This window comes from Lynx canadensis, chromosome D3 (genome assembly GCF_007474595.2).
Source record: "Lynx canadensis isolate LIC74 chromosome D3, mLynCan4.pri.v2, whole genome shotgun sequence".
Taxonomy (NCBI): domain Eukaryota; kingdom Metazoa; phylum Chordata; class Mammalia; order Carnivora; family Felidae; genus Lynx; species Lynx canadensis.
This window is the reverse complement of record NC_044314.2, coordinates 17,145,342-17,289,520: the sequence shown is the minus strand read 5'-3', so window position 1 is coordinate 17,289,520 and position 144,179 is coordinate 17,145,342. Positions and strand designations below refer to the sequence as shown.

General features: G+C 44.6%; 1 protein-coding gene, 1 long non-coding RNA gene, 1 other non-coding gene and 1 pseudogene across 5 annotated transcripts; 2 read left to right on the top strand and 2 right to left on the bottom strand.

The window, feature by feature from the left end:
• Positions 1–17,172: 17,172 nt before the first annotated feature.
• On the top strand, positions 17,173–18,828 carry LOC115498783. Its single transcript, XR_003963950.1, has 2 exons — positions 17,173–17,423; positions 18,252–18,828. It is a non-coding gene; the product is annotated as an uncharacterized LOC115498783 (long non-coding RNA).
• A 31,427-nt stretch (positions 18,829–50,255) lies between these two features.
• On the bottom strand, positions 50,256–50,362 carry LOC115498847. The gene has a single exon (XR_003963974.1). It is a non-coding gene; the product is annotated as a U6 spliceosomal RNA (small nuclear RNA).
• A 4,064-nt stretch (positions 50,363–54,426) lies between these two features.
• On the top strand, positions 54,427–117,821 carry MALT1 (MALT1 paracaspase). 3 transcript variants are annotated; one of them, XR_003963932.1, is made up of 18 exons: positions 54,427–54,829; positions 64,604–64,770; positions 76,074–76,195; positions 81,573–81,732; positions 84,250–84,428; positions 85,100–85,196; positions 85,710–85,739; positions 88,720–88,746; positions 90,591–90,623; positions 95,821–96,024; positions 104,464–104,641; positions 105,893–105,967; positions 106,312–106,439; positions 108,756–108,905; positions 111,481–111,638; positions 112,728–112,853; positions 113,907–114,856; positions 115,004–117,821. XR_003963932.1 is itself a non-coding variant. In XM_030292349.1 (17 exons), exons 1-17 carry the CDS (start codon positions 54,558–54,560, stop codon positions 114,345–114,347), a joined length of 2,547 nt encoding a protein of 848 aa, XP_030148209.1. In that variant the 5' UTR covers positions 54,427–54,557; the 3' UTR covers positions 114,348–117,821. The 3 variants fall into 3 exon arrangements, 2 of the variants coding, with proteins under 2 accessions (XP_030148209.1, XP_030148210.1); XM_030292349.1 differs by having other exon boundaries at positions 113,907–117,821; XM_030292350.1 differs by lacking the exon at positions 85,710–85,739 and having other exon boundaries at positions 113,907–117,821.
• On the bottom strand, positions 76,552–77,095 carry LOC115498733 (annotated as a pseudogene).
• Positions 117,822–144,179: the final 26,358 nt, after the last annotated feature.

The following is a 144,179-nucleotide window of genomic DNA, read 5'->3' as shown; positions in this document are numbered from 1 at the left end:
CCTGGAGGAAGAACCTGGAGAACTGTGTCGTCATTGACAAGCACATGAGGCTGCGGGGATCAGAAATAACAGAAATCCCAGTCCCTGCTGCCCCTACGAGCTGACCTGCCAACGAAGAAGGGAGGACAGAAGCGAGGCAGAAGGCACTAGCTTCACACAGCCAATATCGACCAGGCGGTGAGCAAAGAGTCCCGTCTTCACGGAGCTTTGTCCAGTCAGGACACAGAAGCCAAACGAAAGCATAATGCGCAGGGAAACAACATTGTGTTAGTGCTGACCGCGGCCTCAAAGAAGGCCTCTGGGAAAGTTCCTCTGGGCTGGAAACAGCAGGGAGAGTGACATACTCCAGAAAAGAGCAGCTGTTTTCAGGAGTCAGGGCTTTGTCCCCGAAGCTGCCGGGCATCTGAGTGCTGTGCTGTCCCCTGCAGGGAAGGGACCAGTGGGCCTGGAAAACCACAGTGGGAGAGGGGCCGAGTCCTTTGTGGTGGGGAGGGCAACGTTTAGCAACGTAGCAATGTCCAACGTTTAGCAGCATCCTTAACCTCTACTCAGTAGCACCCCTTCCAGCTGTGACAGTCAAAAATATCTCCACACATTGCCAAATGTCCCCTGGGGGTAAAACACAAGTGACCCAGGAAACCTTCATATCGATTTTTCCATCAAAATCTCGAATAATCAATATCCAGTTTGAGGCATAATTGGAAAAAATCTTCCTTCCTCCCTTGCCCCCTTGCCTCCCAGGCCGCCCAGGTGAACTCAGCTGGTATTTTGGGAGCCAGGGCTACATTATCACAGAAGTCAAGGTCGGCAAATGGCAGCACTTTTTTTTTTTTTTTAAGCATGCTCAGATAACTATGTATTAGCTTCCCAGAGCTGTCAAAACATATTACCACAGAGAGGTAGCAAAAAAAAAAAAAAAAAAAAAAAAAAAAAAAAAAAAAAAAAAGAAAGAAAAAAGAAAAACAACAAAAATTTATTGTTTCACAGTTCTGGAGCCTGGAAGTCCAAAATCAAGGTGTGGGCAAGGCCATGCTCCCTCTGAAGCCTCTAAGGAAGATTCTCCTCGCCCCCTCCTAGCTTCTGGTGGCCGTGGCGGTGGCGGTGGGCAGTCCTCACATTTCCTGGCTCGCGGCTGAATCACTGCGGTCTCTGCCTGTCTTCCCACAGCTATTTCCCCTCTGTCTGTGTCTGTTTTCTCCTTTTTATAAGAACACCAGTCATGGTATTAAACCCCACATTAATCCATGGTGATGTCACCTTAATTCAAATGACTACAGCTAAAGACATCGTATTTCCAAATAAGGTCACATTCTGATGTTCCAGGTGAACATGAATTTGCAGGGGGGTGGTGGGGACGAGGGGGGGACGCTATTGAACCCAAACACATCATGAGCAGATTGGCTCATGGTGACTGTGCAGTTCTCCTGGCCATCGTCCCCACCACCAGGTCATCTGTAGGGGTGAGCTGAGGAGGGCAGCCCTTCCCCCATCCACGCTTTCCTGCCCAGTCCACCCACCCTCCCTCCTGCCTCTCTGGTAATCTGTGCTCTCTCAGCACAGCGGGACGTGATCATGACCATGGAGAGGCCTCCTTGCTGTGGAGAGGAGTGTCTCGACCTAGGTGTGGGTTCCTGGACAGATTTTTATCTGTTGTTCACCTGTCTTTCTTTGAACCGTGCTCCTGAGAGACCACAATTCCTCTTTTGTATACGCACTCCTTCCAACTTGCTTTCTCTGAGGTAGAAAACATCCATTTGCATTTCCTCCCCACCCCCACGTCTTTTGGAAAAACCAAAAAACCAAAAAAACGTTTTCACGGTACAGCGCCAATCATGCTGTTATTGATGTCTCTGTCCCCTGGAATGCTTTCCCCGCTTTCCATTCCCCTGCCTGCCAAGCACACTTGACCTGTGGTATGTAAAGGTCACAACAGCACTGATCAATCTCCTCCAAGTGTTCTCACTTGTCCAAAGTACACGGTGTTACAAGATTAGAGGGGTATGAGAGGAGAACAGGGGAGGACCCAGAGGCACTCTTGCCCGGTTGAGGAAAGGGGGAAGATCAGTAGGCCGATTAATTAGCTCCTGGCCACAAAGCAGAAATGCAGATCAGGTTTACCATCCCAGACAAAAAACAAAAACAAAAACGTGGGAAACACAGGAACAAGAGCTTTTCAGTACCTAAGAGTGCAGATTTAATGACCCAAAGACTAAACTCAGGTAGATGTTTAAAAAGTACTTTCCTTTGGGGAACTATGAGTTAATCTGGTGGCTTCTGGTGACCTCATAATGGCAAGAAAATTTGAGACCAGTATTATAACTAACAACCCACTTTAAATCTTTGAAGGGCATTTGCACAAAGTAACATTCATTTTCCTAACCGGCACTTAACATACTGATAGAAGTCAAACTGCTTTGCAGGTGAGTGTTTTAGGATGTAAGGAATTTTTCATCCTGGGCAATTACATTGGAATCATCTGGGGTCCAGACTGCGTTAGTCAAAGTTGAAGGCCAAGCATTAGGGGGTTTTAAAAATTCCCTAGGTAATGTTAATGGGCAGCTATGGTCCAGAACTGCTGTAAAAAGTTAGAACGTTCAAAGCTCATTTACTACTAAACACAAAAATGCAACCACATCTGTTAGTGCATGGCCCCACTAAAATTCCTTATACCAGGACCGAATGCTTTTCCCAGTTGGTGGGTTACTTTTCCAAATGGCAGAATAGGAGTTTGGAAAGAATACATTCTGTCATCTCAAGTCTTGATTTGTTCCAGCCCCGCTGGACTTCTGCGAAGAGAATGAGGACTCCCTGCCCCGTCCACAGCTCAAGTTCTCTTCCTAAATTTCTCTTCCCATTTTAACCGGCCCGCCTGCCCCGGGGTGCCATCTTGGCCTTCTCATCCCTCCATCCCTTAACTCCCTTACCCTACAAACACAGGTTTTCCCTACATTCCTGGTCCTGTAGAAATAGCAAATAACAAACCACAATTCTTAAATGGCATTCCATAAGTAAAAGAATACTCATTAAGCCTCTCTTCTGGCTAAAAAAGTGGGTATAATCTTTTAGCTTAGTGCGAGACTAAAATTAATCAATCAAGAAATACGGATTGAAGGTTCAGGGGGACAAAGGCAAGAGTGGAAAACATACGAAGAAGTAGGTAGCATGTAGATACTCAAGGATCTTGCCATTTAGAACAGGGATTGGCAAACTATGGCCCACAGACCAAATCTGGCCCCGTACTTGTTCCTGTAATTAAAGTTTTATTGGAACACAGCCATACCCCTCCCCTGCCCCCGCAAAAAAAAAAAAACAAAAAAACATATTGTCTGTGGCTGCTTTTATACTATGATGGCAGAGTTGAGTATCTGTGAGAGAGACCATCTGGCCTTCAAAGCCTACAATATTTACTACCTGGCCCTTTATAGAAAAAGTTTGCCGGGCGCCTGGGTGGCTCAGTCAGTTAAGCATCCAACTTCAGCTTAGGTCATGATCTTGCAGTCTGTGAGTTCAAGCCCTGCATCGGGCTCTGTGCTGACAGCTCAGAGCCTGGAGCCTGCTTCAGATTCTGGGTTTCCCTCTCTCTCTGCCCCTTCCCTGCTCACACACTGTTTCTCTCTCCCTTGAAAATAAATAAACATAAAAAATAATTAGAAAAAGTTTGCCAATGCTGATCTAAATTAACAACACATATATGTATGGTATATATACAACATCTCTCCACTCATCCTCTTAACAAATATTTATGGTGCACTGTACCACTCCTTAGGGGATACATTAGTGTGAGACAGAGAAGTCTCCCGCACGTTGGAGGCCCAAATCTACCGAACTGTCAATCCTGAGTAATAAATAAACACCAAAGGGGGGCCTGTGCAAAAGAGAAGAGAATGTCTGAGGCTAGACAGAACCATGGGTAACTAGAATTACTGTGAACCGTAGAGATGGATTCTAAGTGGAACAGGATGAAGAGGGGGGAGGGGAAGGCCTTGGCAACACTGGAACTGGACTTGAGGTTTGATGAGGGCATACACAACGTTTATGCTGTTCATCTCTACTCCCAGCATTATGCAAAATGGCTGCCACTACAGTTGCTTGATGAATAATGTTTAAAGAATTACATGGTAGGGGCGCCTGGGTGGCTCAGTCGGTTGAGCGGCCGACTCCATCTCAGGTCATGATCTCACAGTCCGTGAGTTCGAGCCCCGCGTCGGGCTCTGTGCTGACAGCTCGGAGCCTGGAGCCTGTTTCGGATTCTGTGTCTCCCTCTCTCTGACCCTCCCCCGTTCATGCTCTGTCTCTCTCTGTCTCAAAAATAAATAAACGTTAAAAAAAATTAAAAAAAAAAAAAGAATTACATGGTAGATGAATAAATGAGCATCTTGAATACCAGGTTAGCTATTCTGTAAGACAGCTGAGTCAAGGATTTCCAACGTGATAAAGTGATCTCTGGGAATACTTTGAAACAAAAGAGTGGATACGAAGATAAGGAAGCGAGTGTTTATTGAATAACTACTACACAGCAAGAACTTGACGAGCATAAAATCATTTAATTCTCTCAGCACTCCTTTTATTTTGCAGATCAACAAATTTAGTTTGGGAGAGGTTAAAGAACTGGCTAAGGTCACACAGACAGAAAACAGTAGAGTCAGAATTCAAACCCAAGTCTATCAGCACATGCGCATGCCTCCCAGTCATGTTCATACCACACTCTGCAGACCTTGGACTCCTCACAGTCCCCATAAGGAACACTGTGACCAATTCAGCAACAACTGGGGACCAAGAGCAAAGACTCTCCACCCACCCTCAACCAAAGCAGTTCTCATTTTCTCTGCCTCCCACATGGGGCTTCCTGATTTCATCCGAATAGTTCTTGGGGAAACAAAAAAGAATAGAAACCACTATGCTAGACCATACGACTTCCTACAATAAAGCCAGAAGGCATGGTTTTCAGCCTTCTGTCCATCACCAATGGGCTGTGGGTTCATGGCCAGCCACTCCTTCTTCCTTCCATTGCTACTCAAGAGAGATTGAATGACTGTCAAAACCATGTTGTGTTTCTTGACTTTCCAGAGGGAATAAGATTAAATGAAAAGCTCTTTCAGTGAATGAAAATGGCTGGACCACCTCGAATAAAGTTCTAGGTAAAGTTGTAATTCCATCAAAGAAGCCAATTAGAGGAGCTCAGCTGGACGCCTTGCCTGATGCCTGCTCATGGCATCTGATGTTAGGATGCAAAAAAGCAAAGGGGAGCCAATCTTTTTTTTTTTTTTTAATTTTTTTTTAACGTTTATTAATTTTTGAGACAGAGAGAGACAGAGCATGAACGGGGGAGGGGCAGAGAGAGAGGGAGACACAGAATCGGAAGCAGGCTCCAGGCTCTGAGCCATCAGCCCAGAGCCCGACGCGGGGCTCGAACTCACAGACCGTGAGATCGTGACCTGAGCCGAAGTCAGACGCCTAACCGACTGAGCCACCCGGGTGCCCCATCAATCTTTTGACATTACCCGGTACAACCAGCACATGACCCAATGCAGGGACCTTTGTAAACAGTCCACAGAGGCACGTCTACTTACCGATAGAGATGTAACAGGTGAATATACTGATGCTGGAAGAATTCATAACTGGAAACAATGCCACACTCATCTATGGCTCGACCATTCTTATACCAAGTTACCTCTGGCTTGGGCTGACCTGATAATGACAACAGAAGAATATTCCTATTGCAGTAAGCATTTTTAGAAAAGAAAATCATAAAGCAATGAATAGGAGTGAGTAATAAGCCATAGGGATAGACATGCTGAACTGTGTCAGTTGGGGAACTGGAAAATCTCTCTCATCGATTCAAATGCATCGTCCGATAAGCACTATTGAGCAAGCTATGTACCTGAGATGATCCTGTGCAGGGGTGCGGATGAGGCCTACAAAATGAAATGCTGTCCCTAACCCTAAGGAGCTATTAAGAAAAATCATCTAGGGGCGCCTGGGTAGCTCAGTCGGTTAAGTGTCCAACTCTTCGATTTCAGTTCAGGTCATGATCTCCCGGTTTGTGAGTTCGAGCCCCGAGTCGGGCTCTGTGCTGGCAGCGTGCAACCTGCATGGCATTCCCTCTCTCCCTCTCTATCTGCCCCTCCCCCATTGTCTCTCTCTCTCTCTCTCTCTCTCAAAATGAATAAACATTTTTTTAAAAAGAAAAATTATCTAAAACTTGGATATGAGGAAAAAATGTGGATAATATCTTCTTTCCGTGTCCTATGGGGACAAAGGTCCATCTAAGAATCACCTAGGGGAATATACATCGTTTAATTTGACGATTACCACTGATTAAAATTCCCAGTTTGGGGCACCTGGGTGGCTCAGTCGGTTAAGCATCTGACTCTCAGTTTCTGCTCAGGTCATGATCTCCCGGTTTTGTGGGTTCGAGCCCCGCGTCAGGCTCTGCACTGACAGGGCGCAGCCTGCTTGGGATTCTCTCTCTCTCCCTCTCTCTCTGCCCTTCCCCTGCTCACACTGTCTCTGCCTCCCTCAAAATAAATAAACTTAAAAAATGGTTAAACTCCCAGATTTAGTGAAGTTACATACAAACTTGTAGATTTTTATCCAACAGAGACGTAAATAATCCCTGCCTGGCAGAAAAGATAACCCCATAAGTCTTGGTTTATCGCCCTACAGGACATTAACCGGTGTTTTACCTAGTCCAACAATCTTATCCTAACATTCCCTTATTAAACTGCCTATAAATACCTAATTCCTCTAATGTTCCTATTTTCTGGTTCCCTCTTTACTTGAAGAATTGAATAAAACCATTGAAATGTTCATTTCCTATTTGCACGGAAGTCACTGTACCTGTAGAGAAGTATCCTTAAACGGCGCTCGGAGCTGAGCGTATGCCATGGCACAGAAGAGGGAAGAACAAAGTGGATTAGCACATTAGTGGATTAGTCCCCTCATGAGGCGTGTATGATTTCCGGGCCGGTCCTGTGCATACCTGACTGGTGTCGTCACAGAAACTGCCCTACGCTTTCTCCCTCAGGAGGGCTTCCTCCTGCCCTTGTGATCGGTAACCAGATCTGATGGACTAATCTGGTGAAACCCCCAGGAATTCCATTCACCCCTTGGGATTTTTTACCCCTGTGACCGCGAAGGAAGGTTTCCAGTGTGTCCCAATGAGCTTCCCCCCTAGCCTCCGTAACACTGAAAACGTACCCAAATGTGCCCTGTCTACAGGAGGAAAGCCCAGTATTGGGAAACAAAACAGTGTTCTAGATTCATCCTTCTTGTGTCTCTGTCTGACTTACCACAGGATTTTTGGTGAGCAGCCCCAGACACCACGAAGAGAAGAACCCCACGTGTTTCTGGGCCCTGCACCATGGACCCGTCCTGACGGTGCTCAGAGCCCCTGCCTCCCTCCCTGTGTCTTGTCTGATGGGGCGTCTCCCAGCTAGGCTACCTCTGCGCCAGCACCACGAATGTGGGTGATCCTCCTGGCCTCCCCCTTCAGGTAGCGCCCGCCTGACTACTTGGTCCCCGGAACTAGGAGCAGACAGACCTACGTGCAAAGATACACCCTTCTTCCCCAGTGGTTTGGCTGAGTCCCTTCCAGGCAAGTGACTAAAGCACCAAAAATGAGCTTCCCTGAGAACCCACCAAGGAGGTTGGGGATTACAATTCATTTCTGCCTGTTCTCAGCCTTTTGTCCCCCTCTCAGTCGGCTTTCTCAGATTCCTTCTCAGGAATCCTCTCCTTCCTCCTTTTTTGTATATCCTGGACTCCTTTTTTTAAAAAGAAGGTACATAAAGTGTGCATGAGCTGGGCCCGGGACACTCATTCGAATCTCTTGGACTCCAATTTTTTCATTCAGACCGATCAGGGCTGGTTCTTAGCGGCTGACTGGTTTTTTCCTCTTGTGCAGTATAGATCTGAATAATCAGCCAGAAATGAGACTCACACAGGGAAGTGGTATCTTGTACCTTTGTGGGTGGTTCTCTTTTCTCCCTCCACTTGCTGGAAACCTCGCCCAAAAATCCTACCCTTGTTTTTTTAAGCCTACCTGCAGGTCACACATGGAGAGCCACCTTCAGAATGTTTCGCCATTGTGCGTGGGGACCGGTAGCCAAGTTTAGGGTACGTCCAAACACTGGGGATTCCTGAGGACACATGGGGGCCACGGCATGGAGGTTCAATGGTGGACGTGTGTCCGTCCCTCTATTTGAATGGCTATGGACAAATGCCAAGAAAGATGGGGGCTTGGCTCTGGCCTCGAAGAGGCTGAACTCACTCACAGGTGGACACCCCAGCACCCAGACCAGAGATGAGATTTTGTTATGACTTCAGCTAAGGAAGCACGGCCATTTCAGAAGCTGACTCTTTTCCTCTCCCCATCTAGAAAAAGGGATCTCAGGGGAGAAGAGTTTTCTGTGCGCCCTCCGGAAAGACCACTGGTGGGAAGGCTCCCACCACCATCGGATACATTTAGCACAGACAGGGAGGAGGCACTTAGACCTGCAAATGGTGATTCTGGGGATGCTGAGGGTCCTACAGCAGACGTGAGCTAAGCCCTTGGCGGAAAAGGCTGGATCTAAATGGCCACAACTGTCTCGTAGAAGGGGAAACCCTTCTCCATATGGGTGGAACAGCTTCTTAACCGTTTGGAACCAATTCTCCGATTTGGTAGGACCTGGTTCAAGCTGAAAATGAGTTGCTTGTGCAAAAAGGATTCAGATATTCGAGATGGGAACAACAGAGCGCCACCCTGAGCGCTGGGAGCCTTCTGGGCATGGGGCCCCCGTGTGGGGCACACATCGTGGAACCTCAAGGCTGCCCCTGCCTGGTAGACGCGGCCCTTGGAACATTCTGCCAGCCCTTCCTTCCCTTTGAGGCCTTTCCTGCAACCCCTGATGTTCCCACAGCATTTCCTTAATCTCAAGGTGTTCTGTCTAGAATAAGTGTAGTTCTTGGAAACAAAAAAGCATTCCCAAATTGCCCCTATGTGACGCACCCAAGCTTTCTGAATAGCAGGGTAGAAATAACTGATTTAGGAGAACACACCTCCTTCCTTTCCTCACGAGGAGTGCACAGGAAGCAACTCTGCTCTGACCTGAGGGTCCGCTGATGCATGTAATGGGCAGAAAGAGCGGTAAAGCTGAAGAAGAAGTATCTTTGCATCAACAAGGAAGACAACCGCTTGGGTCTGCAACACAGCACAAGGGCTGGGAGAGAAGTCTGAAATGCCGCGGGGTTATGCGGGGGAGATTGAGGCACAGAGACTGAGAAAGAGACGCTATGATTGTTAATTGGATCCTCTCGACATTTTTGGTTTTTTCTTAGTCTTTATTTATTTTTGAGAGAGAGAGACAGAGCATGAGCGGGGGAGGAACAGAGAGAGAGGGAGACACAGAATCCAAAGCAGGCTCTGAGCTATCAGCACAGGGCCCCACGAGGGACTCGAACTCACAAATCACGAGTTCATGACCTGAGCTCAAGTCGGATGCTCAACTGACTGAGCCGCCCAGCTGAGACTTCAGCTCAGGTGGTGATCTCACGGTTTGTGGGTTCAAGCCCCGCATGGGGCTCCATGCCGACAGCTCAGAGCTTGGAGCTGTTTTGGATTCTTCATCTCCCTCTCTCTCTCTCTGCCCCTCTCCCACTTGTTCTCTCTCTCTCTCTCTCTCTCTCTCTCTCTCTCTCCCAAAACTAAATAAGCATTAAAAAAAAAGTCTTGGATTGCATTTCCAGCGCTTTTTGGTTATAGGACGTTTTAAACACAGTTGTGCAGTTTGGACCCCATCGGGTCCCTGGTTAGCAGGTGTCCCATAAAACCGTCCTAAGTCCCTCTTGGTCTAGATGGTAAGTTAGTCGCACAGAACAGAAAGAAACTTCATCTGCAAGATGGCAAATAGACACAGATTACATGATACGTACATTTAGACGTTACGTGATTGTTCCAACAGGTATAAAAAGGCCAGAGCTGACGTGCATTATTATTTACTTAGAAGTCACAGAAATGCCTAATGGAAAAACTGCTCTCAGCAAGGCTGAAAGAAGTATCAAAAGCAAATAACTCCAGGGGACAACTTCCACGGCAGCCACCTTGCACAAGGATGGCGATGTTTACAGAAGACTTGGCGAACGCCGCTGAATCCCTGTAGGAAGAGATGACTAAGCCAGATGAGGGCACGGTGCTCAGAAAACCAAGGAAATGAATGGCAACTTGCTGTCCTTTCACTGCTGAGGAAATGCTGCCCCTCCCCCCACTCCGCAAACACGCGGAAAGAGGGAGCCTTTCGGTCAATGCCAGCGTATTTGCTCATCCCTTTCAGACATCTGAGCAGGTGATGGGAGCTAGAGCTGTGGATTTGACTTGAGATAAAAAGTTGATGCTTCTCAGGATTACTGAACAATTTTAGGGCTAAAACATAGGCATAGGGCAAAAAGAACAGAATCTAAATCCAATTTAAAATGTTTACGGTTATTTCACAACTGAAAATGCAAGTTGTATTTGTGACATCATCTACTGGTTTTTTTTTTTTTAAGTTTCTTTATTTGTTTTGAGAGAGCGTGTCCACATTTGCACACATGTGTGAGCAGGAGAGAGGCAGGAAGAATCCCAAGCAGACTCCGCACTGTCGGCGCAGAGCCCAACGCAGGGCTCGATCTCACAAACGTGAGATCAGGACCTGAGATGAAATCAAGAGTTGGACGCTTAACCGAGTAAGCCACCCAGGCCCCCACCCCCACCCCACTTATCATTTTTGAGTGGCAACACGGCATCCGGCGTTAAGGGCTCTAGAGTCAGGTACCTGGGTTTACATTCTGGCTGCACTCCTAACTAGCATCGTCAGCAAGTGTGTCCCAGCCTCTCTGTGCCTCAGTTTCCTCATCTGTAAAACGGAGGCAAAACAGTTTTGTATACTTCATAGGTTGTTATAAAGATGAAATGAGTTACTACTGCCTGTAAAGTACTTAGAACAGCACCTGGCACAAAATGTAGTGCTTGCTAATTATTTCAAAAAAAAAAAAAAATGTGGCTTCAGTGGAACCCACTAGCTCAACTGACCGACAGCGAGGCTGATGGCTCTGCAACGCTTTGTTTTCAAACAGCTTGAATGAACTGTAATTCACACGCCGTAGAATCCACCCACTCACAGTGTGCACTCCAACGGCTTTCAGTGTGTTCAGAGTTGTGCGACCATCGCCACAATCAATGTTAGAACATTCTCATTTCCCCAGAAAGAATCCCATTCTCCTTGGCTTTCAAGTCCTTATCTTCCCATCCCTCCCCACCCCCCCGCCCAAACACACACAGAGCCCCAAGCAACCACCACTAATCTACTTTCCGTCCCTGTGGATCTGCCTATCCTGGACATTTCCCAACAAACAGGATCAAATGCTATGTGGTCCCTTGTGGCTGGCTTCTTTCTCTTAGCACACGTTTCCAACACATCCGTGTTGTGGCGTGGGTCGGGATTCAGTCCTCCTTACGTCATTCTGCAGCCCTTCTTAGGAGCAGCTGTCGGGGCAGAAGGAGGACTCCCTGGGCTCTCCACATTCCCAGGACGCTTACTCAGACAATTGGGAGGGTAGCAAGAGAAGGGCTCTGGGGGCTGGAGAATTCTCCTGACCGGGAAGCATCATAGGACTGAGGATCAAATGCAGGCTTTGTCACTTGCCAGGGACGAATCTACATCTAGCTCTGCCACTTACCTGGTCAAAGTTCTTCATCTGTAAAAGCAGAGAACTATGTAAATGGCATAGGGAGAATGTGCTCCATAACTCGTTTTCAAGGTGGTAATCAGCAGGCTTTAAGGGAAGACGTCACTTGGTTTCCTCAATTTCCTTTTCTGCTGTGGGTTACCACAGTAATTTGTTTTTAAAGCGATATACCAATTAATGTCTAAAAATTTCTCCTGGTAGAACATTCACCTGTGAGAGTAATTTACATGGCCCCTCCCCTTCCCAGGGTCCACTGCTACGGACAGAAAGGGAAGAAAGGACAAAACTGCTCCACAAGAATTGGGGTGACACCGGGGACCTTATGTGTCATCTGCGATGCCTCTCCAGGTGACTGCTTCCTGACGGTGAAGTCCCACAGGTGACAACACTGACAACCGTGCTATGTGACCCACAGAGACGGTTCAGCCGCCACGTGTCCCAGCCAGGGCTGTGCTGACGACAAGGGAGAGGACAGTTAAGTCAGGCCGTGGTTCAGGTTTCATGGCTCCTCTGAAGGTTAGAACACTTGAAGACCGATTTCTCATCCTCAGCTAGACGTGGGCAACCAATATCGAGTTACTGATATTAGCAGGGGGGGCCTGCAGTGGCATTCACAGACACCTTGGGGAGGTACATGTTAACTGGAAAGAACACAAGATGTGCATGACTTTATTTTGTTTTTCAGCTGTGGTCGTTTCCTTTTTTAAAAGAAATCGGTTTATCTTTAATTACACAGATTCTAAATGCATTCGTCCCTATTTGCAAAAATACATATGAAAGCAAAGTCTCCCACTTGCACTGGCCCTCATCTCAGTACTTTCTCAGGAGGAAGTGTTTGCCAGGCTTTCAGGCATCTTTCTGTCCAGGTCTGTGTGTAGTCATCTGAATATATATATAGGGGTGTCAGGGTGGCTCAGTTGGTTGAGCGTCCAACTCTTGATCTTGACTCAGGTCACCATCTCACGTTCATGGGGTTGAGCCCCACATCCGGCTTCGTGCTCATGGCACGGAGCCTGCTTGGGATTCTCTCTCTCCCTCTCTCTCTGCCCTCCCTCTCTCAAAATAAATACATAAACTTTAAATAGATCTTTATAACTCTATTATCTTTATATACAAATATATTTTAATAATATATATATCACATATATAAATATATATAATTTCTATCCACGTACGTATATAGTCATCTAAATATATATACAATTTTGTTGCATGCGTGGCATTGAATTGGGTATATTCCCAGGCAGCTGGCTTATCTTAGCGATAAGCTTTGGCAATCTTCCAATGTCAGTCCAATCCATAAAGGGCTGCATCATTTTTTAAAAACTGCTCAGTGACATCAGTATTGCACAGCGCGGCAATAAGTGTGCTTCATCTATGTGTTCTTGCACTGATGACACATAGCTAGGCTAGAGTTTTTTAGACTTCCAAGTGTGTCCCAAAGAAACTTCACCCTGCTAAATGCTTCCTTGGGCACCTCGGCGGTTGTCGAGACTAAATACCAAGAAATGGAACTGCTGGATAAAAGAACATTCACATGTTACGTTTTGATAGATACTCCAAAATGGGCAGGGCCCCTCACAGAAGAGTAGAAGGATGTGGCGATGAAGGACCGGGTTCCTGGGTTCAAATCTGAGCCCTGCCGCTTACTAGCTTACTTCTGCTCTAAGTTCCTTCATCCGTAAAACTAGGATGAGAGCAGTCTCTACTTCATTTCGTTGGTAGGAAAATTAAGGGACTACGGATAAAGCTCCTCTAAATGGCATAGTAAGAACTCTACAAGTGTTAGCTGCTATCAGTAACATCAGTAAAATTACCGAAATACCTTCCTCTCAAAGTAGAGAACCAGGCAAGAGGTTACGGGAGAGTGCTTTGAGTGTTTAAACCCCTTGACTGACGCCAAGTTTTATTTTGGCTAATCTGCCCCATACAGATAGCCGGTGGTGTGGCTGCTGTCCACAGGAAGGCTGTTGCCAAGGGGTCAGGGAGGCGCTCACAGCCCACACGCAGATAATGGGTAACCGGTGCCTTGGGAGCCAGCAGGAAAGCCAGCTGTCACAGTGAGTTCTCACGGGGGACAGGAGGGATTAGTTCCGATCACCCAGCCTAATCCAATGGCAACTGGGTTCCCGCATTTGCCGTCTGAGTTACTACAGATCTGGGTGCCGCGCCGACTGGCCCGTGGTAGTTAGGGCAGAGTACGCAGCCCAAAGATGCATTCTGGGAATTTGGGGGAGGTGGGTGGGGAGGGGGCAAGCCAGGCAGGGAGAAAGACAATGAATATGTTTTGGGTCCCTTCTGTGTATCAGCCCCCAGGCTGGACACTTCAGAGACATTGTCACATTTAATCCTTACAGCAAAGCTATCAGCGCTGGTGTTCTTTCCCATTTCACAGATAATGACCTGGAAGCTTAAGGTCACCTTAAAGCGTTGACGTAACACACTTCATTCCTCACTGCCTGCAAGTGACATGGCTGCTGGAACTCAAGCACTGTGTTCTTACTTGGGTGTGATTTTAGGGTTATGTGTGAGAAAAAAAAAAAAAACAGGGGCAAAAAATAAGCCCGTGAAAAGATGCTTAGTCATTATGGAAATTCAGATTAAAACCATAATGAGATAGCCTTTCACAGCCACTGGAATGACTATAATAAAACAGGCAGCCAAGTGTGGGCCCGGATATGGAGAAAACCGTCAAGCATGGCTATGGACACTTTGGAAGACAGTTTGGCAGTTTCTGGAAAAGTTAAACATGAATTTACCAAGAGCCCCAGAAGGTCCATTCCCGGGTGTCTCCCCAAGAGAAATGAAAACACGTGTCTGCACAAAGACTTGCACACAAATGTTCTTAACAGGATTATTCATAATAACCTAAAGTTGGAAATAACCTAAGTGTCCATTGGAAATAACCTAAACGTCCAACTAGTGCCTACAGAGACAATGTGGTATAGCCATACCGTAGAATACGGTGGAACAATACAAAGGAGCAAGCGTGGATACGTGGTACGATATAGATGAACCTCAGAAACATTCCAGTGAGAGAAGCCAGACATGTGAGACCACACGTTGTATGGTTCCAGTTATATGAGATGTCCCAAAGAAGCTATAGAGACCAAAAGTAGGTGGTTGCTGGAGACTGAGGCAGCGGGGAAAATGTGAATCAACCATAAATGTGCATGAGGGATCTTTTTGGGGCGATGAAAACGTTCTAAAACTGATCTATGGCGATCGTTGTACAACTTGATACATTTACGAAAAATCACTGAATCGAACACTTAGAAAAGGTGAATTATACAACATGCAATATGTGCCTCCATAAAGTTAATTTTTAATTTTTTTTCTTCAACATTTATTTATTATTGAGAGACAGAGAGACAGAGAGTGTGAGCAGAAGAGGGGCAGAGAGAGAGGGAGACACAGAATCTGAAGCAGGCTCCAGGCTCTGAGCTGTCAGCACAGAGCCTGACGCGGGGCGCGAACTCACGGACTGTGAGATCATGACCTGAATTGAAGCCGGATGCTTAACTGACTAAGCCACCCAGGCGCCCCCATAAAGTTAACTTTTAAAAGAGAGGCATGGAGGAGACAAACATTTCATAAGCACATACTGTGTTCACTGCAGCATTCGTTACTTGTGACAGCAAGAGATTGGAAGTAACCAAAACGGCCATCAGTAAGAATATGGTTACAGTTTAGAATGGAATTTTCTCTTTTGAACAGCAGTGGGCATGAAAAATAAACAAGGCAGTTCTGTATGCATTGATACGAAATAATCTTCAAGACACGTTAGGTAAAATAAAATCTAGAAGAGGGCATAGAGTATGCTATCACTTGTATAAGCAAGAAGAATATTCTAATATGCTTATTTATACACATAATAATTCTAAAAACACACAAGAAACTGGTAACTGGGTTGCGGCCAGGAGACCCCAGTATCTAAGGAAGTGTGGGTGGGGGCTGTTAAGGACAGTGATTGTCTCTACATAGCCTTTTGGATATTTTAAATTTACATAAGTTACCTAATGAACAAATGCAGCTTAACTTTTAAGTGAGTAACTCTTACTCACTTGTTACAGTGTTACTTGTGAGTAACTCTGTGTGCCTGAGAGTGTGCCTGGCACCTATCTATCGTGAACATGGGCTGTGGCTGCTTCTGGCTCTGTTCTCGGGAGTTGCTTGAAGGTTTTTTGTTTGTTTTTTCCGGTTTTTGTTTTTTTAAGGTAGAATAGAGTCTTTCCACTGGTAGTACTCTCCTCCGCTATTTAAAATCCGTGACAGTTTTGAGGCAGCTGGGTCGCTCAGTTGGTTAAGCATGGAACTCTTGACTTCTGCTCAGGTCATGATCTCACAGCTCATGAGCTCAAGCCCCATGTCAGGCTCTGCACTGTCAGCACTTGGGATTCTCTGTCTCCCTCTCTCTGCCCTGCTCTCTCTCTCTCTCTCAAAATAAATAAATAAACATTTAGAAATAAATAAGTAAAATAAAATCTGTGACGGTTTCCAATTCTTTAAGGGGGGGCGGGGAAGGGCTCAAGGTTAAATGAAACATGTGAGAGAGTTGAGTACCTCCCTGATTTTACAGTTGAAAAGTGCCCCTGAAACAGGCAGTTTAAGCGACTTTTCCAAGGTCACCCAGCTTGTTAGTGGCAGAGTCCATGATTCTTGCCTCTGATTTTCAGTTTACTATGTTGAAAGGATACATCCCTCTGCCAGGCTCATCCTTGTCCTCCCTCAAGGGAAAGACCGAGAAGAAAGCAAAGATCATGATGCTATCAACATACAGAGCACGATAGTGGAGTTAATGAGACTGACTGCTGGGGATTAGCCTTGGATTAACTGGTTAACGTCACTTTGGTTTGAAGTTAAATGCGGTGGGCTGAAGGCTGTGTCCCATCCAGGCATGTGTCATCAGAGTTCTGTGTGCTGAAGAAACTCTCTCTCTGGGCCCTCCTCCTCTTGTCCCCTGCTTTCTCCCAGGCCCCCCATGTCCCTCTTTGGAAAGAATGTCTATTTCAAATTGGACCAGGGGCTGTGGAATTTCAGGCAGATAGGGGAGCACTTGGGAAAAGTTATCTTCCCTTCCGTGCCCTCCCTGCCTGGGACAGGGAAAGGGTGCTGGGCCGAGTGCCAGGGTCACCTCGGCCATCATCATCCACCAGCCTTCCCCCAGCCAGTCAGAAGGTCTTAGGAGAAAACTTTGTGGGTTCGCCTCCACTTGCCTTGATTTCTGAAGAATATTTTTTTTATCATCCATTATCTAATTGTGTTTAGTAAAGTGCGCCTTGGAGGGAAGGAGTACCGCCCCCAACTGGCCATTTGCCTTGTCCTCTTAGATGCATTCCCCCACGCCTCTCCCATCACTCAATCCCGGGGATGAAGTGCTCTCGCCCTTCCTGCTTCCTGGGCTCTGACTGGTCCAAAGCCATCAAGCGCTCTTGCTCGGTGATTGGTCTGTTAACCTAAGTCTAAGCCAATCAGCACGCAGCTCCCTCTAGAAAGTCGCTCAGGGCTGATCCAATCAGTGCAAAGCTTAGGTCCCTCGCTGTCCTGTAAACAGGAAAAAGAACACCGACCCCAGGGGAGGCTAAGTACCATTTGAGACTGTGGGGAAGGCAGCCTGAGGTTGAAACCAAAGCACAGAGAAGAGCAGAGCGTCCAGAAATGCGGAGAACCGGCACCAAGGTCCTGACCAAACTCTGGACTTTCCAGTTGTGTGAGCAGTAAGTCCCCGCCGTTGCTATTGTTTAAGCGAGTCTGAGTTGATTTTTGATTGTTCCTTCTAGAAAGCCTACCGAAGCATCCATACCTTCCCCTCCCTGGCCCATGGTGCCTGAAATCCCTACCACGGGCCCTCCATTCCAGATCTCTGTGTCAGACAGGCAGAAGGGAAGGATTTAAGATTAGACGGCTTCACCAAAGAATGCTTCGCCAAGAAAGTTCCGGGGACGCCTAGCATAACCAAATGAATTTCTGAGCTCCGTCCCCTCCTGTCTCTTTCTGCCCTTCATGTTTTGTTTTGCTTTTTGTTGTTGTTTACACAGAAAGACCACCTTCCATCTGGTCCATATGCTCACCGCCCACCAGATTTCAAACCCCAGCTCACGTGCTAGCTTGTCCTTGAAGACTGCCCTGAGAGCCTCCGCTGGAAAAAAAACAGCACCCACCCAAATGATGGGCCAGTCAGGTCCGTGTGTCCTGCCCACACTCGGTATCCCCCACAGACACACTCCACCCTGGGATGTCTGCCTGCAAGACAACTCATGGGTTTATCTTTTGTGTTCTCCCCAGCGCTAGCATGCTGTGGCTGGGCCTCCCACACCTCTTGAGAAGTAGGCAAGTTTAGTGATTGAAAAGAACGGTGCAAACAGGTTCTCCTTAGGAGTTACAGGCCAAAGAAATGCCTAAAACAACGGTTTATCAGCATCACCTGTCAGAATGCAAATTGTCAGAAATGCAAATTCTTGGGACCTTCTGCATCAGAAACTCTGGGGGTGGGACCCGGTAGCCTGCGTTTTAACAAGCTCTCTCAATTCTGTTGCACTTTAAAGTTTGAGAACCACTGGACTAGAGGAAGATCTGAAACTACTGACTGAGGAGCGAATGAGCCTGGTGATCCAAGAGCAGGACTAAAGTCCAAGTGAAGATGAAGGTGAATCGTGCATCCCAGATGTGCTGGGAGCGGCCATGGAAGCGATGGCCGTGGAAGGGGTAGAGTGCTATGGATTCAGCAACGAACTCTCCAGAACTGACATCTCCTTCAACCGGTGTCCGTCTCTTCAACCTGATGTCCCTAGTCTCCTGGTCAGTGCCAGGAGGGTGCATTTCGGCTGCAACCTCATTGAGGGCTCTAAACGTTTTTGAATGCCCTCTTCTCTCACGGAAGTTGGGTATTTATTCTTTCCTGTTGCCAACCCTAAGATGTCATGCTTACTTTCTCTCAAGTTTCTTTATATTTCTGAATTTCTAGATTTCCTTTTTGGCAGAATTTAGCCCAGAATAACAGGGTTCCTTGCGAGCCTGTGAGTAACCCAAGCAAAGAATTTATCAAGCCTCTCTGATATGCCCGGGCAAAAGCTGTGGCATAGCTCAGGAAAGACAGGTGCAATAATAAAGATGTTGATAAAATTCTTTGGAACTGTCCTACAAGGCCTGCTTCTGATGCTGGAATGCTCCGTCCCTCTGTGCTTGACTCACCCTCACTTCAGAACAAGGAAGCACCCTGGTCATTATGAATTTGACCACGAAATTCCAGCCATGGCTCCTGAGATGCCTACCCAGCTACTGTCTCTGCTCAGCCCCCCATGGCTAGTCCGTTTCAGAATGTTCTCACATCCCCTCACTCCACAATGGCTCTGTCCAAGCAGAAAGGGAATTGATGCGAGGCCCCACTAGAATCTTTGAGGAGAACTGGACTTGCGCCTTTATTTTCATAATTAGCACAGACACCACTTTGTGTGCCTCGATTTACCTCTACGTCCCATTCCTATGGGATATGAAAACTCATATTTAAATATGGTACTGGTATACACTGACAAGTATCAGATGACGTTAATAAATCTCTCCCTCTCCTTTCAGATGCTAAATACATCATCAACTATTTTCAGACAAAAAGTAGGGGCGCCTGGATGGCTCAGTCGTTTGACTGTCTGACTTCGGCTCAGGTCATGATCTCGCGGTGTGTGAGTTCGAGCCCCGCGTCGGGCTCTGTGCTGACAGCTCAGAGCCTGGAGCCGGCTTCGGATTCTGTGTCTCCCTCTCTCTCTCTCTCTCTCATAAATAAACATTAAAAAATTTTCTAAAAATAATCATTGGACTGATGTCAAAAATATGTAGCTTCCACTACTTTAATAGTTTATATAATGAAAGCATTCAGAAGTTTGAGAGAGAGAGAGAGAGAGAGAGGGAGGGGGAGCTTTTTAATTAACCAAGGAGAAGAACTGGCCTTTGGGGAGAAGCGAGGATAGGACAGATACCCTAGGTGTATTTACATGTGATCCCCATCATTCCTGTCAAAGTGGATGTTGGTACCTTCGTCTTACAGATGAGAACCTTGGAGTTCAGACAGGCTGAAAAACTGTGCTAAAGTCAGGATTTGATTGGAAATCTGACTCCTCCGCCCAGATTAGCAGTTTGGCTGTGCCCTTCTAACGCAGGCTGATGTCCATGCTGTAGGTGTGCATGGGGTGCTAAAACATGAATTAGATTGGGGCGGGGGAAGGGGGCAGGTTGCAGCTGACAAAAGCATGAATTCCACCCTACCTAAGAGTCTTCCCCAAATTGCGATTGAGTTTTTTGCAGAAACTTCAAGGGGCCAGTGTCAGTCGGCAGCAGACTTGCTTCGGTTTGTTTGAAATCCTGACTTCCAAGATCTGAACGTGGTTATTGATCATCAGTGCTTGTTGATACAGGGTTTGTCAACCTGTTGATTCAGAAGGTCACTCACAACATCCTGGATTTGGGCTCCAAAGCCTCACAGCAGTGAAGCTCATGCAATTTACCCTTAGCTAGGATGCTATTTAAAAAAAAAAAAAAAAAACCTCTCTTACCATTCCTGGTTAGTTAAGCTTCAAAAATGAAGGATACCTTCACTTAAGGAAAAGGTTGGGGCAGGGAAATAGCAGAGCAGAAGCAGCACTAAATGCTGTTCTTGCTTTTATCTATTTTTAAATGAGTGCCAGATGTCTGTAACTGACACCCTTAATCAGTGGTTTTAAAGTTTAGATGTGTTCACCAAAATGTAACGTAACAGTGGTTCCATTTTATCGATGGCTTTTTTTTTTTGATTGACTTTTGCCTTACATTTTTAAGGAATCTATTTAACAAGTACAACATCATGCCGATAGTTAAAAATACGGTACTCTACACTTTAAAATTCATTGAGCACTGGGTGTTGTATGGAAACCAATCTGACGATAAATTATATATATATGTATATACATATGTATATGTACTTGTATATGTGTATACATATATATGTGTGTGTATATATATATATATATATATATAAAATAAAATTGATTGAGAGGGTAGATCTCATGTTAGGTGTTTTTACCACAATTTTGAAAAAGAAAAGGGAAAGGAAAGCAGATCTCTTGAATGATTCGGTGAATGTCTGCATCAGCCATTTTGAAATGCCTGATAGCTTTTCAGCCATTTGCCAGACGAGATACTGCTGTGTCTACCCAGAAGGTAGGGATTTTCAATCATTCATACCGTCCAAGCAAAACACATAACTTCTGACTAAAATGCTCAAATATTTCAGGCTGAAGGATCTGGGGCCTGAGTCATCTGGGTAATTACCTCAGGTTTTCATGTTACTTTGCACAGCCTTGGCGGACCACTCCTTTGAATCATCCTGTGTGTCTGATTTTTCTAATTGTCGAGATAGCCAGGATGTAAAAGAATCTACTTCAATTGCTATCAGGCCACAATAAACGGGCGTAAAAAATAATCATTTCTACAAAAGGGTTTGAATGGATCTAAACTACAGACGATAATTTGGCCACTTTAAAACCCTGGCTAGCCAAATATGCCATACATCCCCGACGTGTTTCCTCCTGTTGTATTAAGTAAGGAAACCACCTGCTTTGTTCCGTATTGCAGAAAATGCCAACGACTACTTATTTAAAGCACAGCCATTCTTCATGTAAAATCCAAAGTCCAGATACTTACTTTTCAATACTTTTTGTCCAAGAGACGTGTTAGGAGGGCTGGCTCGGCTGTGGGCTCCCCAGGCTGTGTGGGAGGCATTGATTGGGTGTCCCTGCTCCTGGGACTGGGGAGATTCGGAGGAGTTACGGGGTTCAGGGTCTTTTCGATGTTCGGGTCAAAGCACAGTAGGGTCTGTTTCCAGGAAAGCTCCTATCTTCCTAAGAGGGAAAATTCCGTGCCCAGGGAAGTTCTGGAAGAAGACTTTTTTTTCCCCCTGCCCTTGAATGAACTAGGTCATTGCTGAAGCTGGAGAATATTTTTTAGCATCACTGTGATGAAACTTGAGGGCTGTTTCTGCAGGAGGTGTGACCCTTGTTGACGCCACCGGGGAGGCCCTGGCAAAGGGGCCTGGTGAAATGCAGCCCCAGTGAGCTGATGAAACCCAGACGAGCTGTCCCAGAGGCTCGGGACACCAAGCAGCGTTCTGCAAGATTGTGCAGGACCTCAGGGTTAGTGGCTTGCCTCTTAAAAAGGCAGGATCTTGCTGCCGGATAAAGTCTTTTGAGAGTAACACCAGCAGCTCTCATAGCAAGATTAGCAGGCATTTGAAGTACACATAGGAAACCCGTGGACGGACGGGGCGGAGGGGGTGGAGCCAAGGTGAAAAGAAGAGGCATTGTGTTGTTTGTTTAGAACGAGTACTGCAGTCGTCTGAAGTTCTCTGAAAAACGCAGAAGCCACAGGCAGGATCCACCCTCCTCCCCCTCCTCCCACAGCAGTCCTCCCCCGCCTCTCTCTCTCTCTCTCTCTCTCTCTCTCTCTCTCTCACACACACACACACACACACTCTCTCTCTCTCTCTCCCTTCCTATTTTGATTATAGTAGTAAGAAGAGAATTAGAGGAACACCAGAAGAAAACCGTAGAAGAGATACCATAAATCCTTCCAAACTGTTGAGAATCGTTCCTGTTACATACCAAAGTAGAATCTGTAGCGTGGCCATTTCTTTTCCTGAATTTTGTCCAAATCCAAGACGGAAGATTTAAAAAAATCCAGAAGCATTATTCTGTCACTGCTTTGCCTCTCTGGGAAAGTATTTTCATGTGCCACACCTGGAAACTGACAGCTTGGAAAGAAACTTCTTAGGGACGCTCACTGAGACGGCTAAAATTAGCAGCGCCGAGTGGGTGACCTTGAAAGGGACATACCTAGACATATTCCCTCTGTAGTGGGCAGTATAACCGTCAAAACCAAACGGTGCATCATTCTACCTGGATGGAATGAAATGTTTCACAAGATTCATCATCTAAAATTATTAAACATCAAGAGGCATACGGTTGGTTGATGTGTTCTGTTTCTCAGTATTATCTTCATATGAGAAGAAAAATGTTGAAAGCTGAGAGACTCTAAAATAATGACTTGCAACCAAATGCAGAAATTACCAACCCTTGGTGACTGTAGGTTTGGTTGGTTTTCTTTAAAGGTGGATTCGCTTCACAGAGGATCTTTCCAAATAAAGGGAGAGAACATGAAGTTGAGAGAGCAGATAGAGGAAGGCATGAGGATAAAAAATAAATCAAAGTTCCCATACAGCAGCAGGATACGGTAAAGACGAAAGGGAACCAAATCCCAGTGCAGCAGACAGACATAGACGGTCATGAGAGAACTGTTGCTTGGGAGCTTTTAAATGGAAAAGTTGACACTCATTATGAAATTTAATCTTGTTCCTGGCAAACAGTCTGAAAGGTGGACTCCTCAATGCCTACCATTCATCTCCTAGCAAAATAAACTCAAGGAACAGAGGATGAAAATATAAATAACATATTTTATATAGTGTATAATAAATATATATATTTTAATATATAATGGGTTTGCCTATATGTGTCCTACTGTTCATCTTATTTGCCTGCAGCCACAGAATTTCTGTTTTAATCTGAGGTTTGGGGAGCAAGAATAGAAGACAATCAGAAACAGACCTTGGGATTAAACTCAATTAGGCCAGGACACTGTTCTGAATTTTCGGTGATTATTCAAAGGAGAGGATGGAAGGTTTAAGGTGTTGAAGAGAAAAAGAAACAGGAGGGCATATATTTGGGCCCCTTCAATAGCATCAAAAAGTACATGACTTTGTGATTAAAAATGAAGACCTAAAAATATTTAGCGTTATTCCAGGTAAAGTAGCACGGCACATAAGAAAATATGTGTAAACCATCTCTTTTTCTGAAGCTATAGGAAGAAAAACAGAAACTTCCCTTCGTAAGGGGATTTTCCAACCGAAGAGCAGAGTTGAAAACGTATTTTTTATGAGATGTCTTTTAACTGCTTCTCCTAAAGGCCTTCAGGGCTTTGTTATTTTCCTGGCTTCTCAAACGAATGGATGCCTCACAATTCACCGGCCACTCTAGGCTTGCTGGGGACTGGGATCTAGTCAGTTCCCAAAGAATCTGCATATTTAAAGCCAATTCATTAGGTCCTCGAGCTACTCTACAGTCCCATCAATCGGGCTTGGATTGGTACGTGAGGAGTTTATCTGTTCATTTTATCCTTCCTGGCACAGAAGGCCCTCAAATGTTCAAGTCTAATGGGAGGAGTGATGAATGCCCTTTCCAGGAGAGCACATTCTTGGCCGAGGCTTGGTACCAATCACATGTCAGGTCAGATCAGATTTTCTGCCAGGGTCCTCGGGCCAAGCTGGAGCTGAGGCAGCCACTCAGGCTTCAGGGCACAGTCAGCGTTTGGGGAGAGTGCCCCACTACTGAGAGCATCAGCTCAGGTTCCCTCTCTCTCAACAGTCCCTCCCTGCCCTGGGCTCAGGGGTTCCCATACTTTGCACACTGAGTGCGGTATCTTGCTTGGGGGACACGACCCACATCCAACCTTGCAGCCTTCATCCAGTTCCCCGAGCTGCCAGGCAGGTAGGCCAACTCAACAGGCGTTTGGATCCCTTCGGTACAGTGGCAACAAATATCAATGCAAATAGGACTGTGTTCTCTCACGGCGTTTTTCATCCCAGTTTAGCAGATTTCTATAAAATTCTTCGTGAGATTTGAAGTTCAAAAATATGTACAAAATAATTTTTTAAATGCAGTTTTATCAGGGCACCTGGGTGGCTCAGTTGGTTCAGCCTCCGACTCTTGATTTCAGCTCAGGCCATGATCTCATGGTTGGTGAGTTTGAGCCCCACGTCTGACAGAGAAGAGCCTACTTAGGATTCTCTGTTCCTCCTCTCTCTGTCCCTCCCCTGCACATGCTCTCTCTCTCTCTCTCTCTCTCAAAATGAATAAACATTTAAATAAAATGCAATTTTATCAGAGTTCATATATCCAAGAGGGTTTTTTCCAAACATATGAATGTTGTTTGGAAGTTCCATTCATTTTCCCCTGGAGTATCAAATTCTAAACGGGGATTAGGTTCCCAGAACACCTTACAGAAGTATTTAATCCATCAAATTCCCAAAGTACCAGATTTCAGGGGTGCCTGGATGGCTCAGTCCGAGTGTCACTCACTCAGTTGAGTGTCCGACTCTTAATTTCACCTAAGGTCCCATGGTTGATTTCACCATGATCCCAGGGTCGTGGGATAGAACCCCGTGCCAGGCTCTGTGCTGAGTGTGGAGCCGGCTTAAGATTCTCTCTCTCTCTCTCTCCCCCCCCCCGCCACTCTCCCCCAGTCCCTACTCCCCCACTCTCTCTCTCAAAGTAAAATAACAACAACAACAAAATACCATATTTCAGCTTCCTAAAACCACAAGTATCAAAACTAGGTTAAAATTCAATTTAACTAAATATGAAAGTCTAAGTATCTGCAAAAAAATATATGTATGTATATATACATTATATATGTATAATATGTATATATATATTATATATAATATGTACATGTATACATATATATAATATACATATATATGTATATGTATACATATATATAATATGTATATGTATACATATATATAATATGTATATGTATACATATATATAATATGTATATGTATATATACATATATAATATGTATGTATATACACATATACATATATATAATTATATATATATAATGTATATATAATATATATATATTATATACATATATATCTCCAGACTTTAACTTCCAAGATAATTCTGGCACAGTTTATTTTAGTTTCATTTTTAAAACAGCCATTAAAAAAGCATTGCAACTCTGAGAATAGGGGCAAAATTCCAATTTTCATAAATTTGTATGCTAAGCCCAAGGCCCAATTTCACAAATAATTATTTAGTAAAATTAATGAGTTGAACAGTGTATGGAAATTTAAATTTAAAAAATATTTGTGTGTGCTATTTGTACTAAGTATTTTACGCACGTTTCCTTTTTAAGTCTTTTTACCTCTAATCATAAGAGCAATACAAACTCATGACTGAACATTACACACTCGATACTGAAAATCTTTAATATTTTGATTTTGAAATCGCCCACTACCCAGAGAGAGCCACCATTCTGGCACATTTCCTTCTATCTGTTTTATTTTTCCTTTCTGCATACTTACACATTCAGAAAGCGACATTAGTGGGTGAAAAGTTATGAATATTGTAAGGTTTCGAAACATATCACCAAAAAAAAGTATTGCATTTTCCCTGGCCGGTATGAGCCCACCCACCTCCCTGAGGGAGCAACTCACGACACTAAGCACATCACTGAAAATGTCTGGCCAATCTAAGACGCGAAACTGATATTTTAATGTACATTTCCTTGATTGCTAATGAGGCTAAATATGATTTCATAAGTTCACTGGCCCTTTTTCTTTCATGAATTGTCTCTTCAATTGTTTTTGGTCAACGTTGCTATTTGAGTATTTTCCTTTGACACACGTAAAAGCATTTCATATGTAATTTGCTGCAAACAGGCTCTGCCTTCCAATTTGTGATTTGCCCTTTTCTGTGGGAAGTTCTGACGTACAGAAGTTATGAATGTTTACTTGCTAAAAACCATCTCCAGGCGAGGAGGAAAGGAGGAATTGTTGTTTAATGAGTTCTGAGTTTCAGTTTTGCAAGATGCAAAAGTTCTGGAGTTCTGTTTCACAGCAATGTGAATATACTCAACACGACTGAACTGCACGCTTAGAAATGACAAGTTTTGTTATTTTTCAAGCCATAACAAAAAAGAAAACTATCTTTCTCCTATGGTTTCTTCCTTGGCTTGCAAAGCCTCCATACCTCCGTGCACTTATCCACTATCCCATGCTGCTATGAGTAAAGCTGGGTTTGAATCAAGCCCTTCTCCCTCTTTCATATCACTTCATCTGTCCTGGATCAGTTTGTGTCTTTTTCCTTAACCCAGATCTCTGAGATTCTCAGTTTCCTTGACGCTTTAGGAGCTTCCACCCTTTGGAACTAAGAGATTGATACAGAGACGATTTGGGTTTGAAGATTCTAGATCCACTCCCCATCCCCCACCCCCTGCCCCACCCCCCACTAAAAATAGAATGAAATGGGAGTTAAGACTTTTTTAAGTTTATTTATTTTGAGAGCGCGCCCACCCACAAGCAGAGGAGGAGCAGAGAGAGAAGGTGAGAGAGAATCCCAGGCAGGCTCCATCTGTTAGCTCAGAGCCCAATCCAGGGCTTGATCTCACAAACCATGAGATCACGACCTGAGCCGAGAATGAGAGTTGGACGCTTAACTGACTGAGTCACCCAGGTGCCCCAGGAGTTTAGATTTTTAACTGTGACTGAATAAAGAGGCTGGAAAATCTTCTTTCCTGAAAGCAACTATAAATATGGATGAAAGAAAGGAAGAAAGAAAGGAGGGAAGTAAGGGAGGGAGGGAGAAAGGAAGGGAAGGGAAAGGAAGAGAAGGGAAGGGAAGGGAAGGGAAGGGAAGGGAAGGGAAGGGAAGGGAAGGGAAGGAAGGGGGCTAATACAGACAAGCAGCCATTTTAGTACTCTAGATGTCAACCAAAGGCATGCAACAATTTAAAAAGCATTTATGGGGCGCCTGGGTGGCGCAGTCGGTTAAGCGTCCGACTTCAGCCAGGTCACGATGTCGCGGTCTGGGAGTTCGAGCCCCGCGTCGGGCTCTGGGCTGATGGCTCAGAGCCTGGAGCCTGTTTCCGATTCTGTGTCTCCCTCTCTCTCTGCCCCTCCCCCGTTCATGCTCTGTCTCTCTCTGTCCCAAAAATAAATAAACGTTGAAAAAAAAAAAGATTAAAAAAAAAAAGCATTTATGATTGAAAAACTTCTGAATTTGGGGTGCTAACAATGAGTCTCTAAGGCATTCTTGCCTGAACTGGCTCCCATTCCCCCATCCAGCTCCAACGTCATGGAGGTTATGCTAAGGCAGGCTGTGAGCACTGGCATTGTCTCCGCCATGGTCAAAGGGGACTCCCTGGATTTAGAGCAGTGGAAAACACCTGTGCCAAGCAGCATTAGCAATGCTCTTGGTAGAGGATGAGTGGAGAAGACCAACAGCTCTACCAGTTCGAGAATGGGATTGGGGTTAGGGCAAGCATCTGTCTGGTTGAGGTAGCAGGCATGTGCAATGGAGACCAGAGAGGACCCAACTATTCACTCACACATTCCCAGACTGCACAGAGGAGACACAGAAGGACCCAGCAGAAAGTAAGCATCAGGGTAGACTCAAACATGGCCAAAACTTGAATGTGTTCCCCTACCCACACACAGATACATTGATAGAGGATGGAAGTTTTATTGGCTCAAGGTATTTGAGTACACCTCTGTCTAATCATTAGCCGACTTGAGGCTCTGCAGACACAGGAGTGACCCCCTAGGAAGCCAAGCTTTACAAAAATTTAAAGAGGGGTGCCTGGAGAGCTCAGTTAGTTAAGCGTCCAACTTTGACTCAGGTCATGGTCTCAAGGTTCATGGGTTCAAGCCCCACATTGGGCACATTGTCCGCATGTAGCCTGCTTCGGATTCTCTGTCCCCTTCTCTCTGCCCCTCCCCTGCTTGTGCTCTCTCAACATTTTTTTTTTAAATCTAAAGAAAAGTGAGTAGAAATATCTGTGTCCACATACTTTGGAGGAGACAGATTTCACAGATTTATCTCAGGCAGGTTACTAACCTAACAAACAAATAACCAAGCAGCAGCAACAACTTGTGTGGGGGAGAATGGTTAGAATTCAGTTACCACAATATATTATCTAAAGTTTCAAGTTTTTAACCAAAAAATATGAAACATGCAAAGAAATAAGACAGTGTATTCTTACACAAGGAAAAAAGCAGTCAGTAGAAACTCTCTGAGTGTCCCCAGTATTACCCTGATACCAAAAACAGCCAAAGATATCACAAGAAAATAAAACCAAAGACCAACCTCTTTCAAAAACATAAATGCAAAAACCCTTGACAAAATACTACCAACTGAAATGAGCAACATATGAAAAGGATTATATACCATGACCAACAGGGATTTATCCTACTAATGCAAGGATGGTTTCACACCTGAAAGTGAATCAATGTAAAACACTGTTAATAGCATAGAAGACCAAACCACATGATTATCTCAATAGAAGCAGGAAAAAAAATCTGATAAAACATAATATCCATTCATGATAAAAACTCCCAGAAGTTAGGAATAAAGGGCATCTACAAAACAAAACAAATAACCCACAGTTTTACTTAATGGTGACAGAATTGCTATTATTATTATTATTATTATTTCCCTAATATCAGGCGGAAGCAAGGACATGACTCTTGCTATATCTATTCAACAATGTACAAGAGGTTCTAGGCAGGGCAATAAAGAAATAGCATTAAAGCATCGTATTGGAAAAAAAGAAGTAAAACTACCTTCATTCATAGATGACAAGATCCTATATGTAGTAAATCCCAAGGATTCAACAGACAACCCACTGCAACTAATAACACGGGTAGTGCCAGCTAATCTTTGACAAAGCAGGAAAGAATATCCAATGGAATCAAGACAGTCTCTTCAGCAAGTGGTGCTGGGAACACTGGACAGCGACATGCAGAAGAATGAACTTGGACCACTTGCTTACACCAGACACAAAAATAAACTCAAAGCGGGTGAAAGACCTCAATGTAAGACAGGAAGCCATCAAAATCCTGAAGGAGAAAGCAGGCAAAAACCTCTTTGATCTTGCCCGCAGCAATTTCTTACTCAACACGTCTCCAGAGGCAAGGGAAACAAAAGAAAAAATGAACTATTGGGACCTCATCAAAATAAAAAGCTTCTGCACGGCGAAGGAAACAATCAGCAAAACTAAAAGGCAACCAACAGAATGGGAGAAGATATTTGCAAATGACATATCAGATAAAGGGTTAGTATCCAAAATCTATAAAGAGCTTATCAAACTCAACACCCAAAAAACAAACTATCCAGTGAATAAATGGGCAGAAGACATGAATAGACACTTCTCCAAAGAAGACTTCCAGATGGCCAACCGACACATGAAAAAATGCTCAACCTCACTCATCATCAGGGAAATAGAAATCAAAACCACAATGAGATACCACCTCACACCTGTCAGAATGGCTAACATTAACAACTCAGGCAACAACAGATATTGGCGAGGATGCGGAGAGAGAGGATCTGTTTTGCATTGTTGGTGGGAAGGCAAGCTGGTGCAGCCACTCTGGAAAAGAGTATGGAGGTTCCTCAAAAAACTAAAAATAGAACTACCCAACGACCCAGCAATTGCACTACTAGGCATTTATCCACGGGATACAGGTGTGCTGTTTTGAAGGGACACATGCATCCCCATGTTTATAGCAGCACCATCGACAATAGCCAAAGTATGGAAAGAGCCCGAATGTCCATCGATGGATGAATGGATAAAGAAGATGTGGTATATATATACAATGGAGTATTACTCGGCAATCAAAAAGAATGAAATCTTGCCATTTGCAACTACGTGGGTAGAACTGGAGGGGATTATGCTAAGTGAAATTAGTCAGAGAAAGACAAATATCATATGACTTCACTCATATGAGGACTTTAAGAGACAAAACAGATGAACATAAGGGAAGGGAAACAAAAAGAATATAAAAACAGGGAGGGGGACAAAACAGAAGAGACTCATAAATATGGAGAACAAACTGAGGGTTACTGGAGGGGTTGTGGGAGGGGGAATGGGCTAAATGGGGAAGGGGCACTAAGGAATCTGCTCCTGAAATCATTGTTGCACTCGATGCTAACTAATTTGGATGTAAATTTAAAAAAATAAAAAAATAAAATAAAGGTGAAAAAAATAAAAAATAAAATAAAACGGATGGCAAAGTCACAAGATCTAAATCAATACACAAACATCGGCTGTATTTCTGTATACTAACGACAATTCAGAAATAAAATTAAGAAAACGATTCCATCCACAATAGTATCAATGAGAACAAGATACTTAGAAATAAAAAGATTTCTATACTGAAAACCGTAAACACTTGAAAAATTAAAGACTAAATAAATGGAGAGACATTCCACATTTACGGATTGGAAGACTCAGTATTGTCAAAGTTGCAATTCTCCCCAAATTGATCTGTGTGTTCAACACAAGCCCTATTAAAATCCCAGAAGGATTTTTGTGGAAATTGACAAACTGATCCTAAAATTTATACGGACATTCAACGGAATTTGAAGAGCCAAAATAATTTTCAAAAAGAGCAACGGTTGGAGAACTTCTACTGTCTGATTTTAGAACTTCCTAAGAAGCTACGATAATCAAAACAGTGTAATGCTGGCACACTGTCACATAGACGGATTATCAATATAGATGTAGCAGAAATGAGAAGCCAGAAAGAAACCTTACATTTATGTCTACGGATTTTTGGCAAAGGTACCAAGACGGTTCAACAAAGGAAAGAATGGTGTTTTCGATAAATGGTGCTGGGACCATTGGGTATCCATATGCAAAAAATCTGAACTTTGAAACTTACGTCATACCATACACAAAAATTTAACTCAAAATGGATCACGGACCTAAATGTAAGTAAGTGCTACGATCATAGACTTCTGGAAGAAAACACAGGAGAAAATTGTGACTTTGGGTTATGCAAAGAGTTCTTATATCAGTTGTCCTTTCCATTAAGCATGATCCATAAAAGTAAAAATTAGCAAAGTGAATTCCATCAAAATTAAAAACTCTTTTGCTTCAAAAGACTTCATTACATATCACATACTAGGAGAAAGTATTTGCAAACCATATATCTCATAAGGGACTCATATCCGGGGCGGGGTGGGGAGGAATATATATTTCTCTTAAAATTCAACAATAGAACAACAAATGACCCAATTAAATAGCAAAAGACTTGAATAGACATTTCACCAAAGAAAATATACAAATGGCTCATAAGCACATGAAAGGATGTTCAACAGCATTAGTCATTAAGGAAATACAAATAAAGACCACAACAAGATACCATTATGCACCCAGGATGATGGCTATAATAAAAGAGACAATACCAAGTGTCCATGAGGATGGGAAAAAACTGGAACCCTCGTTCAGTGTTGATGGGAATGTAAAATGGCACAGCCAGTTTAGGATACACTTCGATAATCTCTTAAAACATTAAGCATATCTTTACCATACAACCCAGTGATTTCACACCTGGGAATCTACCTGTAAGAAATAAAAACACACATCCCAACAAAATCCTGTGTTCTAAAAACTAGAAACAAGCCAAGTGGCTGTCAACCAGTGAATGGATAAGACAAATTATGGTATATCCATTCATACAGTAGAATACTATTCAACAATAAAAAAGAAAGGACAACTGCGAGATGCTACAACTTAGGAGAAACTCACCATTATGCTAAGTAAAAGAAGCGAAACACAAAGAACTACATATTGAATTATTCCATTTCTATGAAATGTAAAAAAAAAAAAAAAAGCAAATGTATAGACACAGAAAATATATCAGTGGTTTTCTAAGTCTGGGGGTGGGAGGAGGCTTTCGTGCAAATTGACATGAGGGGACTTTTTGGAATATGGAAATCTCTAGAATGGGATTGTGGTAATGGTTGCACATGTATAAATATACTAAAAATTACTAAACTGTACATTAACAATGAAATAATTTTATTTTCTGTAAATTATACTTCAGTAAAGCTGCTTAAAAAATAGAACAAAACGGGCGCTTGGGTGTCGCAGTCGGTTAAATGTCCAACTTCGGCTTAGGTCATGATCTCTTGGTTCCTGAGTTTGAGCCACGTGTCGGGCTCTGTGCTGACAGCTCGGAGCCTGGAGCCTGCTTCGGATTCTGTGTCTCCCTCTCTCTGCTCCTCTTCCACTCGTTCTCTCTCTTTCTCTCTCAAAATAAATAAACTTTTCAAAATCTTTTAAAAATAGAATAAAACTGTTAATGGATCCCTTACTTATCCTTTTGAAACAATTTTTATTTGTACTTTATTATTTTTATTTTTTTTCCAGCTTTATTGTGGTATAATTTACATATAGCTTGCAAGTATTTTCTTTTCTACATAGTATCAGCGGTCTTTTCTCTCTGTTGATTATCTCCCTGGCTGACAGAAGCTTTTTATTTTGATGTAGTCTCACTAGTGCCTTTTTGCTTTGGTTGCCTGTGTTTTTAGTGTCATATCCACAAAATCATTGCCAAGGTCAATGTCAAGAAGTTTTTCCTCTATGTTTTCCTCTAGGAGTTCAGTTTCATATCTTACATTCAAATCTTTAATCCATTTTTAGCTACTTTTTGTGTATGGTGAAAGATAAGCAGCCAATTTCATTCGTTTGCATGTAGAGATCATTTTCTCAACACTGTCCTTTCTCCATTGTATGTTCTGGTCAAAAATTAGTTGACTATACATGCATGGTTTTCTTTCTGGGCTTTCTATTCTGTTCCATCGGTCTGTGTGTCTGTTTTCATGCCAATACCATACTGTTTTGATTACTATAGCTTTGTAATATAGTTTGAAATCAAGACATGTGATGCCTCCAGCTTTATTCTTCTTTCTCAAAATTGCTTTGGCTATGTAGGGTCTTTTGTGGTTCCATATGAGTTTTAGGATTATTTTATCTGTTTCTGTAAAAAACACACACACACACAAAAAGTGTCCTTGCGATTGTTATAAATATTGCATTGAGGGGTGTCTGGCTGGCTCAGTCAGAAGGGCATGTGACTCTGGGGGGCACCTGGGTGGCTCAGTCAGTTGAGTGCCCAACTCTTGATCTTAGCTCAGGTCATGATCCCAGCCAGGGTCGTGGGATCAAGCCTGGGATACTCTCTCTCTCCCTCTCTCTCTCTCTCTCTCTCTCTCTCTCTCTCCCTAAAAATTAAAAAAAAGAAGAAGAAGAACATATGACTCTTGATCTCAGAGTCGTGAGTTTGAGCCCCAAGTTGGATGCAGAGGTAACTTAAAAATAAAATCTTTATTAAAAAAGATTGCATTGAACCTATAGTTGCTTTGGGTAGTACGGACATTTTGACAATACTAATTCTTCTCATCTGTGAACACAAAGTGTCTTTCCATTTGTTTATGTCTGCTTTATTGCTTCCTCGGCGTTTTATAGTTTTCAGTGCAGAAGTCTTTCACCTCCTTGATGAAATTTACTCATTAAGTGTTTTATTCTCTTCGGTGCTATTGTAAATGGAGTTGTTTCTTAATTTCCTTTTCAGATAGTTTGTTATTGGCATATAGAAATTCACTGATATTTGTCTGTTGATTTTGTATCCTGCAGCTTTACAGAATTCGTTTATTAGTTCTAACAGTTGTGGTGGGTTTTTTTTTTTTTTTTTGAGGTATCTAGGGTTTTCTACATGTAAGATCACATTATCTGCAAACAGAGATAATTTTACTTCCTCTTTTCCAGTTTGGATGCCTTTTACCTGACCTTTATTCTTGAGTCATGTCAAAAAGCATAGGACCTACTGGATAAACCTGTGACTTTGAACGATTATTTCAGATCTCAATTCCTATGAGCCCAAGAAACAGATACCTCGTGAATAAATCCTCCTGAACATGATAGCCCTCGTGACAGATACCCAGAGAGCCAGAAGTCTAACACAAGAATTATCACCAGCCACCTCGTGTGACACTTGCTCCTTTGACAGTGTCGTTATGCTACCCTCTTATGTAACAAGGCAGCACATGAGCCTGCCCTCCCGCAATGTCAAGGTAGCCAGGGAAATGCTGTGCTCTAAGGAGCTCAGCAAAGCTCAGGAGAAAGAGCTCCTGTGCTAGGCAGGTAGCTTGAAGACCTCAACGCCCAAGATTCTGCATTAGTAACAATAATTTTAAAAGCACAGTGAAAGTCATGTGATCTTAAACCCGGGTTTTTGGCAAACTATTATGTTTCCTGTTCCTACCGATAGTTTTGTGGTCAGTGAAGGGACCAATCAATTCTACCAAATTGATAAATGAGCAGGAAAAGTGGAAGTTCCTTACCTGGAGCAAATTTCACAAAGGCGGTTCCCTCCAAATCATGGCTTTCTGAAGCGTTGTCCTCTCTCCCTTTCTTGAACTCCGGAGTCCTGTCCAAGCTTCACGCACTGAGGTCCTGTCCTTTGTGTGAAAGATTCACGTGGCTCTGTTTGGGGCTCAGTTTTGCCAGACCAGCAAAGTCCTGCCTTTGCTGCCCCCATCAGAGGGATTGTGACCACAGCCCTGAAAACATGGCCCTTCTTTTCCGTTTCACAGATACTTTTCTCCTAAGTTGCCCAAACGTGTCTTCCCAAGGACAGAAAGAGAAGCTTATTCTGGGGTGAAAAACCGGCACCTCTGTCCTGCAAATTGCAACTGCGTGTGGCAGTAATGATGTACCAGCCGGTTACCATCTGGGTGTGTTACACAAGCACTTCTGCATATGCATTTATTTATAAGGGTTAGTTTGAAACCATTTTTTTCCCCTAACTCCTACCCCCACCCCTAAGTGATGGGACCATAGCAGTAGCCCACCAACCTCCTCTATCCAACTCTACCGCTGTCGCCACCTCAGACAGCCATCAGACCAGTCTTCTAGAAATGCTCTGGTTGTTTCTCATATTTTTCCCTTGCTGATTAATCTTCAATGATCCCCCATTGTTAATGGAGTGAGGCCAAATATCTCGACCCAACACTCCCAAGTCCTCCATTGTCCTGGGATGAGAGCTGACCCGGAAGTAAACTCTGAGGGAACTTCAGGTCATGGTTCTGGCTGACTCTGCTCTTCTACAGGGAGGGTGCAGGCCTTGTCTTCAAACATTCACCCTTCCCTGGGTTCCTCGGCTTTCTTCTCCATGTCAGCCACACCCTCACCCCAGTCGATGGGTAATGATCAGAGCCTCATCAGTGACACAGACTATCAGTGGCACATGTCACTGGCACCTCAGAGACTTCTCAAAGAGGATTTTATCTCACACTAGCATTAAGCTGGACTATCGCGGACCGTAATACCTTGACCAGTGGGTAGAAATGCTTTCACTGAACTCTGCTGCCCCCGGTAGGTGCTCTGCCCCCACCAGGCCCTTCTCTTCATCCCCCCACCCCAGCCCTGAACACCCCATGTAAATCTCACCTGTGGTATCTTTGCTGACCGGTCCCTCCACCTCCTTCATGGCTCAACCTAAGGGGCACCCTCCCACCGGCAAGCTCCTAATCCAACATTCCTGCACCTCCCTTCTCTGAGCTGATGTGTTGCGGCACTTTGAGTTCCTTGGATTCTTCAAAACCAGTGTGGTGATGGCGGGCGGGAAGACTGTGCGTGGATGTGCTCACCTCCTCCCTGGAGATTTTCTCTGGCCAAGAGGCGGAGGAGGAAGCAGCCTCTGACTACTTGCTCTGTGCAGTTTTCTCAATGACCTTGTAAAGTCCTGGAGGCCCGAGGCCGCGGTTTCCTGTCTTTGGGATTCCTGTCCAGGATGGCATGACAGGTACCATGCCTGTAATGGGCTGTGCCGTGGCTGTGCCTGACGTAGGTGCATCTGTCCAGACTTAGCTGAGACACGTCTGATACTTATTTCCTGGTCCATTTCCATTTCCAGTCTAAAGAAGGTGGAGGATCCCGCTTTTCTAGAAGAGCAAAAGCAACTGCAAAGGCCTTCGTGATGACCTAATCCAACTTCCTCATTTGACCCCAATTACAGATTCTGACAAGGAAAGATTCAGACATAGTCAAAGCCTGGGGAGGGGTGTGGAGTGGAGAATAACTCTGCTATCTTCTGACAACGGTGCCATTAAAATAAATCAATTCCAGGGGCGCCTGGGCGGCTCAGTCAGTTAAGCGTCCAACTTCAGCTCAGGTCATGATCTCACAGTCCGTGGGTTCAAGCCCCACATCAGGCTCTGAGCTGTCAGCACAGCCTGCTTCAGATTCTGTGTCTCCCTCTCTCTCTGCCCCTCTCCCACTCACACTCTGTCTTTCTCTCTCTCAAAAATAAATAAAAACATTAGAAAAAGTTTTTTAAACAAATCAGTTCCTGATGACGAGCAAATCATTTGTATTGCTGATGAAATAATCCTTACTTGTGCCACAATGCAGGACTGCCCATTGTTCGGCCAGCCCTTTCACTGCAAATAAAATGTCTCAAACCCTAAAAGCGTTAGGGATTCCCTCATTTTAATGTTCCCCCAGACGGGAAAGCTGAAACACTATAACAAAACAAAACAGCTCTACATTTTTAGCATTAACGTAACAACTTACTCCTTTACTTCACTCAAGTTTTGAAAACAAATATCAGTATCAACCCCTTAGTTTCCTCATGGGCTAACTCGCTCTCCAACCAGTCTGTAAGGTGTATGAGAAACACACGCTCGCCCGACGACTCCAGTAGGGAGCACGGCGCCCAGCTGGCAATGGCTCAAACCAATGTCTTTGAACGAATGGGCGAGTGGTAGATATTACCGTCTTCTCATGTGTGTTGCTCATGCTCTTTCAAAGGACTAACTTACCCAAAGGCGTGCAAAATACACTGCAGTTTATTCTGAGAAGGCGTAGCAGGTCCAACACCAGCCCCAGGAAAGATTGAAAGTTTTGAGATGTCATTCCCTAGAGCTGTTCTTTCGATTCCATTTTCTCCCCCATTTGGGTATTCCCTCTGCCCTTACCACACAGTGTTGTGGGATTTTTCCCCATAATTTTCATACCAATATAGAAGTAGTGATGAGAACAAAACATACAGTGCAGGAGAGTTTCAGCTCATTCTATCCGGAGTTTACACTGACCTTTAAAGCAGTTGGTTTCATTTTGTTTTTCTTTCTTTTTCTTTCTTTCTTTCTTTCTTTCTTTTCTTTCTTTCTTTCTTTCTTTCCTTTTTTTCTTTTTTTTTTTTTTTTTTTTTTTAAGATTCTTTATTTATTTGGAGAGAGAGAGAGGAGAGACAGAATCCCAAGCAGGCTCTGCACTAATAGCATAGAGCACGGCTTGGGGCTCGAACTCATGAACTGTGAGATCGTGACCTGAGCCGAGATCAAGAATTGGATGCTTAACCAACTGAGCCATGCAGGTGCCCCTAAAGCAGTTAGTTTTGAATTTCACCATGCATCTGAATCTCCTGGGGCTCTGTTCAAATGCAGGATTTAGGGACCCATTCCCAGAGATTCGGACTAAGTGGGTCTGAGTTCAAGGCCATATAACTTCATTTTTAACGACAACCCCCTACCCTCACCCCATGCAAGTAGCCAGTGAACCACAAGACAAAAATCACGAAGACACCGAAGGACAATCAGCGACCTGTTCACCATGTCACGTAATTAGATTTAGCCCCATATTTCTCTATTCTAGTTCAGACTGGAGTAGAAAAGTCTGTGATAAACATACTCATTATAGAGTTAGGTACTGCATGACTTAACTTTGGAGAATATTTACATTTTAAAGAGAATGCAAAGAGGGGCAAGTGCTTACGTAAAAGGCATGAAACTCCATTTTGAGACATCACCATCGTTGACGAAAATTGGCAGTAAGAGGACATCCCCTTTAATATTCAAGGTGCTCTTGTACTTTGTAAGTAAGGGATGACTGGTTACCTGATAGAGAGTCTCTATTTCCTTAGGTTTGTTTATTCAGAGCTATTTCAAGTGTGGGCTTCCCAATCTATTGTGATGGCTTAGGCCACTGGTAAGAATTACTTATGCACTAACTTGTGCAACTCCACCCACTTTCATTAGCATATCTGCCCTAAATGTGTGGCCCTGGACACATTTTATCTCTCTGAAACTCCTTGGGTAAATGAGAATAATTATAGCTCCTTTCTTGGGTTGATGCGGGGGTGAGTTACTCATGGACAAGGAAATATGGGTAATTTTTGGAGGGTAATTCGTGTAAAAATTAACGTTGGTCCCAGAAGAAATCTTGAGTATATCTCTCTCCAGCCTTAGAACTCAGCAAGCAATAGTTTTTGCTGTAGATAAATCTTTTCAACCATCCATATGTACATACATGTACCATATCAGACATTGGCTGATGGTGGAGAATTTCTTCTATCTTGGCTAAGAAAGTGTCAGATGTTTTACTCTTCCACTGATGACTCCTTCCTGAAAGTCTTTTGTGTACCCTCCCCTGTCAGAAGAAATAACCTGTTCTAGAATGTTCTCATGGCATCCGTGTGAGTCTCATATTTTTCAGATAAATTTCTAGAAATGGAATTGTTAGATCAAACAGTAAGTGCGTTTTTCATTTTGATAGATACTGTTAAATTGTCCTTCAAATAATTATGCAAATTTATATTCTTCCCAGCAATATATGAGATACCAGATTTTTTTTTATTATATGAAATTTATTGTCAAATTAGTTTCCATTCAACACCCAGTGCTCATCCCAAAAGATGCCCTCTTCAATGCCCATCACCTACCCTCCCCTCCCTCCCACCCCCCACCAACCCTTAGTTTGTTCTCAGTTTTTAAGAGTCTCTTATGCTTCGGCTCTCTCTCCCACTATAACCTCTTTTTTTTTCCTTCCCCTCCCCCATGGGTTTCTGTTAAGTTTCTCAGGATCCACATAAGAGTGAAAACTTATGGGAGATACCAGATTTGAAACACAATATAGTAGCAGAATTTTTTATTTGCTAATCTAATAGTTGGATTAGTATTAACCTATTATTTAAGTGCATTTCTGTCATTTAAAAAGAAGTGTCCCATTTGAATGATTTTTGTCTGTGAATTATCCATATTCTTTGCCCATCTTTCTGTTGATAATTCATCTTTTTAAATTATGAGTACTTTATATGTGAATAGTACCCCTTGTCCTAATATATTTACCAGTTTGTCACTTGCATCTTGCACCATGCTATCTCTCCACGAACAAAATCTTCATTTGTGTGTACATAAATTCACCAATCTTTTCTTTCAAATCTTCTGAGATTTTTCATATTCAGAAGGCCCTTTCTACTCTCAATGTAAAGACATTCTCCTGAATTCTTTTCCTATATTTTTATGGTTTCACTTTTTAAAATATTCTCAGGGCTCTGGGGTGGCTCAGTCGGTTGAGCATCATCTCTTGATTTCAGCTCAGGTCGGGCTCGCAGGGTTGGTGGGATCGGGTCCCACATTGCCGGGCTCTGTGCTACCAGCACGGAGCCTATTTGGAATTCTCTCTCTGCCCCTCCCCCGCTCACGCACACGCTCACACATACACACATGCGCACACTCTCTCCTCAAAATAAAAATAAACTTTAAAACAATACATAAAAATAAAATAAAATAGTATCTAAAATTTTGATACAGTTGGAACTTCCTTTAGTGTGATGCATGACTTAAGGAAACAATTTTTTTTTCCCACTTGTCTCAACACCCAACTAGTCAAAATCAAATTTCTCCCACTGATTCAAAATGCCATCTTCATTATAATTTAAGTTCTCATCTATTTTGGGTTTCTTTTACAGTCCTGTATTCTGTTCCATTGACCTGCTTACCCATGTGTGATGTGAAACCACGTGAGTACTTATGGCTTCTTAAATCTGTTTTGATATTTGAAAAGGGCTGGTCTCTTCTCATTACTCTTGTTTTTCAAAAACGTCCTCGTTGTTTCCTATTTACTTCTCCACATGAACTTTATAATCATCCTGTCTCGTCCCCTCTGCCAAAACCCTGTCGGTGATATGATCAGATCAGAACTTCAGAAAGATCATTCTGGCTACAGTGCAAAGAAGCATGCACGGGGGACGACCAGCATGATGCTGTCGTAGGAGTTCGCGAGAGAGACGAGGGTACCTTGGCCCGGGATGGTGGCAGCAGAGACAGAAACGAAAGAGGATCGAGTGCCATGGAGGAATAAAAAGTGGTTGGTGATGAATATGTTTAGGAAGAGGGGCGTGGTTTCCCAGCCTTGCCTGAAGCAACCCTGAGATTTAGTCCGGTTCTATGTAGGCCCCAATCTGGATCAATCCAAGGATGCAGGGTTAGTTTGAGAGTTGTCCTGAAAATCAGGGTCCTCTCGGGAAAAGACACAGATAGAGCTCCTCATAAGGAAATATCGTGGGTTCAGACAGGACACCCCAAAGTGAACTGCCTCCCCCTATCGTCAGGAATTAGGCACCAGGAATATCAGACCGGCTTCTAGAGCATCCCACAGGCTGTGGGGTGCACCCAAGTGGCATTAGTGTAATCTTAGACATTCTGCCACATCACATTTGAGGCCTGCAGATCCAACTTGTGGTTAGTGAAGAAAAAAAGATGATGGTCCAAAAGTTTTCCTTTCTTCAGCTCCTCAAAAAGTTAAACATAATTACTCCTAGGTAAATACCCACAAGAGTCAGAAGTAGGGACTCAGCGAGATCCGTGTACAATAAGGTTCACAGCAGCACTGCTCCCCATATCCAAAAGGTGGAAACAGCCCAAGTATCCACCATCAGATGCATAAATAAAATGTGGCATATACATACAATGGAGTATCGTTCAGCTTTCAAAAAGTAGAATGTTCTGAAAATGCTACAACATGGATGAACCTAGAAAGTGTCATGTTAAGTCACACAAGCCAGAAATAAACAGACAGATATTGTATGATTCAACTTACATCAGGAATCTAGAATAGGCAAATTCATAGAAACAGGAAGCTGCAAGGAGGTCACCAGGGATAGGGGGAGAGGGAGAAATGGGAAGTTACTCTGTAGCAGATACAGAGCTTCTGTTTGGGATGATGCGAAAGTTCTGGGAATAGATTGTGGCTACGGTCGCCCAAAACCGAGAACTTAATGCCACTGAATTGTACACTTACAAATGGTTACAATGGTAAATTTTTGTATTATGTATATTTTACCAAATTTGAAAAGAATGTGTTTTTTTAAAGCTTTCTTTTCTGATGAAAGAACGTGTCACCACCAAGGCACATTACACTCATATGATTATGGTTATATATATATTTTTTAATTTTTTTTAATGTTTATTTTTTTAAACGTTTATTTATTTTTGAGACAGAGAGAGACAGAGCATGAACGGGGGAGGGGCAGAGAGAGAGGGAGACACAGAATCAGAAGCAGGCTCCAGGCTCTGGGCCATCAGCCCAGAGCCCCACGCGGGGCTCGAACCCACAGACCGCGAGATCGTGACCCGAGCCGAAGTCGGACGCTCAACCGACTGAGCCACCCAGGCGCCCCTAATGTTTATTTATTTTTGAGACAGAGACAGAGCGTGAGCAGGGGAGGGGCAGAGAGAGAGGGAGACACAGAATCCAAAGCAGGCTCCACGCTCCGAGCTGTCAGCACAGAGCCCGACGCGGGGCTCGAACCCATGAACTGTGAGATCGTGACCTGAGCTGAAGTCGGATGCCCAACTGACGGAGCCACCCAGGCACCCCTATGGTTATATATTGTATTAGCTGTCTGAGATCTAGGTACTATAGTGTAGACCATACACCTTCTCACCCCAAACAATGCAAAATATTTTGGGAAACAAACTACATAGCCCACATCTCCGGAAATCCCCTCCCAAGCAGCTAACCACAAAGGGAGGAAACATAACAGGGTGAAACCAAAAGTTTGCAGTCAAAACTCAGAGTCCATGTTATTTCATTCGCTGCTAGATAGACGCGATGCAACTGGGCACTCAGGAATGATACGATTCGAGCCTTTACGCTTTCTCTGCCTCGATCTTTCTTTACTCCATATTTTAGGGATACGCCTGTTCCCAAATATCTTGTGAAGCAAGTAGGTCTCAAGCATTCAATTAAACAGAAGATGTTTAAAACTCACTTGACCAATGACCTAAATATTAAGTCACCAGAGTTAGGAGCATCCACTGCTGAGTTCTGAAGACCACTGCGGATGAAGCTGAGTTACGGTTGGTCCAACCGATGTTACAAACGACCTCGGGCTCAAGGCTGTAGAGCTGCCAATACTATTTCCAGGCAAAAACAAAAAACAAAACAATTTCTTCCAGAGACACCCTTAATGGAATATGTCATAAAACGGCAGAACATCTAAATGGAATAATGAGCAACCCATAGAGTGAATAGTCACATGCTATCCAGAAAAAGAACATTGGTTAATATTGGTTAATATTGTACAAATAAGCGGATATGAGTTACTTACAGTGATAAAATCCTCTGGCAAAAAATTTCTAGAAGCAAAGTCCATCATTGTCAAAACTTAGAAGCAACCAAGCTGTCCTTCCATAGGTGGGTGGAAAAATAAACTGTGGTACATCCAGACACTGGAATATTATTCAGCACTAAAAAGAAATCAGCTATCAAACCATGAAAAGGCATGGAAGGGCCTTAAATGCATATTATCAAGTGAAAGCCAACGTGAAAAGGCTACATACTGTATGATTCCAATGATATGACATTCTGGAAAACGCAAAACCATGGAGACAATAAAAAAAAAAAAAATCAGTAGTGGGGCACCTGGGTGACTCAGTCGGCTGAGCGTCCAACTTCGGCTCAGGTCATGATCTCACGGTCCGTGAGTTCGAGCCCCGCGTCGGGCTCTGTGCTGACAGCTCAGAGCCTGGAGCCTGCTTCAGATTCTGTGTCTCCCTCTCTCTCTGACCCTCCCCTGTTCATGCTCTGTCTCTCTCTGTCTCAAAAATAAATAAACGTTAAAAAATTTTTTTTTAAAAATCAGTAGTTGCCAAAGATGAATAGGAACACGGATTTTTTAGGGCAGTGAAAATACTCTGTATTATAATGCTGGGTATATGTCATTATACGTTTGTCTAAACCCATGCAATATACAACACCAAGCATGAATTTTAAAGTAAACTATAGAATTTTTTTAATGTTTATTTATTTATTTTGAGAGAGAGAGCAAAGGAGGGAAAGAGAGAGAGTTAGAAAGAGAATCCCAAGCAGGCTCCTTGCTGCCAGCTCAGAGCCTGAGGCAGGGCTCGATCTCACCAACCATGAGATCATGACCTGATCTGAGCTGAAATCAAGAGTAGGACGCTCAACCGACTGAGCCACTCAAGCACCCCTAAACTATGCACTTTGGGTGCTTATGATACAACACAGTAGATTCATCAGTTCTAACAAATGCATCATTCTGGTGAGTGATGTTGATAATGGGGAAGCGATATAGGTGTGGGGACAAGGGGTATGCAGGAAATCTCTGTATCTGCCTCTGTTTTGTTGTAAACCTAAAACTGCTCTTTAACAAATGAAGTTAAGGGGTGCCTGGGTGGCTCAGTTGGTTACGCATCTGACTTCGGCCCAGGTCATGAACTCATGGTTCATGAGTTCGAGCCCCACATCAGGCCCTCTGCTGTCAGCTTGGAGCCTACTTTAGGTCTTCTGTTTCCCTCTCTCTGCCCTTCCCCCGCTTGTGCTCTCGATCTCTCTCTCAAATAAATAAACTAAAAAAAAAAAAAAAAAAAAAAAAAAGAATACGCCACACCAAAATACGCCACTTGGGCATAATGATTATTTTAAGCTGAAGACATTTGAGACTCGGCAGATGCTCTAAGAACTTCCCCTATCAGACTAAAAGCAGGAACTTCTGGGAAGTAAGGATGCCATAAATTCCTCTTCGGGGCCCATCTACTCCCAGAAGGGAGAACATGAATTAAACTTACTCCAAATCCCTTCTCCAGGACAGTTCTATGACCCTGAAGATGGAAAGACCACTCATACCTATACAGACACACTTTATCACACACTTTCTTTTCCTCATCTTGTTTCCTAAAACCCGTCTGCCTTTCCTAAAGAAACCTATTTGCAAAGTTACAAATCTTTTCTAAGAGTGACTTACTTACCATTTTTGACGCTAACTTTTTCTCCCATTTTCATAATGTTTCTACTGTAAATTTCAAAAGGGATCTTAAGGGTGGGTGGCTTAGTCGGCTAAGCACCAGACTCGATCTAGGCTCAGGTCACGATCTCACGGTTTGTGAGATCGAGTCCCAAGACAGGTTCTGCACTGGTAACTCAGAACCTGCTTGGGATACTCTGTCTCTCCCTCTCTCCCTGCCCCTTCCTCCCTCACATACTCTCCTCTCCCTCTCTCTCTCTCTCTCTCTTTCTCAAAATAGATAAATACTTTTTTAAAAAAAAAAGGGATACTAAAAAAAAAAAAGAAAACCTATTTGTTCTTCCCATAAGAAACCTTTTCTCCCCCCTCCCTTTCTTCTACTAAGTTCAGTATATGAATCCTTTAGCCATTTAATAAACCAGCTCCTTTCTTTGATGGTTCTCCTGTGCATGCAAAATAAACTTTTTCTACTGTTCATTTGTCTTTTGTCAGTGTTATTTGCTGGCCCCAAGTACTGAACCTAGGAGGGTAGAAGACAGTTTCCCCCCTCCCCTACTGCAAAAAAAGGGAATTTGTTGGCTCAGCCGACTGAACTGCAGGAAAGGCAGATGTGAGCCGGGCTCAGGCACGACCACAGTCAGAGACTGGGGCGCCAGTGATCCTTTCTTCTCAGCGTACCAGTCACTTTTTTCCACCACATTACTGCCTGCTTCCACGCAGCTGTTGGGGACACGGCCACCAAACAGCTCAGATTTACACCTCACAGCATTGCCCCATGACACAGCCTGGAACCCTCTTCATCTGGTCGAAGGTCAGAAACTCCAGGGACTGGCCAAGTTTGGGGAAGATGCCTTTCCAGACAATCACTGAGTTAAAGAAACAGATTGGTAAGAGTCTGGGGGGCTCCCACTGAACCACACATTGAGAAGCAGTATTTCTGAGACAGGAGTTCTATTCTAGGCAGACGGAACAATGACCACCCGCTGCACAGTCCTTCCAGACAGCATTGCGAAGACCTCAGAAACAGTGGCCTCATGTGACTCCCTTGGCATAGGAATCCCCCATTTCTTGGGCATCTTGAATCCCTGGATTTCTCTGCTAACTGAGTTGGCAGGTGTGGGTGGGGAGCAGCGGAATCAAGCCATGAATCACAGCCAGTCCACACGGAGCCTTTTTTTTTTTTTTTTTTTTAGCTTGTCAACAACGCTCAACTCCCAGAGGGTTGGACCCTTCTCGATTCTGTCTTGTTTTTACTCAGACAATTTCTGGAGCAACGTCGGCTGGTATTCTAGGCTCCCATCTTCTCTACTATGTATGTCCTAAGTTTCCGCCCCCCGCCTCCGTACTCCCTCGATTCCGTGTTATTTGTCTCAGAAACTCAGACCCCAAACTAAACTGTGCTGTGCTCCTCCTCTCTGGAGTGGCTCTTGGATTACCTAATTATCAAATTAACGGGAATGAGGACGGAGGGAAGATCAGTCCTCGTTCCCCCACACCGTGCCCACGGCCAGCTGCCTTCATCTCGTCTCTCGGCTGGCTCGCTTCCCCTTCTGCTGAGACCCATCCTGCACTGTTACCCATAAAAGAACGTAAGAGAAGTGTCTCTACGTTGTGAAGACTGTGTGACACGCCCTTCAAAGCTTTAGGGAGGTAAATTTAGACATAAAACAGGAAGTAATTCTCTGTGTGGCTGAGAGTGATCTAAGGGAAGTTATTGCCCCAAGATATTTTAAAGCCAAGGTGTGGGGGAGTAGTTCTTAAAGACTCCGGTGGATCGGAATCACCTGGGAGGCTGTTAAACTGCACATTGTTGGTCCCATCCCAGAGTTTCTAGTCTGTAGGTTTGGAGTGGGGCCTGAGAATTTGCATTTCTAAAAAACCGACGCTGTTGGTCCAAGGACCACAGACCGAGAACTACTATGTAGAGGTTCAAGAGGGGCAGGAAACCTCTCTAGGCCACAGGGCTCTCCTCTGAAACTGAAGGTGTTGGGCTAGGTCACCCAAAGTTCTCTTTAGCGCTGACATTCCACGCGTACAGCGTTAAGCGGGAGACTACGTGTGTACTTGCGTGAAGCTATTCTCATTAGCACGAAATAACCATTGATTACCTATATTAAGATATCATAAAAATTTCCAGGAGAGGGGAGCCTGGGTGGCTCACTCAGTTAAGCGGCCGACTCTTGGTTTCGGCTCAGGTGATGATCTTCCGATTTCATGAGTTCGAGCCCCGCGTCTAGCGCTATGCTGGCAGCGTGGAACCAGCTTGGGATTCCCTTTCTCTCCCTCTCTCTCTGCCCCTCCCCAAGCCGTGCTGTCTCTGTCTCTCTTAAAATAAATAAATAAATAAATAAATAAATAAATAAATAAATAAACAAACTTTACAAAATTTCCAGGAGCTTAAGAGCTCTGCTCCATATACAGCAAAACCCCACGAAATAAAATTCATTACGGTCACTGACAAAAAATTTAAATTATAGAGTATTTTAAATAAATGCCCTTATTCATATCCATATTCATAATTCACTGTGAATTATTCATAGTGCCAACAAAAATGTTTCAAAGAAAGGTTTTCACCGACAAGGCTTTACAGAACAAATGAATAATGAGCATACAAGGCTTAGCATGTAACTAATGTTTTAAAGGCCTTAAATGTGATTTAAGCTATTGGTCAACTAAACAGGTACTTCTTCTCACCTTTCCTCTAACAAATAAATATTACTCGCATTTTAATTTAATACTATGTCCATTCAGCTGAAATAGCCATGCTTGTTCCCAAAATCTAATTTTAGCAAATAACGAATATGGTACAACTTGATCTGTCAGTCATTTAAACCTTGCCCCTCTGCCTCACACTAATGAATTGCATTTACATGTTAATTGGCTTAACTTGATCCTGGAACAGCTGCAGTTACCCTCCCTGGCTGGTCTTTGATCACATGTTCTCCTCCCTCCGGGACCTAGTGCCTTTCTACTCAAAACCTCAGGATGGAAGGGGACTTAGTGTCTAGTCCCCTCCCCCAGTCCGACCCACCAAATATGTGTTCAGGATACTATCCCAAGGAATTCCCAAACTCAAAGCCATCAGGAACTTTGAATCCATCACTCATCTTTGGGAAAGTCTGCTAAGGTCCTCCATCAGTCACCCCAGAAGACAGAACAGGTCACCTCTGGAGGCAAATGCAGTTAACCTCCTTTCTACCTAAGTGGGTTCACATGCAGGGGTTAATGTCATTAACTAGGTAGGTGTGGTCGTGGCTGCCACATTTTTTAAAATGTATCAATTATACCATTGGTATCCAGGAAATAATCATGCCTCCATTGCTCAGATTCATTTAAGTCTCTGGGCCCACCATTCCTAATCCTAGTTTATTTCTCTTTCTTCCTGGCCCATCTCTAGGTCTTTGATAAGTCCCTGGAAAACTATTTAGCTGTAATACGCTGACAATACAGAAATCCTAAGATCCAAACCCTTTCTTTGAGGACACCTGGGTGGCTCAGTCAGTTGAGCCTCCAACACTTGACTTCAGCTCAGGTCATGATCCCAGGGTCATGGGAACAAGCCCTGCATTGGGCTCTGCACTGAGCCTGGAGCTTGCTTGGGATTCTCTTTCTCCTTTTCTCTCTCTGCCCCTCTCCCCCACTCATCCTCGCTCGCTCTCTCTCTCTCTCTCTCCCCCTCTCTCAGAAACAAAAACTTTGCCTTGCTACTTTCTCGTGTTTATATACTTTATCTCTCCAACAAGACCGTAAGTTCCTAGGAAACACAGATTCTGTTTTATATTTTGTTTCCCTTGACAGCTGTGTCTGAAGGGATAGCCAGGATCTGAAACTCCAGGTCCCCTTGCCAATCAATGTCTGGTTGGTTCCCAAGGGCCACATAAATGGAAGAGGGGAATGTTATACATGGGACGTTAAAGGCACTTACCACCGAGTGAGGGACACCAAAATCCTTATGGCGGGATTCTATGTTGATGAAATGACACAGACTAATAGGGAACCACTACTTTGCAGTGAGGCCTAGAGCAGATTGGCCCCGTCTGCTCTCTCCGTACTTCCTGTCTTTAGATGCCACCCTCATCCCACATTGCCTTTCAGCTTCATGACTAAATCCCCATCTCCCCCCCTGGTCTAGTTGGCCTTGGTTCCAAGGACCAAGGGTCGGAGTCAGGCATTCGCAAACAAAATAGCAGGATACAACAGGACCTAATAAGCAGAGTGAGCCAGCATTTGTATAGAACAGAAATACAAATAGTAAGGAAGAGAAAAGTGACAAAAGATTGGCTGAGGGTTAAGTCAGGATCACTCAGAGGATAGTGTGTGCCTACCATCTCGATGTTCTTTTAAGGTAAGCTGGCCAATTTTTCCTGCACCAGCAGTACGGTCCCTTGATTGAGGTACTCTCAACGGCCCTGGTTCTTTGGGACCCTGGCTGAGCAGGTCAGCTCTGAGCCCCTCCTGGGGAGGAAGGGGAACTCAAAGGGGGACTGGGGACAGGGCAGGGAGCACTGTCCATGGTAGGAGCCAGACACCTACAGGAAGAATAAAGAGCCTTTCTCTTGTAAGAGTGAGCCTACTGGATGGACCCCTTTCTCCTGGGCCCTCTACTGGTCTTTGCTTCTCCCACTTTTAATATTCTGACTCTGTGGAAGTAGAGAGAAGGAATCCAAGTGGCCTTTGGCCCCTTGTCTGTCATCAGAAGTCCATCTTGCACTATGCCCTTGATTGCATCATTGACATACAGAAATACTTGTTCTCTAAAGGTGGAACGAAAGGCAGAGGTTGTGGGGTGTGCCCAGAGCAAAGATTCTCACCTTAGCTTGCATATTAGAATCAGAGGCAGAATTCAGAAAGAATCTCAGGGACCAGGCAGCATCCCCAGGCCAATTAAATAAGAATCCTGGGTGTTAACACCCAGACATCAGAGTACTGTAAAACTCCCCAAATAGTTCTAATGTGTAGTCAAGGCTGAGCCTCACTGCCCTGGAGATTAAGCCTCCCTTCTTAAGCCTGACTGTACAGTAAAATAATTTGAGGGATATGAAAACCTACTGCTGCCCCACCTGAGACCAATTAAAATTAGAGTCTCTGAGGACTATAGCCAGGTGTCAGCATGTCTCTAAGGTTCCTCGGGTGACTCTTTTTGTGTGTACGTAGTAAACCATGTACAACGTAAGATTTACTATTTTCGCCATTTTTTAAGCATACAACTCAGCGGCATTAAGTCCTTTGACAATGTTGCGCAACTGTTGTCATGGTCTATTTCCAGAACTTTCTCACTGCCCCAAACAAAAAAGTGTATCCATCAAACAATGACTCCCCATTCCCTTCTCCCCCGCAAGCCCTAGTAACCTCTATTCTACCCTCTGTCTCTGTGAATTTGTCTCTTTTAGGTACCTCGTATAGTTAGAATCATGCAGTATTTATCCTTTTGTGACTGGTTTATTTCGCTTACGCGTCATGCTTTCTAACTTCATCCGTGTTGTAACGTGTGTCAGAATTTCCTACCTTTTCAAGGCTGAATAATATTGTACTGCCTGTATATACCACATTTTGTTTATCAACGCATTTGTTAATGGACATTTGGACTGTCCGTCTCTTGGCCACTGTGAATAATGAGCCTATGAATCTGTTTGAGTCCTGCTTCCCATTCTTTTGGCTAGAGACCCAGAAGTGGGTGTGCTGGATCATGAGGTAATGGTAGGTCTAACTTTCTTCCGATTTCATTTTGATATAATTGATGCACAGCACTGTAGAAGTTTAGGGTGTACAGCATGATGATCTGACATATATCGAATGATTAGCACAAGCAGTTTAGTCAACATCCATCATCTCACACAGATGCAAAAGAAAAATGCAAAACGCTTCACAAATCTGCGGCAATCCTTGCTCAGGGGCCATGTTCATTTTCTCTGTATTGGCCCAATTTTAGTGTAGGTTTATGCTTTTTGATGAACTGCCATGCCCTCGTGTGATTCTTAAGTATAGCCAAAGATGAGAAACACCAGTGTTCCTCCCACATCCTAGGAGAGTACGGATTGGCAGTTGGTAAATATTATTGAATGGCTTCCTTCATAAATTGCATTGTAGCCCCATGCAGTTGTTTTTGTCACAAAGTCAAAAGACTATTGGGTGGATTAATGGTACTCTTTTTGAAAACCCTAACCCCGACAGTCTCATGGCCATGAGACCTAGCACCTCAACTGCTGTTCCCACCTTCAGCTGAACTGCGTCCCCCATAATTTGTTGGTAATGACCATTTGAATACAAGAGTTTCTGAATGATTGCTTTGAAGGTCATGAATTAGAACTGCTTCAAGACTTTTCATATCACAATGCCACATCTATTATGACACGTGAAATTATTTCTATCATAATACCAGTGCTCAGATACGTTTTCTCGAATAGAAAGGAAAGGTGGTGATATCAGCATGACATGTTGTATTCATAAAGCACTGCTAAACTATCTGTTGATAGCTGAACTCATCGGAGTTCAAGAGCAGCGGGATGAATGAATGGGGCACAGAGGATTTTTAGGGCAGTGAGAACACTCTGTATGACACCATAATGGCGGATACATGTTATTATACGTTTGTCTAAACCCACAGAATGTACCACACCAAGAGCGAACTCTGATTTAAACTATGGACTAAGGGTGATTATGTGTCAGTGAAGGTCCGTCAGTTGTAACAAATGTACCACTCTGCTGCAGGATGATGACAAGGGGGGAGGCTGTGCATGTGTGGGAGCAGAGCGCATATGGGAAATCTCTTTTCCTTCCCCCCAGTTTTGCTGTGAATCTAAAACCGCCCCCTTCCCCTCCCCCCAAAAACAAGCCTTAATAAATACTACCCTTTAACAGTATTTGGCACAGAGCCTGGCACAAGGTAGGCATCCAGTAAATATTCGTTAATGATTGAACGAATGGATGAATCAAACAATCAATCAATCAATTCAGACAAGTAAATGTTGTCTTTACCGTGGATGATTCATCATGATGGAAAGGTATGGAATACTATTACAACACCTAGTCACTATTTCAAAGTTGACATCAGAACGGGAAAATTCCCCTAACCCTTTGGGAGATGGAAACAAGAAGGGTCTGCGGTGGATGTAGAGAGCCTTAGGTCTGACGGTGCACCGGGTGGGCTCAACACAGAGCTGAGTCAGAGGTCATGAGGGTTGCTGGTATGGAATAAGGGCGAAAGAGAAGGGATGCCATTTAAGTCACAAGACTCCTGTTTCCTTCCCCTCTGCTGTATACCGATCCCAACACCTGCAGGGCTTCTCCCACCCTGGGCCCTTGAAAACCTGTCCAGATATGAAATAACGTGTTGTTCCGGCATTTTTTTAAAGTACCATCTAGACTCAAATTGTGTAAAGGAAAGGAAATCTATGAGTCAGTTTCCAGATTTGTATTTGCAAGATTACATCAATGAATTTCCATAGAAAGAAACCACAAGTTTCTTGCAGATTGTCTGGATTCACAAAGATGTACGTCACTTTCAACAAATGAGGAAGAACTCCTAAGTAGATCCTCTGAAGATGTGCATGAACTTTTAAGGTGCGTTTAAAAGCCAGATCTCCACTCTCAATTTTTCTCTTACCTGTGTAAGATTGTGATGGCTGGTCTAGGAAAAGAAGCTAAAGTGCTCTTTGTTATTTTGTTCCCAAAATTAATGTGGCAATTTTGAGAGTACTGATACACCCTGCATCTACTTCTCCCAGACACTCCTTGTATGTATATATCAGCATCTCTAATTTAATTCTCGGAACATCATTTGAAGCAGGTGCTATTATCTGCCGCTCCTTACAGGTGTAGAAATTGAAGCTGAAAGGTTAAGGAACTTGCCTAAAGTCACGTCACCAAGTGGCAGCATCAAGATTCAAATTCGGGGTTAATTCTGGGGCACCCGGGTGGCTCAGTCAGTTGAGCGACTGACTTCGGCTCAGGTCATGCTCTTGCGGTCTGTGAGTTCGAGCCCCGCGTCGGGCTCTGTGCTGACAGCTCAGAGCCTGGAGCCTGCTTCAGATTCTGTGTCTCCCTCTCTCTCTGCCCCTCCCCCGTTCATGCTCTGTCTCTCTCTGTCTCAAAAATAAATAAACGTTAAAAAAAATTAAAAAAAAAAATTCAGGGTTAATTCTAAAGGCTCTGTTTTTCCTATTAGACCACTATGCTCCTTAACAGAACCCCAGGGAGTGAAATTACATAATAAAAATATTAATGTTTGATCGGGAGGAGAAAAAGACCAATCATAAAATGTAACGTCAGTTCAAAGTAGAGGCTGAAGGGTGGCGGCTGGAATGACTGCATAGGTTATAGAACTGCAAGGCAGGAGGCCCCCTGGCTGGCTCAGTCCATACAGCACACAATTCCTGATCTCAGGATCAAGAGTTCAAGCCCCACATTGGGGGTGAGGCCTACTTTAAGAAAAAAAAGTTTCCACGTGTAAAACAGGACCCAGTCTGGAGTGACATGAGGTAGGCAGTCCTCCTGGCGGGAGACGAGAAGCTGAGGAAGAGACGGGAGGGACTGACACCAGTCAGTATCCAGCTGAGCTGTATTGGATGAAGAAGCACCTGACCAAACTGGGAAGGAGTCTCACTGGGTAAATAAGATAGATGTGCATTTCACCCCTACGCACCTATGAGAAGCTGCATAAGCCACATCTTGCACACAGCAGACTTAGAAACAAGAAGTCTGTTGAGTCTCAACTAATAAAGACTAGACAGATAAAACCTCAAAGACTTGATTTCCCTAATTGGCACATGCAGCTAATAGACGCCCATAAGATACACGTTCAGTGTCTAAAAACAAAACAGGACAGCACTAGAAGTGATTGGGAAGGATTGACCAAGTCAAACTGAATGTGAAACAAGCTTTTGCATTTGTAAGGATAATAGCTAGCATTTATGATCTACTCTGTGACAAGCCGAGTTAAATGCTTTACATAATCAACTCCTTGATTCTGGTAACAACTCCACATATACCACGACATTTTCAGTCCCATTTTAACAGATGAGGCAGAGAATTATTACGATGACACAGAGAATTAAGTACCTTGTTCACGGTCATAAAAACTAGAATCGAGCAGATCTTTCTGGATCTAAAAAGGTCGTGCACTTAGCCATTATACTGCATTCTGAACTCCGAATTTACACTGGATGAAAAAGTATAGTGACTGCTTGTGCTCAAATGTGATGGAGACTGTATGGAACAACTACGTAGCCAGAAGAAAGGGAGAATTTGGGTGCCCAAATTGCTATAAAACATCCTGGTGTCCTGTGTGATGAAAACATTAATGGCACCAGAAATCGGGCCAGGAAGCCTTGTGTACCTGGCGGGTTTCATAAGTAGTTTGCCTGCTTTTGCCCCAAACTATCCCGTAGTTGTCTGTGGGTGGCAGTCCGACTCGGAGGAAACCAGGCAATTCCTGCTAAAAACAATCATCTCCAAGATCTGCAGCCCAGTTTACAAAAAAAAAGTCTGGGCACAGATTTCGAGCAAATTTCCTTTAGGTATCTGGACGTCTAGGAACCACTGCCCTTAGCCACGCCGTACACATCAAAGCCTAAAACGAGGTCGCCAAGCGCGGGTGCCGGTAGCGCCGCCGGACACAACGCAAGTCACCGAGTCAGCTGAGCGCGACCGGGGGTGGGGGGAGGGGGCGGCCGGCGATGGAGAGCCGCGTGCTTCCCTCTCCGGCGTGAGGCAATCCTCCTCCCACGGTCTCGGGAAGCCCCGACGTAGCACGCTTCCTCGCCGGAGCGCAGCCGCCCGAGCGTAGCTCCTCCACCGCTTCCTCCCCCGGCTGCAACCACCCGACCCTCCCGGCTCAGCCCCGACTCCTCCTCTCCGGCCTCGGTGCGCGCGCCGCCGCGAGCGGGCGGCGGCGGCCAGGGCAAAGGAGACGCGCGGGCGCGCGTACGCGCGCAGGGGGGCGGCCCCGCCCGAAGCCCCGCCCCCTCGGCACGGCCGGCGCGCCCCGCCGGCCCGGCTCCCCGAGGCAAACCTGTCTCGGCCGGGCGGGGAGCAGAGCTTCCTCCTCTGAGCGCGGTGCGTCGTCGCCCGATTTGTCCTTCCGCCCCTGCCTCCGCGGCGCCGGGGCCGGCGAGGGAGCGAGCGGAAGGTGCGCTGGAGCCCAGGCCCGCGATGCGGCCGGCGGGAGCCGCGGCCGTCGCGGGGTCGTCGGCGCGGGACGCGTCGCTGTGCGGGGAGCTGCTGCAGGCCCCGCCGTCCCCGGCCTCGCAGCCGCCTCCGGCCGCGCCCGCGGGTCCGCCGCTCCCCGCTCCGAGCGCGACCCTCAACCGTCTTCCGGAGCCGCTGCTGCGGAGGCTCAGCGGGAGCCTGGACCGAGCGCCCGAGGGCCGGGGCTGGAGGAGGCTGGCCGAGGTGGCGGGGAGTCGGGGGCGCCTCCGGCTCAGGTGAGGGACGAGGGCGCGGGGGGCGTGGGGGCAGGGGCGGGGTCACGCGCGGCGGGCTGGGGCCGGGGGCGCGCGGGGGAGCGAGCGGGCACGCGAGTTGCGGGGGTGGGGACCGCCGCTCCGGGCGCTGGGGTGCGGCAGGGGTCGCCCGCGTGGAAGGGGCGCAGAGGGGAGATCTCTCGGTCGGGAAAGTCGTGGGAATGCCAGAGACTGGAGGTTGGACCCTCCTCCCCTTGAGCTGAAAGGGAGAAGTGGAGATCGACCCGGGCGGGGGGGGGGGGGGGGAGGTTGGAGAGGAGGAAATCTGTCTGGAAACCACTAGGATAGGGCAGTCATTCCAGAGGACTTAACAGACAAAAGAACGGGACATGGGCACAGACCTGGAAGACCTAAGGAAGGTTAGGAAGGAGAAGTGCAGGTCAAGAGATAATGAGAGCGAAGGGCTCGGGTGCAGGGTTTGGAAGTTTTTATAATAGGGAGAGAATGATGGTGGGAAAGACTGAAACTAAACTCCCCACCTTCCTCCAAACCAACTTAACCGGGTTCTCTTCTTCACTTCGCCGTGAACACTGAGCTAGAAGTAAAACTATTTTCCTCTCACCAGGCTTGAAACTGCGAACTCTTGGTCTCAGGACTTTTTTGCACTCTCAAGAATGATTGAGGACCCCAGGGAGTTTTTAATGTGGGTTCTATCCATTATATACATGTAGTGTGCACTGATATTTACCGTATCAAAAAGTAAAAGTAAGAAACGTTAAAAATATTTGAACTTATTTGAAAAGGATAGCCCATTCTACATGTTAGCAGAAATTACATGTTTCTGGGGGCGCCTGGGTGGCTCTTAATATCGGCTCAGGTCGTGATCTCACCTGGGATCGAGCCCCCCACCCCCGCCCTTTTGGGCACTGTGCTGATAGTACAGAGTCTGCTTGGGCTTCTCTCTCTCTCTCTCTCTCTCCCTCTCTCTCTGTCTCTCTCAAAAATTAATAAATAAGGATTTTTTTTAATTACATGTTTTTGTGAAAAAACAGAGTTTTCAAAACCAAAAAAAATTAGAAAAGTGGCATTGTTTTACATTTTGAAGATCTGTGCCTTAACTGCAGAGAACTGGCTTTTCTGTGCCTCTGCATTGGGTGTGTTGCACTGTCGCAGGTCACCTTACACCGGGTACTCCAATGTACGTTTTCTCAGAGAGTGAGCGAAAATGCTAAGTCTCATCTTAGTGTCACTGCGAAAAACCGTTTTGATCCTGTGGACCCTGTGACTGCACTAGGAACTACACTAGGGATGCCCAGACCATACTTAAAACCACCCCTCTCTACCTTCGTTAGGATTTTGGTCTCCCTTTGAACCCCTTAGAAGTTTTGTTTTGTTTTGTTTTTACCTTCTCGTATAACTAAACTTTGTCTGGTATGGTTATTTGCACAATTTCTTATGAACTCCTTGAGAACAGGAGGCATCACTTAAGATTCTGTGTGTTATGCATAGAACCTGTCTTAGACACGACAAATGCTTTTGAATTGAGAGGGGAATCGTTCATTCAGAATTATGCTTATCGAGTGCCTATTATTTGCTGGAAGTTCCAGAAGATAAAAAGATGGCAAATATTTAGTTCCTATTCACAAAGACTTTTATAGCAGTGGACTGTTATTCTGGGACATTCACAAATAACACGTTAAGTGCTGTGTTGGGTGTGGATAATAATAACAGTGGGCTTTTATCATTTATTGATCACTTAGTGTATACCAATGCACGAAGTATTTACATACATTATCTACTTTAACTCTCACAACGACCTCGAGTTTCAGAGTTTGGGGTTAAACCAGAGTCATGAGGGTTTAGGATTCTTTGGCCACAGAGTGGAGTAATGATGTGAGGTTGGAATTAAGAAGTGGTAAACTTGTGGGGCGCCTGGTGGCTCAGTCAGTTAAGCGTCCAGCTTCAGGTCAGATCACGATCTCGCAGTTCACGAGTTTGAGCCCCGCATCAGGCTCTGTGTTGAAAGTTCAGTGCCTGGAGCCTGCTTCGGGTTCTGTGTCTCCCTCTCTCTCTCTCTGCCCCTCCCCTGCTCATTCTCCCTCTCTCTCCCTCTCTGTTTCTCTCTCTCTCTCAAAAATAAACATTGAAAATTAAAAAAAAAAAAAGTGGTCAACTTGCAAAATTGAGACAGAGGGCACAATTTTTTTTCTGTTCTAGGGAGAAAGCAAACATGCTTCTTTTAGGGAGAGGGGACTGTGCAAAGAAAATCCAAAATACTGTTATGCTAGGTCCATAGATTTCTGAATTTCTAGACTTAACAATGCAAAAAGTTGTCTTCCTTGGGGGTCAGATCATCAGATCTGTGATTGGTTAGTTTGTGATTAGTACTCTCGTTAGGGAAGGCTCTGGGTTTTCCTGAGGACCTGGGAGTGAGGACTCTTAATTTGGCAGTGGAGGAAAGAAAAGGAAGGAAGAAGGCCCTGCCACCACCGAGGAAGTGTGGATGCCCGACTTCAGGTGCCCAGTGTACCCCCCCCACCCAGAGCCCCAAGCCTTCAGTCAGGTTTTGCTTTGCTGATGACTCCATAGTGGTTTGCTTGACAAAGTAACAGGAAAGTTTGAGGCCACATCTCTGGTGAGGGTGGTGTAGACAGAAGGGCCGTAGCCTCACAAGATGTGACAAGCAACAAAGGGCGTGCGTTCGTGGAATCTGACGGTTCTGGGGTGCGAAGTCTGAAACGAAATTGGTGGGGTTTCACCAGCCTTCCTGGAGGGTAAAGATTAGCTCAGAGTAGGTGAGTGGTGGTCGGAAGTGGGGGCGGCCCTGCAGGTTAGAAAACTGGGGAACATTGGGGCCCCCCGGGTGGCTCAGTTGGGTAAGCATCCGACTGCCGCTCAGGTCATGATATCACAGCTCGTGAGCTCGAGCCCTGCCCCAGGCTGGCTGATGTCAGCGCAGGGCCCGCTTCAGATTCTCTGCCCCCCTCTCTCTCTGCCCCTTCCCTGCTCATGCTCTATCAAAAATAAATGAATATTAAAAAAAAGAAAGAAAGAAAACTGGGGAACATTAACGTCATATACCTACTAAAATTGGAACCACATTGACATAACAGAAAGTTAGCACTGGGAGCTTCGGGGGCTGGAGAGGGGCAGAGGAGGGGGCCAGGTAAGCTGGTAATGTTTACTCTGTGTAAGACAAGTTATTTCAGAGTAATTTCATACTGTTGATCGAAGAGCACCTCGATTGCACAAAGTCCCTGAGGTATTTTCCTCCAGTGTCAGAGGGAGGAATTGAAGCGTGAGGGTGCAAGTGGCTAACAGTTCCCGTGAGGATGTGGGCCTTTCCCTAGAATCTTCAAAGGCCGCCTGTTGTTTGTTTTCACTTTTTTCTCACTCTATACGTGTCTCCTCAAACCAGATGAGAATTTAATAAGTAAACCACAAGAGTGCATTCTGAACTGTCCATCAGGGATCAGGAATCATTGTAAGTGTTTTCATTTGATTGTGGGTGACCCAGAATCAATCTTGGCCTATAATTCAGTTCCCCACAACCGTGTGCGTATGGGAATCCCCTAAACACAAACCCGGCCCTAATTCCCTTCCAAACCCACCTGATACTGGACAGCCTTTGCTGTCGGCGGAGACAGGTGCAGGTTCTGAGTGTCTAGCCCAGGGTACATAAATTCTGCGGTGGCCTGGAACATCGAGGCGCCAGAGGTGACACAGCTCCCAGGAGGCTCCAACGCTGCCCGCGTGCTGTGCAGGAGGGAGCTTAGGACGGGGGCGGTGGGACGGGGACCAAGGAAAACCAACACAGAAGGCGCTCCTTAGCCCCAGACCTCTGTCCTCACTCAGTTCACGAGAGGCCTGAGAACACGTGTGAGAAGCCGAAACCAGAGATCTCCTCCCGTTTCTGTCTCTTCGGCCTGTCTCTTCGGTGTCTGAAATTCGGAGTGCTTTAGGAGTCAGGCTTCGTATCTCTTTACCTACACGTCTTCACCTAATCCCCTTCTTGGTTTGTCCTTAAGTCTCGTGACGATACAGATTTAGGTGGATGACTCTTCGTTCATATCTTCAGTCCATGTCTTTGCTTTGAACCCCCCGGATTCCTACGTGTAGGTGCCTATTTTCCATCTCCTCTTGAATGACTAACAGATATCTTATCTGAAACATAAGATGTCCAAAACTCAGCGTGTCTTCCCCAGCAAAACTCTCTCTTGCGCAGGTTTCTTCATCTCAGTAAATGGCAGCCACAGCCCTCCCATTACTCAGGCCTCATACTTCACAGTTATTTTTTTGTTTTGTTTTTAGATGTCTATTTTTAAGAGCGAGAGAGAGCATATGTAGGGGAGGGGCAGAGAGAGAAGGAGACACAGAATCTGAAGCAGGCTCCAGGCTCTGAGCTGTCAGCACAGAGTCCAATGCAGGGCTTGAACCCACAGACCGTGAGATCATGACCTGAGCCGAAGTCAGCTCAACCGACGGAGCCACCCAGGCACCCCACGTCACGGTTATTCTTGACTCCACTTTCACACCACGTCCATTTTAGCAGCAGCCCTCAGCCAGTGCACCTTCAGTGTGCATCTAGAATCCAGCCTCCGCGGCTCCGGCACTGGGCCAAGCCACCGTCATCTCTCCGCCAGTTCATTCCGATAGCTGCCTAACTTCCACTCTGCCCCCACCCCCGGGTGATTCTCAGCATAGCAGTAAGAATTATTCTTTTAAGACATTCGGTCGGGTCTTACCCTTCCTCTGCTCAAAACCCTTCCATTGCTTTTCTGGTTCAGTGTAAAAACACCATTTGTTTACCAGTTAGCTCTTAGACCTTGTTATCTTCCTCCCTTTCTCCACTGTCGGTGCACCTGCTTTCTTGCTTTTTGCTTGAACACAGTAGGATCTTTGCACTTGCTCTTTACTCAGCATGAGATGGTCTCCACGGGTGAAATGTATGACTTGCTCTTTACCTCTTCACGTGTTTGCTTACGAGTTACCTCCTTCAGTGAGGTCTTCTCTGATCACGTTATTTAAAATTACCCTGTGCATCTGCTTTGCTTTGTTTTTCTCCAGAGCACCTATGATCTTTGGATGGACACACACACACACACACACACACACACACACACACCGTTTGTCTGCCTCTGCGGGTATACATATATATCTCCTTCTGTAGAAAAACCCAAGACGTTAAGGGAATTTTGTCTTGTTTGCTACCATATCCTCAATACCTAGGAAAAATGGTTGGCCTATTTTAGGTGATTAATAAGTAGTTGTTGAATTAATGAATAAAGATTCCAAACAGTAAATGTTCCAAGAAGAGAAGCAAAAGAACATAAAAGCAATGCACGGTTCGTACCCTAAGGGATGTAAAATGTGTTTTGTTTGACTATATATTTTTTGAAGTGAAGGTAAATATAAATATTTTTAAAAGCAAAACCCGGGGCGCCTGGGTGGCTCAGTCGGTTGAGCGTCCGACTTCAGCTCAGGTCACGATCTCGCGGTCCGTGAGTTCGAGCCCCGTGTCAGGCTCTGGGCTGATGGCTCAGAGCCTGGAGCCTGCTTCCGATTCTGTGTCTCCCTCTCTCTCTGCCCCTTCCCCGTTCATGCTCTGTCTCTCTCTGTCTCAAAAATAAATAAATGTTAAAAAAAAAATTTTTTTTTAATTAAAAAAAAAAGCAAAACCCATTTGTTTCAGTAATGGTCTTTTTTAAAAAAATATTTATTTATTTTGCAAGGGAGAGTGAGAGCCCGCTGTCGATGCAGAGCCTAACATGGGGCTCGAACTCACGAACTGTGAAATGAACTGAGCTGAAATCAAGAGTCACCACGCTTAACTGACTGAACCACCCAGGCGCCCCTAAAAACAGCCCATTTGTTTCAGTAATAGTCTTTTAACTTAAATGAGAAATTCCAAATTAGGGTTAGCAGAAACCACTACAAAGCACAGTCTTTACGGGAATGTAACTAAAAAAGGAAAGACATAAAGGCTGGATATGTATAAGCATCCTCTCTGCTGAAAGCCAGTGCCCATGCGGAAAATCAGTAAAAAAGGAAAGGAGATACAGAATCTTGTTTTTCTCCTGTGCCTCTTGTATTGGAAATTTTTGTCTACTTCAGTTTTACCTTTCTTCATTTGGAAGAAAGAAGTCAAACTTTCTCATTTTTTTCTATATCAGCATAAATATTAAAGCATCACTTGGTTACATTTGGTGAGATATACCAGATTCTGATAACCTCTCTGAATCATAAAAAAAAAAAAATTTATATTTAGCTTGCAGCGTCCTTGTTTTTATAAATCTCATATTCTAATTATCTCAAAAAAAATTGGTGATCCTTAAGCTATCTCTAATACTGGTTCCTCAACTTGGACATTACAGGGACTAACAAAAGAAAATTTCATAAAATGGAGGACCAGTGGGTATCTGCAGCTTCTGTTGTTTCTATTGTTATAGTCACCATTCTTCCATAAAAGAAAAGACACTTGAACACTGAAAAATAGGACAGACCATCTTAAAGACAAAAAGACAGTCTTAGCGTCCTTTTTTTTCTTTTAATTTTTAAAAAAAATTTTTTTTAACGTTTATTTATTTTTGAGACAGAGCAAGACAGAGCATGAACGGGGGAGGGTCAGAGAGAGGGAGACACAGAATCCAAAACAGGCTCCAGGCTCCGAGCTGTCAGCACAGAGCCTGACACGGGGCTCGAACTCACGGACCGCAAGAACATGACCTGAGCCGAAGTCAGCCGCTTAACCGACTGAGCCACCCAGGTGCCCCTTAGCGTCCTTATTTTTATCATTTTACCATGGACTTCAGATTGTGCTGCCACTGGTCTACGGTCCAGAATTTGGGAACAGTTAACCTATATTATGATGAATCACATTTAACAAAAATTGAGTATTGAATATATTCATTTAACGGAGACACTTGGAAAAGAATGGTGAGTATAGAGACAGGAGGCCTTGAAGGACATGATCAGGTTACCAAACTAGGAACTACTCAAAAACATTTTTTTTTTATTTCTCTTAATGTTTATTTATTTTTGAGACAGAGAGAGACAGAGCATGAATGGGGGAGGGTCAGAGAGAGGGAGACACAGAATCCGAAACAGGCTCCAGGCTCTGAGCTGTGAGCACAGAGCCTGACGTGGCCTCAAACTCACAAACCGTGAGATCATGACCTAAGCCAAAGTCAAACACTTAACTGACTGAGCCACCCAGGCACCCCTCGAAAACATTTTTAAGGAAAAGCTAAAACAGTTTCAGAAATTAGCATGATTAGGAAATTGATATTCTTTTAATATCCCCATATTTTTATTGCATAAGAAAAGCTCACTTCTATTGCGTTATTATTTGCCACACACTAAGCACTTGGGGCATGGATTATCTAATTCTAACAATCGTATGAGGTGGATGATACTGCCAGTGAAACTATTTTGGTTGGATACATTTTTTTTTTCTAAATTTGTGAGATTACCACCTTCACTACAGAATTATAAATCTTGAGTGACCATTATACAAATGCTCTGGTGACCTTTTAATAAAAGTGATCAAAACGAATATGGAATAAGGTTATTCCAAGTCATATGAAAACTTGCGGACCTTGCACCTGCCACAGCTTTAATACTGTTACCCCTTCCATCTCTCTAGCTTCCAGCCTTTTTAGTTACGATTCAAATTCACTCAGTAATCATTCAGTTATGAGTGACTAATACTGGCACGACAGATTTTAGGTATCGAGGGGTTAAAAATACAGGGTTTCTGTTTTCAAGCAGTTCGGTGACCCAGTTAGGTACAGAAGACATGGATATGAAAGAAAAGCTCGTGGTTTTAAGGCAAAATGGTGTCAACTGAGACGTAGAGAATTGGGGTCTGCAGACAATGACCCGAGAGCCAGGTTTGCACCACTACCGGTTTATGAGCTAAGAATGGTTTTTATATTTGAAAAATTGCAAAGCAAAAGACAAGGAAGAAGAACACGCAGTGGACCGTATGGCCCATAAAGCCTAAAATATTTACTCTCTGCCACGTGACACAAGTTTGCGAACCTTTGGTATACGAGAAGAGCACCCTCAGGAGACCGTGTCTAAAGTGTATTTGGAGGACTTGTGTGGTCTGGGCAAACCTCACAGAGAAGCGAGAGGTATTGGACTTTCATTTAAACTGGTAGGGAAGGGAAAGGTCTCTCTGAAGGTGTGTGAAGTGTGAATTCTACAGACTATCGTGGAGATGACCCAAAGGCTTTGGTTGGCCTTTGTTGTTGGTCACGTCTCTTTGGGAAGATTATTGGGGTTTTTTTGTTGTTTTTGTTTGGCTTTACTTTATTGTTTTTCTTCTCTTGCACGTTTCATACTTGTGCTTTCCCTTCCTATGAAATGGTTGAAGTCCGTACTCCTTGTCCCATTATTTCTGGCCTTGTACAGTCTGGTCTTAACCTTTCTAACCTTGTATACACCTACTGAATACAATGACATTGAAAAAGAAATGGTATGTGTACGTTAAATGGTGATACTAAAAAGAAATAGTTTTAACAAAAGGACGAGACCTAGAGATTCTTTAGAGTAGAGGTCAGCAAACTTTTTGTATAAGGAGCTAAATATAAATAGCACATGTGTTCAGCTTTGCAGACCAACTACTCACGTCTGCTGTTGTAACAGGAAAGCAGCCATCCACGTTTGTAGAGGTATGTGTGAGGGAGCATAACTGTATTCCAACAAAACTGTTTACAAAATCAAGTGGCTGGGTGGGTTTGGCCTTTAGACCAGAGTTTGTCTTCCTCCTGTGATAGGGTATTTCTAGGTGCTTAGAAGTACTGTACTTTGAACGTCAGTAGCACTGATAGTCTTTTAAAAATTGTTGATAAAATGAGCACACATAGTAAAAATTCGACAATACAAAAGGTTTACAGTGAAAAGTGAGTCGTCCAGCTTTGAGCTCTGCTGCACTGGCTCCCCTCTGTAGGACAGTCCCAACTACTAGTTTCTTGCCCATCTTTTCAAAGTTAACTCTACACATAAGAAAAACACATATTAATAAAAATGGTATCATGCAGAACATACATTGTTCTGTATCTTTATTCGCATGATCACACACACAAGGACACTACTTTGCTAATATAAAATACCATATGTTAAGTTTTTTCCATTTTTCAAGATGTCTCAAAGATCTGTGCCTCTTTCTTGGGTCATATTACACTTTATAAAAAGTGCAAGAAAGAGTAGAGAAATGCATCTGATCTTTTTATTCCCTGTTCCCAAATTAAAGTAAAAGTTTTCGTCAGTATCAAAGCTAATTTCTCTCGCTTCCTGTTGAAAGAGTTCTCTCATCTTCTTTTTTTTTTTAATTTTTTTTTTAAATTTTGTTTGAATGTTTATTTATTTTTGAGAGAGAGAGAGACAGAGCATGAACGGGGGAGGGGCAGAGAGAGAGGGAGACACAGAATCCGAAGCAGGCTCCAGGCTCCAAGCTGTCAGCACAGAGCCCGACACGGGGCTCGAACTCACGGACCGTGAGATCATGACCTGAGCCAAAGTCGGACGCTCAACCGACTGAGCCACCCAGGCGCCCCTGATCTTCTGATTTAGTAGTCATGGGAGCTGATCTGGAGAAGAGCATAAAGAGGAATCCCCTATGAAGGCAGAAGGAGGAGGAAAGGACAGTAGCATTCATAATGTAAATACCTTTTCACTACTCAGCGACTCGCAGCTTATTCCCTATAACACCTGCAATCATGCCAAACATATAGCAGGCATATCACGTTGGAGAAAGTTGTTGACTTGAATTAAATCTGTCGTTTGCAGCTGTCTGGACTTGGAGCAGTGTTCTCTTAAGGTCTTGGAGCCTGAAGGAAGCCCAAGCCTATGTTTACTGAAGCTAATGGGTGAGAAAGGTTGTACGGTCACAGAACTGAGTGACTTCCTGCAGGCTATGGAGCACACCGAAGTTCTTCTGCTTCTCAGCCCCCCAGGTAGGTTCTTCTCCTAGAGTATTCTCCAGGAGTTTGTGGAGGCAGACTTAGAGGAAAATATCTCATTTGACAATGAATTGTGTTAAATGGTTTTGGAAAATGTAAACGTTTGGAGCTTCGTTTTCTCCCCCAGGTTGAGACTAAAGAACACACAAAAAGCAAATATAACACAGAAACATCGATTTGATTGTGGTTCAAAAACATCAACTAGAGGGGCGCCTGGGTGGCTCAGTCGGTTGAGCGTCCGACTTCGGCTCAGGTCACGATCTCACGGTCCGTGAGTTCGAGCCCCGCGTCGGGCTCTGTGCTGACAGCTCGGAGCCTGGAGCCTGCTTCGGATTCTGTGTCTCCCTCTCTCTCTGCCCCTCCCCCGTTCATGCTCTGTCTCTCTCTGTCTCAAAAATAAATAAACATTAAAAAAAAATTTTAAAAAAACAACAAAACATCAACTAGATAGAAGACATTTTGGGGACAAGTAAAACAATTTGGATTTAACATGCATGTTAGATATTAGGGAATCATGTGATAATGGTGGTGTAGTTCTGTAGAAGAATGTCTTTATTCCAAGGAGATGCATGCTAACGTATTTAGAGGATGGGGCGCCTGGCTGGCTTTGTTGGTAGAGATGAGACTCTTGATCTCAGGGTTCAAGCCCCACGTTGGGTGTGGAGCCTACTTAAAAAAAATTGTGACGTATTTAGGGGTAAGATTTCTGTAATTTATGTTGAAATAGTGCAGCCAAGGCTCAGTCAGTAGAGGCTGTGACTCTTGATTTTGGAATCACGAGTTCAAGCCCCACATTGGAGGTAGAGATTATTTAAAAAAAAAACCAAAAAACAAGAAAGAGATAGTGCAGCCAAAAAAATAAATAAATACGTATTTATTGATTCGCGTGTATGTATATGAGGGAGATAAAGCAAATATGACAGATGTTTAGTGTTTAAGTATTTTGCTAACATGATGCGTTTGAATTGTTGGTCGACTCATCCATGTTTGTTTTTTTTTCTGAATATACCAATACTGAGTGAGACTTCTTCCTTCCAGGGTCAGGTGTGAGGAATAGGAAAAGCCCGCCCACCCCCCCCAACTACACATGGAGTCAGTCCTGGGCAGGCAAGTCAGGCAGGAAAGACCACGTGATCTAAGTCACCTGATGGCAGCGGCACCGCAGACCTTCCTTCCCAGGGGTCCAGTTTGCCATTACGGGTCCCACTGGAAGCAGAGAAACCGGTAGAAGATTAGGAGGGCAACGGGTTAAGGACTTGTGCTCTCTGTTTACGTGGTCTTGACGTATGCAGTTTTTACTACGTAGCCAGGTTACTTGTGAAAATATTTTTAACTTAACACGAGAAACCCAAAATTACAATTCAGATCTTACTGTTTACTTAGTTCTGAGGTTCGGGAATTAGGGACGCACGGTAGTGGTAGTTCTGTTTACCAGAAACCCCAACTCAGCTCGGCGTAATAAAGGGAATAAATTCTCACTGAAAAGTCTTGAAGCAGGTTGGGCTTCAAGAGAGGCCAGAGACAGTGTTTTCAAGGAATCGGTTTGTTTTCATCTTTGCCCTTCCTTTCTTGTTAATGGCTTCCTTCCAAGAGTGACTTTCTGCATAGTTGCAGGGTACCTACTGATTGTTCCTTGCACTCATCTGTGTCCCGGCAGCAATCACAAGATTGATTCTAGTTAACTCCTTTTGATGACATGCCTGTTCCTCCCAGGAGGGACGGGGCGGAAGTAACCCCTGCTAATGCATTGTCTGTCACCAGTTGGTGAACTTCTTCGTGAGGTGACATTTGTTAACTTTTATATCCCCTGTGCCTTGACTAGGACTCAGAAGTTGTGACGATTGAAATCCGCCAGTCTGGGGCACTCAGTTAGCTTCTAAGTTCTCATACTTGATAGAATACCATAGCGGGGCCTCCGAAAACGCAAGAAACCTCTCCAGGAAGTAAATACAACTTTTAGATCTCGTTATCTTTTTCAATAATCACACTTAATTTCTCTGACTCTTGGTTGCCAAGTCTATAAAATGAGAGTAAGTGTTCTCTCCGTGGCGGACCTGCAAGAGTGGTGTGGAATAATGCCGCCTCGAGCTGCCTCCCCACCACCGCAGAGGCCTCCCATCTCGTGACTTCTGCTGGATCACTGGCCTGAGATCTCAGGTTTCCGAGTTTTTGAAGTTTCCCATGCGTGAAGCTGGGCTTTACTGAACTTGAGTCACATGTTTATTTATGTGTAACGATCTGCCCGAAATTTTTGACAGTATTTTAGATTTTGACTTTTGACAACCCAGCAGGGAATGCAGAGCCGACCTAACAAGCATCAGTTGTCTCCCCTGCTTTTGACAGGTCCGTTTCTGCTCTCTGTGTTTTTCTCCAAATGGTAGGATTAGCACATTACTGGGAGTGTTCCTCTGTGCAGATCATTCTGATATTTGGCCTACAAGCTTTTTGAGAGTTATCCCCTGGGACTTTCTTGCATTTGAGGGGAGAACAGGCAAAGGAAAGCAGTTTCTATGTTAACATTTTTATGTTAACACTTACGCACTGTTTCTGTGAAGTTTTATGTCACATTAGCCGTATAGTATCCTTTGGGAATCAGCTGTTACTTGAATATTAAGTATTGATTTAAGAGGACATATTTTAGGATCTGAATAATGCTCAGTAATTTCAGGAAGAAATAATTTATTGTTAGCTTTCTATGTACATTTTACGTGAATAATCTAAAACTATACTTGCAGGGCGCCTGGGTGGCTCAGTCGGTTGAGCGTCCGACTTCGGCTCAGGTCATGATCTCACAGCTCGTGAGTTCAAGCCCCGTGTCGGGCTGTGCTGACAGCTCGGAGCCTGCAGCCTGCTTCAGATTCTGTGCCTCCCTGTCTCTCTGCCCCAACGCACTCGCATTCTGTCTTTGTCTCTCTCAAAAATAAATAAACGTTAAAAAAAATTTTTTTTAAATAAATAAGTAAAAAATAAAACTATATTTGCAGACACCAGAATAAAGAAATGTAAGAATTACAGAGAGGGGCGCCTGGGTGGTTCAGTTAGTTGAGCGCCCAGCTCTTGGTTTTAGCTCAGGTCATGATCTCACAGCTTGTGAGATCGAGCTCCGCATCAGGCTCCACGCTGACAGCACGGAGCCTGCTTGGGATTCTCTCTCTCCCTCTCTCTCTCTCCCTCTTCTCCCCACCCCCAAATAAATAAATTTTTAAAAAAATAATTATAGAGACAGTTTTAATATTTTAATAAGGATATTGAGAATAAAAAATACTGTAATTAAGAAGGAAAGCTTTGATACAATCCACTTAATTGGGGATTTTACTCATTCGTTCAGTAAACAGTGTATCGTATAATACTGTGCACCAGTACCTTTACCATTCCAGGTGTTGTACTTGGTGCTGTGATTCACAGATAATTAAAACCAAAGTTCTTGCCTAGGAAAGGTTCATAGTCTAACAGGAAAAACAAAGCTGTCAATGATCACGTCCTCCACAATTGTAAAAACAAGTGCGTATAGAGCAAGTCTTATCTGATCTTCAGTTTTTCCTTTTCAGTGTATTCCTGTATCTTGGTGAAAAAAACAAAATAAATAGATCCTCGTGTTTTCTCTCTTTTCTGTGGTAAGGTAGTTTCTTACTACCACAGAAAGTCCAATGACTTTTCTCTGATTGTCTCCATAGAGAAGTCTGCTTTTGGTGAGTAGGGTGACTTCTGTCCAAGATGCTTTGAACCTCTGAACAGACCTTTCAGACCTAAATGCAGAAATAAGAGGAAACTTTAGGTTCATTTTAGTCTTATTTTGCCACATTCCATTGCAGTTTGTGAGCTGACAGCCAGAGATAGCCATAGGAGAGGGCTGTAATAAGGAGTTTCTCTCTTTTTCTGAGAAGCTGGGTTTCTTTTACGTATTTGTTTTGGTAGCCAAGAAGTAGCTGGGGCAGATGTCCCCCTGCCTCTAACTGGAACGATCCCTTGACTAGGAGCCAAGCTCAATGGCCCCTCACTGAGCATGGGGTCAAAGCCAAGGGTAACTCACCCCTAACTTCATGCTCTCCATGGGCTCTGACACCTAGTATATTTTCTGAAGGAGCCCCGTAGGATTGAGGTTTACCCTCTTCTGGTTTGTTTCTAATTGGGCTTTTTTTTTTTTTTTTTTTTTTTTTTACTGGGCTTTTTCACAGCACATGGATTGGGTAGCTGCTCCCCACTCCCAGTTTATCTGGCCTGTCTCTTATGTTAGAAAAATTGCATACAGTTTTTATGTGTGGATGGTGCCCGTCCCCATTTCCCAGCACTCATTGCTTCCCTATTTTATTCCCTTGCTCATCTCACTGGGAACTGGAGGGGAGTGGGAGCGTTGAGTGGGTGCTGACATTGTTTGAACCATAGCTCCCATAATGGTTTTTTAGACCATTTTTTTAGACCTTTATTTTCTCATTAAAGGACCCAAAACCCTGACTCCAAGGGACCAGTATTGGCATCTGTATCCTTTGCAAATAATGAACCTAGATGTGCAGTTGAAGATGTTTGTGTCTTCTGTTGTAAGCGAAAACATGTTGAGTAGATTTATAGGCTCCATCAGTTACATAGTTCTGTAGATCACAAAATGGCTGCCAAGGAAGTGATGCCCTGACCCAGAATTTGTTAAGCAGAGCCTAGACGATGGGGGATGGTTAGAGAGAACGAACGTCGTATACATGGGTTTCATCAGATGAATCCCAGATTTCACTCTCTGTACGTATCAGACAGCTCTGGCTGAGATCTCTTCAGTGGTGTCTTTTCCATTTGGCCCACACCTTTTTTATTTCACATCACTTCACTTTTTTTTTTTTAAATGCCTTTTAGCACACTCACTGTTACGTTTCTGATATCAAAATTTTATTTTTTATTATTCTTACTGTCTTTAAGACAGGAGCCAAGGTGGTTGACTATTATTCACTCATTTGCAAAATACCTTTAGTTCAGAATCATCTTATCTTTATAGTTCTGTGAAGGAACAGAACTGTGCTGTTACGAACATTTAAATTTTAAATGTGAGCACGCATTTATGTGGAAAGTAAGATTTCCTGGGGCGCCTGGGTGGCGCAGTCGGTTAAGCGTCCGACTTCAGCCAGGTCACGATCTCGCGGTCCGTGAGTTTGAGCCCCGCGTCAGGCTCTGGGCTGACGGCTCAGAGCCTGGAGCCTGTTTCCGATTCTGTGTCTCCCTCTCTCTCTGCCCCTCCCCCGTTCATGCTCTGTCTCTCTCTGTCCCAAAAATAAATAAACGTTGAAAAAAAAAAATTAAAAAAAAAAAAAAAAAATAAGATTTCCAGTGGTTATCACTTAGCCAGAGTCACAGTTATTGACAAAAGTAGATTAAAGCCCAGGTCTGCTGACCTCAACCTGGACTCAGTGTCATTTCTCTCATGGCTAGGAAATTTCTGGGCTATTTGAGAAACTTGGTGATGAATTATTACCCCAATTGCCACTTTAACCCATGGACGGCAATTTTCTATCCTTGCCAAAGTAAAAAACACTGCCACTACATCTCATAAGGGACTTTCCGTGTTTCGGGAGTGACAGAAATTTCTGAAAGGAAAATATCAAGAAGCGAAAAGAGGCAACAGTGGTATGGATGGGAATAAAGATAAGGGAGAAGGGTAGAAAGGTAGAAAGGCAGTGGTGAGGTCTGAAAGAATGTGTGTCTGTGCCAAGGTTTCCAGGGTCAGTGGCCGATGTGGGAGAAGAAGGGGTATGATGAGGGGACGAGGTTTAGCCAGCGTAGGTACAAATGTACCCTGACTTGTAAGGGGGACATATATGGACTTGCTGTGGTTGTGTTGGGGGGAGGTCAGTGGAGGAAGAGAAATGGGATTTATTCTGGGATAATATGAGGAGGCACTTTTCAATGATAGCTTAGAAATTCTTAGAATAACTTGGAGGAAGAGTTTTGGATAGAAGCTGATGGAAAGAAATTTTTGGTTCATGGTCTCTGAAAACAGATGGATTGTAGCGTATACAGTACTTGTAGAAGTTCCCGGAACAGCTGTTTGTAAATTGCATCAGTATTTAAATGCATCTCAAGAGGGGCGCCTGGGTGGCTCAGTCGGCTAAGCATCCGACTTCAGCTCAGGTCACCATCTTGCGGTCCGTGAGTTCGAGCCCCGCGTCGGGCTCTGGGCTGATGGCTCAGAGCCTGGAGCCTGCTTCCGATTCTGTGTCTCCCTCTCTCTTTGCCCCTCCCCCGTTCATGCTCTGTCTCTCTCTGTCTCAAAAATAAATAAACGTTAAAAAAATTTCTTAAATGCCTCTCAAGAGACACTAGCCTAAAGGGAAGCTATCGTGAATCTTCCTGTCACCATAGGGAATCACCCTAATTTATATTTTGGAATTCCAGCAGGGTTTTGAGTTTTATTGGTCAGTATCACGAATCTGTGATCTACACAGGTTTGTGTTGAATGCACGATCCCCGTGTTCCATCGTACCTGGTTCAGACTCTTCCCGGCTTACAGGAAATCAAGTAACCTCTTTGACTTCTTTGCAGATGTTATCTGAAAATAGACTTGTTTGCCAGGAAGCTGTGTATTCACGCTGTCAAATAGAACTTTCATTTGTTTGCCGTGGTACACCCTGCGTAGCACTATGCCATCTTCCCTCCTTACCTTTGTTCAGCACCTTCTGACTAGTGGGCGCTGCGCGAGGGTGGTTACAGGTTGACCATGGTTCCCTGCCGCACAAACTACGTGGGAGGAAGGAAATTTGTGTGGTTAAGGCATGGGAGGTATTGTGACTTCTTGTCTTTACTACTCACCAAGGGCAGTTTCCAGATCACGTGGTGCCTTTCAGTTCTCAGTCTTTGAAGCATGAAGTAATAAATACATGTATTTATTTGCTTTGCTTGTTGAAGACTAGACTACTGAAATTGGTGTTACAGGACAGATGTATAAGCTGAGTTTGAGTGTACATTAAAAATCGTGTAGTCTTATCTCCCACACGAAGGAAGGATACCCTTTTAGGACATCCTGACCCTATGGGCCCTTTGTCCGTTTAGAGTCATTCATTTCTTTGTAAGACACTATAGGGAGAAAGCCCTTTAATTGACATCACTCTTCTCTCTTTGTATAATAGGAGAGAATATTTGCCGTGGTAAATTTATGAGCACTGCCTGGCGCTCTCACCGAGGCAGACGATTAACACGGGAGGTTCACTAAGGAGGGGCGCCTGGCTGGCTCAGCCGGTGCAGCATGCGACTTGATCCCAGGGTCGTGAGTTCAAGCCCCACTTTGGGTGTGGAGATGACCTAAAAATAAAATCTTAAAAAAAAAACAAAGTTGGGGGGATACCTGAGTGGCTCCGTCAGTTAAGCGTCTGGCTCTTGATTTCAGCTCAGGCATGATCTCACGGTTCATGGGATTGGACCTGTGTTGGGCTCTGCGTGACAGCACAGGGCCTGCTTGGGATTCTCTCTCCCCCTCGCTCTCTGCTCCTCCCCTGCTTTGGCACATGCTCGCCCTCTCTCTCTCTCTCTCTCTCAAAATAAACAAAATGTTAAAAGAGAAAAAGAATCACTGGAAAATAACTATGGATGTGTTAATTAAGTCAGTTGTGGTAATCACTTCACAATGTGTATGTATATTAAATTATCACATCGTACACCCTAAATTTATACACATTTCATTCGTCAGGTGTACCTTCAAAAGGCGAAGGAAAAAAAAAAAAAGAATCACTGGGTTAACAAAAGCATGGGGATTTTAAAGCCCAAGAAAACCTAGGCTGCATTCTGGTTCTGCCATTTTACAATGGAAAAACAATTAGTCTCAGAGATTCAATACTATACTCAAGGTAATTTGGATGGCTTTTTGCAAATAACTTCATTTTCTTCATTATAACATAGGTGTAATCAATATCTAACTCACATGGTTCTTTTGAAGGCTAGAGATCAAAACGCCTGGCACATATAAAGCAGTCAGTAGTTTTTATTGTGACGGTGATACGTGTTCATTCAACAAATACGTGTTGAACACTCAACTGTTCTCACCATATGCCAGGCACTATTCCAGATGTTGGGTAAACTGGTGACGAAGACAAACGAGATCCTTCTTGTCCTGAAGCTTCTGTTTCAGTAGGTGAGACAACGAAACAGGGATTTCAGTTGGTTCGTGCAGTGAAGCCCACAAAGTGGGGTGAATATAATAGAGAAGGTGGGGGTGGGGGATAGCTAGTTTAGAGACATTTCCCAGCGAAGCCAGAGACCCAGCAGGTGATGAGAAAGAAAGCGCCTGCCCAGCAGGTGATGAGAAAGAAAGCGCAGGCCATGAAGCAACAGGGGGCTGGAGGGGAAATCCAGCAGAGGACTAGTAAGTGGAAAGGTAGAAAATAGCTGGCTTCTGAAAAGAGGGGCTGGTGTGGCTGGAACAAGGAGAGTAGGAGGGGACGAGGTTAGAGGCAACGGTTTATGTAGGACCCTGAGACCATGATGAGGAGTTTGAATTTTATTCTAAGTACAGTATGAGGTCAGTTGAGGGTTTTAATCAGAGGAACGATATGGATTGATTTATGTTTTAAAAAGGCATTTTGGGGGCGCCCGGGTGGCTTAGTTGCCTAAGCGTCCGACTCTTGATTTTGGCTCGGGTCATGACCTCGTTGTTTGTGGGTTCAAACCCTGCGCCAGGCTCTGCGCTGATGGCACAGAACCTGCTTGGGATTCTGTGTCTCCCTCTCTCTGCTCCTCCCCTGCTCATGCTCGCGCGCTCTCTCTCTCTCTCAAAATAAATAAAAATTAAAAATTAAAAAAAAATAAATAAAAAATAAAATTGGGGGCGCCTGGGTGGCTCAGTCGGTTAGACGTCCGACTTCAGCCCAGGTCACGATCTCGCAGTCTGTGAGTTCGAGCCCCGCGTCGGGCTCTGGGCTGATGGCTCAGAGCCTGGAGCCTGCTTCTGATTCTGTGTCTCCCTCTCTCTCTGCCCCTCCCCTGTTCATGCTCTGTCTCTCTCTGTCTCAAAAATAAACGTTAAAAAAAAAAATTAAAAAATAAAATAAAATAAAAAGACATTTGGGCTGCTGGTTGGAAGCATGGAAACCAGTCTACAGGCTCTAATAGGATTCCATCAGCATCTGATGGTGGCTTGAGTTACGAGCATGGCGTTGAAGATGAGGAGACGTGGAAAAGTGCGACCGACAGGACTTGCAGAGAAATTACTTGCGAAGAATGAGGGGTTCGGGAGGACTGCTCTAAGTTTTCGCCCTGAGGAACCGGATGGAAGGGTCGGCTGGGATGGAAGACGGCAGGGCCTCACGCAGGAGTAGACCTTGTTCAAAGAGGATTTGGGACTCGTCAAGTTGGAGATGGCTAGAAGACCCACATTTTAAAGCCCGTTTGGCCACAAGCCCTGTGTTTTTCCGATTTATATTTGTTCCCTTCTTTTGTTGTTACAACTTTTTTTTCTTTCTTATCACACATAAACCTTGAAAATCAGAATCTTTGTATCTTGAAGTTGTGACATAAGCCTTTCCTGGCCAAACACTCGCATTGGGAGTGTTAAATGCAGTGCTGTGAATTGGCCGGCCGAAGTGAGTGCATTCATCCCATTTTCTGTCTTCAACATGTATTTTCCAACCAACACATAAGACAGATTTCAGAAGAACTCTGTTCCTTCTTCCATACGGTGCTAACATAAAGAATTAACGAATGGGAAAGTTCTCCCTTGGCAAAGGTTTCAAATTCTTTTTTGAGAGGATGTGCTCTCTTTACGAAAGATTTTCCAGGGTTTCTCCAGACCCTCAAATGTAATAATTGTGCGATAAATATTTATTTTGGATTTTGGTTTTATTTGGTATCTTTCTGGAATGCTTTTCACTTACCCATTTCCCTTATTTACTATTTTTGTTCTGGAAAGTTTAGTATCTTTGATGTATTAAGACTGCTTTTATTTGGACTCACTCCTCTTCAGTTGTAATCTTGTTTTGTTCCTTTGGATTGGTGGGTTACAGAGGAAAAACCTACTGTTATCAGATCATATGCAGGATAGATGAGGAAAGAAAATAAAACTAAGTACAGAGAATTACATTTTACAAGTTTTTTTTTTAATTTAAATCCAAATTAGTTAACATATTTACACGTTTTAATGACCTTAACCTCTTCCTTCCTAAAAGCCAGCTAACCCACTTTTCCGTATTACAGCCTTGGCAAATGTAAAATTTCCTAACTTTGGTTTCTTTTGTATCGGTTATGTGTTGCTGCATAACAAATTACCCCCAAGTCCCAAGCTTAATACAAGCAGCATTTATTACTTCACACAGTTCCTGAGAATAGGAACCTGGAAATGGCTTGGCTGGGTGGCCTTGGCTCCAGCTTCGGCCTCTGCTGAGGTGGGAGTCCAGCTGTTAGGCAGGGCTGCAGCCGTCTGGTTTGACTGGGGTTGGGTAGTTCTCAGGTAGTTCACTTACAGGGCCTTCGGCAGGAGTCCCAGCTGTCTTTCCTTATCACTCGGGCCTCCCACCGGGCTGCCTGAGCATCCCCGTGTCAGGGCAGCTGGCTTTCCCAGAAAGAGTAACTGAGAGGGAGGCGGGATGGAGGGCATAACATGATTGACTTCGGATCGTCTTTAAAGCTTTCCAAGTGTTGATGCTGAAAGTCCTTTCTCAGATAAGAAATGCCCGTCTCCCATATTTCAGATTTATATCCTGCTGTTCTGTTTCCGTGCCTTTGTGTGTGCAGAATAGTTTCATTTTAATGCCAAGTCATAACATTAAGTTCAGATGTCTTTTGGAGACGTTCTCAATGGCCAACACTCGTCTTATTGTAACAGTGCCCCTAACTCAGTTGAAGTGCCAGCCGTATGAGCGTTTCTGACCACGTGTTTCACAAGCCAGCACTGAGAACTGCATCATGAGTGCTGTCTAGCAGACATCTGTTTAGAAGGTGCATCCTGGTTCCAGAGGTGTTAGAATGCAGAAAAAAGTTTTCTAAGAATTGAAGAAACAGGGCAAACAGTTTTCTCCTCCAGTCATGGGAAGTACAGTAGATCAAAATCTTCTGGGGATGAGTTTCTTTCCTCTTGGTTTTACAAAGCCTGGAGCTCACAGATGCCTAGTCTGATGGGGAAGGACACACGAACGGGCAGTTTGCAGCTGGAATGAATGTGCAAGTTATTTCCACGATACTTTTTTCTTTTAATTTGGTTTCAGAAACGTAAACAAGGAAAACCTCTCTACCGTAACTTAGTTAACTTTTTTTTCTTTCCGTCTTCCTTTCTTTCTTTTCTTTCTTCCTTTCTTTCTTTCTTCCTTCCTTCCTTCCTTTCTTTTTTTTTTTTTAAGGAGTAAAGATCACCGTAAACCCAGAATCAAAGGCAGTCTTGGCTGGACAGTTTGTGAAACTGTGTTGCCGGGCAACTGGACATCCCTTTGTACAATATCAGTGGTTCAAAATGAACAAAGAGGTAACTTTTTAAATGTACTTTACTTTCTCAGTCATAAGAGAGAATGATAGTAAATTAATTAGCATCATTATCCTCAGTGTATGTTTTAGAATTTTGATCTGATAGACATGGCTGTGTTATTACTGAAGTAGTGAAAAATCATCATTTTGCTAAGACAGTCCCAAAAATTGTCATGTTAAAAAAAGGTAAGCAATAATAAAATCAATTCTTTAGTCACTAAAAATTGTGGAAATTAGGAATCACTCAGAACAACAACGTTAACAGACGGTAAATATTGCCAGTACATTCTAACATATCCATACAGAACTCCTTACAACAAATTATATTCCAGCCAAAGTCTCGCTTTTTTTCTTTTTCTTTCTTTCTTTTTTTTTTTTTTTTTGGAAAATAACTTTATTTTCTTTGAGGGTGTGGACAGATGTCTAGTCTCAGAACTTCTGGAATCGCTTCTTGCTGCCAGCAGCCTTCGCGACTTTGAGCACATTGAAGCACGGTCTTGCTCGAGGGCCGGCGCTGGCCCACTGTGACCGTGTTGCCCATCTGGATCCCCGAAGCAGGGGGACAGGTGCACGGGCGTGTTCTTGTGGCGTTTCTCGAAGCGCTCATCCTTTCCCCTGCAGTGGAGGAGGTCTCGGTGGATGACAGCGGTCTTCGCGTCTTCATCCCGGTCACCACACCAGGCAGAATCCACCCTCGGATGGAGACATCAGCACTCAAGGGGCATTTCTTGTCAATACAGGGGCCCTCAGTGGCCTCCTTGGGCATCTTGAAACCCAGACCAATGTTTTTATAGTTTCGTGGGAGCTTCTCCTTGCCAGTGTCTCCCATCAAGACCCCCTTCTTCTTTTGAAAGATGGTTGGCTGCTTCGGGTGGGCACACTCAGCCTGAGGGTCCACCATCTTCCCAACTTCCCGAAGAAAGGCAACTGAAATCTTTAATTAAGATATTTCCAAGGTGACATGGAAGGTTAATGGAATGTTATTTTAAACATTCCATGTAACTATTATATCAAAAGATTTAGGCTATTGTGGTAGATTCTGAAGTAAAATTCAGGCTGGTGGAGGGGAGCGTTTATTCCTCTTGTGGAAATATGGTATCCCTGCACCACCCAATAAGGAATTTAAAATCACATATTGGAATCCTTTTTTTCTTAAAAGTTCTTTGAGCTCTCTGCCACTGGGCTTTTCCCACCAGTCTGTCCGGCCCATGTTGTGTCTCACTTTAGTGAACCTCTCTCCTCTCTCTCCACCTCCCCTCATTCCCTTTCCTCCTAGATTGTACCTTGAAACTCCATATTCTTTTCACCCTGCTAGTCAAATAACTAAGCTTTCTTCCGAATTCAGTGCGAAGTCTACATCTGCAAACCTGAAACTAAGTTAAAGAGCCATTCTGAGATTATCATCTTTCCTTTAATGGGATCATTCTGTGCCTTAGAAGAAATCTGGGGTTTTGTACAATTTTTAATTCCCATCCCTTACGCACAGGTAAGGTAGAGCAGCCAAACTGTAGTGAGAGATTTTGTGTAGCCTTTGGTGTTAGGCCTCTGTTGGAACCGACTAGCGTTATTAGTCATGTGAATTCCTGTCATCCGGGGTTATGAGGATTTAATGGACAGGATGTTTCATACGCTATGCTTTCAAGAAATGGTAACTAAGGGGCGCCTGGGTGGCGCAGTCGGTTAAGCGTCCGACTTCAGCCAGGTCACAATCTCGCTGTTTCTGGGTTCAAGCCCCAAGTCAGGCTCTGTGCTGACAGTTCAGAGCCTGGAGCCTGCTTCAGATTCTATGTCTCCCTCTCTCTCTGCCCCTCCCCTGCTCACGCTCTGTTTCTCTCTCTCTGAAAAATAAATATTTTTAAAAAAATGTTTCATAACAAATAAAGTGATTTTCAACATTTTCTCAATTGCAAAGTTGCTTTTATTTTAATAAATTCCTTCTGAAAGAGAAATAACATAAAACTTACAACATTAAGAATATCATTTGTAGGGGCCCCTGGGTAGCTCAGTCGGTTAAGCGTCTGACTTTGGCTCAGGTCATGATCTCATGATTCGTGAGTTCGAACCCCTCATTGGGCTCTCTGCTGTTGGTGCAAAGCCTGCTTGGGATCCTCTCCCTCTCTCTCTCTCTCTGTCCCTTCCCTGTTCTCTGTAAAATAAATAAACATTAAAAAATATATATATATATCATTTGTAAAATATGCCCTCGTTTGAGAAAGGTAAAAATGTAGGGGGTGGGGAGTACTTCTTAGATTTGAAGAGTTATAATAGACTCTAAAGCCCTCACAAGTCGAGTTGTATTGAACCATTCTTTTTTAAATATCTTTTTTTTTTTTTTAATTTTTTTTTCAACGTTTATTTATTTTTGGGACAGAGAGAGACAGAGCATGAACGGGGGAGGGGCAGAGAGAGAGGGAGACACAGAATCGGAAACAGGCTCCAGGCTCTGAGCCATCAGCCCAGAGCCCGACGCGGGGCTCGAACTCCCGGACCGCGAGATCGTGACCTGGCCGAAGTCGGGCGCTTAACCGACTGCGCCACCCAGGCGCCCTGCTAAATATCTTTTTTTAAAAAACGTTTATTCATTTTTGAGAGACAGAGACAGAGCATGAGCGGGAGAGGGGCACAGAGAAAGAGGGAGACACAGACTCTGAAGCAGGCTCCAGGCTCCGAGCTGTCAGCACAGAGCCGGACAGACGCGGGGCCCGAACCCAGGAACCGTGAACTGTGAGATCATGACCTGAGCCAAAGTCAGCCGCTTAACCAGCCGAGCCTCCCAGGCACCCCTTGTTGAACCATTCTTATGTTCATGAGGCTATTTTAAGAGCTCTTCCTTTTAATTTTTATTCTTTTGAGCTTTTTTATTCTGAGAGAGAAAGAGAGCGTGCTCACACAAGCAGGGAGAGCGGGAGAGAGAGAATCCCAAGCAGGCTCCATCCACACCGTCAGCGCAGAGACCGATGTGGGGCTCGAACCCACAAACAGCGAGATCATGACCTGAGCCAAAATTAAGAGACACTTAACTGACCCAGCCACCCAGGAGCCCCTTAAGAGCTGGTCATTTAACAGATACCTGATGAGCACCTGTTTCGTGCCAGGCCAGGATCTCAGGCCATGATGAGGAAGCACTGACACGCAGGGTCCTGCCCCCTCCCCCCCCCCCCCCCAGTGGGGAGAGACAGTAAACAAATAAGAGAGTTCTTTGAGCTCAGAACTGTGAGGAAAATAAACAGGGGGATATAATGTGAGATGCACTGAAAGTCAAGCAGGAGAAATAACATGATGGGATTTACGTTTTTAAAACACAAGGCCCCTGCTTGGAGAGAAGCAAGAGAGGAGCAAGAGGCCCAGTTAGCCGGCGCCCGAGCTGGCCTGGGCATGGTGGCAGCGTGGCTAGAGTGAGACCGTGCAGCGGGAGCAAAGCGCCCAGGCCAGCTTACTTTAGAGGCAGAGTTTAACCAGCCCCGATGGAAGAAAAAGGAAGGGAGATCAAGGATCACCCCTGGATTGGTGACTGAAGCATCTGGGGACGTGTTCTATACTGAGGTATTGAAGGTTGGGAGAGAACTAGACTTAGGGAGAAAAAGCAAGGATGTGGTTTTAGATGTGTTAAGTTCGAAATGCCTGTTAGACATCTGCATGAATCAGCTGGGCAGTTTGGATATCTGGAGACACATTGGAAGTTTATGTTACGGAAGAGGACCCAGTAAAGGGACTAAGAAGAAATCTGCAAGAGGGGAGGGAGGACATCCAGCAGAGAGGGATACGAAGCCTCAAGGGGAAAGTATTGTAGGAAGAAAGGGGCAGTTCGCATTCTCGGTGCTGCTGAGAGGAGGGGATGTGGGTCAAGGGAGGTTTGTTTGGGGTGTTTTTATTTATTTAAGATACAGAGTACTAGAGTAGGTTTTTGAGAGTGATGCGATAAAAGAAACAGATGGTAAAGCAGGGAGAAAATCGCCAGGAGCAAGGGAAGAGGCTGGGATTGGCAGAAGAGGAAGAGGTTTTCCTCTACCCTCTTAGGTTCTGCCTCTGGGTGCCTGTGAATTAACTGATGAAGTACAGATTAACAGGAGAAAAAGGTTTTCTTCCTATGGGAACTTACAAAGGAAGTAGCTCTGTGAATAAGCCAGCAGCTTACATACTTACTTAACAGGGAAAAGGGAGGAGGGAGAAAGACGTGTATGGGAAGAATGAGTGGGTTTCTCTAGGAAATGCGAAGAGGTTTCTAGAAGAAGAAACAGATAAGAAAGTTTGTGATAATATTTCTTCATGCGGGTGCAAGTGGTCTTTCATCATCACGGCCATAAAACTCTTCCTGGAGAGGGGATTTATGGTAGGTTTACTCTTAGTCTCCCTCCCGGATAAAGTCACCCTGAAGGAGGAATTTCCAGTAGCCTCATTTCCCGGAAGTTTTTGCTTTTAGTCAGATAGGGGAGTCATTGGGAAAGCCGCTTTCTGCAGTCTGTTCATCCCGGACGTCTTCAGCTTGAACCAGTCTGCCTACCAAGCCTCGCCATGATGCCAAGTGCAGCCCACCATCCTAGCTGTCAAATCTTCAGCAAAATGCCCTGGGCCTGGTGCAGGTTCTGAGGGGGTGAGAGTTGAATTCAGTTGGTTGGGGTTTGGAGAGAGAGAGAGAGAGAGATGAACTTACTAAACTGCGCTTGCAAGGAATCTAACGTAATGGAATGAGGTACACGACTCAGCTCCTTGGCAACGTGCCGGAGGTGGGTGGCCCTTACAGATTAATGAGTAAAGGGGAAAGAAACCTTAATGTGGTGACCAAAGGCCTGAGGGGAGAGCTTGGGAGACCCTTGGACGGCCCTCCTTCTCATCACCGACACACTTTCCATAGCCCTTCTCCGCCCAGACCCTGAAAGAAGTGTAGTAGTTAAGGAGTCTGTCCTCTTACGGAATTTTGCAGATGAAAAAATAGGGTCTCAAGGTAAAAAAAAAAACAAACAAAAAACTTGCTTATGTGTATTCGCAGCTAATTTGGCCATAACTGAAATTAATAGCCAGGCCTAACTTTCTGTGTTACTTATACATTTGCCATTGTAGATTTCTTTGAATACTGATGATTTGAACAGTTTTAAATGACAAAATAGACGATTTTCTGTTTGGGGAAGAACTATGGGAGAGAGCTTAACTCTGGTTAATGCATTTGTAAAAGAGTGTGGATTTCTAAGACTTTAATCTTAAATTACTCAAAATGTTGCTTGGTTGTTTTTTTTTTTTTTAAGTAAAAAATATTTCAGGACTTGAGAAAAGATACGCTTTTCAAAGCTCCGAGGAAATCAACACGTTTTTTACACAGCACACTTTATAAGGCGTGTTTTGATGAGTCATTCATTTACATTCTCTTACTGATTCTTTCACAGATTCCAAACGGAAATGCATCAGAACTAATTTTTAACACCGTGCACGTAAAAGATGCAGGCTTTTACGTCTGTCGAGTTAATAACAATTTCACCTTTGAATTCAGCCAGTGGTCACAGCTGGATGTTTGTGATGTCACAGAAGTAACAGGAAACCTCCAGGGTAAGTGATAAATTAAATTGAATACTGGAATGGGAATCGCCTTCCTTTATTTCAGATGTTTAATTTCATAGCATCAAAAATAGTACCGGAAGCTCACACGTGTACTTATCACCAATAGAAGATCACCAGTTGCTAAGATTTTTATCTCCTGTGCTTTGATTCCTTCTCGGTGAAGGTTGATATGTATACGCATATATACGTATATGTAGATGCCTTAAGATGACCTGGAACCTCAGACTGGCCCTGGTGCTGACCTCTGGGAACTTCTTCTCTTTCTTTCTCCACTGTATATTTTTCTCCCAAACACTCGTATTACTCTGAACATACTGTGTTGTGGAATAAAACCTCTAGAGTCAATGTTGACATGAAAGGGCGCGTATCGTTCACTGCAGTAAAGTGTTTCAATCAGACTGTTTTTCTAGTCCTTGTCATCTATCTACTTAGTCCAGTAACTGGTATTGATTTAAAAACTCAGTCTGTTCTAAAGAGTCGCCGTCAGATGTTATTTTTCTTATTCACACAGTCAAGAACCATATTCTTTGTCGTTTTGCCAGACAAAAAGAATAGGTGGGAAACAGACTTTGTTTCTGTCTTCCATTCTGTCTCAATGTAGCTTTTCCTATACCTGAATAAACAATGTCTAAAAATAGTCATGATGAAGAGAACTATTTTTGTCTTTCTTGAATATTTCTGTGCACGTAATGAACTTTAATATGTTTATAAGTGAAATCCTCTGCATGCAGAGGACATTTGAGTCTAGCATGAAGCATGTATGTATGATTTACATGGTGGGATTTTACATTCTTACGTAAGCATGAGACAAAGGCAGTGTGATGGAAAGCCAGACGCTGGCCATGCTGTCTGTTACACTGTGTGTGTTGTGTAGAACAAAAAGCATTGAACAGAGTAAAAGGTGATATGTGTATATGAGAAAGTTAATGATATGATATCATCCCAGTACATTCTTTTGTACATTTTAGTCCTGTTTACTTTCTCTTTGTTGATAAGAGGATGTGAACTGTAGAGTTTCCAGCCAGTTCCCCATATTAGAGAAGAACTAAAAAGAGAGTATAAAAGAAAATAAGAGAAAGAACACTGGTGAATTAAGGTGTCAAAAAAATAAAATAGCCTCGCTGGCCTTATTTGTGAAGCCTAATTGCTTTTAGCATATAGAGGTATTTTTTCCCATTTTCTTTGTATCAAATTTGTATTAAACCTAAATATCTTTCTCGATGGCGGTGTTTGTGACCCAGCCAGTAGACTCCCACGGTGTGCTTTTTTGGGTTCCGCCCCTCCCCCTGATTTTGTCAGGGTCCTCACCTTTTTTGAATTAAACTGTTTTAGAAAAATGAAAAAAATAAAGTACATGAAATCCTATTTGTTCAGCAAAGACTGATCACCTGCCGTGTGTGAGACACCAACTTTCAGGACAGAGACTTGGGGCTGTGTTAACACTGGTAAGACCTCATTCCTCGAGGACCTTAGAGCAACACGAGCGTTCAATAAATAACGCTCTCTAGTGTCTACCTCAGGAAGAAATGCTGGTGATAGTCCATTCATATTTATTCCATGCTGATAACAAAACCCCTCCTTTTAATAAGCTAAACAGTAGAATGTAGCACTTTCTGTTTGAAATATGAATATCACTCAAGGTGTTAATAAGTCATTTGCCCCCACCAAAAAGATCCTGTGGCCAAACACATGTGAAAACCGCTTGAACGATTTTCCCTTCTTGAATACACAAAGCTTACTAATGATTAAAGCTCTGAGAAGTCCTGCAATAAAAAAATCTGTGTAACTGTATTTAACCCAGAATTTTCCAAACTTACTTGTCTACAGCATCCTGTTTTTTCTAGTTTTTTAAAAAGTTTTTGGGGCGCCTGGGTGGCTCAGTCGGTTGAGCGTCCGACTTCAGCCAGGTCACGATCTCGCGGTCCGTGAGTTCGAGCCCCGCGTCGGGCTCTGGGCTGATGGCTCGGAGCCTGGAGCCTGCTTCCGATTCTGTGTCTCCCTCTCTCTCTGCCCCTCCCCCATTCATGCTCTGTCTCTGTCTCAAAAATAAAATAAACGTTAAAAAAAAAATTTTTAAAAATAAAAAATAAAAAATAAAAAGTTTTTATTCATTTTTGAGAGGGAGACCGAGAGAGAGCAGGGGAGGGGCAGAGAGAGAGGAACAGAGAATCCCAAGCAGGCTTCGCAGTGTCAGTACAGAGCCCGATGCGGGACTCAAACTCACAAACTGTGAGGTCATGACCTGAACCTGAAACCAAGAGTTGGGCGCTCAACCCGCTGAGCCACCCCGGCGCCCCTCTACAGCATCCTTTTATCCACAGAACATCTCTTAGTATTTCTAGAAGTGCCACAGTTTTATGAAACAGAGTTTGGGGAGAGGCTAGTAAGGGTTACAAAAAAATTAACTTGAAAACACTTTTTTTTTTTTTTTCAGTTAAAAGGAAAAAAGTATTCTTAACCTAGAGATTTTATTTATGTTCAGTGATATTTTTCTTTTAATTTCAGGGAGTTTGGATGGCATCTCTGAATCCAAGTTGCAAATCTGCGTTGAACCAAGGTCCCAAAAGCTGATGCCTGGCAGCACGTTGCTTTTACAGTGTGTTGCTGTTGGAAGCCCTATTCCTCACTACCAGTGGTTCAAAAATGAGTCACCATTAATACATGAGACAAAAAAGCTATACATGGTAGGAAGTTGGTTATTTGCGTATTTTGTGTGTTGATATAGAAAATAAATAGTATAATTAAAAATCAAGACAGACATTAAAATTCATATCCTTTGGGGAGTTTTCACGTTTTCCTTGTTTTCTTTTCAAGTCCCTTGTTGTTCAATATTAACTGATTCTTATATTTTTTTTTTATTAAAAAATTTTTTTTTTAATGTTTATTTATTTTTGAGACAGAGAGAGACAGAGCATGAACGGGGGAGGGTCAGAGAGAGGGAGACACAGAATCTGAAACAGGCTTCAGGCTCTGAGCTGTCAGCACAGAGCCCGACGCGGGGCTCGAACTCACGGACCGTGAGATCATGACCTGAGTCAAAGTCAGCCGCTTAACTGACTGAGCCACCCAGGCGCCCCCTGATTCTTATATTTTGAAAAGTACTGGAACATAACACTAGCCCACATCTAAGGGCTTATACTAAAATGTCAGATAGTATTGCTTCTGACTCACCATTATTAGAGTCACTAATATTGGCCTGCTAATATTTAACCTAATAAATGGAAATGATGTAAGAATATCTAAAGTCCTCTGAGATCTTATAAGTTTTTTCCTGACTTCAAAGTAACTTTTTCTCCAAACCAATTTAGATTAAAATTGAGAAGGAAATGTGTGTGTGTTCTGATATTGATAATAGGTGCCTTATGTGGATCTGGAACACCAAGGGACCTACTGGTGTCACGTATATAACGATCGAGACAGTCAAGATAGCAAGAAGGTAGAAATCATCATAGGTAAGCAGTCTTACTCAGTGTTCTCACGAATGGAGTACAATACAAATTATTTAAAGTGAAACATGTAAGCCCCGGAAATTCTACTTTTTACCTCATTCCTTTTAATGGTGTGTTAAGTCTCAGGAGTTACGTTGTTTATATAGAAATGCGAGAGAATACCTACTTCACAATCATAAACGTTTGTGGGGAAAAAGTATTCTTTAAAAACTTTAGTTATCAAAATCTTGATTTAAGTGGGCAAAGAGTTTCAATAGCACGTCTTTTTAAAACGGAGCGCTACAGACCTAGAAAGGAAAGAATGATTACCAACCAACAATCCACATTATGAAGTTCGTAATCTGGGAGTTGTTCTGTTCAGGCTTACTGCATTTATAGTGAGGTCGTCCACAGTAGGAGATGTCGATGCACATGTTGGTTTGCCAACATATTTGTATGATATTTATTTCTCTGTTTACCTGCCCTTCCTGAGAGCATGAATTACACTGTATTCACATTTGTTTTCTCTGGAACAAGGAAGAACAGATGCAGTGGAGTGCACTGAAGGTAGCGTAATCCTTTGGTTTGAACCCGAATACCCTGCATGCTGGTTCCTCTGGGGAGCGGTGGAGTGCTCTGTCTAGCCTGCTGAGTGCAGCGATGGAAAAAATACTAGCTATAAGAAAGAGATTTCGCTGAACGATACTGTATCTCAGTGTTAAGGTTCGTAAATTGCCAGCGACACTGTCAAATGGACACACGTGACTAATTTCCAGTTGACCTTCTATCGCATACCGTAGCGTTACTGCACATCTTCTGAATAGGAAATACTTGCAGTTAATTCTTAATGTTAAGTTTTACCTATAGAGTCTGTTAAAGAGACGGATGGCTGTACTATCATGGATAGCCATTTGGATGATCGCAGCCATCCTTTTAGCAACGGTTGCGTGCTGCTCTGATGCAAACGTGCTTTCCGCGAGAGTTTCCCGTGAGAGTTTCAGGACAGGCAGTTTCTTGTGGAGCACATGTTTTGTCCGGTATCTGATATTTGTTTCAATGTAAACAATTTTACGAATGAAGATCCATTTTTGAAGCTACAAGTCTATAGATGAATCCACTGTGTCATCTTTGTCATAGTGTATAAAGAGAACCGGACAAGAATTCAACATAAGCTTTTAAGTTGTTTTAATTCTGTGAAGCATTGCGTATAAGTTCTAATGAGTAAATTGTAATACTTAAGTTTCCTCCTTCCCTTAGTATATCACATTGTTTCACGAAATTCGATTTGTAGATAGCAAAGTATTTTTTCAATTCCTGCTTTACACTTTTACTTAACCTTGGGCTCCACGTGGGTAAAGTAAAAAAAGAAAAAAAAAATGATGTTAAATCTTTTGGTTCCTGGATTTTCCTTGTCTTTCATTTCTCTGTGGTGTCACATTGAAGTGCTGTAATTACTGGTCTTGTCCCAAAGCATACTTTTGACCAAGAACTCTCTAGCATAAAGGGATCCCAGTCCTGTTGTCCACAGGGGCCTTACATGAGAGAAGTTCTGTGAAGAAATCCTAACAAACTCGTCCTCCTTCTCTTACTCCTTTTTTGCCTGGTTGCATGATTTTCTCCACCTTCCTAACGTTGGGTATCTCTAACAACTAACATACACACTAGCACTGCTGTTTGGCTTTAGGGCAATGCATGGAAATCACCGTCCTGCTGGGGTGCTGCTATGGGGTGCCTGTATGATTCTCTGTGGTTTTCACAATGGCAAACATTATTAAATTCTGATTTTCACACAAATCCTCTCAGCACGCTTGGAGATGAAGATCCAACTATGCAACTACTTCAGGAATTTCCAATGGAGAAATTAGATCCAACTTTTCTTTCTCAAAGAGCGTAAAAGCTGAGATGTTTTCTAATTGGCAGATTGACACATACCATTAACAGTGTCCCACTTCGTATCTTTTTTGGTTTTTTAAGCCTGCAGAATATGATGTTACTTACTTCATTTTATGAATTTTGTTAAAGGTACTTAATCAGGACAAAAGTGGGGATTGAATAGGTGAAGCTTGGGATTTTTTTTTTTTTTCAACATTTATTTTTGAGAGACAGAGACAGAGCATGAGTCCGGGGCAGAGAGAGAGGGAGACGCAGAATCCAAAGCAGGCTCCAGGCTCCGAGCTGTCAGCACAGAGCCCGACCCGGGGCTCAGACTCACGAAACATGAGATCATGATCTGAGCCAAAGTCGGACACTTAATCGACTGAGCCACCCAGGCGCCCCAAAGCTCAGGATTTTCTTTAGGGCAGTGAAACTATTCTGTATGCTCATCGTAATGGTGAATACTTGCATGCAAGTTTTTAAAACCATTTAGTAGGAGGCCAGAGGAGGGGGAATCCCTGGATGGAATGCAGAATGTAACCAAAGAATCTAAATGTATTACAAATGTAAAGTGAAGAGGGGATGGAAGAACAAGGTGCTGACCCAAGTAACTAGAAATGAATGACGTCTGTAAGAGAAGCAAGAGAAATTGTAGAGAGCTCTGTACAATTGATGTAGTGATTATTGATGATAATCTTTAGTTGATTTTACACCACAGAGAAGAATAAGTTCCTTCATGACATCTTATGAACAATGTAACATTTATAGTTTATTGTTCCTGTTAATTGGCATCTTCATAAGATTTACAAAGGAGAAACAGATGGCTATAATGTCATGGGTATTTGCTTAGATGATTGTATCTGTCCTTTAGGCAGAGAGTGCAGGTTAATCTGAAACTACTGTACCTCCAAAACACATTACATTGGTCTAACCATGAGAAAAGCATCAACTAATTCAAACTGAGAGAGATGCTACAAAGCACCTCACCAGTAATCTTCACAACTGTCAAGGCCATCGAATCAAGGAAAGGCTCAGGAACTGCCACAACAAAGAACCCAGAGGGGCATCAGAAAATGTAATGTGGTGTCCTGAATGGGGTCCTGGAAAAAAAAGAGAGAGAGAGAGAGAGAGAGAGAGAGAGAGAGAGAGAGAGAGAGAATATTAGTGGTTCGTTAGTTGTGACAGATACACCTTACTAAACACAAGACGTTAAAATAGGGAAACTGGTGTTTACAGGAACTCTCTTTACTCTCTTCACATCAGTTCTGTAAACCTCAAACTGTTGGACAAGTAAGAGTTTTTTAAAAAAGAAAAAATCATTTGAGATTGTTTCTTGGTTTCAGGAAGTTTACAGTTGAGGCCACAGACCTATCCCTTGACTCTTTTTTGTCCCAAAGGCCAGAATAGCTAAACTCTGAACACATCATGAAGGAGTCTGTTCAGCTTTTTGCCATTCAGGGAGCACAGTCATGACTTTGAAGTCCTCGCTGACCCCAGCAGCCTTTCTCCGTGTTCACTGCTTGCGCGCCTCCTCTTGGAAGGTGTTTGGAAAGTTCTAAACTGAACATGCCTGAATAGCTTGAAACCTACCTCTTTGATTGGTCTGACTGTTTGTGCCACGTGGGCAGTGTGATTATTTAAAACTAATCTATTTTCTCTTACTTCATTTTAGATGAATTAAATAATCTCGGATGCCCTGGTGAGTAATATAAATGCAAAATGTTAACTTGAATGTTACAACTTAAAGGTACCGTAGATATTCTTTGGCCACAGTGGTACTACTAAACTTTTTTCTTTACTAAAGTAATACAGTGGAGGATTGAAATTGGTACTTCTATGAAGTATAATTTCATGCAAGCGGAAGTATTGAAAATATTCTAGATTACAAGACTGTACAGACAGAAGCATGCTGCAGCCACAGAAAATATCAATGTGTATTTTTATCATTGTGTACATGACTCTGTGGCCTAAAAAGGCAGTTACAGGGGGAAGTGCGTGATCTTTAATTTGAAAGGCAAGAAACGGTCTTTGAAAGAATGACGGGGGTAACGTTTCCGAACTTGCCAGACTCCTGGGACCTAGTTCAGAGTTGCTCAATCATAGAACACACCTGAGCTAGTCGGGTGGCTTGTCTTTCTCTGAAGCAAGAGAGGATCACTGGTGCTGTACAGAGATACAGCCGGTCGTTGACCGTGAAGAGACTGACAGCAGAAGTTTCCGTCACCCTGGCCACTTCTGACCAGATCAGATGTCCGAACAAGCGAAGCTGACGGGAAAGCCTTAGCTGTGGTGACACACATAGTAATGCTGAGGACCGCGTCAAGACAGGGGACGTCAGCATGGGCCTGAAATCCTGAAAGGCAGTGATGGAGCCTGTGAAAGTATCTGGAAATGAAACCTTACACAAACAGTTGAAGGAGGCAACTACATCATTGAATATTTACAGCGATCCCTCTTACTTCTCGGCAGGTCATTTCTCATTATTTTAGCACCATAACTAGCCTGCTTAGTTTCGTGCCCATATTTGACTAGTCAGCGTCTGCCATTGTGAGCAGTGACGGGGCTGTGCCCCCTACGCAGATGCAAATTAGACAGACCGGGTCGCGTCCCTTATGGGGGTGCTGTCCTGCTGAGGAGTCTCGTGGGACTGTGCTTCAGACTCCAGACCCACACAGAATTAGGCCTTTTCCTAAATTGGCCTCTTATTTCTTGCCGTTCAGTGAACACTGTGAAAAGTTACTTCGGGAAAACTTTTATGAGAAACCGCCGCTAAGCCTCGGAGATTTTCTTGGCCCCCTCTTTCATTGTATCCTGATTCCTCAAGAATCAAAAGATGCCCCCCAAAGTGAGGCTTTGAAAAAGAGAACGTTTAAAAACTTGTAACAGGCTCCGGCGTTTTATATGTGCTGTTAAAAACGCAGAGTTACCCTGTGTTGTGGTGGACACATCGCTGACTCCACTCCATCTTTCCCTGTGGCTTCTCCCCCGTGGTCCTGGGCGTGGGAGGTATTTGGCTCTAGGTATACAGATGGCGGAAAGCACGGACTATGGAACGAGGCTGACTGGCTCAGTTGCTTTGAGCCAGCTGCTTCATCTCTCTGTGCTCGGATTCCTTATTTATGTGATGGTGGAAAGATACACCTCGGAGACGAGTTGAGGTTTATTTGAATCCGTTACGTTTAAAGCACGCAGAACAGGATCCGGCAGACGTTCAGAAACCGTTCGGCCCTTCTGCCGGTGCCTGGTGCCACCACCCGCCGTCTTCAGACTGGTTTCTACGCGGCCTGTTAAAGATCACTACCCCCAGCCGTGGTGCTGAATTTCCGAAAATAGTCCCCTGTCCCGAGTCTAACTCTGCCCATCCAGGTATGTTTATCAAGAGTCTGAAAATCTTAAAATTATTGGTTAGCCGTTAGGAACCACATTCTGTCCTTTGCTGCTGCCGATCCTGCTGCTCATTGGTTCCGTGTATCTTTAACCCTGCAGATACTTGTATCACCGACAATAACATCCTATCTTTCTTGCATTTTTATCTTTTTGTAGACCATGAAGAGCAAACGGGTGATCAGCCTTTGGGTGAGTAGAGCTTTAAAACGCTTGGCCAAAATACAACTTTGCAGCGCTTTTATGGTGATCACGAAGGGATTCGAGACATTTTAATTTGGCAGCTGTTCCAAATACTTAAATGACGTCGAGACCAGATGTTTTATTTTGGATATTGCTAAAAGAAATTACGGCACATGGGGCTTAAAGAGATTATGAATTCAGTTTCTGGGGCCTAGCCAGCTTCTCTGGGGGGATTTCTTTGTTTTGGCAACATGCAGACAAACAAGTAGGTAAACAAGAAACTTGTACGTGTTACAGAGAAGTGATGAATACTAATACGATCGCTTGGTGGGGTTGGAGGTTGGAGAAGCAGCGGAGAGGTTGCGATAGCAGCTTTACGTTTTAAAGGAGAGAAAGACCTGCCAGACGGAACAGAGTTTCGTAAGCACACAGTTGTAGACAGTGAGCCAATGTGTTGTATTCTGGGGACAGCCAACAACACACAGTCCCCTAGAGCACAAAGAGAAAGCGGGGGAGATGTCGGAAGACACCAGACCTTGAGGAGCGCTGTTTGTCTCGCAAGCCGTTGGAAGGACACTTGTTGGAAGAGGGCTGAGAGTTGTCTCTCTTAAAGGCCAGTCTTGTACAGGCATAGAAAGTAAACTGGAGGGCAGTGATGTTCTTGGGGTTTTTTTTCTTTTCTTTTTTTTTTTTTTTTTTTTTTTGCTTTTTTTGGTTAGGAGGAAAGTTAAGAGACCTTTGCAGTAGTCAGTAGTCTAGATAAGAAATCACGAGAATCTGAACCAAGATAGTACCAGTGAGAACGCAGGAGACGAAGCAGACTCAAGAGATCTTGAGGCGATAGAATCAGTAAGCTGTTCTTATCACCTTGCTGTAGGGCATAAAAAGTAGACAGGCGTCACCATGCTTGCTCGGATTCCTGCTTGGACCACTAGGTGGGCAGCGATACAACCCACTGAGTTAGAGGACACAGAATGAAAAGCAAGATTCAGGGGATAGGTGACTATCCGTTGGAGACCTAACCCGTCTGAGGTATTTGCATCACATTAGGTGAAGACACACGGCAGCGGCAGCTGGTGGCAGCCAGTTGTATGTATGGATCTGGAGCTGTAAGGGAAGGCCAGGATTAGAGACACAGGAGCATCATCAGAGTAGAGGTGGAAATTCAAACCGAGGGGTAGCCCGCAAGAGATTGCCAAAGGCCACAGAGAAAACGGCACAAACTGGGTAACCTTTGGAGGGAGCGGGGGCCCATAGAGTATTTTTTAACCATTAGAATCATTTGTCACTAATCAGATACTATATAAAAATCTAGATTTCTAGGTTCTTTTGAAAAGTGGTAGCTTTTGACCGGTAGCTACGGCTGAATAGCGGCCGCCCCTTGGCAGAGTGCTTGTGCCCCCCGTTTTCCTGTTGTACAGCCTCGGGCCTGCTTCACTGTCTCCCCCTTTCTCTGTCCTCCTCCCCTCCTTCCCCATTTGGTCTTGCCATGTTGCTAAATTTCTTTTTTTTTTTTTTTATTTTTTTTTTAATGTTTATTTATTTTTGAGACAGAGACAGAGCATGAACGGGGGAGGGGCAGAGAGAGAGGGAGACACAGAATCGGAAACAGGCTCCAGGCTCTGAGCCGTCAGCCCAGAGCCTGATGCGGGGCTCGAACTCACGGACCGCGAGATCGTGACCTGAGCTGAAGTCGGACGCTTAACCGACTGAGCCACCCAGGCGCCCCTAGCTAAATTTCTTTACATTGTGGCTGGGTCTCAAAAGCGGGAGTCGTCAGGACTCCCTAAGGCTTAGACCCAGAACTGGCGATCGTCTCGCCAAATTATGTTGTTCAAAGAGAATCACAGGGCAGCCCAGATTCGGGGGTCGGAGCCTTGCTGAGGGCAAGGATGGGGTGGCTGCTCAGAGGTTCTCTTCTACCACATCTGTAAAGGTAGGCATGGACTAAGGAACTTGGACTTTATTTTGAGGGACATAGAGATGAAAAGATTCTGTCAGATTTGGGGCTAGTACTCCATTTTTGGTAGCCAAAGGTTTGTGTTTTGTGTTTTGTTTTGTTTTGTTTTGTTTTTTTAATAGCACTTAATCTATGTCAAGTTTTTTTCCAGGGGCTCCTGAATATTATTTATTTTGGATGAGATGAGTAACACACTATTAGAATAATTAGATGTGGAACGAATGCTATAACATTGTGTCGCTTTTTAAAGAATATATTGCGTTAAGCTTTGGAAGATGCCTGGGATCACGTAGTTAAAATACCTTTCTGAAGTGGTTTTATTATTCTATTGTTTAATCAACTGGCATTTATGTTTCCTTTTTCCAATAAATGGTTTGTGTTCAAGAAATTGTGGGTGGCTCTTACAGTAAATGTTTTTCTTCAGAAGATTTCTTCCATTTATTTTTATCACTTGAAAACCATCATGAATTGCTTATGTAGTTGCTATTTTGAAATTGTCTTTGATTCCTCACTCTTCTCTCCCCAGCTTTGCATTTTACCGCTTCTTGCTCTGTCATATCTCTGAAGTCTGGCTTTTCCTTTTCCTTCCTACGACCAATTCCCGGAACGGGTCTCTGTCATCTCTCTGTTGACCACTGCGGTCTGCTTCTCATCCCAAATACACCCCAGTTCACCTGTCATTCACGAGTAGATCGGGCAAGGTAAGATTTACTTACCCATCCTCTTTATTACCATTAAACTCGAGAAAATGCCCTGCGACATTTTAGGAATTGGCTGTTAAAAACTTACCATCGGGGAAAATTGTTTAAAGAGCTGTGGTCAATTATTGATACATAGATTTTAAGCCACAGAGTTCTCAAGTTGTTGAACCCTGGCCCTCTGAAAACTGTACCAGGTGTTCTTTCTAAGTAACAAAACCAATGAATAAGGAATTGACATTGGCAAACACGTGCTCAGTTTGACAACTGGTCTTTTTTCCCCCAGACTCTAGTGATTTTTTCTGTTACATCCCTTATACTTGTGTTTTGCCAATAAAACATAGTCTAAAACATGTATTAGAATTAAATTATCATAATATTCCATCAGAATCACCTCTGTGATTTACAAACACTTTACTACCTGAATAACTTTGGGAACCCATGATTTGGGCTGGAGCATGTAAGTCAGACATTCTCTTACTTCCCCTCACTTAGAGGTAGATTGTACTGAGTCTGTCACTGTATCGATGGGTCCGAATTCTGATAGGGTTGCTGGGCTCCCGGAAAAAGCACTGAAAATTTTCTTTCTGTGGATTAGTCAGGTAACAGTCTTGCTCTAGAGTGGGTACTTTGGTGTAAGGGTACATACCTAGTTTATTTAAGAAGAAATCTAAAAAAAAAAAAAAAAAAAAAAAAAGATCCAAAAAAGGTTAAGTTTTATACTGCTTCCTGTTGGAATCTATCCTGAGTGTCCTCTGCTTTTTCAATGATTTTTAGAACTAAAGGCAGTTCAATAGAAACTTTATGTCGAAGTCTTTGTATATGAAGTAGTCTTGATAATTGGCCTTTTTCTTTTGAATAAAAGAAGAGATTATCATTTGTATAGGACTTGAAGTGACTTTTTACTGAATTAGAAATGTTTAAGGGGCGTCTGGATGGCTCAGTCGGTTAAGCGTCCGACTCTTGATTTTGGCTCAGGTCACAGTCTCGTGGTCCGTGAGACGGAGCACCGCATCGGGCTCCATGCTGACCGTGCCGAGCCTGCTTGGGATTCTCTCTCTCTGCCCTTCCCCCGCTTTCTCTCTGTCTCAAAATAAATAAAAAAGCATTAAAATGTTTTTTTAATGTTTATCATTTCATTTTTTTTCTAAAATATGTGTATTCATGAGAATAAGCAATTTGCAAGAAATCTCTAAGAATGTAAATACAGAATACAGATACCATGACCTAAAAGTATTGGGGCTTTTCACAAAGTAGGGTTTTCTTTCACTTTAAGAGAGTCCCATTCTTGGAGTTGGTGCTAGTTTTTCTCCAGACCTCACTTAACATTAGATTTAAATGTTCTGTGGAAAGAAAAGAAATTTCACCAGAGTTTTGGTCAATTTAATGATTTGAAACATCTGAAATTCTATTCCGTATGGCAGACATCACGTCAGCAATGTGATTATTTGTGCCTGTTTCAGTTTCATCGAAGTCGTATTCATAATTTATAAATAAACTACTTAGTAGCACTTAGTGACAGAGGTTGGTCACCTAAGTCCTGGCCTGTGTCGGGAGGTGGCCCAAGGTCCTACCCAGTGTGGCTCTTCAGCCAAGTGCTCTTGTTACACCTTCCTCACTGCCCCCTGGTATCTCCGTCACATTTCTGCCATGACCTGTGCTGCACATACGAGCCCTCCAGAAAAACATTGTAATAGGTTACTGCTGTCATGGCGCAGCCTCAACTCTTTAACCGCTAACCCCGCCCCCGACTAGCAAACGTATAGTTTTGAAGACCAGCCTTCTACAGCCGTTTTTGGACAAGCAACACACGTGACAAAGCTAGGTGGTACTTTTTAAGGCATCGGTGTGGATCATTTTGCCCCTTGAAAATAGGAAAATTCTTTGTCTAAGAGTACACCTTTGAGCAGAGTCTCTGCACTGAGGTCAGAAAAGAAACTGTTAAGATATTCATACAAAAAGTTTTCACATATCCCTAAGGTCACCCAAATGACCTTTTTAAGAAACCAAAAGGAAACAATACATCAGCTGAGAAAATTCAGATACAGTTCTTGTTAAGTCCCTGCCTTTCTCTCCTCTTTGGTTTTCCCCTTGCTTGCTCTGATGAGAATTTGTCCTCTTCCTCTTTTTGGTATTTATTTTTGCTTTTTTTTTTAAGCCTTTTCCGCTGTCAGCAAAACAGAACCTAATTTGATGGGAACCCAGTTACTAACATTGCTTGTTTAAATTTGCTCTAAAAGCTAGTTGAATATTATACTCTTTATTTTTGTTGTAACTCAGTACAAGTATGTGGCTTCCTATGCAGTTCATCAATAGCCTTGGCCCGAGTGAGCACTAATAAGTCTACTCTCTGTTGTCTATCAGCCTGTGCTCCTCACTGGAGTTTTCCACATAAAGTAGTACCTCTAAAATGAAATTAAATTAGAACGAGATCTTAATTCGTAAAGCATACAATTTGTTATAATTCTACCATTTCCATAGGTCTTACTTTAATCTTAATCTTTATATCCTCCCTTTAAATCCCCTCTCTCTCTCTTTTTTTTAACAGCAAAGGACAAGGTTGCTCTTTTGATAGGAAATATGAATTACTGGGAACACCCCAAGCTCAAAGCTCCTTTGGTGGATGTGTACGAGTTGACCAACTTGTTAAGACAACTAGATTTCAAAGTTGTTTCGCTGTTGGATCTCACTGAGTATGAGATGCGAAATGCCGTGGATGAATTTTTACTCCTTTTAGACAAAGGAGTTTATGGTAAGATAGTTACAGTCCTGTTTTTATAATTAGCCACTCTTCGTTGCACAAGTTAGGTTAAGCGGTAAAAATCAGAAAATGGTCCGATTTGATCATTGTTGAAGTGAACATGTTGTTGAAGTGAAGGAAGAGTTTTGTTCTTGTAAAGACGATGGATTTGATCTTCGTTCTGTAGCTCCATGTGAATAACTAATTAACTCAGTGTCTTTACTTTAATGTCCCTTGTGAAAACATTTTTGTTCTTATTAGAATAGTTCTTTCCTGTCTTTGGTGATTTTGGTTTTTATTGATAAGAGCTGAAGTACAGTAAAGGTTAATGACCAAATGGCAAATTGTATACTCATATATGTACAGTATTGCTGTGTGTGTGTGTGTGTGTGTGTGTGTGTGTGTGTGTAGTACGAAAGGTAACCGAATGTACGTTCTTTATGTCTGTTTCCTTTTTCTAACTATTTCATGGCATTTTCTAATCCTTTAATGGGAACTGGAATTTAGCAAGGATTTGTTAGTGAATGAAACATATGAAAACAGTTTGTAAACTAAAGCTCTGTACAAACATAGTTAAAGGTGGACCTCCACAAAAATTCTAACAGTAAATTTTTAATCATTTTATTCATTCCCTCATTGAAATATGTTAAGAACACCACATATATGGTAAAGATTTTTTAAAGAGACAGAGTATGTTGTCAGGAGTAAGTAATCTCTTTGGTAACTTACTTTTTTAAATGAGGATAGCCACAAAAGGCAGGCCAGCCGGCGGGCTCATTTGGGCTGTATTTCACAGGGGGTGGGACTGTGATGCAGTGCGATCACATTTGATTGCCAGGGAAGTGGCATTTCCAGGCCTGTTATTAGGCATGCTGGTGATAAATTAAAAGTATCCGTTTGAAAGCTTTTATATCTTTCAAATTATTTTACTTCAGTAATTTCTAAATAGATTAATTTCTAAATTCAGCCTTTTATTTGTAATGAGACTGATATGATGAGGTAAGCTTGGTGGAATTGCTAATGAGGCTCAAAGGATTTTTTAATTTTGTTTTTAGTGTTCATTTATTTTTGAGAGAGAGACAGAGTGCAACTGGGGGAGGGGCAGAGAGAGAGGGAGACACAGAATCCGAAGCAGGCTCCAGGCTCCGAGCTGTCAGCACAGAGCCCAACGCGGGGCTCAAACTCACGAACCGTGAGATCGTGACCTGAGCTGAAGTCGGACGCTCAACCGACTGAGCCACCCAGGCATCCCTCATTCTCATTTCTTACTGAAATTGTCACGTTAGCTTTAAGTCCTTTGTCTAGCTTAAACCAAAACTTTTAATTGCGCCTGTAAAGTAGAAAACCAGAAATATTAAAAAGTTGTGGCAAGAAGAGCTCAGCTTGTGCTGAGGCTTTGCCCCGATACAAAAACACCATCGGGGCGTGTGGGCGGCTCCATTGGTTGAGTGGCCCACTCTCGATTTCAGCTCAGGTCATGGTCTCACGGTTCATGAGTTCATGCCCCACATCAGTCTCTGCACTGACAGCACAGAGCCTGCTTGGAATTCCCTCTCTCCTCTCTGCCCCTCCCCTGCTCGCTTGCTCTCGGCTCTCTAAATAAATAAATAAATGTTAAAGTTTTCTGTTTTGAAGCGTTGTGCGTACCCCAGGCATCAGGCACATCTGATGCAGATGTAAGTGTGGCAGAGGCTTCGCGTCACAGGGCCTTCCTCCTGCACTGTGCCTTCACTCCAGTTGACGGCCTGTGGGGTGGGGGAGGCCAAGGCAGAGCCGTGGGAGTATTTCAGCATGAACGACTTCAGATACGGAAAGCATACGCATCCAGGCTTATGCCCTTTTATATCATGTTGCCCATGGGTTTGTAAAAGAAGCAAAAGTTGCCCCAAAACAAAGTAGGTAACTCACTTTGGAAACATATATAAACCGAAAAAACACCCTCTGAGAACAGAAATAACTGATCTCTACTACATGTCCTCGAAGACAGGTGAAGGTAAAGATTTCTAGTTGTCACACGTAGATGGCTGTGAGAGAGAATAACTGAAATCCCCCCCCCCCCCACACTGTGCCTTCCTGCATTCTCCACCTGCTGCGGTTCAGCTGTGCTTTGGTGGAGAAGGATATTGGAGTCTGGTCAGAATATGGCCAAGTCTCGTTTACCCTGGAGGAGTCGTTCAGTTCAGAGCTGCGTGGTGAGGCGGGGGCTTTAAGTCAGCTCGCTCGTGCTCAGCGCTCCGGCTTTTCTGCTGACTAGTGTGGAACCGTAACTAAGCTATTTAACTTTTATAAGCAAAAAAGGATTTATGAAATGGATAGACTAACTTAACGAAGTGATTGCAGAATAAATAAAGGTAAAATAATTATCCCCGTGCCTGGCACAGTAAAAGTATTACCGGTATAATTTCCTGAATTCCAGTTTGTCTGCATCTTTAGATGCGAGGTTTGAACCAGATAGCATTCCACTCGAGGCCTCAATTAGAGAACCCCAGCTTTCATATGTTTTTATATATTAAGGTTCAGCCTGAGGTTTCATTTGGAAGAAAAAAAAAGGAGTTTTTAAATGATAGTGTAGCGAAGCCATGGAAAACCAGCTCACTGACATTTTATATTTTCTGAGAGTAAAGTTAACTAGAAAGCCAGCAGCAGCTTATAAAGAGACCGTGGAGTATAGCACAGTGGTTGGCCTGGCCAGCATCCAGACTCTGGTTCCGTCACTTATTAGTCATGTGGATTTACATGAACCATTAAACCTCTCAGTGTGTCAGTATTTCCATCTGTAAAAGGTGGGTGATAATATAACCGCCTGGTTACGAGAAATACGAGGATTATAGGAGGTGATAACTATACAACTAAAGCACTTTATTCAGACTGTGTCTGGCACACAGGAAGAGCTATGTAGGCTGACGGTGACAGTGGTGGTGGCAGTGACTGTCCTCGTCAGAGCACCGTGCTAGGTGCGCTGCAGCTCAACTCCGGCGGGACCGTCTGCCGTTTCGGCAATTCTCTTCTCTGTAGGCCAGAATAAATATCTGTAATAAACTATGTCCTTGGAAATCATGTTCCCAAGAAACAGGATTCCCTAAAGGTCTAATGGACAGGATTATATTTCTAACCACATTAAATTTCCTGTCATTTGGGGCGCCTCGGCTGGCGACTCTTGGTCGCAGGGTCGTGAGTTCAAGCCGCATGTTGAGTGTAGAGATTACTTAAATAAGTAAATAAACTTAAAAAAAAATACTTTTGTCATTTTATAAAGATGCCTATTTTGTACCTCTACCCTTTGAGTAAGTAATGCGATAATTGATTAAATTAATTGGCAGTAATAGAGATGGAATTCTTAAAATACAATGATTTGGCCTAGTTTGTTGTACATAAAAATGTTTAATCTCCTGCCATACTATTTGGATGTAGACTTTGATACAAAATGCTTCCACTTTCCGTAAGTCATGTTGGGGCGGAGAAAGGTTTTTTGTTCCTGTAAGTGCCTTAATTTCAATGATTGCCGAGTGGGACGTATGGCATTGAAGTAACGGGCCATGCTTAGGTCTCCCTGGTTGACGGAGCTTAAACCTTCCCTTGAACTTGCTGCTTCTCCCAAGTTACGTCTCGCTAGAGGCAGATGTGTCAAATGATAACAGTGGGGACATTACTCAAGCTGCCTGGTTGGCTGTCTTAAGTAACATCAGTTGTAGAAATGGTACCGTTTCTACTGAAAATCAGACCCTTTATAGAAAGTTCTCTGGATTCAGCTCTCTCCTGATTGGTTTGCATTGTTAATTAATGCATTCAAAAGTATTTACTGAATTCCTTAATATATCCATAGCACAGATAAAGGAATATGCTAGGTGTCGAAGGAGATACAGAAAATAAAGAACATGATTTATACTCTCAAAACTCTAAGTCCCTTAATATAATGAGGAAAAAATTAAAAATGCTTTTTTTGGAGTTGGAACACCTATCAGCTGTATGATTGTAAGCAAATCACTTACCTTTTTCATTTTCTCACCTATAAAATATGGATATAAATCATTTAAACATTGTTACATGGATTAAAATCAGTTCATGTATACGAACGTATTTTCAGAACCGTGAGAAAGCTATACAAACGTGTAAGATTAATGTCTCTTATGAGCATTTTTACCAAAGAAATTAAATATGCATAGAACTGTAAGGTGTCCCTAAAAGCCAGCGTGTGATCATGTGTCAGAGAGTGCTGCCACATGGCTTCCCAGCAGGGAGAGACCAAAGTGTCAGAAAGCTGGAAACCAGGTGATGACCTGCTGAGGGTCCTGAGCGTGAGATAACCCTTGAGGAATTGCCATGATGTGGGTAGATGGGAAGGAGGGAGAGTAACTGAGGCAGAGTCATGAAGGTTACAAATGAGCATACCTTGCTTTGGGAAGCGGTGAACAGACTGATGGGGAAGAGAGTCCCGTTTTGGACACAGGTTTCCCGCTGTGTGAGCGTTCCCAGGCCCAGACAGCCTTTTCTGGTACCTCCGGACACATCTTGCTGACGGATGCACAAGATACATTTGAGATACAACCCAGATGCTCACAGACACAGCTCAGAGGTCTGGCGGTTTGCTGCCGGGATGCTGAGTGTGGATCCTGGGGAAGGAGCCAGCGGTGCCTCTCTCTCTGCTTGGCTGTGTTCTGCCTCCAAATGACTCGCTGCAAACAAACGCTAAATGCCATTTCTGCTTTTTGCCTTTTTTTCATAAAAGCAAAACGTCTCAGGGCTCCTGGGTGGCTCAGTTAAGCGTCCGACTTTGGCTCAGGTCATGATCTCACGGTCCGTGGGTTCGAGACCTGCATCTGGCTCTGTGCTGACAGCTCAGGGCCGGGAGCCTGCTTTGGATTCTGTCTCCCTCTCTCTCTGCCCCTCCCCCGCTCATTCTCTCCTTCCCTCTCTCCCTTCCTCTGTCTCTCTCAAAAATAAATAATCATTAAAAAAAAGTCCTCTTTAGATTCCTTTGGTTAGCAAAACCAGACACTATAATGTGGGTCTCTCTTAAAGGCAGAGTGGCGTGGCACAAACTTTAAAAAAGGGGGGGTGGGGCGCCTGGGTGGCTCAGTCGGTTGAGCGTCCGACTTCGGCTCAGGTCACTATCTCGCGGTTTGTGAGTTCGAGCCCCACGTCGGGCTCTGTGCTGACAGCTCAGAGCCTGGAGCCTGTTTTGGATTCTGTGTCTCCCTCTTTCTCTGACCGCCCCCTGTTCATGCTCTCTCTCTCTCTCTCTGTGTCTCAAAAATAAATAAATGCTAAAAAAAAAAAAAAGTGAGGGGTGCCTGTACTTGATAAAGAAGTATATAAATTCTACTGTTTTGAAACGTACAGTTCGGTGGCTTTAGCATATTCACAGTTTTGCATCAGTCACCTAATTCCAGAACATTTTCATCACCCCAGAAAGAATCTCCACGTCTGTTAGCCGTCACTCGTCATTCCTCTTTGTCCCAAACCCCTGGTAACAGCAGCTTTTCTTTCTATCTTTATGGATTCACCTTTTGGAGCCATTTTGTAGAATGGAATCTTTCTACAAAGATTCGGCTTTTTTCTCTCAGCATAATGTTTTCAAGGTTCGTCCGTGTCATTGCATTACTTTTATGGCTGGATAATCATGGTATGGATGTACCACATTTCCATCCATCAGCCGGTGGACACGTGGGTTGTTGCCTCTGGGTGATATTCTGAATCACACCGCTGTGAACACTCGTGTGCACAAATTTGTGTGGACATAGGTTTTCAGTTCTCTTGGCGATATACACCTTGGACTGCAATTGCTTAATCACATGGGAATTCTGCGTTTAACTTTTTGAGGAACTGCTTAAACTCTTTCCTGACTACATGTTCCCACCAGAAGTAAATGAGGCTTCCAGTTTCTCTCCATCCTTGCCAACACGTGTTCACGCCTGTGTGTTTATTGTAGCTGTCCTAGTAAGCGTGATGTGGGATCTCATTGTTCTGTTTTGCGTTTCGTGTGTTTATTTGTTTGCTATCCTCTTTGGAGAAATGTTTGTTCAGATCCTTTGCCCATTTTTTACTTGGCTATTTGTCTTTTTATGGTCGAATTGAAGAGTTCTTTATGTATTCTAGATACAAGTTGTCCTTATAGATCTACTATTTGCAAGTATTTTCTCTCATTCTTCGGGCTGGCTTTTCGCTCACTCAGTCTTCATTGCTTAGTGAATTACATCCACTCCCTGTGTCACGATTTGCAAGATGCTCGTGTCAGTGCCCCTCTTCTTTCCGGGGATAATTTAATTCCTTGCCAGGCTGGTCTCCTTTCTCTTGGCTGCCATTCCAGGCCCACGCCTGGTTTGTTTCCGTTCCGTAACGTCCCTTGCTCTTTCTCTGGTTTTCCGAGTTGTACCCAGTCTCCCAAGACCACCTGTGGTTGCTTCCCTTCACACCGATTCCTCCGTGCACCTTACTCAGATCATACAAGGTTTCCTTAATCACATAATTTATGATATTTCATTGTATGCTGACTTTCTGTGTTCTTTAACAAGATGAGCAGGTCTGAATGAGTTGCAAGATCCTTGGGGCAGGAACCTTGTCTTCCTTTTCTTTTTCATTTCTTTCATTCAGGACACAGATGAGATAGAATAAACCCACACTGAATACATGAATGTGCCCATTTTGTCATTAGTTTAAATGTTTATTTTCGAGAGAGAGAGAGAGAGAGAGAGAGAGAGAGATTGAGAATTCAAAGCAGGCTCTGTGGATGCGGGGCTCGAACTCAGTGAATCACAAGATCATGACCCGAGGCGAAGTTGGACGCTTAACTCTCTGAGCCACACAGGTGCCCCCCATTTTGTCATTTTTTTTTTACCTGAAATGTTACATATGAAAGAACCGTTTTTTTCACTTTAGTCAGAGTTCAAGAAAAATAGACCTGGGTTCTGCCCTGGAGGACCAAATGGAGCAAGTTGTTCGAAGCTACGTTCTTTGCTCGGAATTGGAGCTGTAGGTGCAGGGAGCAGCTTCTCGGTTGTTCCCCAGCTTGGCGCCTTTTTACTATTAATGTCAGAAAGCCATAGAAAGAAGTCGTCATATCCAGGACGCTGACAGAGCAAAATCAGTGGGCCTTAGAGATTGCGTGCCTAGGGGGATGTATCTTCACAAATATTTCTATCAAATATTTTTATAAGGAAGCCCATACTGATATTTGGGGGTTTTTTTGTTTTTTGTTTTTTGTTTTTTACAGCCAAAACAAACATCTTTTCAAGAAAATGTTCAGAGTCGTTTGGTGCAGTTTTTATAGTATCGTTTCTCAGTAAAGAAATGACTCATCTATGGACTACTAAAATGAATGTAAATTTTAGATTATGAATTCAAGAGACTCTAGATGGAAAATTAATGATATTTATATCTCGTAACGAAAAGAAAAAGTAGTAATGGGGCTCCTGGGTGGCTCAGTCAGTTAAGCATCTGACTCTTGATTTCAGCGCAGGTCATGATCTCACAGTTCATGGGCTTGAGCCCCACATTGGGCTCTGCGCTGACAGCTCAGAGCCTGCTTGGGATTCCCTCCCTCCCTCTCTCTCTGCCTCTCCTCTGCTCTCTCTTACTCTCTCTTAAAATAAACTTAGATCTTTAAAAAAAAAAAAGTAGTAATCCATGAAATCAGATTTTCCTTCCCTTCTTAGAAAAAGCTACATTTAGGGGCACCTGGGTGGCTCAGTCAGTCGAGTGTCCAACTCTTGATTTCAGCTCAGGTCACTATCTCGAGGTTTATGAGATCAAGCGTCACGTGGAGCTTTGTGCTGACAGCATGTGGAGCCTGCTTGGGATTCTCCCTCCCTCCCTCTCTGCCCTACCCCGCCCCTTCAAAATAAATAAATAATCATTTTTTTTATAGACTACGTTTTTATTTTTATAGCCCTTACTAATTATGTATATAAATGCCTGTGGGATTTGTTTTTCCTTTTTTTGCCTACAGAATTTCCTATACTGGATTTAGTAGTTACTAGTCTTCTAAATATGTTTATTTGTTCATCCATTAAAAACTTACTAAGCTCCTGCTGTGTGCCAGGAATCCACAGATAGAGATAATACTGTCCCTGCCCTGGGGGAACTCCTGGTCTCATGGAGAAGACAAACGAGTCAACAAAGAAGTCCTTAGCCTTTTTCTTTTTTATATAACATAAGATAAATCTGCATTCCATATTATACCACTGGTTACAAATATACCATTTTTATGAACTAAAACATACTTCAGGACAGCATCTTGATGTCAGTTTAAAATACAGTATTTGAAGACTGTTGTCGAAATAATTTTCGGTGCAAACTTAGTTAACATTGACTGTGTTTATAGTTGGGTATCTCTTAAATAAGCTTGCATTAACTTGAAGAAAATAAAAGGCTGGGTTTTTTCCACAAGAGTGCTGCATGCATATTCAGAGTGCAATTTAGAGTTAATTTTTACCCCTTTTTTCTCTTTTCCAGGATTATTATATTATGCAGGACATGGTTACGAAAACTTTGGGAACAGCTTTATGGTCCCTGTTGATGCTCCAAATCCATATAGGTCTGAAAACTGTCTCTGTGTACAAAATATACTGAAATTGATGCAAGAAAAGGAAACCGGACTCAACGTGTTCTTGTTGGACATGTGTAGGAAAAGGTAAGCTGTCTGTGTTAAATGAAGCTCATTGGATTGAGGTAAATATCAGCCTTGACAAGTAAATCTAAGGCAAACCTGGGAATTCTAAGAACCACCTAAGCTTGCGAATTTTTTTTTTTTAACGTTAATTTTTTATAGAGAGAGAGAGACAGAGCAAGAGCTGGGGAGGGGCAGAGAGAGAGGGAGACACAGAATCAAAGCAGGCTCCAGGCTCCGAGCTGTCAGCACAGAGCCCGACGCGGGGCTCGAACTCAGGAACCACAAGATCATGACCTGAGCTGACGTTGGAAGCTTAACCGGCTGAGCCACCCAGGCGCCCCAAAGTTGTGAATTTGTAATTACAGATTGAAACTGACCAAGAAGGACACTAGAGGAAAATATATTTTCTCCATGTGTATTTAATGATTTTAACTTTTTTCTTATTTGCTATAGAACAAAAGTGAGGAACTAAAGGGCGTGGGTATTTTTTCTTAATTTTTCTTAATGGTTATTTTTTTAAAAACTCTTTTTTTAATGTTTATTTTTTGAGAGAGAGACAGACAGACAGAGTATGAATGGGGGAGGGGCAGAGAGAGAGGGAGACACAGAATCTGAAGCAGGCTCCAGGCTCTGAGCTGTCAGCCCAGAGCCCGCCCGGCTCGGGGCTCGAACTCATAAACCGTGAAATCATGACCTGAGCCGAAGTCAGACATTTAACTCTGAGCCACCCAGGCGCCCCAAGGGCATGGGTATTTATTCACACTCCAGAAGGTTCAGCTCTTCAGAATAGTCTCTCAGTTATTCCTCCAGGAACTGACAGAAAGAACACCCGTGGTCAGGTGGGGGCTTCTGTCAGTCCTGGTCTCGCAGATACAGAAAGTGTAGCCGAACCACATGTTTGAAGCTTCAGATCCCAGTTGTTGGCCACTGTGTTACTAAGGAATAGAACCAGTGATTATTCCTCTCAGAAATAGAGTTTGTGCTTGCTCAGCATTTACCAATCAAAAACCAATGCCAGAGTTCAGATGTTGGTCCTGTTTAAAGCTAAGCAGAGAAAGGATGTGGCCATCTGCCCTCTCAGCAGCATAGGAGCCCTGGATTATTTTGGGTAAATATGTGGCTGATTCGATAAAGGAATTTTGAATCTATAATTTTAAGTCATATGTAATACAACAGTGTTATATTTTCCATTATATTATTAAAGCTCTCCAAAATGCTGTTTAACTTTTTTCACATTTGTATCTGTCCTTCTCCCTCCTCCCTTTTATGTAGAAATGACTATGATGACACCATCCCGATCTTGGATGCACTAAAAGTCACCGCCAACATTGTGTTTGGATACGCCACGTAAGGAAATTTTATATTTATGTTCAAGATGCCTTCATTTTTCATGACTTCTTTTTGATTATAGATTAGAAGCCTAGACAGATCCATAGAAATGTAGGCATAAATTTTCCTCTTTGATATCCTCGATACGAAGTTTTAAATAATTGACTTTAGCACCTCCTATCCTGACATCTTCTTTTCACTAAGCACCAGAGCATTTAGTTCCTGCTTAAAGATTAACTGTTTAATTAAGATGTCATGCAGGAGGCTGAGAAGCAAATGAAGCTCGTCCGTATTTATGCAAGCCCATGTGGCAAGTGTTTCCTTTCTTTTTGTTTTAATTTGTCTTTTTGCTGTTTTTTAAGGTGTCAAGGGGCAGAAGCTTTTGAAATCCAGCATTCTGGGTTGGCAAATGGAATTTTCATGAAATTTTTAAAAGATAGATTATTAGAAGACAAGAAAATTACTGTGTTACTGGATGAAGTTGCAGAAGGTAAAATAAATAAAGAGAAAGCTACTCAGGGTCCTCTGGTAATTATTTTCTTCCTACTATTACTGTGCAGGTTTGGAATTAGTATTTATTTTATAAAAAACAAAAATTTAGGCAGTGTTCAGCAACACTCCATTTAATTTCCAACCCCCCCCTTCCTCATTCCTTATTGACTTGGCTTTATGCCCTCTGCTCAGCATGACTTGAGCCGCGGCGCTGATCGCAGGCAAGACTGTGGAATCGGTGAAGTTTCATTCTCCGAGTTGTGTGCCTCGTTTCTGTGCCTCATGCCTGGTGCTGCCCCGTCTGCTTGTTTGCAGAAACCTGGTCCTGAGAGCATCCTCTCCGAGGATTAGAGATACAGCCTTACAGAAATTTTGAGGCCTGGTGGAAAAGGCTGGGTTCGTTTTTTTCTTGATGCACTTAATGGTTTTTAAATTCTGCTTTCGGGGTGCTGGGTGGCTCAGTCAGTTAAGCATCTGACCTTGGCTCAGGTCACGATCTCGCAGTTCCGTGAGTTGGAGCCCCACATCGGGCTCTGTGCTGACAACTCAGAGCCTGGAGCCTGCTTCGGATTCTGTGTCTCCCTCTCTCCCTCCCTCCCTCCCTCCTTCTCTCTCTCTCTCTCTCTCTCTCTCTCTCTCAGAAATAAAGAAAAAAAATTTTTTAATTAAATAGTAAAAGTCATACCAAAAAACAGTTCTTTTGCAAACCAGCCCATGAGAAATGGAGTTTCTTGGGTGTTCCAAAGATGGCAGGTTGAGTATCAGCTATGTGAGAGTTACCCTAAGAGCCATGAGTCACTTTTATTTTCATGTTTTTATCAGTGCAGATCTTGTAGCTGGGTCACCTGACTTCGCCATCTTCCCATGTAACATAGACAGCCAGAGCTTTGGACCTCCTCCTGCCATCCTGCTTCAGCCAGAAAAGTCTGCTTTTATCTGCTTTATATATGAGGCTTCTGTTTCAGAATAGATTCTTCTATTTAAGAATCTTAGTTTTGGGGCACCTGGGTGGTTAAGCGTCACGCTTCAGCTCAGGTCATGATCTCACTCTGCGTTCGAGCCCTGCATTGGGCTCTGTGCAGATAGCTCAGAGCCTGGAGCCTGCTTCAGATTCTGTGTCTCCCTCTCTCTCTCTGCCCCTCCCCCCCCCAAAAAAACAAGTAAACATTTAAAAAAATTTATTTTAAGAATCTTAGTTTTACCTCTTTTTTTCCAGATAAGTAACTACTTTCCCAAGACCAGATACTATTAGTTTATAACTTTATTAACAATAATATATAGAGATGTAGGAGAAATAATTTGTTCATATTAAATAATATATAGCTTTGTAAGTTTAAATTGAGATTTATCAATAATCATAAGTCTTTGTCTAAAATAGGTTGGATGAAAACACATTGTGGCATAACTTTTTTGTTAAGTTCAAAACCTAAAACATTGGCATATACTACTTACCAATGCCTGTGTTTGAGTGAAAATTAAAATATGCATGGTAGGGGCTCCTGGGTGGCTCAGTCAGTGAAGTGTCTGACTTGATTTGGGCTCAGATCATGATCTCATGGTTCTTGGGATCGAGCCCCGTGTCGGGTGTGGAGCCTGCTTGGAATTCATTCTCTCTCTCTCTCTCTCTCCCTCTCTCTCTCTCTCTCTCAAAATAAAGATATCTGAGGTGTAGATGGCACGGGACCTTAACTTTCTCGTAGATAAATAGTCATTTGTTTACTAATTGCGTGTATTTCCCAACAGAGTGCAGACATAAAATCAGGACTACTCTTTCAGTAAACAAATATACTTTCAGTTCTTTGTGAATTTTAAGGTTTAAGGTATTAGGGATTTGGCAATAGAATTATAGAAGATAAAAGTTAAAAGGGCCTTTAGAAGTGGGCTGGTCCAACATTTAAAAAAAATTTTTGAGGGGGGCGTCTGGGTGGCTCATTTGGTTAAGTGTCTGACTTCGGCTCAGGTCATGATCTCACAGTTCATGGGTTTGAGCCCCACGTCCAGCTCTATGCTGACAGCTCAGAGCCTGGACCCCACTTCGGATTCTGTGTCTCCCTCTCGCTCTCTGCCCTTCCCCCACTCATGTTCTCTTTCTGTCTCCCTCTCGCTCTCTCTCTCTCTCTCTCTCTCACATCTGTTTGCTCATTACTTTGACCCGTTCCTGGCACATAGTAGGTGTTCAGTAAATACTTGTTGAGTGAATAAGTGATAGATACTAAGAATATAACCTGATTTTCAGGAGAGTTCTTGGCCTAAGTATTTAAAACATAACATAATGAAAAGATTGTGGTCTTAATACTTATTTCTTATCTTTTAGACATGGGTAAGTGTCACCTTACCAAAGGCAAACAGGCTCTGGAGATTCGGAGCAGCTTGTCTGAAAAGAGAGCACTTACTGACCCAATACAGGGAACAGCATATTCTGCGGAATCTCTGGTGCGGAATCTGCAGTGGGCCAAGGCACACGGTACGGTGATGGCTGCTTTTTGTGATGTTGTTCTATAATGTGCTTGTATTAAATCATGAAGGAGGTTTTTTCCTCCTGGATAAATTGTTTTCTTCTCAACTTTGTAGTGAAAACATTTTAGCGTGGTGGGCAAACCCAAGACCAAACAATCTACCTAATATACAGTCCCTTAGACTTGATCATATTCTGAGCTGCTGGAAGTGTGCTGTTTGAAAAATCAGACAGGCCTGGGTTCTGATTCTGTCCCTGCCCCTTGGTAAGCATGTTGTCTATCAATGGGGACAAGAAATAACACTTGCTACGGTTGTTGATGTTGAAGGAGGTCGCACGTGTAAAGAGACAAGCATACTAGTCAGCAAATACTATGTGCTCATAAATATTACTGGGCATTCGCTCTCTCTGACTCTTGAAGCAGCGAGTTGGTGAGCAGGAGAAAGAGGGAGTGGAAATCATATCTACAACATAATGAATTACTACTGGTAATTCTGTGTGTTTAGTGAAAAAGTAAGTTTAAATCATTGACAGATGAAGATTTTGGATTTGCTACGAGTCTTTTCCTCTAAAAAAGACCTAGGAGCATCTGGATGACTCAGTCGGTTAAGTGTCCGACTTCAGCTCGAGTCATGATCTCACAGTTTGTGAGTTCGAGCCCTGCATCTGGCCTTCTCCTGTCAGCACGGAGCCTGCTTGGGATCCTCTGTCCCCCTCCCCTCTCTACTCACACTTGCTTGCTTTCTCAAAAAAATAAATAAACAAACATTAAAAAGTAATAATAAAGATTAAAAACTCTAAACAACAATAGCAGAATCACGGTGGTAAAGATCAACAGTGAAAAGAGAAAAAACAAAACAAAACAAAAAACCCTTTTATAAAATGAAACTGAGGAAGTATCTCTTTACTTGGTGGATGAGATGCTGCCCAATTCATAAATCGCCTAATGAGGCCAATTAGATTTTCAAATTAAAAAAAAAAAGTTTAGAAGTGTCTGGTCCAGTATTTTCCTGTTTGCTCATTACTTATACCACACCTGGCACATAGTAGGTGTTCAGTAAAATAGTTATTGAGTGAGTCTGTGTTACTGAGACTATAACCTGATTTGCAGGAAGTTTTGGGCCCAAATATTTAAAAAAAAATTTTTTTTTCAACGTTTTTTATTTATTTTGGGGACAGAGAGAGACAGAGCATGAACGGGGGAGGGGCAGAGAGAGAGGGAGACACATAATCGGAAACAGGCTCCAGGCTCCGAGCCATCAGCCCAGAGCCCGACGCAGGGCTCGAACTCACGGACCACGAGATCGTGACCTGGCTGAAGTCGGACGCTTAACTGACTGCGCCACCCAGGCGCCCCAGGCCCAAATATTTTAAAACATCATGAGAAGATTGTGGTCTTAAAAAAATACTTATTTCTTATCTTTTACACATGGATATATGTCATCTTACCAAAGGCAAACAGGCTCTAGAGGGTCAGAGTAGCTTGTGTGAAAAGAGAGCACTGTTTTTGGTAACAGGTTTGGTATTTTTTATGTTAAAGAGTTCATGCAAAGGGCGCCTGGGTGGCTCAGTCGGTTAAGTGTCCGACTCCAGCTCAGGTCATGATCTCACGGTTCATGAGTTCGAGTCCCACATCGGGCTCCGTGCTGACAGCTCAGAGCCTGGAGCCTGCTTCGGATTCTGTGTCTCCCTCTCTCTCTCTGCCCCTCCCCTGCTTGCACTCTCTCTGTCTCTCTCTCTCTCTCAAAAATAAAATAAAACATTTAAAAATAATTTAAAAAGTTCTTACAAAATGGTAAAAGGAAAAACATTAAGACTCCCTTAATCACTCGCCGAAGGATGCAAATTCAACAATATACACAGTTGAGAATATATTGATAATTAAGAAACAAATATAAAAATGGTAAACTTAAGTAGTAATGAGAGAAAACAAAATTAAAACTATGATAGTGTAGTTTTTCCTTTTTAATCTCCTCAACTGGGTAAACATTTTGAAAATTAATGTTCATTTTGGAAATTGTATGGTCAAATCTATAGTCTACGTGAGTGGAGAATGTCACATGTGTGAGGAACCGTCCAGCAGCTGTATCTAAAGCATTAAGTACATGTATATAAGAAATATTAACTGTGGTAGAAAAACAATAAAATCCAGAAATACTATAGATATTCAAGAATAGTGGAGTTGTTCAAAGTAGCAAACTATTCAGCAACATTATGCTTATTGAAAACTATTTTCATGAAGATTGAGGCAGCAGTGAAAATTTACAAGTTGTATGGATACTTTTGGTTACCACTGTCAAAATTATATATGCAGAGGGACAAGAACTGTCAGGAAATAGTAAATGCAAGGCTTTTATTTGCCTGACCAACCAGCAGAATATGGGGCTTTTTTTCCTCTTTCTGTAAGTGTATGCATGTGTGTTTATGTGTCTTTGAACAATGTGTTAGTTACAGAACCTTTCTGAGTAAAAACAAAAGCCCTGTTTTGCCCTTAAAGAATATTTATCTGTCGCTCATCATCAGAAAACTTACCGAGCACTCCTCAAATGATTATTTACAAGTTGTTCTTTTTGTTCTTTTTCAGAACTCCCAGAAAGTATGTGCCTTAAATTTCAGTGCGGCGTCCAGATTCAGTTAGGGTTTGCCGCAGAGTTCTCCAACGTCATGATAATCTACACAAGCATAGTCCACAAGCCGCCCGACGTAGTAATGTGCGATGCCTATGTCACAGATTTTCCTCTCGTAAGTCCCCCCTTTCTTCTTTGGTTCAAAATATACCGATTACAGCCTCACTTACTAATAACTAAACATTTGGAAACTTCATGGTAAAGTTAAAGGAAATGTAAATACCTGTATATTCCATTTATGTAAATACTTATTTGTGTTTTAGTGACAGTAGTCATAATATTTAAAAACTAATCACCAAAAATATCCTAAATGTCAAATTTCACCCAGGAAAGAAGCCTTTAATTTCCCTTACCCTAAGTAGAATATCAAATACGAAGGAATAAAATTTGTTATTCTTATGTCAAAAATAATTTCCTTTTAAAAACTACTGTTAATTAAAGTCTTATGGTAGTATATTGGAAGCACAGAAATTTGTTTTTCCATAAATTAAGATACAGTATGTATTTTGTGTCAGCCTAAAGAAGCCAATAAATAGTATCCCTCTTTCCTACACGAGTTTAGTAAATTGAGAAGTAAGCAAGGTGCAAGACAAATCCAGAGCATCACCTTTGGTATTGACAAAAGCTTCAAGGAGGACATTGCTTAGTGTGAGAGCAGATGTTCCAGCACTGAAGCCCAGAATTAGATAGGTCTCTCTACCAGCCCCGGCAGCTTTCTGGGCATTGGTCAGGGCAGAACCTGAGGCCTTCTCCCTGGAGTTCCAGAACAGATCTCCCGCCCTCAGCCAGGAGTTGTCTCTTAGAGAAGAAAAGGGAAGGGCTGTCTGTGTCTTGTCCGTTTATTGTTTCTAGATAACCCCCTGCACCTGCCCAAAAGTGATGAATAGAAGGACGAGAATCCAGGAGTCACACACTAATGGGGCTTGGATGTGAAAGGAAGCTTGGAGTGGGTGAAGAAGTGTCTCTAGGGATAGTTTGGAAGTCATTGTCCTTGCACAGCTAACTTTTTAAGCATATGTGTGCAGAATTTAGAATTCCTATTGTACTCTAGAGTGTTGTCTTTATTGTTTGTTTAGTCCTGGATGAGAGTTTACCTACTCAGCCAAAATTCGTAAGAGAGAAATACCTGTTCAGATATTTTATTGTCATGGACAGTGTTGTGAGTCTCACTGATTTCATTAACAACGCCTGCTACTTTTCACAGGACTTAGACATTGATCCAAAAGCTGCAAACAAAGGGACGCCTGAGGAAACTGGCAGCTATTTGGTATCAAAGGATCTCCCCAAGCAGTGCCTCTATACTCGGCTCAGTTCACTGCAAAAATTAAAGGTTATTACTTTTCCTGTTTGTAACTGCTAATCTTATGAAAGTGAAAACTCATTTTGGCGTGTGACGGTTGTATCGCTTTATAGACTGCTGCTTCATTGAGTGTTAAATTGAAGTAGAGATACGTGATACACAGTCTTATCAGTGACCCCCCTTCCGCGTGGTGTTCTGTCCCTGCTAATGGCCTGAAGATGTTCACATGAGAGTGTATGTGATGGAAAAGAGGGGTGCCTGGGTCTCAGTTGGTTAAGCATCCAACTCTTGATTTTGGCTCAGGTCGTGATCTCACAGTTTGTGAGATCTGTTCAAGTCCCCGTGCTGACAGCATGGAACCTGCTTGGGATTCTTCCTCTCTCTTTGTCTGTCTGTCTGTCTCTCTCTGCCCCTCTTCTGCATGTGTGTGCTCTCTCTCTCTCAAATAAACATTTAAAACAAAAAAGTTAGAGATACAGAGCATAGTCTGCTTTTAAATATCTTTGCATCTTTGAATAATCATTTTCTAGTTGGAACAACAGATACAAACTATCGTCATCCTGTTCATAGCTAATCTTCTTCAGTCTCCTTTGTCTGTGAAATAAGCCTGTGATCTGATGCAGTTATACTTTTCCACCTGTGACCATGGATTATTATCTCATAATACTTTTTAAAACAGCTAAACTTTTGGCCTGGGTGTAAAGCCAGGTTTTCTCCTTAAAGGACCGTTCTCCCATCTCCACCAGTTGGGTAAGTTTCCCAAGCCCCACTGCTTGGAAAACACCTTTAAACTATTCCTCCAGAATACAGTACAAGGTCTCTGTGATTCTGACTACCGTCAGTAGTAAGTACTAGAATTCTGCCAATTCAAAGTATCGAATGAAGGAAAGGGAACATGATTATAGCCGGCGTTGCTTAGTATAGGGAAGGTGTAAACGGGCCTTGAGGATTGGAAGCTGGGAAAGGGGAGTGACAGTGGATTTTGTTGTGTGGTCCTGTGCGTATTTGTAGATGTCAGTGATACTCTGAGACTGATGTGCTCTCACAGTTGATAAAAATAACTTTATTCCTGTTCCTTTTCAGGAACATCTAATCTTCACAGTGTGTGTGTCGTATCAGTACTCAGGACTGGAAGATACTGTAGAGGAGAAGCAGGAAGTAAACGTTGGGAAACCCCTCATTGCTAAACTGGACATTCACCGGGGTTTGGGAAGGAAGACTTGCTTCCAGACGTGTGTCATGTGTAACGGCCCTTACCAGAGCCCTGCGTCCACCTCGACGGGGGCTGGACAGTATCACTCGTCTCAAGACTCCTTCCACGCTCTTTACCATTCGCATCTTGGTAACTCAAGCAGCGTTTTGCCGTCAGATAGTTGTCATTGCAGCCGGACCGCGGATGCATTTATCTCAAGTCCCCATTCCCACCGCGACTCGTGTCGCTTTGGGAGAAGTAATGTGCCAGTAGAGACAACGGATGAGATGCCGTTCAGTCTCTCTGACGGGCTCCGAATTTCAGACAAGTGACCTCCTTGTGTTTGAAAGCTGCCATAATGACTACACGCCTCCTGTGCTACGGGACCGACAGGAAGTGAGGTGTGACGAAAAAACAAATACATTTTTGTAGAGAGAGAGGATTAATAGTGGCTATTTCATGGCAAACCCAGGACCTTGAGATGTTGGAATTATATTATTTAGCCACAGACTTCCTCTTCCTCTTCTTGTAAGATTTGGTGAATTGGTTGGCTTGTTCTGTAAGAATGAAGTGTGGATGTGCTTAGAACAAAAGTATTTTCATTTTGAGCACTCGGGAGCGACAACAGTAGGAATGACATTATTGTTGAAGAAGTCCTTGTATTTTTAGAATGAGGAAAAAAAACCTTGGTGATCATCAGGCTTAACCTCGTTTTATCGGTGGGAGAAACAGATTGTGGCATCTTGTTGAAGTGAGAGCTGACACCAGAACTGAGATCTCCAGATTTCTATTCCAGTGTTTATTCCACTACATACTGCCTTCCTGACAGGTTCTGAGACAGGTATTATTTTTGTAGATAGATTTAAAGATAATATGTAAATATGCATGTGTGTATATAGCCTAGTAATGTGCAAACTTTAATTTGTGATTATATGACTTTACTACGAATGTCTGTTAACAGGTTTGTATCTAAATCTTCTGTAAACAGGCTGAAAGTTCTTGTTCCTAAGGTCGTGAAAGCACGAGAGGTGATGAAATGTTTGTCTCTGTTAGAGCAAGACAGCAGGACAGTTCTGCCACTGGAGAATCCTGGCCAGCTGCTTATCTGAATCCTACAGACACTGGATATGTCTTCCTCGATAACATTAATTTTCTTAGTGAATTGTACTGGCCTTGAGAGATCATCTTACCACTGTTGGTTCTACCGAAAGCAAGTGAAAAAGACAACTGCCAATAACCAAGATACTGAATTCATAACTTTAAAACGTGCCACAAAGAAAATACCAAGCCCAGATGGCTTCACTGCTGTATTCTACCAAAAATTTAAAGAATTAGCACCAATCCTTTGCAAATTCTCCCCAAAAAATGGAAGTGAGAACACTTCCCAAGTCATCTTATGAGGCCAGTATTCCCCTGATACAAAACCAGTGAAGACATCACAAGAAAACTACAGATCAGTATCTGTTCTGAATATAGACTCAAAAGTCATCAACAAAATACTAGCAAAGTGAATCTAGCAACATATAAAAAGGATTTTACACCATGACTAAGTAAGATTTATCCCAGGAATTCAAGGTTGGTTTAACATCCAAAGTTCAATGTCATATGCAGATGCTTCTCGTTAGTCACAGCATTCACCTTATGCACATTATTTCCATTCCATAAAGTCACTGTGGATACTGAATTAGTGAATACAGAGCGATTGCTCCTAGGGGAAGTGTGTGTGTATATACATACCTCAAATAGATTACAATCTTAAATCCTGAAGACAATTTATCCTGGTACATATTGTTTTATTTTCAAAAGAGAAAACGAAGTTTAGAAATATTAAGTGACTTGCCTGAAGCCACCCCACTAATAATTGCCAGAGTTGGGATTCATACTAGCCCCAGAACCAGAACTTTTTTGCACTGCACTGCACTCCCCCTGCCCCCTCATCTTCTGGTCACGTCTGGGGGGACCTGGAACAGGAAGGCAAAGCATTGCCTTGTTCAGCTCCACGGAGAACACGCACATCAGGAAGCTCTAAATTTCGTGTGTCTGCAGATGCCTGTGAATGATCATAGAAGTGCTAACAGTTTTGAGGTGGGGATTACAAACAAGTTTAGATATAAATTGGTAAATTCATAAATATAGAATCGAAAATAATGAGGATCAATGCTACCATGTTCATAAAGGACTAAATTACCACGTTGACTTAATTGTCTTCATAGTTGCAGGAAGAGCTTTGAAAAACTCAGCACCCTTTCATGATAAAAATAGTCAACAAACTAGGAATAAGAGGGAAACTTCTCAACATGATATAAAGAACATCTACAAAAACCCCACACCTAACATCATTAATGGCAACAGACTAAATGCTGAATGTTCTCTCCCCAAAATCAGGACTAAGACAAGGATGTTTTTTCTCACCACTTCTATTCAACATTGTACTTGAGTTTCTAGCCAGAGAAATCAGTCAAGAAAAAGAAATAAAAGTCAACCATATTGGAAAAGAAGTAAAACTATGTATTCACAGATTATATAAACTTGTTTTGTAGAAAATTCTAAGAAATTCATTTAAAAACTAAATGAGCTCAATAAAATTTTAAAAATTAAAAAAAATACACAACTTATGCTCAATAAAAAAACATCATTGTAAAAAAATAAAATAAAATAAAATAAAAACTGCATGAGCTCACCAGACCACAGGATAGATACAAGATCAATATACAAAGATCAGTTTTGTTTCCATATCAGCAGTGAATGTTCTGAAATTGAGATTTTTTTTATTTCTATTTACAATAGCATCAAGGTGAACAAAAACTACACAACATTGTTGAAATTAAGACCTAAATAAATGGAAATTCATTTTTGTTCATGGATTGGAAGACTTTACATTGTTAAGATAAAAATGCTCCCAGAATGCTCCAGAGTCCGTGCAATTCCCATTAAAACCCCTGCTGGCTTATTTGCAGAAACTGACAAACTGATAAAATTCATATGGAAAATTACAAAAGCCAAAACAATCATGAAGAAGAGCAAGGTTGGAAGACTGACACTTAACCAATTTCAAAACTTACTACAAAGCTACAGTAACCAAGGCAATGTGGTACTGGCATAAGGATAAACATGGGTTTCGGGAACATAAAATATAACTGAGGATCCAGAAATCAACAACGTTTATGAACAATTGATTTTTCACAAGTGTGCCAATAGCATTCAATAAGGAAGAGTAATCTTTTCAACAAAAAGTCCCAGGACAACTGTATCACAAAGCGCTAAAGGACCATCATCTTACACAAATTTCAGCCCCAGATGGATCGTATACCTAAATCTAAATGGATCATATACCTAAACTATAAAATTGACAAGAAAACATACCAGTAAATCTTCCATTTCTTATACACAGCACCAAATGCACAAGCAACAAGGGGAAAAAATTGGGACTTCCTCAAAATGAACTTCAATGTTTTAAGGGACACCATCAAATGAAAAGACAACCCACAGAATGGCAGCAAATTTTTGAAATTATGCCTGATAAGGTACTTATATCCCGAATACATAAAGGACTTTTGTAATAATAATGTACTAGTGCTTAATTATGGTTACTGTAGAGCAGAAACCAATGAATTGCCCAATGGGCTTTCTGTGATGATGGAAGCGGTCTATGTGTAAGCTCCTGACATCATAGCTTCTCGGCCCGTGTGGTGATTGAGCAAATGAAATACAGCTGGGAGCTCCTGTATTCAGCTGTGCAGGTGTTCTGTATATTTGAATTTTTGAAAGCATGTATTTATACTTTTAAAACATTTTTTAAAGTAACAGAGCTGTGTAGTTTTTGTCTTTTCTATCGGCCATACTTTTATTTTCCTTGACCTCTTATACGCCAGTCGCTCTGTAACCTTAGCGTAGGATTTTATACATCAGTAGCATTTAGGAGGGGTAACCCATTGATGCCATTGCAACGTGAGCGAGAGATTAGGAAGGCAAGGCTCACCTAAATCCAAAGCTAATACTTGATTCTGGGGAAGGGGAGATTTTCTGGAAAGTAACTTAAAAATTACAAAGTAGCAATTATAAGTTACGTGTTTTTAAAAAAAATTTTTTAATGTTTATTTTTTGAGAGAGAGAGGGAGCACGAACGGGGAAGGGGCAGAGAGAGAGGGAGACACAGTATCCCAAGCAGGCTCCAGGCTCCGAGCTGTCAGCACACAGCCCGACGCAGGGCTCAAACCCACAAACCGCGAGATCATGACCTGAGTCGAAGTCGGCCACTTAACTGACTGATCCACGCAGGCGCCCCTAAGTTACATATGTTTTCTAGTAAAAAAAAAAAAAAAAAAAAAAAATAACACCTGGATCGTTGAATATAAAACATTAAAGTATTATTCATCTAAAGGTGAACAGACCAAATAGGCAGAGCCTCGAGAAAGAAAATCTTTAAAGCATACTGACAGAGAAAAGGGAATAGACCTTTCCTTTTCCCCTACTGTTGCTACTTTGCAGACCTCTTACTTGCACACAAAGCAACGATGAGGTGGTCTCTTCAGTTGTCACAATTGTTGAGGACTTGTCAGACTCCGGAGATTCGATCATGTAGCCACAGCTGAGATAACTGATAGATTGACACATAGATCGGCACAAGTTTATTATCAGAAGGAGATCTGATTTTTTATACTTTCATTTTTGTATTTTTTAGAGTGAGAGAGAGAGAGCACAAGCAGAGGAGAGGGGCAGAGGGAGAGAGACTCTTAAGCAGGCCCCACACCAAGCACGGAGCCCCACGCAAGGCTCATGACCTGAGTCAAAATCAAGGGTCAGACGTTCAACTGACTGAGCCACCCAGGCGCTCCAAGATCTGATTTTTTTTTTTAAACAAAATGCCTAATAAATTTTAAATTGTTTCCTGTTACTTGAATGCTCGCCTACTAATAGAGTATATATCACTGCTTTTAACTGTTAACTAATGCCAAACACGCAAAACTTACAAATTACTCTTGTGCAATTTCAACCTGTTTTTCTGTTTTGACATTGTGAGTTTGATCCAGGCCTGACCAAAATCTGTATATTTTTAGTATTTTCCCTTAGCTCCTATGACCTATGTCTTATACTGATAAAATATTAATTAGCAAAGAAAAATATACCCAGAATATGAGACTGTATAAATGCATTTAATTTTTTTGCAATTTGACAGCGTTAAAAAATATTTTTGCATCACTGACACCAAGTCACTTTATAAAGGAGAAGGAATCCGCTCATTTCACCACCCAATAGTAGTTTGGTTTGAAGTGCGCCCTTGCAGCTTGTCTGTGCTTTTGTGTATGGGGACAAGGATATAACATGCGAGGGCTTCTAATACTTTCCAGGGCTGGCAGTAGTGAGACAAGGGTCATCATTCTTCAAATCTGGCTTTCCCAAAACCATACCGGTCAGTATGCTCACGGTTCGGCGTGTGTTATTTGTTTTCAGGATGCTTCCTACCCAGCACTCTAATATTGGCAATGTAGTATTACCTTCTAAAATAAGTTGCAATGGGGGCGGCTGACTGGTTCAGTTGATAGACCATGCGATTCTTGATCTTGGGGTCGTGAGCTCAAGCCTCACTTTGGGTGTAGAGCTTACCTTTTAAAAAACTAAAAGTTAAAACATTTTTAAAAATAAGTTGCAACTGGGGCTCCTGGGTGGCTCATTTGGTTAAGCGTACAACTCTTGGTTCCGACTCAGGTCATGATCTCATGGTTCACGTTTCAAGCCCCGCATCGGACTCCGTGCTGACAGTGTGGAGCCTGCTTGGAATTCTATCTTTCCCACTCTCTCTGCCCCTCCCCTGCTCACTTTCTCTGTCTCTCAAAAAAACAAAAACAAAAAAGCAAAACTGAGTTTTGTTCACTCCAAAATCACCTTTCAAAAAAGCATGGAAATTGAACATCACCAGTTATTTAGAATAAAGTACAGTGTGTCTGCACCTGAAAACAGTTGATTAGCAGTGTTTCTCTGCTGGCATTATTTGTCTTCGCTTACCTGGATTTTTCAGTTTTTATAAAGGAACAGATATTATATAATTTTCAAATATAGACATACACATTGACTAATATAAATATGCCAAGACTCAATAAATTTGTACTTAGAACACATTTTTAATTTTCATAAATGCTATCAAGTTTAAAAATGCACAGGACTTCATGCATTTTTTAAAAGAGATTTTTTTTTTTACGTTTATATATTTTGAGAGAGCAAGCCGGGGCAGGGGTGGGGGTGTGTAGAGCTAGAGAATCCCAAGCAGGCTCTGCGCTGTCAGTGTGGAGCCTGATGCGGGGCTCAAACTCACAAACCGTGAGATCGTGACCTTGGCTGAAACCAAGAGTCAGATGCTTAACCAGTTGAGCCACCCAGGTGCCCCATGCGTTTTTTAATGTCATGAGTGATGCATACATAGGTACTTTTTATTCTACCTGTTATAAAATAGCTAAGCCTAAAGTAATTACCACAAACCTAAAGTAATTCCCAATTCTTGCATCATGTTGGAGATTTGTTGAACAGCATTTTTAATTTTTTAATGTTTATTTTATTTTTTTAATTTACATCCAAGTTAGTTAGCATATAGTGCAACAATGATCAGGAGTAGATTCCTTAATGCCCCTTCCCCATTTAGCCCATTCCCCCTCCCACAACCCCTCCAGTAACCCCTCTGTTCTCCATATTTTAAGAGTTTTTGTCCCCCTCCCTGTTTTTATGTTGTTTTTGCTTCCCTTCCCTTATGTTCATCTGTTTTGTACCTTAAAGTCCTCATATGAGTGAAGTCATATGATATTTGTCTTTTTCTGACTAATTTCGCTTAGCATAATACCCTCTAGTTCCATCCACGTAGTTGCGAATGGCAAGATTTCATTCTTTTTGATTGCCGAGTAATACTCCATTGTGTGTGTGTGTGTGTGTGTGTGTGTGTGTGTACACCACATCTTTATCCATTCATCCATCAATGGACATTTGGGCTCTTCCCATACTTTGGCTATTGTTGATAGTCCTGCTATAAACATCAGGGTGCATGTGCCCCTTCGAAACAGCACACCTGTACCCCTTGGATAAATACCTAGTGTTGTTGCTGGGTCGTAGGGTAGTTCTATTTTTAATTTTTTGAGGAACCTCCATACTCTTTTCCAGAGTGGCTGCACCAGCTTGCATTCCCACCAACAATGCAAAAGAGATCCTCTTTCTCCGCATCCTCACCAACATCTGTTGTTGCCTGAGTTGTTAATGTGAGCCATTCTGACAGGTGTGAGGTGGTATCTCATTGTGGTGTTGATTTCTATTTCCCTGATGATGAGTGATGTGGAGCATTTTTTCATGTGTCGGTTGGCCACCTGGATGTCTTCTTTGGAGAAGTGTCTATTCATGTCTTTTGCCCATTTCTTCACTGGATTGTTTTTTTGGGTGTTGAGTTTGATCAGTTCTTTATAGATTTTGGACACTAACCCTTTATCTGATATGTCATTTGCAAATATCTTCTCCTGTTCCGTTGGTTGCTTTTTAATTTTGCTGATTGTTTCCTTCACCGTGCAGAAGCTTTTTATTTTGATGAGGTCCCAATAGTTCATTTTTGCTTTTGTTTCCCTTGACTCTGAAGACATGTTGAGTAAGAAGTTGCTGTGGGCAAGGTCAAAGAGGTTTTTGCCTGCTTTCTCCTCGAGGATTTTGATGGCTTCCTGTGTTACATTTAGGTCTTTCATCCATTTTGAGTTTATTTTTGTGTATGGTGTAAGAAAGTGGTCCAGGTTCATTCTTCTGCATGTCACTGTCCAGTTTTCCCAGCACCACTTGCTGAAGAGACTGTCTTTATTCCATTAGATATTCTTTCCTGCTTTGTCGAAGATTAGTTGGCCATATGTTTGTGGGTCCAATTCTGGGTTCTCTATTCTGTTCCATTGATCTGAGTGTCTGTTCTTGTGCCAGTACCATATTGTCTTGATGATTACAGCTTTGTAATACAGCTTGAAGTCCACTGTTGAACAGCATTTTAAGTAAATGGTTGGCTGATTATTCCTACATTAATAAGTCGCTAGCACCAGGCTTTGACTATCTGTCTATCGTCATTTGAGAGAGAATCCCAAGCAGGCTCCACACTGTGGAGCGCAGAGCCCAGCATGGGGCTTGAACCCACAGTCTCTAAAGATGAAAGTCACAGGTCACATTCCAAGCATTTCTAAAGGTGTTTACCTAAAACTCAGTAATATTGCTATATTAGGCTCAACAGAGTTCTGACAGGGAGAGGTGTTAAAATATATTTAAGTCTTTTCATTACTCCGTTACAAAGATTTCTTGTCTTCCCTGAAGACTGATGATACACTATGTATCTGATTTATACTCTGTAGACATGTGTGTATATACATGCGTCCCCCCTTGCTGCCAGACTTCGGTTTTGACACTTTTATCTGACCTCGCCGTCCTCTGTCCCGTGCCCCAGCTTGGGTAAGTGGCCCTGTCCCCCTCCCAATTTCCCATCCTCACACCCGAGTCTGGTGGTTTCCAAACTGTTCAGAATAGCTTGTCCCTGGTAGGTGGGACGGGGGTCCCCCCCTTTCTGTTTCATCCAGAGCATCTGTACTCTTATCCGTTTACACCCCACCTTTCCAAGTTACCTTTGGCTTGTGTAAAAAGTTTCTCAGTAGGGGCGCCTGGGTGGCTCAGCGGTTAAGTGTCTGACTCCTGGTTTCGGCTCAGGTCATGATCTCACAGTAGTTGGGATCGAGCCCCACGTCGGGCTCTGCACTGAGCACAGAGCCTGCTTGGGATTCTCTCTGTGTCCCTCCTCTGCTGGCACACGCACTCTCTCTTTCTCTCTCTCAAAGTAAATAGACATGCCTATTTTTCTTGGTAAAAATCAATGGATCTCCTCTCCTCTCACTAGACCCCACCATTGCTTGGGGACCTTCTCACACACAGCTGGTTCGCATACCAGCTGGGTGACAAGGCTGAGAAAGTAGGGAAAGAAAAAAAGTCCCACTGAGCTGTGAGGGTGTCTCACCTCCCCGTTCAAGGGAGGCGTTCAGGAGGCCACCGAGCAGATACAGACAGACTTGTTTCACTGTGCTTCACACATACTGGGTTTTGTTGGTTTTGTGTTGTTTTTTTTTTTTTTTTTTTTTTTTTTACAAATTAAAGGTTTGTGGAGCGAGTCTGTAGGGATCATTTTTCTAACAGCATTTGCTCATTTCGTGTCTGTGTCATATTTTGGTAACTTTTGCTCTTTCAAACCTCTTCCTTCTTATATTTGTCACGGTGATCCGTGGCTGATCACAGATTACTGATTATGATCTGCTGGAAGCTCAAGTGACGTTTAACATTTTTTAACGAAGTATTTTTTAGTAAAGGCATGCACATTAATTTAGACATCATGCTATCGCATGCTTAATAGACCACAATGAAACATAACTTTCATCTGCACTGGGAAACCAAAATGTTCATTTGACTCACATTATTGCAATGTTCGCCTGATGGCAGTCATCTGGAGCCAGGCCACACTATCGCTGAGGTATGCCGATACTGACTAGGAGTTTTGGCAAATAGCACAAAACCCGGCCCTCAGACCGACTTCGTCATTCAAGATGTGGCTTCCTGGTAGTTGTTATGAATAAGGCAAGATGCCATCCGACCCGTCCCTGTTTGCATCAGTTACTGCTAAATACGGATTGAGTTTCTTAAAACCTGAGGCGACACGTTGGTGTCACCTGACCTCCTTGCGGCCCAGGGACATATACGACTTTGAAGGGCACAGTGACATTCCCATCGGCTCGGCAAAGTGCGCTTGTTGCGGGAGACCACGTGGTGGCCCTCGGGGGTCGGCATGCGGATACCCGCCCTCCCTCGCGGCACACGCAGGTAGAAGGAATCTACTCCTGAAATCCTTGTTGCGCTATATGCTAACCTGGATGCGAATTTAAAAAATAAATAAAAATAAAAATAAAGGGAGAAAAAGGCCAAATCACCATGGAAGGCATTCAGGTCAGTACGATAGGAACATGGGGAGGCAGTCCCACGAATCCGGTAAGGACACCAGGCCAAGATGCCCCAAACATCCATGTCATCGGCCACCCCTGCCAGTGACCCGGGGGGCCTCCAGGCCGAGGCCGCCTCTGCCCCCGACAGCACCGCAGGGCACCGCGGCCGGCTGCTGCCCGTGCCTCTTCTGACAGGTTTCTCTTTAGCAGCAGAAATACAGTTGGTCGGCTTGCAGACTCGCCCTCATTTGAGGTCTGACCCGTGACGTCTCGATGTCAACGTGTGACTCTCCGGGCTGCGTTTCCCCTCTCGCGCGCAGGTTCTGGCCCGTGGCTGGCAGCATGTGAGCAACGTGGGCCAGCGGAGAGGGCTGAGGGCCGCAGACCCCGCGGCGGTTACTAGATAGCATTGACTTTGTCCAGAGACTGACAAGTATGTCCCCAAACGATGTAGTAAGGAAGATTATTCGTGAGATCCTGCCCGGCGACATGGCATAGCCAGCTCCCTGCAGGTGAGAGATGGGAGAAAGGGATGTCCGCTTGGGGGGGGGGGGGGGGGGAGGCGAGGGCATGGGCAGCTGGCTTCTGAAGCCCCTCTTGGGGGCCCCCGGGTGGCTCAGTTGGTTGAGCACGGATTTGATCACGATCCTGTGATTTGTGAGTTTCAAGTCCCGCGTGGGGCTTGCTGCTCTCAGCACAAAGCCTGCTTCAGATCCTCTGTCCCCTGCTCTCTCTGCCCCTCCCCCGCTCATGCACGCGCTCTCTCTCTCTCTCTCTCTCAAAAAAAAAAAAAAAAAAAATTTGTTTTTAATTAAAAAAAATAAAACACCTCTTGGCCCACACTGCATGAACGCTCTCTGATCTGGTGCTATAGGCCCTGGGGTCCCCGACCCCGACCCGCACCCTGGACTCCAAGCCGCCTCCGAGCGGGGGCAGCCCGGCAGTTGCAGGACCGACCCCTCCAGGTTTCACATCCGGTCCAGAGGATGCAGTTCATGCCCTGGCCGCTGCCGCAATGCTGCTCGCCGGGCTTTGATGCCGGGCTTTGATGCCCTCAGATGCGGGAGGGCGGGTCTCCACAGTCCCAAGGGTTGGTTCCGCAGCCCCTGGAGGGAAAGCGCTTCGGAGAAACCCTTTGTTTGCATAGGCACCAGCAGACTCGTGGAACAGGCCTCCGAGTCCTCTGCATCTGGGTCCGGGGCCACCGCAGGCCGCTCCTTGCCGTGGAGGAGGACCAGCAGAGAGCCGGACCCCTGGCACTCCAACACCCGAGGAGCCCGGGGCCCTGGTGCAGGTGCCGCCCGCGGTGGAGAGACTGGAAACGCGCTTCCGGGAAGCTCCGCACCCAGGGTACTTCTTCATAAGCCTGAGCTGCCGGCCACCCCCCCCACCCCTGCCCTCCCCCACCCCACCCCTGCGTGGTACACCTGGGGGCCGCAGGCGCGCCCACGGTGCACGTGCACTCGCCGGCACCTGCAGGTCTGCTGGGCGGCCTTCTCCTCGCAAGCGTCGTCCCCCTGCGGGCACCCCCCCAACCTGAGGTCCGGGACACCCCCTCCCCCGGCGCCCGGTAGCAGGCAGTTGGGTTGGCCACTAAGATAAGCTGGTTCCGACGCTGGCCTTCCCCTCCATTCTCCGTAACCTGCTGGTGACGCTTCGTGCTCCCAGGGTCACAGTGTTTACGCTTCGCATTTCCAGCCCCCTCTTTCCCCCTCTGCACGAGACTTGGGACGTCTCGAGCTACTCGAATCCTTCTAACTGCGAGAATCTTCTTGGTAGAAAGGAGATCCCACCCAGAGAGAGGAGGCAGCGTGGGACTGAGAGGGCAGCGTCCCGGGGTTGGACGCCTGGTCTGCAGCTCACCCACTGAAGCCTCCACTTTCTCGAGGGCGGACAGCACTGTGTGCCCCGGGGGTACCTGTGAGCAGTAAACAAGGGGCCCCGGTAAAGAGCTTAGCTCGGGCAGGATATAGTAAAAACTCGGTAACTGTTACCAACATGTTCACCCAAATAAAGTGGGTCACCCATTGGGTTATTTAACTAGAGAGAGAAGAAAGGTGTGGTGGGTTGAATGGTGGCCCCCCAAAAGATAGCTTTACCTTCTAACCCCCAGACCCTGTGACCCATGACCCTGTTTGCAAACAGGGTCTTAGCAGATGTACTTAAGTTAAGGATCTGGACAGATCATCCTGGATCAGGGTGGGTAGGATGAGATCTCTAGGAGAGAAGGCAGAGGGGAAGACGGGGTGCGGCTCGAGGCGGGGGTGGGGTGCGGCAACCACAAGCCAGGGATCCCTGCAGCTCTCAGGTGAACCAACCCTCAGGTGGCCCCAGCCCCTACCTGCCTTCGGAGGGACACAGATGGAGAGGAGGCCCAGCGGTTCCTGAGCTCCATCCGCTTTGTGGTCCAGAGCCTTCCCTCCAGTCACTCTTTGGCTGCAATCTCTTGCGCCCCCTCCTGGCCCACGGAGAGAAGTGCGGCTCCTCCGGCACCCGCCCCCCCCCCGTCCCCGCCCCCACCCCGAGCTATTGGAGATAATCGGGTGAAATGTGAGAACCAGGGAACCTCAAAACTGAAGACAGAAAGATGTTTGTAAGAAAAAAAAAATTTTTAATGTTTATTTTTGAGAGAGAAAGAGAGAGAGAGAGCGCGCGCGCGAGTGGGGTAGGGGCAGGGAGAGAGGGAGACACAGAATTTGAAGCAGGCTCCAGGTTCTGTCAGCACAGAGCGGGATACAGGGCTCAAACCCACGAGCCGTGAGATCATGACCCCAGCCGAAGTCCCACGCTCAGCCAACTGAGCCACCCAGGAGCCCCTGTAAGGGAACATTTTCAAATAGTGCATTCTTGGCCTCCATCTTGAAAAACAGTGTGAAACCTTCAGCACTTGTCCCAAAGCCTTCTGCTCTGCCCTGCGCCCTGTCATCGTTCTTGGTAAATTCAGCTGGATGTTGCTGGCCTTCCCAGCCTTCCTCATCAACGGAGACCATTTCCTGCAACCGAACCCACACCTCCCTGGAGCTATCCTGGGCCTTGTCACCCCAGAAATTCCTTTAAACCTTCTGCTGTCTGATCCAAACTTCTGTGCTCAACTCACCTCCTGGGATGTCCCTTCAACAGTAATTTTTCAACCTAATCCAGATTGCTCATGCTGGGGGTGTCTCTAACTTCATTCCCAGCCTCTCTTGACTTAACCTTCTTCCTTCCTTCCTTCCTTCCTTCCCTTTCCTGTCTTACTCTGACTCTTGACAACCCCCTCTATTTGCTCGCCCTCCATTTTTTTAACTGGCAACACTCAACCCCAACCATCTTCCACACGCACTCACTTTCTATGAAGACCCTTGTTCCTCCTGCCACCCTCTCCCTCTTGGCTGGGAGCTTGGCCTCAGCCATCACTGAGACAATGGAAGCCACCCCAGCCATCACTAGCATACTTCCATATACCCCCACATTTGTCTTTCTCGCTGTTACGACAGAGGGCCTGGCCCCCTCCTGTCTAATCCCTCCACACAGACTCAGGGTCCTGCCATCTTGTTTTCTCCCCCAGATGTCATGCCTTAAGGTATTTCTTCTTTCCTACATTATCAGCATCTTTCTTTTACGCAAATTATTCTCAAAAACAAAAATAAATAAATAAATAAATAAATAAATAAACAAACAGATTATTCTCGTTGGCATACAGACTCGCCATCAGAGCCAGCTTCGTGGGCATAGACTTCCCGGCCACTCGGGGCCCCACGCTTGATTCAGTGGTTTACTGTCTGCTGTCTCCATCTTGAGATTGTTAAAAACTTTTGAAGGAGATGCCAAGGCTGTCTGTGGTTCTATCTCCAATTTCCCTCCCCATCCCCTCCCTAGAAAGAATAGCCTGGGGGAACTGTCTCTCCTTCACTCTCCTGAACTCCTCAAGTGTCCAAATCCCACCACTTTTCTCCTGAAACTGCCCTTGTCGGAGTCACCATTTGGTCAAATTCACTGACAGCTTTTCTGTTGTCATCCCTGAAGACCATTTCCAATAGGTCTTCCTCTTTATGCTCCATTCTACTACTCTACTGATTCTTTTCCTGGCACTTTCCTCCATTCGTAAGTGCAGCATTTGTAAGGACGGAACTTGTGTATTTCTTTCGTCTCTTTCCACTAGACCCTAAGCTTTGAGGGCAAGGATGGTGTGAGCCTGATGCCTGATGTAATGCCTAACACACAGAGGGCTTTCACAGATGTTCACCAACTCAACGAATGAATGAATGAATGAATGAGCAAGAGACCTAAAGATCTTGATAAGAAAATTCAAGTGATCAGTAACACATAAACTCAGCAGGGAAACGTTTAAAAGCTGAGAAGATCTGGGGCGCCTGAGTGGCTCAGACGATTAAGCGTCCGACTTCGGTTCAGGTCATGATCTCATGGTTTGTGAGTTCAAGCCCCGCATAGGCACGGAGCCTGCTTTGGATCCTCTGTCCCCCCCCCCTCTGGTGATCCCCCTCTTGCGCTCTCTCTCTGTCTCTCTCAAAATAAATAAATAAACTTTAAAAAGCTGGGAAGATCTGACGGGGTGACAGAAGAAGAGAGGCCACATACGTGGGTCACCTGGGAAGGAAGCCAGCCGGCTTAAAAGCAGTGCTCACTGAGAGAGCTGGAAGGAGGGTGGACGCTCCCAGAAGGTGAATGCTGGCAGGTAAGATTTCAGAGGCAGTTCTGAGTCCAGACTAGTTGTGGGGGGGGGGGGAGGGTGGCAGGGGACCAGGGGCATGGGTGGTTTAGCTAAGCTGGCAGTGAAAGTCACCGGAGTCAGGACATCGGAGGCTGCTGGGTAAGTGGCTTGCATGAATAGTCAAGCAACCAGATTGCTAACAGAGGTTGGGGTCAAAGGAACGACTTTGCCAAGATTTTCGACAAATAACGGCCGGCACGTATAAGGTGCCTACTATGTGCCGTGTGCTCTTCCAAGTGCTTTCCATATGTCCTGTCGTTTTTATGTTAACAACAACCCTACACAGCATGCTATTCCTATTACCCCTGTTTTGTATTTATTATCCCCAGTGTATCATTGAGACAAGAAAGGTAACAACCAGATCAAACCGCCAGCCAATGGAGCTGACCCGGGAATCCAAGCTGCCTGGCTTGTTTGAAGGACAAGAAGATGCCAGACACAAGAGGAGGTGATGTCGATGGCGAGCACGGAAAGGAAAGGAAGGCAGAACCAGATGGTGAAGGGCTTTGTATTTCGTGCCCTTCTGTACTCGCCCTCTAGACAGCTGGCGGACTTTGCGGGAGGTCAGACGGGCGGCCCGGCAGGATCACATATTAATTCAGACTGGCTGCGGGGTCGGGCGGGAACGACCTGAAGGCCATCTTGCCAGATGGGGTCCGACAGCACTTAGAACTCTGTTTGGGAAGGAGAATAGGAGCGTGTGGCAATGGTGGAAAGACAAGCAGGTGACAGGGCACCTCCTGAAGGAACAAGCAGAGTAAGGCCGCACCCCCCTGGGGAAGCTGGGAGCCACAGCCCACCCCAGGGGGACAGCTGAAGCTCCCCGAGCCCGAAGGGGAGAGACCTCACGGCTGGGAATGGCTTGCGATGAATAATGCCAGTCTGCATCCCCACCGGGTGAGTCGGACCAGTGAGGGATGCTGGGCCCCAAGCCGAGGAGGGAAGGACCAGCGAAGAACCTGCATGAGGGACCCACGGGGTCCCTTTTGGGTCTGCAGCTCCCCACAGGCCTCCTGGCCCTGGTCCTGTCTCCTTCCGGCTGAGTCCTCCGAAGGCCGTGGGCCGGGACGCCCAGCAGAGGGCAGCACAGGCCTGAGTTTGTCCTGGGCTCTCCCACCTGGAAGGCGATTTGGACCTTCCCAGTGGGGATGTGGGAAGACGCAGGAGGAAGCAGTTTTGCATTTTTACTTGAATGACGGGAAGCAGGGGGGCGGCTAGAGGCCAGAGAGCCGAAGAATGCAGGGGGAGAGGCTGCCAGTCCAGAGATATTTGGCAGCCGGGCTCAGCAAGTGGTGGGTCCTTCTCCCGTCCAGTCCCGTTGCTCCCACGACCCTTGAGCCAAAAAGGGCAAAGATGCTCAAAGGTTTCCCTTCTGGGCGCGGGCCACCTGCCTCTGGACCCCCTCCTGCCTTGAGGAACAGTCAACATATGCCCACGGGCAACCCCTGTCCAGAGGGGTCAGGACCCAGAAGCCGCCGTCCCAGCCGGGCTCGGAACCCCCGCCCCGCCCCGCCCCCGCCCAGGCAGCGAGGAAAACACAGAAATGCTCCTGGAAGGTGCCCTGGAACACGTGACTCTGGACTTGCATGAAGCTCCTAAAATTGGATGTCAAATCACCAATGAATGCCCTTATGTCCCTCCCACTCCACTTTTTGGGGATGTGTGTGTGTGTGTGTGAGATTGTGTATATTTTTTTAATTGTAGTAAAATATACCTAACATAAAATTTACCATCGTAACCATTTTAAATGCGAACAGTTCAGGAGTGTCAATGCACTCACGTTGTCCCCACTCTCCGTTTTTATTGGGACTTTTCATATACAGAGCCTGAGGCACAGAGAGCAATCCTCAAAGAAAAGGCAGAGATCTGGAGAAAGATTTTGCTGAGAAAAATATGGAAGGAATCCAAGGTGGGCATGAGAGGCCTCTCAGGCTCTTACGCCTGCCTGTACGAACTTTCTGGGACACATCGGCCCTGGGGCTGGGGGTGCCACATCTGATACATCTCAGTGTAAGCTCTCCCCACCCCCATGCCTTCCCGGAGGGATCCCTGCCCACGTCCAGAAACGGGACCAAAGGCCATTCAAAACCCTCTCAAAAATCACTTTGAAAATAATCTGTGCCGTATGTGAGACGCCATTATGACAAAAACAATTCTAAGCAGTAAAATGCCTTAGATATTTGGCCTTCCGTGAGCTACAAAGCTGAACACGACAGAACCTAAACCCCTAATGCTAACGGCTAATCTTTAGGCCGCGTCTACGGTGAGCCTGGCTACCAGGCTGGTTCTCAGTCAGGCCTTTGCCATTAGCATTCCCATTTTATGGACAAGAAAACTGAAGCCCGAGGGCCGCCTTGCTCAAAGTCACAGAGGAAGTAAATGGATCCTGGATTTGGACCCCACACCCTGGCTCCAACGACACAGCCTAAGGACCCCGCCTTTGACCAACGCCGACGCTGGGGGCTGGAAGACAGCCAGGAGGGGGGATGGGGGCGTTCCTGTCCTGGGGGAGCTCAGTAATGGGAGGAAGGGTGAGTCCCCTGTCTTGGAACGACATCAGAGTCGCCAGTCCTGATGAGCCAGCATCGTCCTAAATCTGTCCATTTTTCCATTTTGATTGGTAGGGATCCACATAAAAACTTTCACAAGAGGAATCAGTGCCACCACAGGGCTCACCAGTCACCTCTTTCCATTACATGCCTTGGTGAGAGGAAAAGAAAAAAAAAAAAAATGTCGCCAAAGGACCAGACAAAATCCAGAATGTTTCAACACTCCACCATGTCTTGAAAAGTGCTGCCCGGGGAAGACCTTCCTCAGCCCGCCCCTTCTTCTTCATTCTTTTTTACTTTTTTTTTTTTTTAAGTTTATTTATTTTGAGAGAGAGAGAGAGAGAGGCAGAGAGAAAAGGAGACAGAGAATCCCAAACAGGTTCCACGCTGTCGGCTCAGAGCCCAACGTGGGGCTCCGTCCTATGAACCGTGAGATCGTGACCTGAGCCCAGGTCAAAAGCCAGATGCCTGACCGACCGAGCCACCCAGGCGCCCCCCTTCTGCTTCCTTCTTGACTTTTCTGCCCACTCTTTAAGAACTTGAAGCTGAGAGCACCTGGCAGGGAGCCAGTCCAGGGAGGTTGTGTTATCCCTCGATCCAAAAGGGCAGAGAGAGCAGAACAGGAAATAGGGACGCGATGACGGTCTATTTTCCTGTGCTTGGTTTTTTTTAAATGCATCTTGGCTCCTCTATTTCAAGCTAATGTTGGGTGGAAAAGAAAGCGGTTGGAAAACGGTGTTATTTCAGGTGCTCCAGGCAGCTGAGCCCACTGTGATTTTAATTAACCTCCCCTTTCTTTGGCTCCGCGAGCAGCTGACCTTCTCCCCCCTCAACCTGCACCCACAGCATTGTCACTGGGGTGGGGTCCTGGGGAGGGACCCAGCAGCTACTCGAGCTGTGACAACCCACGTCTGTTGGTTTCTCGTCACCCGGCCGTACTTACAGAACAAAAACTACAGCCTTCAGTGGCCCCGGGGTGGACCGACTCGTAGCTGACGCACGCACTTCCCTTTTCCCCTTTGTTACCGATCTGTTCGCTGTTTTTTATAGATGGGGCCTGATGTCATTTGTGTGTACGAGTGGATAATATTTGAATGTACTTTGAGATAGAAGTATTTCAACAGATATGGGGTGCGAAAAAGACAAAAAACAAACCCAAATCGACGAAGCGTACCGAGAGCGTGAAGACAGCCGTGCCTGCTGTTCGGATGGCCGGGCTGTGCACCGATCTTTCCAGTACTGGTTTTTCAGGGTGTCGCCTGGGCTCAGATTGCCACAGGCAGCAGGTGCTAACTCTCTCCCGTGCCTCCCCAGCCACCCCTAAAACGAAGTATGTGTTGGGGCACCTGGCTGGCTCAGAGCACGTGACTCTTGATCTCGGGTTGTGAGTTCGAGCCCCACGTTGGGTGTAGAGATTACGTGAAGAATTTTAAAAAGTTCTTTTAAAAAAGGGTGTGCCCTGTCTCCTGCACATGCCCCCCTGAGCCTCCCTCCAGGAAGTGTCTCCAGCGAGGATCCTTGTCCCAATAATTATCGGCTAAACTGAACAGATGTCATCTGGGGGCGAAATTGCCCCCTGTCAGGAATAGCTGATCTAGTGGTCAGAAGCCGAGCATGTCGCAAAATACTCTACCGTGTACAGACCAGCCCCTACAACAAAGGTATCTGTCCCCAAATGTCACTAATGTCGCTAGCGCTGAGAGCCCTGCCCGGTCTCACCCGGCATAGAAACTCAAGTTTCTATGTTTTGCGTCTTAACGAATCCCTATTTGACACACCCCTCAGTAAGATTTTTCTTCCCGATCAAGGGATTGAAAGAGCTGTATGGAAGGTAAGAGCTTTGAAGAGGGAACGTGTGTTTATCTCTTCAGGGGGGGAAGGGTGGCAGGGGAACAAGCCTGTGGGCGACCTGACCAACGGGTCCAAGGAAGTGTTGGCCGTTGTAACCTCAATGTTGATCCACGGACCATGGTTTGGAAAGAGTGTCCCGCCAGGGTGCCGCCTGGGTGGCTCCATCGGTTAAGCGTCCAACTCTTGGCTTCGGCTCAGGTCTGGAGACGGAACGGACAGCGCGGAGTCGGCTTGGGATTCTCTCTCTCTCTGCCCCTTCCCCGCTCGTGCGCAGGTGCGTGCGTGCACGCTCTGTCTCTCAAAATAAATAAATAAACGTTAAGAAGACAAAAGAGTGTCCTGGTGGGGACTTCCAAGCCACAGGACCAGGAGACAAGGACAGCAGGAAGTCGTAAGCGCTCACGGCCAGTGTGGCTGCTACAACGCAGGGGAGTCCGAGGCATCCGTGTGCTCAGACCAGATCTTAGAATCCACTACAAGATCTGCCAACGGGACAGGTTTGTGGCCAGGACCATCTTGGAGGTTCTAGGATACGTGAACCAGCTTTCTCTGCTGCGAACTCTTACTTTGAACGTGGTTCTCTGGCAGAGCAGAAGGAAATGCTCACACTTGGCGTATGGGGTTCCCATCAGGGTTCCTCTTACTAACTCGAAGCCAGAAACGGTCTCATCAGAGATGGTCCAAAAGCACTTGATGTGCTCTGGTTGTTACAAAACCTGTTTTCCATTCCCCACGACTGCGCTGGCCAAGGGCAACACCTCGTCAACCCGAGTGGCCGGGCCAGTGGGTAGCTGAGCTTCCCAGGGCTTTCTCTGCTTTCTGGAGGAAGAAGCTTCTGCTGTGCCAAGGTCTCACCTCCCTTGCCTCGGGAGGGTCCCAGGAGTGACCTCTCGCAGCCAAGGTGGCGGACAGGTCAAGAGGCACAGTTCACACTGGCACGCTTCAGAGCTCCAAAGGGCGACTCATGGGTGAAAAATTCTGGAGCCCTGGGACTTAAGAAATTGATGTTATGGAAAGATGTCCATATTACAGGAATCCTTCCTTGCAATGTCATTCGGTCTCTCCTCCCTGACTTCCCAGTGTGGGAGGCAGAATAGCAGCCCAAGAATTGTCCACAACCCAATCCCCGGAACCTGGGAATGTGTTCGTACATGGCAAAAGGGATCTGGCAGATGTGACTAACAATGGAGAGATTGTTCTGCGTTATCTGGGCGGGCCAGTGTCATCACAAGGACTCTTACAAGGGGAGCACTAGACATGAAAGGAGAAGGCAATGTGTGATGGAGCAGAGATTGGGAAGGATGCTTTTTAAAGATGGCGGAAGGCACACAGGCAGCCAGTAGGAGCTCAAAAGGCGAGGAAGCGTGTTCTCCTCCCACCGCCCCCTGCAGGTGCTGGCGTCCCTATCATCACTCCTATCTGTGTCCCCCCCTTGACGTTCTCTTGACACTCATTGTAGCCTGATTCCACCTGTCTTCACTCGTTGGGACGGAGAAGGGATGAGGTGAGCCCTCCAGGTCTCCTCTCTGTTGTCCTGCTTACAGACTAACCCAGAATTATTTTTCAGAGCTTGATTCCTTCCCTGCGTTCGGGGCGAATGAGGAGTCTCCCCTACCTAGCACTCACAGTGCAAAGCCAGGTTGTGTCCCAGGGAGTTTTACTGCTCCAGACTTTGGAGGGAGGGCACTTGAAGAACTTTCCAGCCTTTGGAGGTGGGGGGTGGGCATTTGACTCCACTGCCACGGTGCTCAGATTAATGATAAGCCTGTGTTGCGTTCCCTGGCCAGTCACTTCCAGGGGATTTTGCAAGGATCCACGAGCTAGGATTTGGAAACAGCTCCTTGGACTCCTACATAAATAAAAAGGCTCACAGGTAGTGATCGTGATGCCCTGTAGGGAGTCCTCTTAAAATCCCAAAGCACTGAAAAACCTGCATTGCTCCCAAGTCATCGATACCTGATGCACGCGTGCATGTGGCTCTGTTTCTACCTGGTACGTTCATAGCTGCAGTTACAGGACACTCACGATGTACCAGGCAGGGAGTTCCGCTCGTGGTGTTCACTGTCTCGTGGACGTAGGGAGATAACGATCAGCTGTGACCTGTGTGTCGCATTCTGGGAGGAAAACAAAGCCGCCCCCCCCCACCACGTGCTTACATCTACCCCGACGTCGCCAGCAGCGGTAAGAGGCCCCCTGGCTGTGCAGTGCCGGGCACAGGGTGGGAACACGGGGCGTTGCACGCGGATGGCGTTTTGTACAAGTGTAGCAAAGTGAGAGGAGCCATTAGTAGAGAGACCACACTTGAGTCAGAGAAGCAGAAAGGGAAGATATTGACACTAAAGGGCTCGTGGCTCTTCTGGTAATTTACAGATTTTTTTTTTTTTTTTAACGCACAGTAGCGGACAGTGGCTGGAATCAATTCCTGCAGTCGAGCCTTTGCTTCGCGTATCTCTGCTCCTTGAGGCTGTTGCCTCCTTCCCCCAATAAGCACCATGCCAGGGTCTTAAGATGCCGGGAACTCGGAGTTCTGTTGGGAGGCTGTTTTCCTGACTGTGGTCTCTCTGGCCTACAGCCCCTCCTGGAACGCTCTAAAGCACTTCTCAGAAGCACATTCGTGGTTTGGCTCACTTTCTGAGAAACAGATAGGAGGGTGAAGAGGGACTTTCAACTGTGGAAAACCAGAGCGAATACGCACAGAATGGTACAACTTGTGTTAGGTGTTCTCCCGCTAAGGTTTCGAGGAGGCTTTGCACGTAAACAGCCACCAGGTGGCGCTGTTATTCTCTAAAAATGCTACAGAGGGTGTATGTGCGTGTGTGTGTGTGTGTGTGTGTGTGTGTACATGCACGTGTGTTGGGTGAGAGACAACCTCCCTCCCTGCCACCCTTCACCCCCACCCCCTCCTCTGTCATCCGTCTTTTCCATTCTTGGTCGAAAAGTAGCCGAGAGGAGCCAGAAAACCCAGCACAGACCACAAAACAGATATCACATCAAAGACACTTCCTCGGATGCCTTGGGAAGAACACTGAGACCCTTGTGCCCCTCCTTTGTGCCCCTGGCCCTCCCCGGGGACCCAGACAGGATGATGGGCCTGCACTCCCGTGGGGTCCTTCTAGCGGTCGTATTTGTTTGCCAAGAGCACTCTAAACGGAATGAGGGCCTCAGAAGAATAATTCCATGTCGGCTCTCCAGGCACATTTTCTATCAGACAATCTGGATCTAAACGACACATCTGTAGGGAACGGTCCCCTTCCCCTAAAATCCCACCAGCCTGGGAAAACCCACCTCCTCTGTCTTTGTGTGAAGCAGTCCTCCCGAGAGGCCTTAGCACTGCGGCCTTGCCCGAGAACCTGGGCGAGCAGGCAGGGCCACGGGCCCCGCGCGGGAGCCTCAAGAGCATCGCATTCACCGCATTGATCTTGTCCTTTCTCCATCTGCTTAATAGGCACTAAAAGCCGCCACCGAAGGACTACCTAGCGGAGGACCGCCAGTGCATCGACATAATGGACTCGTCTCCGTGGAACAAACCGCTAAGGACTCAGGTAAGGCAAACCATTTATAAAACTGTCACGATGCAGGGGAGGCGGTGGCTGCTTTGGAAAGGGCTCACGGGTTGCTGAGCGGTTTGGTGTTTGTTTTTTTTTTTTAAGTGTATTTATTTATTGGGATGCCTGGGTGGCTCAGTGGTTCGGCATCCGACTTCGGCTCAGGTCATGATCTCACGGTTCATGGGTTCAAGCCCCGCATCGGACTCTGTGCTGACAGTGTGGAGCCCGCTTTGGATCCTCTGTTCCTCCCCCTCTCTCTGCACCTCCCCCTTTCTTGCTCTCTCTCTGTCATTGAGAGAGAGCAAGAAAGGGGCAGGTGCAGAGAGAGGGGGAGACAGAGAATCCCAAGCAGACTTCATATTGTCAGTGCAGAGCCCGATGCAGGGCTCGATCTCACGAACTGTGAGATCATGACCGGAGCCAAAATTAAGAGCCAGACGCTTAACCCACTGAGCCACCCTGGTGCCCCGGGTTGCTGAGTGTTTGAGTTCAAATCCACACTGCAGCGTCTAACTGGCTGGGTGACCCTGGGTGACCAAGTTACAGAACCTGCCTGAGCTCCTAGCCTTACGTCTGTGAACTGTAATAATAACAATCTCTGTGCACTGTTGTATTGTGAGCTGTGGTGATAACCCAGGCACATTCCCAAGGCCAAAACATCAACGACCGTATTCCTGTGCTTGCTGTGTCCCAGGCACGGTGCTCCCTGTTCCACACAGGTGAGTTTTCTTCATCGTGCAAACAGCCGCCCGTGCAGAAGTCGAAAGCGGAGCCCAAGCGCGTCGGTGCTGTGCGGGCTGGTGAACTGTCTGAGCACAGCCAGTCAGTCACAGGCAAGACGCTGGCCCAGGGCTCTGGGTCCCCCTGGGAGAAATGAACTGGGTTCGGTTCATTTGCTCCAGGTTGAAACAATGGTCCCTGAGGAAACAGCATCAGGGGAATTACTGAAAACAGCAAGGTATCCCTCTGAAAAACACATTTCTTTTTTTTTTCTTCAATGTTTTTTAAATTTACTTTTGAGAGAGAACGAGAGAGAGTGAGATCAGGGCGGAGGCAGAGAGAGAGGGAGACACAGAATCTGAAGCGGGCTCCAGGCTCCGAGCTGTCCACACAGAGCCCGACGCGGGGCTTGAACTCACAGGCTGTGAGATCACGACCTGAGTCGAAGTCGGACGCCCAACCGACTGAGCCACCCGGGCGCCCCAAAAGATACTTATTTCTACGGGACTTAATTAAATCACATTGTCACATTTTTATTCCTTGGGTACGGTCTGGAAGCTTTTAGAAGGGTTGTGTTGTGTTTTTTTTTAATGTTGATTTTTGAGAGGGAGAGAGAGAGAGAGAGCACAAGAGATGGGGGGGGGGGAATGGCAGAGAGAGAGAAGGGGACAGGGGACCCGAAGCAGTCTCTGCACTGAGAGCAGTGACCCAGACGCCAGGCTCGAACGCATAAACCCTGAGATCATGATCTGAGCCGAAGTCAGACGCTTAACCAACTGAGCCACCCAGGCGCCCCTGGAGTGGCTGTGTTTTTAGATCTGGAAGCTCGCGTCTTTAAGTGCCGAGACATCTAAAAATCACTAGTGACAGAACCCGTCCAACGTCTGTCTCGTGCCTAGTTCCCGAAGTGTGCTAATGTCTTTAGGCCTGGATGGCCTTCCTGACCCCCTCGGGGCCAGCAGAGCCTTTATTGTCCTGACGGAAGATTGCACCTGGAAAGAGAAGGGGAGATTTTCATTTGTTTTTGCAGCGTGTGTGGTGTGCGTGTGAAGGAAATAAAAGCCAAATGGGAAGAAGGAATGTGGGAGAGGTGGACACACCGTGGCAGAGTTGGAAAAGGCCTGAGGAGAGGGGGACACGATCACAACACAACAGAGGCGAAGGGCCGCTTGGGTGGCTCAGTCGGTTGAGCCTCCGACTATTGGTTTCCGCTCAGGTCACCATCTCACGGTTCGTGGGTTCGAGCCCCGCATCTCGCTCTCAGCTGACAGGGCAGATGGATCCTGCTTGGGATTCTCCGTGTCCCCCTCTCTCTCTGCCCCTCCCCTGCTCTCTCTCAAAATAAATAAATAGATTTAAAAAGAAATGCTAAGAAGAATGCTTCGCTTGGTCAGGAAATGCCGGGTGTGGGGACTGGGGGCTGAAGGCCAGGCCCCGCCACCAGGCAGGGTTGTCAGGGACTGGCCTGCCCCTCCTCGTCATCGTCATCGAAGGGAAAGATGTGCACCCTAGAACTCTTTCTAACGCCTCTTCTCCTAGCTTGTAGCCCAGCCTGACTCTGCCCTGGTTTTCAGCACCCAAACAACGAGCTCTGTTATCCCCTCTGGCCTTCTCCGCCCTGGGAGGTGCTGGGGACCCTGAAGAGTTGCCCTCCCCTTCTGGAACCGCGGGCTCTGAGGTGTCTACAGCTTCCACGAGCTCTGAGAAGGGAAGGCCCTAGAAAGACCCGGCGCCTCCCTTCCTTCCCCCACGGCTTGCTTTTCCCAGCCGAGGCCCTCCTCACAATGGAGCCCGGCCAGGCGGCCCTGTTGCTGAGGGAACCGGCGGCAGGCCCAGCCCCCTTCCCCACAGAAATAACCAGAGGAGAGGAGCACGGGATTGAATTGCCCTAATCTCCAGGCTTCAGAGGAGGCTGGGAGCCTGGCCAGCCTGGGGCGGCAGCTCCCCACTGTCCTTGAGGAAGCCGGAGTGCAGGGGCCTGGCCCTTACCTCTCCCTCCTACCCCACCTTCACTTCTCTCTCCCCAACACAACCCCAGTCCCCCCCCCCCCCCAAGGGAGAGACCACCAGTTTTCCTTCCCTGACACAGGAAGGGAGGGCCAAAGCCAGCCACTGCCCGGCTTTCCACACCCCCCCCCCCCCCCCCCCCGTCTGATCTCCCGGGCGCTAGGAATGAGGGAGGCGCCAGCGGCCCTAATGAGAGATGCAATTTTGTTTGGTTCTGACTCATTGTCTGCAGACGTTGGTGGATAAGAATCAGACCACCCTCTACGGGCAGCCGAGACATTGCAGACACAGGTAAAGGTGTGTTCCATCACACCCGGCCGGGATGACGCCTTCGGCGTGGCCTTCGAGGCCTCCCTTCAATCCTCTGGTTCAGGGGCGTTCGCCCCGAAGTCAATGTAGGGTACAGGGGTCACTTTAAAAAAATACCCACACCTCGGCCCCCTCCCACCTGAAAATGCAGACTTGGTGAGTCTGAGGTGGAACTCAGGAGGAGGGTTTGTTTGTTTGTTTTTCCTAAATTTTTTTTAAGTTTATTTATTCATTTCGAGAGAGACAGAGAGACAGAGACAAAGAGAGAGAGTGGGGGGAGGGGCAGAGAGAGAGAAAATCCTAAGCGGGCTCCACATGGTCAGCGCGGAGCCCGATGCGGGGCTCGAACCCAAGAAACGCGAGATCATGACCTGAGCTGAAACCAAGAGTCGGTCACTCGACCAACTGAGCCACCCAGAGGAAGGGCTTTTAAGTGTCCAGATGATTGAAGGACACCCTCCGAGGCCCCCTGCCAACTGTTTCAGACATGCTATTGTCAGCAGGAGTCCTGGGACAGCACGGTTTTCCTGACATATCACTTATACTGCTTTACAAAAAAATGTTTTAAGGAATACACAAGCTACTTAGGACATTTATATAATACAGAAAAGTTTAAACAAGAAAATTCATCTCCTCTAAACCCCCAACATCCAGAGTCAGACATGGTTAACATTTTGGGTTATCTTTTTTTTTTTTTTAATTTTTTTAATGTTTATTCATTTTTGAGAGACAGAGAGTGAGTGGGGGAGGGACAGAGAGAGAGGGAGACACAGAATCCGAAGCGGGCTCTGGGCTCCGAGCTGTCAGCACAGAGCCCGATGCGGGGCTCGAACCCAGGAACCATGAGATCACGACCTGAGCTGAAGTCAGACGCTTAACCGACTGAGCACCCGGGCCCCCCTCGGGTTATCTTTAAACAAGTGTCATTTTAAAACAATGTGGTACAGCGGATGCCGCTGTATGCCCTCCTTTCATTCCCTGGCCAGCTGACTGGCGGGAAGGGCCTTTTACATGCCGCTGGACAACGTGTTGATTGGCAATGCTTTCAGCAGGCTATTTGGCATGAGTATCAAGAATATTTTCAGATCATCACCCTTCAGCCCACTAACTCCGTTTCTAGGAATCTGTCTTCAAAGAAAAATCAGATGCATGCAAAAATTTATTTACAGAGACTTTCGTTTCGGTGTCGTTTACCAGAGCCAAAATTATCAACCTCGTAAATGTACAAAATGTATGGGCAGTGTTGTTTAATAAACCGTGGTTATTTGTGGGATGGAATACCCCGTGATCGTCAAAAATCACGTTTGCGAAGAATGTGTGCTGGCGGTGAAAATGTTCCTTTTGACAGTCCCTCCGCGCCCCGCGACGCTTGTCTTATAGCGACATCCTTCTGATTCTACTGTAAGCCTTTGGGATGCTGTGGGACCAGTGGTCTTCCCTCTCTACATCCCCCGCAGCATTCATTCTCTGTACCAAATGTTTTGGTAGTTTGCTTTTTTTTTTAATGTTTATTTATTTTTGAGAGACAGAGAGAGACAGAGCACGAGCAGGGGAGGGACAGAGAGAGAGAGAGAGAGACACAATCCAAAGCAGGCTCCAGGCTCTGAGCTGTCAGCACAGAGCCCGACACGGGGCTCGAACCCACAGACCGCGAGATCGTGACCGGAGCCGAAGTCGGAGGCTCAACCGACTGAGCCACCCAGGCGCCCCGACAGTTTGCTCTTTTTATGACTATTTATTACGTATTACTTCCACTTGCTGTCTTTCGTGGGTGTGTATTAGGAACGCATGTCACGGGTCCATGTGTGCATGGATGTGCACGTACATGGATGTGTAAGACGGACAGAGAACTCAGGACAGTAAACCCACTGAGGGCATGGGCCATGAGCTCCACATCTCTGTCAGTTCTTCAGTTTCGGCTTGTCTAAATCCCTCTAAACTCCTCTTCCTCGATTCTGTTCCAATTCCACAAATCGGTGTTTGAGGATATACAGTAAAGCGTTGGATTGCGAGGAACTCGTTCTGGGAGTGTTCTGCAAGACGAGCAAACATTTCTAATGACTCGATAAACGAGCGATGTCTTGCAACACGAGTAGTATGTGAGGCCGAGGGTCACATGATCACAACTGAGCCAATGATTCTTGAAATTCACTTTGATATACAAGTGCTTAGGATTACCAGCGTGTTTCTGGAATGGATTATGCTCGCAAACCAAGATTTTCCTTGTACTTCCCTCCCCAAATAGGCTCTCCTTCCTGCGTTCCCAATTGCTATGGTGGTATCTCCTTTGGGCAGTCAGATTCAAATTTCCGGAGCCACTGGCCATCTCATCCTAACACCGTTGGGTGTTTTGTTTTTTTTTTTAAGTCTTTGCATGTGGCTTTCCATTCCCAAGGTTGGCATGCCAGACAGTGAACCTATCACTTCCCTCCAGAACAGCTAACTCTCTTCGCTGGGCCATCCACTTACAGCCTCTCGTCCCTTCAAACTACCCTGTGTCCAACCATTCATCTAAGTTATTTTTTATCCTGTCACCTCCACCCAGAAGCTTTCAGTGGCCACTTTTAAATGGCCATTATTAAAGTAAGTGCTAATTTATCCTGGCACATAAGTCCCTCTTTAATTCAATCCCAACCCATCCATCTTGTTTTTTAAATATGAAACAACTTCTTACTTGATATCCCTGCCTCCTGTCAAAGGAGGCACCAATCCCCGGATGCATCCTATGCACCGATCCCCGGATGCATCCTATATTCTCACAACTTCTCCTCTTGCCAGCTGGGCCATTTTGGGTAATTTGCACAACCTCTTCAATCTCGGCCCCTCATCTACAAAGTGGGGATAATACTAACAATATCTTCTCTAAAGGACTGTGGTGAGAACAAAGCAGATGAATGAATGCGACAACGGTCATTGATGTGTTCAGTTTCGCCACCGGGACAGAGGCCGGCAGGACAGCCCCCAGCTGCCTCAGGGAGCATCAGCTGAGGTGGTCCATAAGGCTGGAGGATCTGTTTCCAAGATGGCTCCCTCATGGGGCTGGCCAGGTGGTGTTATTGGCAGAAACCCGACCGGGGCAATAGTCCCGGAGCCCAGATGATCCTCCACTTGGACTTTCCATGTGGTTTCTTGTCAACTGGGTTCTAAGAGAGAGGCGGAAATTGGCAGTCTTCTTAAACGGTAGGCATGGAACTAACTAGCACGGTGTAGCCTCCATCATACGTATCTGTTAAAGCAGTCACGGGCCAGCCCAGACCCACGGTGGTGAAGGCATAGACGCCACCTCTCCAGGAGGGTGAGGTGCGTGCCTACTGGGGAGGCAAGAAGCCGTCTCTTGAGACGAGATACCACCGTCCGGTCTTTGCAATCCCGTGTCGTCTAGTAGAGACACTCAACAGATATTAAACAATTCCTCAACTCTTATTTTTTTTTAACGTTTATTTATTTTTGAGACAGAGAGAGACAGAGCATGAACGGGGGAGGGTCAGAGAGAGGGAGACACAGAATCTGAAACAGGCTCCAGGCTCTGAGTGGTCAGCACAGAGCCCGACGCGGGGCTCGAACTCACGGACTGTGAGAATCATGACCTGAGCCGAAGTCGGCCGCTTAACCGACTGAGCCACCCAGGCGCCCCCCTCAACTCTTATTTTAATTCCAGTGTTCTTACCATAGGTTATATTAATTTCAGGTGTATAATATAGCCGTCCAACAATTCCGTGTCTCACTCAGTGCTCATCGCGACAGGTGCACTCTCAATCACTTTCACCTGTTTCACCCATTCCCCGCCCCCACCTGCCCTCTGGTGACCAGCTGTTTGTTCTCTAGAGTTAAGAGTCTGTTTTTTGGGTCGTCTCTCTCTCTCTCTTTTTTCTCTTCCTGCGCTCATTTGTTTTGTGTCTTAAATTCCACATGGGAGTGAGATCACGGGGCTTGTCTTCACGATTACCGAACCCTGAAGGCCTGTACCTTGCGTCTGTCTGTCAAACAATCACTTGGATTGCTGTCTGGAATTGTGAGTTGACTTTTCCCCTGGGTTCCGGTTAGTGAGGACATTCCAGCTACACAGTAAGCCCTTTGAGGGCCAGGTTCCTGGCTACAAGATACATTTTTGCATTCCGCCCACCAGAGATGTCCGCAGAGTTAAGTGCCTTAGACGTGCAACACTTGATTTATTTTCTTCTGACAGCCCCAGCGCTGAGAAGGGAACCTAAGAGCCGCTTTTACTGAATTTTTGTACAACACCAGACTCCCTAGGCTCCAGGGAAAATTCAGAGAAACAGTCCCTTTGTTCTCCAGCCCAGTGCAGAGCCCGGCCCAGAACCTTCCACAGGGGGAAGTTCAGGGAGGAGGCTGCAGACTGGAGGGCGTGTGGAGGAAATTCCATTCTAGACCCTCATTTCCGAAACTGCTCTGTGATTAGCCCGGCTTTGTGCTGGCCCAGTCCAGAGGCCGGGCCCCTAGGTCATAAAAGCACCAGGAAAATACAAATGCA

Coding starts and splice junctions, on each gene's coding strand:
- MALT1 (XM_030292349.1), top strand. CDS start 54,558: ATGCGGCCGGCGGGAGCCGCGGCCGTCGCGGGGTCGTCGGCGCGGGAC. Junction 84,429..85,099: donor AGACAAAAAAGCTATACATG/GTAGGAAGTTGG, acceptor TATTGATAATAG/GTGCCTTATGTGGATCTGGA. Junction 85,740..88,719: donor TGCAGTGGAGTGCACTGAAG/GTAGCGTAATCC, acceptor ACTTCATTTTAG/ATGAATTAAATAATCTCGGA.